We start from the raw sequence: 124,166 nt of genomic DNA, 5'->3' as shown, positions 1-124,166 counted from the left end.
AGACTAGTGCTCGATCTTCTACCCACTATCTTGTGCCTTCATACTCAGCCCCTCTTCTTGCTGCACAAATTCCAGGAACTGCTACACAAGCCCCTTTTGCAGATGGGAAAACTGCCGAGAGAGAAATCCAACCACTTGCATGACTCAGGAGCTTAGGACTGGATGGGAAAACAGGGCCCCCTGGCCAGTGCTGTCACACATTCCGGGAAATTCCTAAGGTAATAGGGCAAGATAATGCTCCGAAAATTGCTTCCTAGTCTGATGGGGGTGGGGGGGGCACAGAATAGTTATGAAAACATTGCCAGAAGGCCCAAAAGGTGGTCTCCAAGAGGCCTCCAGCTGGCATCAGGATGGGAATCTGGAGCGTTAATCTGAGAGGATTCCACTGAAAAAGAGAATATGGGGCATTCTCTGTGTGAAGGGAGAGGACCAGGCAAGACAGAAGAAGGACAGCGCAGGGAGGAAGGTTAACCTAGAAGTTCTTAAGTATGGGGGGATGGGGGTAGGGTTGAGAGCCTAGGGGTAGAAAGCCCCAGGACCCGGATAATCAGCCAGACCCCTGTTGGTCTTCCCCACACGTCCCTCCCTCTCGTGGTGGCAAAAACCCTTGCTCCAACTCCACCCAGTTGGGGAGACACCATTCCACCTCACCTCCACTGCGGCTCGCTGGGGCTGGGGTAAAAGTATGTCAAGGGGGTTCCCCAGCCCATTCGGCCCAGAAGGGGCTCCCCTGCCCCGGCCCTGGCCCTGAGAGAGGAGAGGGGCCTTGGAGGGGATTCCCTTCATGGTTCCCTTCCCCATCCTGAGACTCAAGAAAGATTTCGCTGGGGTCCCCTCACCCCTCCCCAGTTTTAGGAGCAATTAATGGGGAAAATGGGGACACAAAGATAGGGCAGAGCCTTTCTTGGGCTCTCCGAGGGATCCGGTTGGGGATGGGGTTACGTGCTCTGAATTAGGTAAGGATGAGGAGGCCTGGCTGGGTGCTTTTCAGAAAGTGCCTCCACATTTGATTTTCCCTGGTTGCCATGAGAAGCCGTCAGGGACAGCAAGAAAAACCCGTCTGGAAGTGACACAGTTGAAATTAATGGCAAGATTTCCCCTAAATCCAAGCCAGGCTCTCCATTAAAAATAAGCAAAAATCCTCCATAACTTTATTTTTTTACATTACAAAATTAAACAGACTCATTGTAAACAAATGAAGAACGTTACAGAACTACGTGATTTACTAAGCGAGAGTCTGGTAATCAACTCCCGAAGGAGGAAAGTTTGGTAATCCTCCGGCGTCTGCTTCCAGATTTCTCTCCACGTCGCCAGAGATCAGATCTGGCCCAGCAGGCCCTGCCCCAGGGGCCGGGACCGGAACGCTAGGCCGGAAGGAACAGGGCTGGGCCCCGCCGCAACACAGCAGCCTAGACCGTGACCCACGCCACTGTCCCGGGGGCGGCCACGCTGCCCCACTCCCGGCCCCGCTGGGCCGGGTGGGGCCCGGGGAAGCCGCTACGTCACGAAGCGGACGGGAGGGAGCCCGCGCGGGTCCTGCCAGGCTTCCATTACATCACCGGCGAAGCGGAGCCGCCGCAGGGTAAACACCGCTGCAAACCATTGGCTATCTTGCGGCCCTTCCAACCAATAGTACGATTGTATGCAAATCAGCCACTGGGCGTTTGCTTCCTTCGGGTCTAGTGTACACAAGTACACGCCTTTGCGAGGATGGGGACGACCCGGGATGAGGCAGAAGAGGGGTCCCAAAGTCTGAAGGGGGTTGGTTTGCGATTAGCCATCCCAAATCTGCTCCTGCCTGTCCTCTGGAGAAAAGAGTGGGATTAAGGGTAAACTCCCTTAATTCTTGAGCTGTCTTTCCCGTGAGACCCGGTTTCTCCGAGATTCAGTGAACCTAAGAAATGATGCAAACATTATTTAGGTCAACTTGGAGGTGAGGAAAAGGAAGAAATAAGAAATAAAGAGATACAGGGGTTCCTGAGTGGTTGAGTCGGTTAAGCCTCCGACTCTTGATTTTGGCTTAGGTCAGGATCTCAGGCTGTGAGATGGAGCCTCGAGTAGGCTCCGCTGGGCCTTGAACCTACTGGATTCTCTCTCTCTCTCCCTCTCCTTCCGCAACCCCTTAAAAAAAAAAAAAAGAATAAAGAGATACAGGGAGCTGGAACATACTTCTGATACTATGGAGAACACCTAGGCCAAACCCTCTGGCTGGAAATGTAGTAAAGAAGGAAACAGACACAGCCTCTGTCCTCCCAGGCATATTCTTACTGCCCAGCAGGGAGAGACTAATGGTACACATCTTGCCAATAAGGAGTAAGGAGTAAGTGCCATAAAGAGAAAATGAGGGCTGCCCCTCCAGGGGCAGACGATTGGGTAAGACTTACCCTGCAGTAAATCATTTGAGACCTGGGGAAAAAGAGACAGAGAGAGAAAGTGAGAGAAAAACAAAACAAACAAAAAGAAACAACAACAACAAAAAAACAACCTAAATGCAGGATGCCAACAAGATATTCAGTGGGGAACTGTAATTTAAAAGGGGTGATGGGTAAAGGAATGCTACTCCAAGGAAGTAATTTTTCAACTGAGAAGTATTTGTCAGGTGGAGTATGGGGGGAAGGGCCAAGTATTCCAGGGAGAGGGAACAGTATGTGGGAAAGGCCGGAGCCCAGAGCGAGTTTGGTTCCTTGGAGCAGCAGAGGAAGGTGAATGGCCCGGGGCCCAGTGACTGGGGGAGAGGGCTGAGACGTGAGGCCAGAGAAGAGAGCCTGGACCAATCCTGCAGAGCCACGTGCCAGGCATTGGGCCAAGTACCTTCCTTGCTTTGTCTCTTCCTTCTTTCAACAGCCCTCTCAGGAGTGTACTACTTAATATTGAGGGACCCGAGGCTCCAAGAAGTTAAAGAACAGGCCGGATGTCCCACAGCTGAGAAATAGCAGGGCGTGGATTAGTATTCTCGCCAATGTGGCCTCCAAGTCTGCGCCCTGAACTGCTAGTGTTTGCCTCCCAGATCGGAGTGTGTGGTTCAGGAAGGTGAACTGATGCACCTCGAATTTCCTGGCTTACAGCAGAGCCTGGGATCTCCAGAGAGGTCTGCAGATTTTTCCCTTTGCTGTGAAGAGTGATAGGGCTCAAGAAGAGGGATAGGGACAGGGAGGAGAGGAAGGATGGGGAGAAAACGTGTCCTTCCTGCCCAGACCTTGGGGTTTGCTGGAAATTCTCCTAGAACGTGGGGTTCCCCAAAGTGAAAATAGGTAGAAGTTATTAAGCATCTGTCTCTGGGGGTCTGCTGGGAGCCGGCAGGCAGCCGCCTGCCGGGGCAAAGCCAGATTAGCTGGATCCTACGTGCTGTCCTTGTTGCCAAGCGACACCTCCTCCCGCTGTCACCAGCAGAGCCAGCTTTGGTTACCAGCGACAACTCCCAGGGGAGTGCCTGAAGAGACATGGAGGCAGACAGAACCAAAGAGGCCAGGCCCTTCTCCCATGTGGGTTTACCCAGCAGTGGGGTAGGTGTCCCTTAACCCTCAGGTGCACCTTTGGGGCCTGTCTCTTCTGTGCCTTCTGTGTGGGTCCAGAAGTCCAGGACCCCCACTTGGCACACAAGGAGGGTGGCAGAGATGGCCAGTGCATCAGCACGAGCAGGGCTTTCCAGAGAGTGCTGCCAGAGTGGTTTGGTGGGGAGTCCTGCCCTCCCCTTGCATTGAGGGGCTATAGGTGCAAGGACAGAGTGGGCTGTGACACAGGCATGGGGTTGGGGCAGAGTGCAGCTCTGGGACAATGCAGCCTGCTGCTCCCATGTCACCTTCTCAATCTCCTCTTGCTCTCTGTCCCGCCCCCGCCCCCTGCCCTCCCTGTGAAGAACCCAGAGGAGCAGACCTTCCCGCTGTCCCTGATCCTGGCTCCAGGGATCCCAAAGCACTTTCTCTGGGCCAGGCTCTGACTCCCAGCATCCAGGAGAGGGCTACAGTGGCATAGCGTAGCGTTAGCCACTCAGGCTTGTGAGCAGGATGATCCTGCAGACACTCACACCATAAATGTCCAGACGCAGAGTCATTTTGGAACTGTCATCAGCAAGCCAGGCAGGGCCTCCTCCCCGGGAGGGCTGGGTAATCTGAGCTGCCAGCAGGCCCTCAGGTCACTTAGGGAGCAGTCAGCTGATGCTCCTGGGGACCATTCATCATGCCCCCGGCCCAGCCCGGCACTGCTATTTCCAGTCCCCGGGTATGGAACAGCTTATATAACAGGTTGGAAGCCAGGAGCTAGGCTAGGGGCACTTGCGGTAAGGGATGGTGTTGCTCCCACCTCCCACTGTCAGGCCAGCCCCTCAGCACCCCTATTCTACCGGTGGAGGGGGGTGGGTGTGGGGCTCACAGGCCTGGGTGGCAGCACTGTGGACAGCCTGGTGTCTACCAGTACCCTTCACTTCCTCCCATCCTGGCCCAGAAGGTGACCCAGCCTCCTTCCTTCCACCAATATGAGGCCACCAAGCTGCCTCTGTGTCACCCACTCGGCCCTTTATAGCTTCTGTTCTTTCACCGTCCCCTGATCCTCAGAGGAAAGAGCAGGCATGTTTGCTGCTGGCCGGTCATCAGAGAGAACTCAGTCCCCATCTCCGCAGCCCCTTTCCTGATATATGGGGACTGGGAGGTATCACTTGGTGTTTCAGCAGGGTTCAAATACGCTTGTTTACATCATGGCCTTAGGCACCGTTTGTAAGCTTGGTGAGCCTCCTTTACCCAGGAACTAGAACAATCATGTCTTCTTTACAGAGTGGTTGGGACCACCAGCGCTTGGGAACCTGATCTGGGAGGCAGATCACTCAGGTGTGCTATCCCAGCCCTATCTGTGTGGCCTTGGGCAAGTTGCTCAAGCTGTCTATTTCAGTTTCCTCCTGGGAAGACTGGAGACGATGATGGGACCCAGCTCCCCGAGCTGGGAGGACCGGATGGGTTGTATGCATAAAGAGGGCACTTGAACGGTGCCTGGCACAGGGCAACAACGTCTAAGTGTTGGCTATAATTAGACAAACGTTTGGAGATCGTTTTCCTCAGCCTTGGCTCCTGATAAGCTCTTGGTGAAAGGTAGTTGTTATTTTTAACAACTTCTTTCTCCTGCACTGTCTCAATCTTCTTCATAAGTCCTCCTTAGTTTAGCCTGGCAATTCCCTTCGAGTGCCCTTGGATCTCCCCTCTTCCATCGCTGAAGCTGCTGCCATTGCCTGTAGAGGAGTGTGTAAATGACATTTGCTGGGTGTTTACTTTCTAAGACATTTCACACACTCTTCTGTCAGGGCCTTGCAGCACACCAGGGACCAAGCGGTGCAGTTCACGTCACTGCCCTCCTTTGGCACAGCCCAGGACAGGGGGTCAGCTCCCCTGTAAGCATCCGCGGCTAGGATGAGTCCCCAGGCCCAGCAGTCAGGATATATTCCGACGTCGGGCACTGGAGCACCCCGGAGGAGGCGGCCAGGGCTCTCCAGCGCCATGCCTGCCTGTACAGATTAGTACAGGAGACCCTCTTTCTTCCAGTCTGAGCTCTACTGAGAGCCTGCGGGGTCCCATCCTAGCACGGGCCAGACCACCCCCAAAATGCTGTGCGGTGGTGCCCCCTGCTGGACAGAAGTGGCCTCTAGCACACGGTTGCCTCTGAAGGGAGAAAGGTGAGGGGTGGATTTATTCGTATTCACAAAACAATCTCTGCAGGGCAGTCTCCTAGGAGCCACAGAGATGGGGGAGCGATTAAAACACTCCAACAGTCTCTGCCTTCCTTGGAGATATATTGGCGGGAAGAGGGGAGATACTGATAAACACATATGTAACATAACACCTCAGACCGAGAAGTGCTAGGAAGACAGGGTAGGTAAGTGACTACAGAATGGCAGGGGCTGCTAACTCTACAGGAACAGTCAGAGGGGCTTCAGGGAGTAGGGACCCCAGGGAAGTGAGGGAAAGAGCTCTTACCTGGGAAAAGGCCAGTGAGGCAGAGAGGCAGCGAGGCAAGGCTCTAAGAGGGGGAAACTCTGAGTGTGCTGGAAGGATAATGAGACCCATAGGGCCAAGAGCAGCGTTGGGGTGGGGACAAGCTCAGAGATGGAGATCGCACCCTTTCTTACTACTAGGACACGTGTAGAAGGAAGAACATCTTTCACACTCCAAGAACCATGAGACTGGAGAAGATTCTTGCTCAAAATACAGGCACGAGACAACACCTGCTAGCAGGTTCTGAGCTGGATATGCCCAGGGCCTGTGAAGGGGGTATTCCTGGCATTAATGCCATTATGTAGATGAAGAAACAGGTCAAGAAAGGTAGAGGTTATGTGGTTTGCCTAAGAACAGAAGGACTTGAAGCCAGTCTGTCTGACTCCAGAATCCAGGCTTCTAATCATTACTTGTGCACTTGGAGGGGGGAAGAAAGGCCAGATATAAAACAGCACATAGGACACGGTCACATTTGTATTAAAACCCATGTCGATATATATGCTTCTATCCATGGGGAAAAGACTAAAAGGCAATTCACCAAAATGTGATAACCCCTAGAGATGAATTGTACCTCTAGTTCCACTGCGGGCCAAAGACAGGGAGAAAGGTGGTCTCCCATAGCTACACCCCAGAAAGTATGAAGGACTGCGCTTAGCATTAACTACATCCACACCTTGTACCCAGATGCTCCCTTGGGGTTTACAAAGTGTCACTCACCGTCCTGCCTTGGGTCATCATGACTGCTTATCACCAGGAAGAAACCCGAGCCTAGCCTGTGGCATAGCTAGCACTAGGACAAGACCTACAAGTTCCAAGTTCTCCAGGGGTCGGGTAAAGGAAAGAAGAGAGATTTCAGAGAGGTCAAGGAAGGTCCGAAACCAGGCAGCCAAGGGGGCAAAGCAAAGGAAGGGACGACCTAGAGGTGAAGCAGTTCCCAAGTCTGTCCAGCAGAGGGCGGCAGCTCCCCAAAGCTCTGCGAACTTGCCCGGGCCACACCCCCTGCCCCGACCGGCCCCTCCGGGGACCCCCGGAGCAGCGAGGGGCGCCGCTGGGCACCTTCCTGGGATTCTAAAGGGTCTGCGCGGCAAGAGGGCGGAGAGACGGTGGGTGGGGTGAGGCCGGGGAAGAAGTGGGGACCCGCCGGAGAGGTTGCCCGGGGGCACGGTGTGGGTGTCTGCAATGGGGTCAAGTGTGGCTGGGGCGCCGCACGTCTGCGCCGGAAGAGCGAGCGCGAGAGCGAGCTGGAGGTGCGGAGCCCGGGTGGGCGTTTGCCAGGAGAAGGTCCCGGCGTGGGCGGGGGGAGGGGGTGCAGCATGTCTGTGGGACTTCCTGGGGCGGCAAGATTTGCTGCTCCGGGGAGGCGGTTACTCACTCAAGCTCTGCCACCTGCTTCCCTCCCAGCTTCCAGCCAAACACAACCCAGAGTCCCCATCTCCACCCCCACCCCAGCTAATGACGGCTGCTCCCCCAGGCTGGAACCTGCCTCTGCAATTCAGCCCTCAGCCTCTCAGCTTTAGAGTGGGCGAGGACAGGGAGGGGGCCCCCGCTGATTCCACGTGGTGCACTGAAGTGGCACCCCCACTCCCACCCCACTTAAACCAAATCCAGAACTTGAAGGTCAATCCTGCAGCCCTGGAGGAGCTCGTGGGGCTTCTACCCCAACACTACCACAAGTCTGATTTCCTCGTGCTGACCCCCAACTCTTGGTCTAGACATGAACCCTTAAGGAGCAACCGCCTGCAGGGAAGCTCTAGCCCTGGGGTCTCAACCTCCTCTCCCCTCCCCTCATCCCTGAGCACCCGCTACGCACAGCCCCCACACAGGTCCCCATATTTCTATAGTGTGCCCACACCGGCTCCAGCCTACGTGGAGACACGCATGTGTCCAATGGGATCTCCCGCCCTCCAAGAGCTCCCACCCAGCCTGGGGGGGACGGAGCCGCCACCACACCATGGAGCAGAAGGGGCCTTATCGGCTCCCTGTGGATGCTGTGATCTCTGGGGAGCTGGAGTGCTGTTAGTACTTGGAGTGCCAAGGTTCTAGGTGGGAGGGAGCTCAGAGGTCTCTAGAACCATCTTTAGTCAGCATCCATTCAGTAATTCCTTACTGAGCATCTGGGGTGTTTTTTAAAGTGTGGAAGCCTCAGCTTACCATGGAACTTTGGAATCAGAATCTTAAGGGAAAGGGCAGGGTCCTAGATACCATTGAATGTCCGCAGTTGATCTGTTCCCGTAGTTAGTCATCACTGCTCTTGCCCTCACTGAACCAGAGACCAGTATCTCAGAGAAAGTGGGGTGAGGGCCCGGCCTTGGTTACAGTGAGATCTGGAGAGAGCTGAACATGCTATGTGTGCTGGGACCAGGGAGACTTGCCATTCTGGTGTGTGTTGGGGGTGGGGGGCTGCTGCCTGGACCTGGACAGCTGGAGGGGGTGGTGGGGAAGGGGACTTTTGAGTGACTCTGCAGAGGAGCATGGGGAAAGAGCCCCAGAGGGCCACTATTTGCATACTTTTTACTTAAAAAGAGGTTTTGTTCAATTTATTAAAAAAAACAAAACAAAACAATAACCGTCAGAACAGCTCATTTCTCCCACCCCCCACCTCCTGCCTCTTGCAACCACCAATTACTTACCAGTATCTAACAGCTTGGGTTGTTTCTGTTTTAGATTCTATATACAAGAGGGATCACATTGTCTTTGTCTGTCTCTGTCTGACTTATTTCACTCAGCATGATGCCCTTGAGGTCCATCCATGTTGTCGCGAATGGCAAGACTGCATTCTTTTTTATGGCTGAGTAATACGTATATATATATACCCCGATTTCTTTATCCATTCAGCCCTTGATGGACACTTAGACTGTTTCCATATCTTGGCTATTTTAAATAATGCTTCGGTAAACATGGGGGAGCAGATGGTTTTTTGAATTAGGGTTTTCCTTGTCTTCTGATAGATATGCACAAGTGGAATTGTCAGAGTCTATCGTACTTCCGGTTTTAACTTTTTGAGGAACCTCCATACTGTTTTCCACAGTGGCGGCACCAGTTTGCATTCCCAGCAACAGTACTAGGGGGTTCCTTTTTCTCCATCTCCTTGCCAGGATTTGTGGTTTTTCTTTTCTTTTCTTTTTTGATACTAGCCATTTGGACAGGTGTGAGGTGATAGCTCATGGCAGTTTCGATTTGCATTTCTCTGATGATGAGGGACATCGTGCATCTTCTCGTGAGTCTGTTGGCCACCTGAATGTCTTTTTTGGAAAAAATGTATATTCAGACGCTCTGCACATTTTTTCTTTTTTTAAAGATTTTATTTATTTATTTGACAGGCAGAGATCACAATTAGGCAGAGAGGCAGCAGGGAAAGCAGGCTCCCCACTGAGCCTTAATCCCAGGACCCTGGGATTATGACCTAAGCCAAAGGCAGAGGCTTTAACCCACTGAGCCACCCAGGCGCCCCCCCCCTTTTTTTTTTCTCTTAAAGCAGGCTTCATGTCTGGTGTGGAGCCCAGCTAGGGGCTTGAATTCAAGATCTGAGCTGTAGTCAAGAGTAGTTCGCTTCACTGACACAGCCATGCAGGTGCCCCCCCTGCCCATTTTTAAACTGGATTGTTTATTTTTTTGCTATTGACCTGTAGGAGTTATTTACATATTTGGGTATTAGTCCCTTATTAGATACATGATTTGCAAATATTCTCTCCCATTGAGTAGGTTGTCTTCTCATTTTGTTAATGGTTTCCTTTGGGGTGCAGAAGATTTTCAGTTTGATGTGGTCCCACTTGTTTACTTTTGCTTTTGTCACTTTTGTTTTCCGTGTCAGATCATTGTCAAAATCTATGTCAGGTTGACTACTGCCTACGTTTTCTTCTAGGAGTTTTATGGTTTCAGGTCTTACATTCAAGTCTTTAAGCCATTCTGAGTGAATTTTTGTGTATGGTGTGAGATAGTGGTCCAGTTTCAGTTTTTTTACGTGTGGCTGTCCAGTTTTCCCAAAGCCATTTGGCGAAGAGACTGTCCTTTCTCCGTTGTATACTTTTGGCTCCCTCGTAGTAAATTAATTAAACACATAAGCATAGATTTATTCCTGGGCTCTCTATTCTGTTCTATTGATCTGTGTGTCTGTTTTTATGCCAATATCATACTGTTTTGATTATTATTGCTTTGTAATATAGTTGGAAATCAGGGAGTGTGATGCCTTGATGCCCTGATGATGTTCTTTCTCAAGATTGCTTTAGCTGTTTGGGGACTTTTGTGGTTCCATACAAACTTTAGGATTGTTCCATTTAATGATTGCTTTGACTCTGTAGATTGCTTTGGGTAGTATAGACATTGGTTTACCAATGTAATTCTTCCACTCCATGAACATGGGCTATCTTTCCATTTACTTGTCTTTTTTTGGTTTCTTTCATTAATGTCTTACAGGTTTCAGTGTACAGATCTTTTACCTCCTTGGTTAAGTTTATTCCTAGGTATTTTATTCTTTTTGATGAAATTGTAAGTGGGATTATTTTCTTAATTTCTTTCTGATAGCCCATTATTCGTGTATAGAAACACAACAGATTTTTGTATATTGATTTTGTATCCTGCAACTCTACAGAATCTCTTCATTAGTTCTGATAGTCTGGGAATGGAGTCTTTAGGGTTCCTATATATAATATCATGTCACCTGTGAATACTGACAGTTTTACTCCTTCTTTCCCATTTGGATGCTTTTTTTTTTTTTAATCTTACCTAATTGCTCTGACCAGGACTTCCAATCCTGTGTTAAATAAAAGTGGTAAGAGTAGATATCCTTGCCTTGTTCCTGATCTTAGGGGGAAAGCTTTTAGCTTTTCACTGTCGGATGTGATGTTAGTCATGGGTTTTTCATACAAAGCCTTTATCATGTTGGGGTTCCCACTTTATTCAGAGTTTGTATCATAAATGGATGTTGAACTTCGTCAAATGCTCTTTCTGCATTTACTGGCTCCAGCTAATTGAATAACCATATGATTTTTGTCCTTCATTTTGTTTATGGAGTGTCTCACATGGACTCATCTGTGAATGTTGACCCATCTTTTCATCCCTGGACTAAATCCCACTTGATCATGCCATATGATTATTTTAATGTACTGTTGAATTCAGTTTGCTAATATTTTATTGAGGACTTCTGCCTCCATATTCATCAGGGATATCGGCCTGTAATTGTGTCTGGTTTTAGTATCAGAGTAACGCTGTCCTTGTAAAATGTGGAGGGAAGAGTTCCCCTCTTTGGTTTTTTGGAAGAGTTTGAGAAGGATATTAATTACTTGAATGTTTGGTAGAATTCTCTGGTGAAGCCATTTGGTCTTAGACTTTTGTTTGCTGGGAGGTTTTGTGGGTTTTTGTTGTTGTTGTTTGTTGGTTTGGCTTTTTAGAAAGATTTTATTTATTTACTTGACACAGAGAGAGAGACAGAGAGCACTGGCAGGGAGAGAGAGAAGCAGGCTCCCTGCTGAGCAGGAAGCCCTATGTGGGGCTCAATCCCAGGACCCTGGGATCCTGACCTGCGCCAAAGGCAGGGGCTTAACCAACTGAGCCACCCAGTTGCCCCTGCTGGGAGACTTCTGATGACTGAGTCCATCTCCTTACTAGTAATCTGTCTGTTCAGTTCTATTTCTTCATGATCCAGTCTTGGTAAGTTGCATGTTCTTGGGAATGTACTTCTTCTAGGTTGTTCAGTCTGTTCCATGTAACTGTTCCTAGTGGTCCCTTTTGGTCCTTTGTATTTCTGTGGTCTCAGTTGTAAAATCTCCTCTTTCATTTCTGATTCTATTTATTTGAGTCCCCTCTCTTGTTTTCTTGGTGAGTCTAGCTAAAGGTTTGTCAATATGGTTTATCTTTTCAAAGAACCAGCTCTTGATCTTTTTCTATTGTCTTTATTGTCTCTATTTCATTTATTTCCTCTCTAATCGTTGTTATTTCCTTTCTTCACTAAATTTGAGCTTCATTTGTCCTCTCTTTAGATTCTTGAGACATAAAGTTAGGTTGTTTATTTGAGGCTTTTCTTGTTTCTTGAGGTAGGCATTTATCACTATGAACTTCCCTCTTAGAATTGCTTTTGCTGCCCACCCCATAAATTCTGGTATATTCTATTTCTGTTTGCATTTGTCACAAGGAATTTTTGTTAAGTCAGCTACCTGCCCAACATGGGGCTTGAACTCACCACTCTGAGACCGAGCGTTATGTGCTTTACTGACTGAGCCAGCCAGGTGCCCCTGTGTCTCCTTTGATTTCTTCTTTGGCCCATTGGTTGTTGAGGAGCCTGTTTCATTTCCACGTACTGGTGGATTTTCCAGTTTTATTCATGCAATTAATTTCTAGTTTCATGCCATTGTAGTTGGAAAAGATGCTTGATATGATGTCAGTTCTCTTCAATCTAGTAAGACTTGTTTTGTGGCCTAACATGTATCATCTCTCCTGGAGAATGTTCCTTGTGCATTTGAGACGAATGTATATTCTGTTGCTTTTGGGTTGAATGGTCCATAAATATCTGTTAAGTCCATCTGGTCTACCATGTCATTTAAGACCATATTTATTGTTGACCTTCTACCTGGATGATCTATCCATTGATGTATGTGGGGTATTAAAATCCCCTACTATTACTGTTTTGCTGTCAATTTCTCCCTCTGGTCTATTAATGTTTGCTTTCTACATTTAGGTGCTTCTATGTTAGGTGCATAAATATTTATAATTGTTACATCCTCTTGCTGGACTGACCTCTTTGTCATTATGTAACACCCTTTTTTGTCTCTTATTGCAGTGTCTGTATTTGTCTCTTATTACAGTCTCTTATTACAGTCTCTGAGACAGGACTCAGTCTGCTTTTGGCGTCTGCTTTTGGTTCGGGTCATGATCCCAGGGCCCTGGGATCGAGCCCCGAATCAGGCTCCCTGCTCAGTGGGGAGTTCGCTTCTTCCTCTCCCGCTCCCCCAGCTTGTGTTCCCTCTCTCTCTCGCTGTGTCTCTCTCTGTGAAATAAATGAATAAAATCTTTAAAAAATAATAATAAAGTCTATTTTATCTAATAGAAGCCTCTCTACTGGTGCGCCTAGGTGGCTCAGTGGGTTAAAGCCTCTGCCTTCGGCTCAGGTCATGATCCCAGGGTCCTGGGATCAAGCCCCACATCGGTCTCTCTGCTCTGCAGGGAGCCTGCTTCCTCCTCTCTCTCTCTGCCTATCTCTCTGCCTACTTGTGATCTTTGTCTGTCAAATAAATTAAAAAAGAAGAAGAAGAAGAAGCAGCCTAGCTACTCCAGTTTTTTTTGTTTGTTTCCATTTGCATGAAGTATCCTTTCCATCCTTTCACTTTGAGCCTGTATGTGTCCTTACAACTAAAGTGTTCTCTTGTAGGCAGCATATAAAAGGGTACAGGGTTTTTTTTTTTCTTTTGAATTCATTCAGCCAAAAAAATAAAATAAAATAAAATAAATAAAAATAAAAAATAAATTCATTCAGCCATTATGACTTTTGATTGAAGAATTTAGTTTATTTACATTTAAAGTCGAATAGGTAATAGGTATATACTTATTGCCATTTTGTTCATTTTTTTTTTTGCTGTTTTTGTAGTTCCTCTCTGCTCCTTTCCTCTTCTGTTGCTCTTCTCTCTTATGGTTTGATGACTTTCTTTAGTGGTATGCTTATGTTCCCTTCTCTTTATTTATTTTTGTTTTTACTATAGGTTTCTGCTTTATGACTACCACGAGGCTTATGTATAACAACTTATAACAGTCTGTTTTAACTTCATAACGACTTAAGTGTGATCCCATTCTAAAGCTCAACATTTTTACTCTTCCCCACCTAGGTTTTGTGTTTTTGATCACATTTTACATCTTTTGAACTTTGTATCTCTTAACTAATTATTGTAATCATAGTTATTTTTACTACTTTTGTCTTTTAACCTTCATACTAGCTTTATAATAATTAATCTACTACTTTTACTATATATTTACTTTTCCAGTGGTATTTATTCTTATATGGTTTTTTTGTTACTAATAAGCACCCTTTCTTTTCCATACTTTTTACTTGTACACATTGGTGTGCTCTCTATACTCCAGGAGGAAAACGTTCACAGATTGGTTGTGTGGTTCAGAGGGGGCTCCACTTTGTGAGTGTGGGGCAGGGCTGAGGAAGTCCTAGGAGGGAGAGCCACCCTCCCGCACTTGGCTGACAGGGCACCCTACTTCTGCTGGGTCCCCTGCGGGTAAGGTCAGGGCTGAGAGAGATGCAGTGTTCTGAGGGCACCACTAGGGGTCAGGCACGCCTGCTCTAACTCTGCGGTGTCCTCTCATTTTTTGGCTCTTTCTTGGCTTTGAGGAGCCCTCCTTGGTCTCCAGCCTTCTCCTTGCCCCAGGCTCTCTTACTTGTCTCAGACCAGCCCTCCCTTCTTTAGACCACCCCATCCAGCCATCAGATGCAGGGCCAGACAGCCTCCCAACTAGACAGCTTGGCATTTCTCCTGACCTTTGGGGAGTCCTGCAGCCTCTCACTTTCCCGATTTGGGGAGTGACTAATTGGTGAGCAGAAAGTGCCTTCTCCTATCTTATCTCCTCTCCTGCGCCGTTCAGCTCAAGTTCTACGGTTTTGTCTCCAAGCAAAATGGGAGTGTTTCTGGATTACTCCTTCTAACATCTTTTCTTACATGGGTCAACAAAGCTCTTCTCCAAGCCCAAGCCCTTGTGTGGCCCCCAGAGCCCAGTTTCAAGAGCCCCTCAATCTTTTGATGAGAAGGTTCTCACCTCATTCCAGCACAACACCCACATAAATGGAGACTTGATCCTTCTGGACCTGATCTTCATTTGCTCTCTGGCACATATCAGACTCTATATCCTCAGGTCCCACTTTCATCCACCCTCCATGCTCCCACTTTCCCTCCCCACAGGAGAACCCACAGCCTTAAAGGCTCAGCTCCTCTAAATGGTTCTTTACCATCTTGACATCCGTCCTCATACTCCTTCCTCCAGGAAGTCTTCCCTCTGCCCAGTCCAGGTTCTAGAGACAACCCTATATGAGGGAATGCTGACTCTGCCAGGTACCAGCTAGGCTACCTTAACCTCTCCAACTCTTAGCTTCTTCTTCATCTGTAAAATGGGGACAGTGGCACATGGTTCTCAGATATGCTGTGAGGCCTGAGTGGTCGAAAACTCTGGAAGTGCTTCACACAGTGCCGGTACCTAGAGGTGCTCCGGGAGATAGTCCCTTGTCTTTTCCTTCAGGTACAGCGCACCCCAACTCCACCTGCTGATGGAAGCCTGTCCTTGTCTCTGTGCACTGGTTCTTTCTGCTCCCCCACTCCACTCCTGAGCAGACTCTGGCCAGGGCTGAGCAGGGAGAACCAGGGAGCTCAGCGGCATGCAGCCACCATGCCAGGGAGATGGGGGGAGGTGCAGGGCTCTGTAGGGACCTCAGACCAGAGCTCCACCTGCAAGGCTGTGTCTTCACTCTACCACGCACAAGACCTAGAGTGGCCTCTACTCTTCTCCCTGGAATTATTCGGGGTCCCTTCTGGCTTGGCGATGGGAAAGGTCTCCCAGAGTCCCCTGAGGCACTGAGAGGACCAGAAGGCTGGTGGGAGACGAAGGAGAAGGAAGGGAGGCAGGGCAGGGGAATACCAGCCACACACTATTCCACGTCCCTGCTCCCTTCCCATCCACCCCCACCCTCCACCAAACACGATCCCTGGGTTAATTTTTAGCATCGCAGCTCGCACATTAGTCACTCCCTGTCACCCACCTACACGGCAGGAGGCTGCTGTGCTGGTGCCGTCATCCCATCATCTGTGAGGTGGGATTCAGCCCCCCTTTGGGCACCCCCTCACCCTCCTTTGTGCACACTGTGGCCAGGAGTCCCCTTCAACCTGGGTGAGGGCTACAGGACATCACTCCTGAGACTAGATGCAGGGGAAGAGGGAGGAAGAGGCTGGTCACAGAGGGGCTGGGTATCTCTGCTGGAAGGAGAAAGCCTTTGCAGAGCCCGCCCTCAGCAAGGTGCTAGGCTTTGCTGGGGCAGCTGGTCCCCTGGCAGTCCTGGGTTCTGGGAACAAAGGTAGGGAAGGGCCCCTCCCCAAGATCTGAGCCTCTGGGAGCTGCTGTTTGTCATGGCTGCAGAGCAGCTGTTCAAACAGGGAGCCTGGGGAAGCTTCATTTTCTTAATCAAATGTTCTCCCTCCCCTCGGAACCAGGGAGGGCAAGGTAACCAGGTGCAGGTGCCTGGGCTGGGGTTGACGCCCAGCCCCAAAGGGATATCATGAGAGGGGCCCACAGGTGCCAGCATCAGCTGGAGCAGGGAGGGGCCTCTTCATCACCCCTACTCCAGGGCTGAGAACAAGGGGTGGGGGGGGAGGGGCAGGGAGGGAGGTGGTGATCACCTCTCTGCTGGACTGCCCAGTGGAAGCATTCCTGTTTATTGAGCACCTGCTGTGCACCTCACTGTGTTAGGCACCAGAGGTACAATGTAAACAAGGCTGAGTTTCCTGCCCTAGGGAGGCAGAAGACCTATCTGTACAAAAGAAGTCATATAATTACCAATGGGGAGTAAGTGCTGTAAAGAAGGAAAAAAACAAAAAACAACAACAAAAACTAGAGGAGTCAAGATAAAGAATGATGAGGACAGGAAACTACTGATCTGATCTGGGAAAGCTCTGTGAGGAAGTGTTTAGGCTAAAGCCAGAGGATGAAGAAATCAGTCTTGTAAAGAAGAGTAGTCCAGGCAGAGAGCACACGGTGGGCAAAGGGCGAAGACAAGAAAGGGCTGGGCATATCTGAGGAATTAGACTCAAATATGGAAGAACAGTGTGGCTTAAACAGGAAAAGTGACATTGAAGGAGAAACAATTTTGAGCTTGAAGAGAGAGATAGAGACCTCACCCCGGAGGGCCTCCTGCAGGGCATCCCAGTACGCTTGCTCGCAGATGTTGTGCACTGCACAAAATCTCCTGGTTACCACATTCTTGGGCCTGTATGGCTGCTGTCAGCTCAGAGGAAGGGATGTCTTTTTGTCATTTGTCTGCCCAGGAGGACAAGATGTTATGGATAAGCTGTAGGCAACAGTTTGGGTTTTATTCTTTTTTTTTTTTTTAAGATTTTATTTATTTATTTGACAGAGATCTACAAGTAGGCAGAGAGGCAGGCAGAGAGAGAGGAGGAAGCAGGCTCCCCGCTGAGCAGAGAGCCCGATGCGGGGCTCGATCCCAGGACCCTGGGATCATGACCCAAGCAGAAGGTAGAGGCTTTAACCCACTGAGCCACCCAGGCGCCCCTGGATTTTATTCTTTTATTCTAGGGGATGCCGTGAGGGGTTTTAAGTGAGGAGGGTTATGGTCAGATTTCCTTTTCAGAAAGATCGAGCCCACACTACTAGGTGAGGGGATGCACCAGGGGCAAGAGAGGAAGCAGGGAGCCCATTCAGGAGGCAAGGGCAGTTCCATGCAGGACTAAGAGGGTAGGAGATGGCCTGGCTGGGTAAGGTGCCACTCAGACCCCTTAAAGCTGCCCTTGTATGCTGGTCACTGCCAGCAAGCACTGGCACAGGAGTCTCACGTCCCAGGCCTAGCTCCTTGCTTTCTTCGTGACCCTAGATGGGTCACTTGCCTTGGGTCTCCTCAAAGAATGGTCCACCTCCCAGAGATGCTGTGAGCACATGCTGTCGTTATTGGGGTCCAACTGTGAGCTAGTAGCAGGCAAGAATGAAAGTGGCAGAGAAGATAGGAAAGGTCCCTGGAGGGCTGCTGTGAGGAGTGTGCATTGTCACAAGGAGCCAGGCCAGGCCAACACCAGACTCCATCGAAGTCAAGACAACTATAGAGGGTGGTGAGTGGTAGGACAGAAAAAGCCAGGGCTCTGCCACAGGGGAAGGTGTGACTGTATTTTCGACTGGGTGAGGAGTCCTTTGGGAAGCAGAGCTGAGGACTGAGGAGGCCAGTTATGGGAAGAGTGAAGGCAGAGGGCTTGAGCAGGTGGGATCTGAAGCGTTCTGGATATAGTGAAGGGGCCAGAGAAGGAAGTGAGGAGACAAGAAACTGAGGCAGGCGGGGGTGTCAGACAACCCAGCATGGTAGTCAGAATCTTATTTTAGGAGTACGGTGAGGCATTCTAGAACAATGGAATGGTCAGTAGTTAGGCCTGTCACAGGTTGGGGGTCTGGCGGCTGAGGCCTCCTCTGTGGGAGACCAAGGTCTAGCGCCAAGAGGGTTCCAAGCACAGGGATAGTTAAGTCCTTGAGAGGAGCCTTGGTCACCCCCTGTTGTGAGGATTTGGGAAGGGAAGTTCAAGAAAACCAGAAGCCCAAGTTCTGAAGAGGGGGTGGGACCTCTTCCTCAGGTTCATAAGTGGAAGTCAAGATCCCCCAGACTATGCCCCTGGCTGCAGGCTCCAAGCAAATAAGATGTAAAATACAGTGTAAGGGTGTGTGTGTGTGTGTGTGTGTGTGTGTGTGTGTGTTAGGGGGAGGGGTGTGTGGTAGAGTCAGAGCTTTCTGGAGCCCGGTCCTGCCTCCCACCCCCCCATCACCAGGCAGTTACCACGCTGACAACAGATGCAAAAAACCGTCAATTTTATACAGTTTGTGGTTCAGAAGCAACAATATGCAAAACGGTGGAACAGTCTGGGCTGCCCCCATCCCACCTGGACATGCCCACTCCTGTCCCCCAAGGGGCAGAGAACCCAGGACCCCTGCCCGGCAGGACCCAACTTAGTTACAGGCCCCTAGGAGGGGCCAAGCCCTTAGGGGTCGAGGCCGGGAAGGAGGGGGCCCAGCACCTTAGGCCCCTTCAGGGACCCACTGGTTAACTGGAACTGTGCATGTGTGTGGAAGGTAGGGGAACGACCGACCGGGAGGCCATTTCTCCCCTAGGCCAAGGGTGAGGAGCAAGTAAAGCTGAGGAGAGGGCTTTGCGGGACAGGGTTCCTCCCCTCCAGAGGGGTTTTCCTGGACACCCCACAAGGCACTACCGACCCTGATGTAGGATGAACGCCCCCAAACCTCTCCCATCCCCAGCTTGCCTGGTTCTCCCTGCCCCACCTCCCACTGTGGTTTAGGGGAGGATGAGTTGAAAAGGAATCTGGAGCCCCAGGCTCAGCAGCGTTCCACAGAGACAGCCAGGCACCAGCAGACCGGCTGGCGCTGGCAAGGACCCTCTCCCGCTGCGCTGGGCTCCTGGGGTCCCTTGGGGGGGGGCAGGTACCCGCCCCTCCCCTCGCCCCCTTTCTGCACTGGCTGGATCGAATAAATAAATAAATACCTTCCCCACCCGCCCCGCCCCTACAGCTGGCTCTCCTCCTCCTCCAGGGAGCGGTTGAGTCCGGGGATAAACTTGAGCAGCCGCCGGCGGAAACTGCGGTACTTGGCTTTGCGCAGGCCGGGGCCGCACAGGGCCTGCTCCCGGGCCTCAGTCCAGAGCGCGCCCGGCGCCCCGCCGCCGCCGCCGCCGCCGCCCCCAGGGCCCGCGCACCGCACGCTGGCGCTGCGGCTCAGAGCGGCCCGGAGTGTGGACGCCGGAGCCTCGGCGGGGCCTGGGCCCGGAGCGCGGGCAGGGGGCGGCGGCGGCGGCGCGGGCGGCTCGGCGCCCCCGAAAAAGCACGTGTGGTAGACGGCGTCGTCCGCGTCGCCCCCGGCCCGCCGCGCGGCCCGGCGGGGACCCCCGGGCGCAGCCAACAGGGGCCCGAAGGGCAGCGAGCCCGGGAGCAGGCCCGCCCCATACAGGCAGGAGCGCACCGACTCCAACGTGTCGTAGATGCTCGGGTCCTTCACCACCAGGCCTGCCAAGGAAGAGAGGACAAGAGGGCGGGCCGTCAGAGCGCCCGGGGAGGGGACCTCCGCTCCTTCCTCCCGACCATCCGTGTGGTCCCCTGGCCTAAGCCCCACTTCCCTCCTCTATAAAACAGGACTGTCCACTCAAGTCCTTAGGAGGACCGGCCAGGGCGCAAGGGCGCCGAAGGTATGTGAAACCGGCTCAATGAGCCTCGCCGCTCCCATCTGTGAAATGGAGATACCGAGGTTTTGTCGAAGATCATCATGAGAATGAACTCAGAATGTGTGTGCAGTGTAGGAGCCCAGGGCAGCGCTGTGCCCGGAGTAGTAACCTCTCTCCACCTGGGAGAGGGAAGGAACACTCTAGTTCTGAGGGGGAGCGGGAAGGGGGGTGTGGGTGGGGGCCAGTTCCACTCACCGTGTACCAGCCGCTGCTCCTGCACCATCAGGGACCTGTATTCTCCCCACTTCTCATACAGGGTTTGCTGCAAGAGACACCCCCCGGCTCCCTGTCAGCAGCTAGCAAGAAACAAGCAGGAGGTGGGAAGAGACAGACTGAGGGGGCGGGCAGTACACAGAAGAAATCTTAAGGTTAAAAGCAGGTTTGCACAGGTAAATGGGCCCCTAGGAAGACTGATGCTGGAAGGGGCAGGGACTGGGGGAGGAGAGGGCCATTAGAGGGCCATTATCCCGGCTCTCTTACCTTTAGGTATTGCAGACGGGCCTCCAATTCTGCCTTCCGAATTGACGTCCCGTACAGAGTTTCCAGCCTGGGGAGGTTGGGGAATCAAAGGCTGTGTAAACCCACAGGGTGTGGAAACTGAGAGAAGCTGAGCTCCAGGATCCTCAGGGATTGCGGCCCCCGGACCTACCTGAGAACGTTTCCAGATGCCTTAATGATGTCAACGATCTCTCGATGCCGGATGCCTTCCACATTCAGGCCATTGACACTAGCAATGGTGTCCCCTGCCAGGCAGAGAGGGGGGTCAGTATCTGTTCCTTGAGGTACAGCCTAAGAATTCTAGCCCCCAACCTGAGTCGGAAAGGGTCAGGGTAAGAACCCCACAGAATGCTCCTGAGTTCCCTCCAGCCACTCCTCATGGTTGTGGGGGAAACCTCGTCCTGGCCCAGCATGCCCGCTGCAGGAGTCAGGCCCTCATACGCCCACACCTTCACCCCACCCTCAGGAAAATGTCCCCAAAGGCTGAGCCCTCTCAGATACCCTGGGCTGCCCCTGGAGCTGGTTACTTCTGTCTAGCCCACAGGGAGTCATGAGACTCAGCCAAAACAGGGAGGGGTCAGGATGAGCACAGAGCTGGAATCTGACACCAGCACCCTGGCATGAGAGGCCTCAGCTTCTGAGAGCCTCAGCCACCAAAGAACCTCCCGACTTGAGGCAGGGGAAGCCACCCTCTCCGAGGGCCCACTTCCCATCTGTAAAAAAGGGGGCATGGATCCCTACTGTGGCTACTTCTGGGATCATCAGGGAGAGTGGATGGGAAGGTATTGTGCAAAGTTGAAGTATACCAGTTCGCCAGCAGGGGCTGCTGGTGAGTGGGCACGGAGGTGCGGCTCAGGGAAGAAAGTGGTAATAGAATCGGGGGAGGGGCAGTGAGTTCGTAGGGTCTCAATCCCCTCCCTGGGTCCTGGGGCTCTAGATTTGGCCAATCCCAAGAGTCCCCTACTGGAAGCATCATATAATTTCCTTGTTAAAGGAAGGAACACAGGTACCCCAGAGTCGGGCCAGGTCGGTGTGGGATAGGTCCTGATCTCCAATACCAAGCAGATCTAAAGGAACGTTGCACCTTTCCCAACTCCTGTCCTGGGATGGAGGGCCAGATTGCCAGGAGGAAGGAAAACAGCAGCAGAAACATCTGCCATTAACCAGGCCCTGGCTCTGTGCCTGGGGAAACCCCAGGCATGTTACTGCCCCCATTTTGCAGATGAGACTGCTCGATATCACACAGTAAATGGCATCTTTGCTTGGATCCAAAGCCTAGATTCTATCCATTCTTTTTGGCCTTCTCAAAACAGGAGGAGGAAGGTGAATGATTTCAGAAGACATTTCTCAGCCCCTCTGCTTGGGAGTAAGGTCATCCCACCTTCCTGAAGCCCTGTGTCCTGGGCTCAAGCCTCACCTGGTGTGAGCCCAGCCAGCTGGGCAGGGCTGGACTCATGAACCCGGCAGACAAAAGTCACCATCTCCACGCGCTGCTCCTCCCGGTGGTGAAGGCCGTAAGTCTGTCAGAGACAAGGGAACGATCCGCCAGGGCTGTGGCAGGGGCCAGCCATCCCTGGCCTCCCGATCCCTCACTCCCTCGGTACCCAGCCTCTCCCACCTGGATCTCAAAGCCAAAGGTCTGGTTCTCTTCCTTCTCCAAAGTCAGCACTTTCCTGCAAGGGGACACAGGGGCCATTTCAGGACTGTCACGATGAAAAGGAACTTGCTGGTCCCATAGCGTGGCCTTCCACTGATGTTGGGGGTCTGTTCTAGAACACCCAGGCAGGACTCATCGATCTCCAGCCACAACCCACTCTCATCACGGGTTGCTGGAATGCCCGTCCCAATCCCCAGCCCAGATCAGCTTCATGGAGCCACAGACAATCAATCCAGCCTCCGGGGCAGGGAGGCACTGGAAATAGCTGGCCCCCAAAGGGAATGGACTCTCTGAGCTTTTGAGCCACTCCTCCAGCTTTCTAGCAAGCCCTAGGGTACCACTCACTGACTCGCTGAGGCCCTGAATTCGGGCCCCAGCCCTGAGCCTTTCCTCACGGCAGCCTTGGGGAGAGGGCTGGCCCCACCCCCGGAGGCCAGTCACGAGGCTCAGCCCAGACCACAGCTGCTCCTCCCAGCTGCGGCGGGCCAGCCCACCAGATGTGAGGCTGGGGGGAGGGGAACCTCAAGGCCGCCCCTTCCCGCACTGAAGGCCTGCCCACTGGACACAATGGTCTGGAGCCGCTCCAGATCCTTGCCTGCTTGGGGAGCCCAGAGTTTCCTCTGCCCACCCCCACCCCCTTCCTTCCCGCCCGCCAGAGGCAGAGTGAAAGCAGCCTCCAGAGGCCCCTTCAAGTCTCTGGCCTCAGAAAGGCCTTGGAGACCCAGGCCCACAGCTTGACCCAGATGCCCCCAAATGCTGACCAGCAACTCCCAGTCCTAACTTGAGCTCCCCCCAACTGGGAAAGAAGGCCTTTACCCCCACTGTGTGTGTTGTGCGTTGGGCCGAGGAATAGGGTGACTTAAGTTGTGTGTTACCCCAGTGCTCTCTGGGTTTCTGCAAGTGTTGGCCAACTTTTTTCTGCAAAGGGCCAGATAGTACATATTTTAGGCTTTCTTTGCAAGCTCCATTTGGCCCCTGTCATAGATTGTTCTTTGTTGTTATTTTTACAACCCTTTAGAACTAGAAAAACAACTCTTAGCTCAGGGGCCCAACAGGCCAATCTGGCTAGCGGGCTGTCGTCTGCTGATTCCTTTTAGCAGCCAGGCCCCAGTCTGCTTGGGACTGAGCAATGTAGGGCCTGAGGTCAGCGCCTACTTCAGCCCTGGCCCCAGGATGGGAGCAGCAGAGGACTAAGCTTTTGGAGGCAGGGGTCGCTGGACTCAAACAGCCGGACGCAGCCAGGCTAGGGTCTGGGCCCTAGAGTGGGCTGGGACCAGGAGAGCTCAGGGGAGACCCCGAAGACTTCCACTTCCTCCACCTCCCAGATCCGGATCTCCCTGGGGAGGGGTAACTGGCAGGACTGGGGGTGGCATGAGGAGCACCTGATGACTAAGAATCCCTACCTCCTTTCTCTGCCACCCCCTTAACACAGCCCACGCCCCCACCTGCCCCTCACTCCTATCGAGGGAAGCCTGCTGAGAGAATGACTCCCACTGGGCCGAGAGCTGTGTCCTGCTGCTCTCCACCCCCAGCCCACCTGACCCATGAGAACCAGAGCAGGGGCTGGGATGCTGGCGACTCACCGCTGCTGTTCGGGACTCTGGCCAAGATTCTTCCAGCGGAATCCTGAGCCCTGGGTGGGCAGATACAGAGGAAGGAGCAGGTGAGGGGGACTGTCCTCGAGCCCATGCTGACAGTCCTACTCTGGGAGGTCCCTCCCCTGGGCTCCAGCCCTGGACCCAGCACCTCACTTCCTGTCGCCTGCCTGTCTGGTACCAGTTCCATACCTGCTTTGGGGCCAATGTAACTATTTGCCAAGCGCCGTTGCGGCATCACCACACAGAGCTCTCCCTAAGGCTCTACCCCATAACTGAGACTGTGGGAACACAACGGTCCTACTGGGTTCCGGATGCATGGACTTCTAAGCACTGTGCTAGCCCAGATGGCGAGGGGGGCAAAAGGGGGATTCATTAATCTAGATAGAATAGTCTCTACCCTCAGGGTGCATATCTGCAGGACTCAGAGCCCCCAGACTCTGAAAGCTGAGATAGGGGCTCTTTCCAGATGTTCCCAAAGAAGGGCAGGGGGACCCTGGGCTTGCTTATCAAGGTACTCCAGAGACACCACCCCTCCCCCCCCACCAGTTGGGCATCTCCTCCTATTTTCTCAGTCGCAAACAGAGACTTGGGGGTGCTGGGGTCAGAGACCCAGGTCTGGAGGGCCGGCAGTTCCAGCCTGAACATGAAAAGTCAGGGGACAGTTGGGCCACCCCTCCTCTCCCAAACTACAGGCCGTTTCAGGGACCAACTGTGAATCCCAGCGGTAGGTGGCCAGCTGCACCCAGCTCCACCTGGGTTTCTCCACGTTGCCATATTATTTTGTTGCACTCTTGGACAAAACAAACAAAAACCAGACCTCAAACTTGTCCTTAAGTCTCACTATACTTAGGAGAGGGACTGGGAGGGGTTTTTTTTGGGGGGGGTGGTCAGAGCTGAAGATTCCTCCTTTCTTGGGACCCTGGAGCAACTAGTCTCTCTCCTTCCCTAAATTATTGGCCCTTGGAAGAGGCTGTGCCAGACCAACCCCTGTCCCACAAGCCCTAAACAGCCCAGGGCCTTCCTGGTCGGTTCCCTAGTTAACCCTCCCCCCAGGCTGCCCCAAGGCTAGGAAGAGAAGTGAGCCCTCTTTTTCCAGAACCAAAGACTGGCCTCAGGGGTGGGGGCAGTTCCCAAATGGGCCAGGGTGGAAGGACTGGGCAGCATAGAGAGAGACCCCTTTGTCTTTCAACGCGATTTTCATAAAATGCAAATTCTCAACAAGCTGTTCATTGTATGGGGGGGAGCCAAGGGCCGGGGAGGGGGGGTACGTGCTGAACGGGGAAAGGCCACAGCACCCCCACCCCCCAACCTGGGTCTGTGTCCTGACTTCTGAGCGTTCAGGTCCACAGGCCAGAGGAAGAGCCCCGCAGAGGGGGAGACTCGGAGGGCGGGCGCGGCTCGCATCCTTCCTGCCCCGCGGGCGCCCTGCGACCCCTCCCACCGCGTCCGGTCCCGGCAAAGTCCCGGGAGCCATGCCCTCGCGCCCCGCACCTCCGTCTCGGGGCAAGGCGCAGGCCCGGAGCCCAGCAATCCGGGCGTCCCCTCGGAAGGGTGAGCTCTCGGGAGTCCGCCGCGCCGCACGCACTTTCTCGTCCACCCGCCTCCCTCTCCCCCACGGGCTCTGAGACCCTCAGCGTGTCCCAGCGAGCGGCGGGACCGTAGCCCTAGGCCTCCGCGCTCCAACTGGAGAAGCCCAGGCGAACGGTCCCGGGGGCTTCGAGACACCTGGGCGCGGGAGGCGGGGCACAAGGGTGCTGAAGTCCAGATGGAGAGAGCAGGAGAAGGGGGTGCTCGGGAAGGAGAGGAGCGAGACGCGACGGCTGCGCGTGGGGAGGAGTGGGGAGACGACGAGATCGGGGGCGGCGTGGAGGCGGGGGAGGCTTGAGCCTTTGGAGGAGAGGGCCGAGGTGCCTGACCGAGCGACAGCAGGTTCAGAACGTGTCGGGGGGAAGAGCGGGCTGGGGAAGTAGGTGGGGGACGCGGTGGTCCCCAAGGAATATGTCGTGGGGTCAACGGGCACAGATGCGGGATGTTGCGGGGCTGAGCAGGTCTCGAGGAAAAGACACCGGAGGGTACCAAGGGCTGGGGGGCCGTTGGAGTTGGGGGGTGGGGACGCACCTTTCGGCGGGGCAGGGTGCCCCCGGACACGGCGAGCGCGCGATACAGCTCAGCCGGGTGATAGTCCTCCAGCGCCGCGTACAGGTCGTCTCCGGGGGCCCCAGAGCTGGCGGCTGCAGCACGGGGGCCCGAGGCCGGGGTCGGGGCGGGTGTGGAGGGAGCGACTTCCGAGTCGGGAGCCCGCGCGGCGGGGTCCGGAGCGGCCGCCGCCTCCTCTTTCTGCTGCAGCTTCCTGAGTCGGCGGAGGGTCATGGCTCCAGCGCCCGGCGACCGGCGACCCTCGGAGGCGGTGCTCGTGCGCGCGACAGGGGTGCTTGCGGCTAGAGGGTGCCAGCCGGGCGGGCCCCGGGTCGCTTCCCTTTATAGGATCAGCGAGCTGGGCGGGCTGGGGGGCGGGCGGGGAGCGGCCTCGGAGGGCCTCGCCCCTAGAGCGGCAGGCCCCGCCCCCTGGGGGGCTGCTGCCCGGGAGCCCCGCCCACGGCGTCCGCCGCCCCGGCAGGCTGGGGAAAGTCTAGGGACCTGAACACTCACTGGGGAAAGCCTAGTCACGAAGGAGGGAAGCAGGACGTCCTCGGACGGGGGTCTCCCGAATACCTGACGTGTTTGTGTGTGGGGGGGGGGTCTCCCGGATACATGGCGTGTGTGTGTGTGTGTGTGTGTGTGTGTGTGTGTGTGGTTTTAAGGAGGTTTGGAGGCTCAGGGGAAGATTCTAGGAGATCCAGGGGGCTGCAGGAGACTTTGGGCAAGGGGAGAGTGGCAGCAGCGCTGTGCAGGGGTATGTACAAGGGGTGGGATGAAGTCCCAAAAGAGGTTAGAGATACCCCTGACTGTGCAGAAGCTCCTAGGGAGTGAGGGTCAAGGATATCCCCTTTGCACAGCTGCCGGAAAAGAGGTGAGAGAGGCTCCCTCCCTGCTCAAGGGGCAAGGGAAGCAGTGGAAAGCCAGCAGCCGTGGGTGTGGGCGTAATTCTGGCCTGTCCCTTAAAGGTCAGGAGTGGTCCCTCCTGGATAAGCCTTTCCCAGCTCCTGATGTTGGAGCTCAGACACCCCTTTTCCCAGCAGAAAGATCTTAACTATGCATTGACTCATGGGGAGGGGAATGTGCCTGAGCCGAGTGGGTGCTCAGGGCTGGGGCAGGTGCTCCACCGTTCTCTGACCCCATCTTTGGGACCAGCCCCCAAGACTCTCCCGCCCCCCCACCCCACCCACTGCCTGTGTTACTGTGGCTGCCAGGCAGTGGGAGAGACTGGGATGGCCCAGCTGAAGTCGCTGTCGTCAGAGGTGCCCAAATAAGAAGTGAGAGGAGGAAGTGGAAGGCCAGTCTTGGCGTCTAAAGAGCAGCTAGCCACCACAGGGCGTCAGCACCGCAAGCTGGGGCCTCCACATCCCACCATGGGCCACTAAACAGAGGCTGGGGAGGTACGGTCCCATCTGTCCCTTTCTCCTCCAGTCTTCCCAAACCTGTGTTATGCCTTTACAGCTGACATTTATTGAGCAGTAACCCTGGGCCGTTCACATTATTGTGTGTGTGCGCTGCGTTACATACATGTGTGAACTCACTTGGTCTTCCTAATAAGCCTATGTAATCGGTACCTCACAGATGGGGAAACTGAGGCCCAGAGAGGTTTAATAACTCGCTCTAGGCCCCTGAGTGGCAGAACTGAGACTCCAACCCAGGGAGCCTGATTCCAGAGCCTGGGATCTTAACCCCGTGTCATGCTGTCTCCTTCAGTTCCCCATTCGCCCTACATTTCCAGCCCTGCTCCAGGCCAGGTGCTGGCTGGGCACTGAGCTTACAGAGGCTCCAGGTCTGGTTACGTACGCGTTCCTGTGCTAGTTCTGAGGGCCAGCATGAGAGGTACAGAGAGCCAAGTGGCCATATCTACTTGAAGAGGCCAGGAAGGGCTTTCTGTCTCCTGTCTGTCTCAGTCCACAGGTCTGTCTCAGTCTCTGTGCTTCTGTGTCTCCTCGACTCATGTCACTGCCCCAGCCCCAGGCCCCTGGGGCTCCAGCCCCTGAAGGAGGTGTGGGTGGGAGGGGTGCTTCGCCACCCTTCAGTAATTAGCACAAGTCCAGATGGCAGGATGCTTGTTGGGTGGCGGAGGTGGGGGGGGGCACAGAGGGTGGGTTGGGGACTGCTGGGAGCCAAGAGCTAGCTCCCTTAGTGTCTTCCCCTCCCTCCTCCTACCTCCCCCTTGGCACCACCAAGTGGCCATCAGCTGAGGGGCCGAGGGGGTGTTGGTGGGGAAACATGGGACTATATTGTGAAGCATGAGCACAGATGGACCCCTGGACCGTCTGCTGCCTGCTCCCGACAGACGGCATCTGTGGTGCGGGTGGGGGTGGGGTGGGGGATGGGGAGGCGATAGGCGTTGGTTTCTATTCTCTTCACTCCTGAGGCTGTCCCCAAAGGGACCAGCAAAAGGGCACCTTGTACAGTCTCTTGTGGGAAGGACCACCACCCCAGCTATCACAGAGCGCAAGCCCACAGACACCACCTTGTCTGAAAGCCCAAGTGGACGCCTCAGGTATCACGGCACCAGTGTCTCGAGCCCTATTAAGACAGTCCTCCTTCAGGCTGACGTGGAGGCAATCTGCAGGTCAGTCTGCCTTTCTGCCTCTGAGTGAGGGCACAGCACCAGAGAACTGAAGTTCACACAAGTTTCCCCCTCCTATAGGCAGAGCTCCAGAAAACCCCCGAGTAAGGGAGGCCCGGAAGGCGCAATGTGAGGCTCATTGTACGATTTGCTTAGATCCTGGAGTTGGAGAGCTGGAAAGGAAGGGTCTCATGGCTCCGTGATGATACAAGGAGGTCCAAGCACTCATTGAAAGGAGGTAAACTGAGGCCAGGGAGGAAGGATGGTGGCGGAACAGGCAGTAGAACCCATGAGATCCAAGGTCTCCTGACTCCAGGGACTGTTTAATTCAGCTGCTAGCAGCTCCCCTGAGAGCTCAGAGATCCTTCCTTGCCTGCTTCCTGCTCCACATCTCATCAGTTTCTCCAGGGAGGGGAAGGGGAGCCCAGGACACCGCACTACGGGGTGGTGATGCCCTCTGGTGGCCATGTGTCTCTTGCTGGAAAATCTTCAAACGGGAGTGAAGGGCTGTCTGGTTCAGTGTCAGGCTCCGCCTGGAATCTGAGTAGGGTTTCCGGATGGATAGTCCACATCTCCTCTACTGCGCAAGAGGGTCTGTGTCCCACTGAGATGCCACGCTGCACTTTGGTGGTCGCCGAGTTCTGGAGTCCCGCCGAAGTCGCAGTTCGGAGGTTCTGTTTTTGCTCTCCGCCAGGGCTGCTGTGCCATCACCGGGGAGATTCAACAAACAGTGGCAGACAGCTGGTGGGCCCCCAGAGGCCAGACACGCAGGGACCCTGAAGCTTTGGATTCTCCCTCCCTCCACTCCTCCACGACTTCCTCCTAAGCCTGAGTCTCTTGTCTAGCATCTGTTCTCCCCATCCTATCTTCTGCAGCTTCTTAAAGCTCGGGGGTGGCAAGGACGATGGCGGGGGGTGGGGAGGGGAGAGCATGCCGCACATTGCCCTCAGGAAGGCCTCCTTGCAAATGCCCCAGGCTCTGGGACCTCAGACATGTGCACTCAATCTGTATCTTCTCCCCAACCAGTCTGTGTTTCAGAATGAGCTCCCCAGCTTTGCTTACTTTACCTCCAGCTGCCCTGGTTCTTAGCTCTCAGGATAGGGCCTGCTGTGTGTGGTGGGGGTTCCTTCCACTCATGGCCAAGGTCTGAGGAAGATCCCTTCTCTTTGGGACAAGTCCCTGCTGGGATAGCTAACAGTCAACGGGCCGGTGGAGGAAGCGGGGAGAGCTGAATCTTGTCCCCACAGGCGGGCTCAAGCTCTAGGGAAGTTAGGGTACTTGGGGGTGAGGGCTCCAGCAGCTCAGCCTGCTCTGGAGTCTAACGCAGTGTCAACTTGGGCATTTGATTCCAGAACAGGGAGGATGAGTAATAGGTCACTGAGACTTCTATCTGGGTACTGCCGCTGCTCCTGAACGGGGGAGGCGGGGGGGGGGGGCTTGGACTCAGCTGGTGCTCTGGTTGGGAATAAGGGCCTGGGCCCCCTGCCTGCAGGACACCGAGGGAGGCAGAGACAGCCGGTGGGCAGCTGACGGGGCAGGGAGTGGCTGTTTTTCTTAATGGCTCTCATGGCCCAACAGTTTCCACTGGGTAGTGTGGTGCTGGGGCCCAGGGGAGCCTGGCAGTGGGGAGGATCCAGCACGGCCCACAGAGCCAATTGTGGGGGGTCTGGGAGTAAGGGCAAGGCAGATACAGCAGCTTATTTGTTCTAGATCGGGGTGGCCTCTGGGTCTAGTTTGGCCAGAGGCCTGGGACCACCTTGCCTCTCGGGTGGGGATGGCAAGGTGTCTCCGACTTGAACAGGGCAGACTGACGGAAGAAGGGAGGGTTGACTCCCCAGCTTTCCTCACCGCATCCACGCGCTACTGTTAGGACATAGGGAACCTGTTGCTTTACCTTGGCTCCTTTCAGGATGTGGAGATAGTGAGGGCAGAAAAGGGCAGTCCTCCAGGCCTCGGACACCCCAGCCTTCCTCCCTCTGGGCGTGGACAGCTGCTGGGGAGCTCATCCCCGGTTCCCTCTCCCAGGGGGAAGGGGGTGGAGCACCCAAGTTTCCCCCACCTACTCCCAACTGACTTTTCCCCGCCCGACTCCAGAATCAGCTCCCCTCTTTCCCTCTCTGCCTCTAGTTAGGCCCCAAATCTGTGTGTTCTTCCCCTCGTCTCTTCCTTTCCTCCAGCTGTTCCTGTGCGACCATTGCCGCTCGTCACATCTGCGAGGTGATCTTCCCTGACATGAACAGGATCACCTCATCCCTATTCCCTCCGTGAGGGAGCTGGAACTTCAGAGAGGTTTTAACCTATGGGCAACTCCACAGAAGCATGTTGCTGAGAAACATTTGTGGAGACCGAGCCCAGGCTCAAGGGGACAAACCACTGATGGGCAGAGTCTGAGGTAGCTGTCACAAGTGATGGCACTGTTGGCCCCCAGGATGAAGTCTTTTTTATCTCAGCATGGGACAGCCCCCTTGCGTAAGCCAGCCATAGCAGAGGACATCTGTGGTTCTTGAATGGTGACACCTCTAAAACCCTCTCCTCTCCTCAGTCAGCAGGCTGAGGCCTACAACAGAACAGAGATGTCACCTCTTTTGACCCCTTGCTTACTGTCTGTCCTGTGCTCCTGGGTCATTCTGTATCAACCACTCTCCTAGCATGCCCCTTGCTACATCATGGTTGTCTGTCTACTAGTCCAGTCCACCAGTCAGGGAGCCCCTGGAGGGCAGGGATGCACGGGGTTCCCTAGGCACCCCGTCTGTGCTTCCATGACATGTTACATATAGTTCCATAAGGGGACTTGCCAGACTCTGCCTTATTGTTCTTTCTGTACAAACCAGCTCTCTGCCTTGAAGGGCAAGGACCATAGACTGTCTTTGTACTCTCTCTGCATTAACACATTAAGGTTGCTCAACAAATTAAAGAAAGCCTAGTCCATCCAATTGTTCTTTAAACCTTCCTACCTTATTAGCCCCCTTCCATGGGACCCAAGGAAAATTCCTAGATGAACCCAAGGCTCTCTGCTATATTCCTTAAATCCCATCCTGACTATGGGATGCTCAACGACTTCCGGAATGTGGCGTCAGTTGTTTGGCTGAACCTGTCTAGACGTTGCTGTGAGGGTGTGCTTTGGATGTGATTAGCGTTTAAATCAGCAGATTTTGAATAAAGCAAAATACCCTCCTTTATGTGGATGGGCCTTATCTAATCAGTTGAAGGCCTTAACCAGGTGCAGTCCGTGAGGGAGAAGGAATTCTGCATCCGGAATGCCTTCAGATCCAAGACTGCAACATCCATTCTTCTCTGGATCTCTAGCTGTCGGCCTGATTTCAAACCCCACGGTCGAGAGTCACATCCTTAAAATATCCATCCACCCAATCATCCATCCATCTATCCATCCATCTCATTGGTTGGGTTTCTCTGGAGAACCATAGTACACCATTTCCCCCTCCTGCCACCTTCCTTATGCACCCCTCCTATGTTCCCGAGTGTCTCTTGAACTCTACTGCTTTACTTTTAATTTTGTTTTGGTTGTATTTCGCAAGCATGTTCTCCAGCCTGTAAAGATCAGAAGACAGGACCTGGTGGGGACAAAAATTGACAATGTGTGAAACAAAAACCCAAATGATACACTATTCAAAAGAATTCAGGTCTCCTGTGTCATGGGCCTTACAAAGGCGAAACATTGTTAGTAACTGCCAAGGACACACAAAGGGGTACCCCGTGGTTGCCATTCTTTCAGGATGGTGAAGTTGAAGCTGCAATCCACAGCCTCGTGGGTTTTTTGTCCATGCCTGGCCAAGTGATGGATTCTTCACAGGATGGCTTTTTGACGGGGTTGAGATTCCCTACAAGCCATGTCACCTTTCTTTCAACAAAGAAATCCAACAGTCACAACAATACCTTGCCACTTCAGAAAGATATTTGGACTTGTGCTGTTATCTCTGTCTGCAAATGAATTACCGGGAGGGCACAAGGACAATTTAATTAGCAGCTCATCCAGGTTACCGGGATATGTGCCAAACTTAAAGCCAATTTTTGGAGGTCAGTTACTTGATTTTCTCCAGCCCAATAGTCTCAGACGGGAGAACAATGGAAAACTCTGGATAACAATCAGAATTTTTATTTTTTAGATTTTATTTTTAAGTAGTCTCTACACCCAATGTGGGGTTTGCACTCAACCCGGAGGTAAGAGTCACATGCTCTCCCTACTGAGCAGCTAGGTGCCCCAACAATTTGAATTTTTAAATCTTGACAGATTGGAGCCATGAGCACATCCTCTGGTAAAACTTAATAGGGCAACTTTACAGGTCCTGCACTTGAGTTCAAAAAAGCAGTTTCCCATGAATGGGATGAAGGAGGTGGCCGGGCTTCACTCAGCCCATGAGATGGGAGTCCCAGGATCCTCAGATGGGACCTGCAGGAGTCAGGCACAGTGTCATTTGTGTCCCAGTCTGCACTTCAGCTAGTGCCCAAATGGGATGCTATGTGCCCTTGCTGGCCCCAGGCTTTTGTGACATTCAGTGGGGCGCAGCTGGCAGGCAGAAGAACATGGAACCATGTGGGCAGGACAGCACACAGGCCAAGAAGCCCCAGTCTGTGGTCAGACATCCCAGGTCCAACGTCTTTTCCTCTCCATGAACTCCATGGACAGCTTACTGACTTCTCTAGCCTTCGGTTCCTAATCCACGAAGGGAGGAGAGTAATGCCCACCTTGCACGCTCTCTGAGGATAAGGGCAGTGAATATATGTAAAGCAAATTTTGGGGCACTGCTTAGCACTGTCAACGTTAATCAACAACACTAACTGATGGTAACGGAAGGGACCTCCCAGGACGAGAGAGTAACTGCTCTCGCCCGCCCTTGGAGAAGACACCCGGAGGCTGCTGGGCTCCCCATGACGAGGGGCTTGCTACTGAGCAGATGGCCTACAGGGAAAGGCGTGGGCCTCCCAGTAAGTGGCAGGGGGCTGCAGGGGAGCCCAGTGCCTGACACCAATGCACCAGCTGACCTCTAGGGTCCCAGCTACACTTGAGCTTCCATGACCCCGAGGACTTGATATCTTGGGTTCCCGTGGCCTAAAGAAAGGCATTCACCGCCACCCACATGCTAAAAAGCCAAGCAGCCACTGAAGATTCCCATCTCCAGGTCACCTACGTGCCCCCAATTCACATTTATTCTCTAATTGACAAGGGGGAAAGCACAAACCCAGCAGAGCTCTTCAGCTGCCTTCAAGGCTACGTGGTTGGTGACGCACTGGGATCAAGACCCTCTTTTGTACAGATGAAAAGGCTGAAAGGCAAAAGCAGCTACAGATGAAGACTGAGAAAAGATGAGTGGTTTGCTCCCGCTCCCTTGTCCAGGCTAGGCCACGCTGCCCGCCGTGTTCAGACCAGCTCCTCTTCTGACCCCGTGACCGTGACCGTGACCGTGACTGGCTGTGACTGGTGCATGTGGGAGGGTAGCACCACCTCCTCGCAGTGTCTGCCCCCTGCCCTCGCCGACCAGAGCTGGGCAGTCAAGCTACACACACAGAAGACAGCGGGCACCAGGAAAGCTCTGTGAATAAAACTTTAATAATGTACAGCAGAAATTGGACAGGCTCATTCTTATATTAAAACAAAAGATTTCCTATATTACAACTTATTTACATTTGCATACTGAAGAGGTAAAGTGTCTAAGTGGCTATTTTACAGTCCTTTCTAATAAAATGTACAAAAACAAACAGAAGTACCGAGAATGCCGTTCGGGGGCCTTGATGGCGACGTGAGAACGGGCTTGGACTTGGTCTGTGAATCCAGAATCCAGAGGTGCAGGTAGCCCTATGGATCAGAGTTAGCCCCAGGGGCCAAAAACCACGGCTTTAGGCCTCAGTGTCTCCCCAGCTCTCCAACTCCTAACTCCTGGTGTTAAGAGCAGTGGGGAAGAGGGTGGGAACTTCCCCAAAGACTGCTGAGTCTTCCCCAAGGTGCAGTGAGGCCAGAAGGGCCTCCTGGGGAACAGGCCAGTGGCTTGGGAGGCCCTGGGTTGAGGAGTGTTGGCAGATCCCAGAGGCTGGTTGTGACTGGGGCACGGGAGTCTAAGTTCCATCACCGCCTCTACCCTGCCAGGTTCTGCTGTAGGGCAGACGGGGGGGGGGCATAGGGATCAACAGGGGTGGGGAAAGAAGGTCCCCCTAATGACACAATTGGTATTCAAGGGAAATCAGTCAGTAGCCAGTAAATTGGCCCAAAGGGTGAGGCAAAGATCTCCTTTAATGCAAGGAAAGAAGCAACACATGGGGAAAATAAATAGGAAGACCAGGAGCATTTGGGAGACCCATGTAAGCAGGGAGAGGCGCGCCCCTCCTCCACAAGCTTTGGCAGAATCACTGGGCTGGAGGAGGGCCCCCCTCTCAGGCTGCATACATCATGTGCCTCCCCTGGGGGCAGGAGGGGGGACTTAGAATGAATGCAGTGATTTAGGGTCTCACTGCCCACCACCGGGCTCTTTGGGGTGGGGCGGCACCCTGCTCCTCAGTGATCTTCTCTGCGAGCAATCATTCCAGGCTCAAAAGACTCTCAGAACCAACTATACGAACATCTGCTCTTGAACCAGGCACCCACTAACTGGGGTCAGCCCCTTCCCAGTGCTCCAAGAGGGGGCCCCCGCCTGTCTTGCTCATGTATAGTATTCCAAGTGCCCAGCACAGTGCCTGCACACAACAGGCACTTGACAAACATCTGGTCAATAAATGCTGGAGGAAAAGGTGTAACCAGCTGAACAATGCACAGAAGGCTAGGGCCCTGATGCAGAAACCACTCACAGAACTGGGGGCTGGGGAGGGGGCACAGTGCAAGACAGACTGACCTCCAGGGCAAAGAGGGAGGAACTCTCACTGCTCAGTAGGAACAGGCTCAGGTGCAAGGACAAACATTTCCAGTGTGACTGAGCTGTGTGCGTTTGATTGAAGTTATTTTTTTTTGTTTTTGTTTTTTTTTTGCGGTTGTTTCGTAGGAATTTCTTTAAAAACAAAGAGATTGAGAGGTAATCATCACATAGAGATGGTTTTCCTTTTATAAACACTTAATAATATTAAAAAAAGTTAAAATTCAGACCCTTCCAATAAAATTAAGAAAGTAAAAGAAAGAGAGGAGAGAGAAAGGAGGAAGGAAAAAAGAAACAAACAACCCAAATCACTCCAGTTTAAAAGTTATGGCTTCAAAGTTATTATATACCTAAGATATGCTGAGCAAATCACCACCCACAACCGTGCTTCTAGACGTCATTAAATACTATACTCAGGTTAAAAGAACAGATTTGGCTCGGGCTGTTCCCTTTCACAGGGCCCCTGAAGTGGGTGCAAGTCTCACATCTTCCCTCCACCGTAATCAGATACTCCAGTAAAAGACCCATGCAGATGCCTCCCTCCCACCCCGAACTCCCTCCCCACTCCTTGCCCCCCTCTCCCTTCCCCACCCTAAACCCATCACCACCAAAAATATACACTGCTGTTTCCAGAATCTGGGATATGAAAGACAGATGTGACATTCCAATCTGAGTCTTAGGATCTGGGCTTCAAATCCCTTGGCCCTTCCTGCTGCTGCTGAGGACGATGCCCTTGGGCTGGCTCATTTCCCACGGCTGCCACTAACTGCACCACCTGACCCTTCCGCCAAGATTCTTTCCCCGCCCACTCCCACGCCTCACATTTGGACCCAAAAGCCTCGCCTGACATGGACAACTGGGCCAGCTTTGGTTCCACAGTCTGAAGTGGAGGTGTTGACATGGAGTGGGTGGGGCTGCCTGCTGGGCAGGGAGCCCCACCACAGCATGGGGTTCCTGGGGCGGGGAGGGGCTGGGAGTTAAGACCTCTGGGAAGGGCACCAGGGAAACCAGACGCTGCTCACTACCGAACAGAGGCACCAGCACGCAGAGACGGCATGACAACCACACCCCCGACCTGCACATGCACAGAAAGCTCAAGCAGGTAAGTGCGCACCTACAGACACACACATACACACACACATATGTGTAAGGGCGTGGCACGGACCAGGCACAACAGGGGACGCACCTCGGCACATGCACACACACATGGCTGGACAGACAGGCGGCAGATCCCGTCTCCACTGGGGGGCCCTCCAGATGTCCGCAGGAGGGAGGAGGGGAGCCTGGGGCCCAGAGCTGCCTGTGAGAGGGCGCTGTCCTCTTGGTGCCTCTGGGCCACCTCGGAGTGCTGGGGTTGGTCCCTGGAGGAAAACCCTCAGTGCTGCACGGCACTGGTGCCCTGGCGACACTCGGCTTCGTCCAGGCGGTCCAGGCCGCCCGCCAGCGCACCGGGGTTGCGGGACTTCCCACCACAGCCAGCTCAAGTGTGGCATCAAGTTCTCCACACCCTTCGCTCTGAGTCTCCATGCCGTTAGGAGGTAAATATAAAAGGTGTCTGTGTCTCAAACCCAACATGGGAGTGAGGGAGTCTCCCGGGCTCGGTCCCTCTTTCGGGCCAGGACTCCTGGCCACAGAGGGCTGGGCAGAAACGAGAGGTAGGCCTCCATTGTACGCTCAACGCGGCAGCTCTGTGTGTAGTTCCCGCTGCCCAGGGCTGCGTGCAGGGGAGGGAGAGGCTTAGATCTTCACATCTTCCTGCACGCTGAGCTGTGAGAGGGTCTTCTTAATGCGCAGAGCGGTCAGGCGGGCCGCGCCATTGGCGTACCAGCACTCCCGCATCATCTTCCCCATCACCCGTAGAGCCTGCACAGGGAGACCCAGACGGCGTCAGGCGGACTCTCACCCCTGCCCCGGGGAGGCCTTCCCGACCACCTTCCTGAGCCCTGGGACCTCTGGGGCAAGCTTCCCTCCCCTTGCTTCCTCGGGGGCCAGGAGAATGCTGTGCCTGGAGAGGGGCGATGTGCCCTGCAAGTGCCCTCGGCCAGCCATCACTGGGGTGCTCTGAATGGGGGTCCCAGAAATAGCCAGGGCTCCAAAAATCACTTCTGTCGGGCTGGAGACTCCCTCTGCATGATTCTGTCCTAACTGGTTTTCTAAAGCAGCACGTGAGCCAGGCACAACAGGGGCACCTATGGGCACGCGCACGTCTGCCGGCTCACAGGCACAGACTCGGGGGGAGGAGCAGCAGCAACGAAGCCCCTGAAGGCAATCCTGTCAGAGGCAGAAAGCTCTGGTTCCTGAGGGCCATAGAAGTCCCCAGTGGCTACCCTAGGCCAGTGGTTTTCAAAATTTCAAAGACTGATTGAAGGGTGTGTGGAACAGGGGCAGTTAAAGACCAGCTCTTTTAAACCTCACCCTCATCATCGGAAACCCTGACCTGAGGGCTCCAAGGAACACTTTGGAAAATGCTGCTCTATTATGCAACAGGAAGACATCACGTCAAATGTAAACTGAATGATTTTGTTCTTAAATGCACCAATGCCCCCTAGTGGTTTTAATGCCTAAAAGCAGCGCCATGAGGGCCAAGGAGGCCCACGTGCACTTGGTTCCGCAAACCCTGCTCCTGGGAAGACTCTAAGACCCCAGAATGCCATGTTTATTAGGAACCTGCATTATAAATTTGCTCTCATTTCAATTCCCCCCAAATGCTGTCCCCGCCCCACTTCAGATGCTACCTCGCCCAAACTCCAACCCTACACACCCTCTTCCCCTCCTGAGTTTTTAGAAAAGCCGCCTCCGTCACACACTTCTCCCTAAGTCCTGTCCTGCTGTTCTTCTACATCCAGGCTAAGCTTCTTTCCTGGATGCCTCTTCTAGGCTCTTCCACAGAGCTCAGCTCACCCCTGTGGTTCCAGAGCCATTTTTCTAGTTAGACAGGTCTAACGCTCCCCGCTCAGTTTTTGTTTCTGTCTCTTGTTGACCACCTCACTTGGCTTGGTCCCCAAGACATAGATTTTTCTTCTTCTAGGCTGTCGATTTGCAAGGGAACCCTACAGTGACCAGGACAAGGCGCCATGGCCCCTCAGGACTTAGTATAAGACAGCACATGGTTTTGGCACCTGGGTGGCTCAGGGGGTTAAAGCCTCTGCCTTCAGCTCAGGTCATGATCACAGGGTCCTGGGATCGAGCCCCACGTCGGGCTCTCTGCTTGGCAGGGAGCCTTGCTTCCCTTCCTCTCTCTCTGCCTGCCTCTCTGTCTACTTGTCTCAAATAAATAAGATCTTTAAAAAAAAAAAAAGACAGCACATGGTTGTGCATTAACTGACATACTCAGAGGTTACCTCTGGGCACAGCCTCCTTGTTGGGAAACCCTTTATCCTTTTTTTTTTAATTTAAATTAGGAAACCCTTTTTCTAAAGTAGAAAAATCAGGCAGATGGAAAATCCACAGGAGGCAGGGAAGCTTCCTACCTCATAACTCTGCCACCAGTTGGGGATGTTGGGACGGAGCTTCTGGTCACATACGACCTTTCGCATTTCCTCAATGGAAGGGTCAGAGGGCACTAAGTCATAATACGGCAGCTGATATTCTTCATGGACTCCTGGGAGAAAAGAAAAATATCCACCTGAGTTATCAACAGGAGGCGGCCAGTATTCTAAAACCTACAACAACACTTATACTGTGATCTATAAATATCACTTCCCGCTAAGAGGAGCCAGGGCTCCCTGGAGAGGTGGGTGGGTTCCGGGAAGGGGATAAGAGATACACGAAATTAGCCAGGAGTATCTTTTCCATACGAAAACAAGCAAACTATCAAAGACTACGAAGGTCATGTCAAAAGGCACAAACTTGGAAAACTCCCCTGTGGCCAAAGATGAGAACATTTAAGCAAAATTAGGGCAAATTAATCACTTCAATGGATTTTAATCCACCAGTTCACGATATTTAAAAACAAAGGGGTGGGTTATTCGGCTCAGGTCATGATCTCAGGGTCCTGGGATCGAGTCCCGCATTGGGCTCTCTGCTCAGCAAGGAGCCTGCTTCCCTTCCTCTCTCTCTGCCTGCCTCTCTGCCTACTTGTGATCCCTGTCAAATAAATAAATAAAATCTTAAAAAAAGAAGAAGAAGAAGAAGAAGAAATCCAGGGGTGCCTGGCTGGCTTAGTCAGGAGGGTATGCGACTCAGAGTTATGAATTTGAGCCTCATGTGTGGAGTAGTGTTTACTTAAGAAAAAATTATTGTTTAAGTTTTAAGAAATTAAATAAAAAATCTAGCTAATATTTCAGGATTGACAATATCAGAATATTGGCATTTTTCAACCTCTAATGAATGTGGACTTGGACAACGATCACCGATGGCTATTAACATCAAAATGTTAAGTGTCTGGTAACAGAACAACTTTGGGGGGAAATACTGTGTGTGTGTGTAATTCTCATCATTAGATGTAACTATCACAGGAAATCCACAGGAATAGAAGAACATGTGAATGCCAGGAAAAGGTAACTGGCAAAATCTAGATAGGAAAACTACAAGGCAAATGACCTAGATTCTGCAATGGAATAAACTGCAAAGGAAAAATAGCAGAGGGGGGACCTGTACATTATAAGAGACTTAAGATGTGTGTCGGCCAACTACAGCTGATGGACATTATTTGAACCCTAATTTGAACAAACTGTTTAAAAAATCTGGAGACGCCTGGGGAAATCTCAACCAGGACTAGTTAAATGATAATACTATTCACTTTTAAAGTATGATAACAGTGTCATGTTTTTAAGTTCTTATCTTTTAGAGCTACAAACTGAAATACTTTCTGTAATAAAAAGCTAATTTAAGAATTTCAAGGTAACTTTCCCTGCCTTTTTCCAGGAAAAATTCTACTGTTCTGAGCTAGTGGGGCAGATCTATATAAACAGAGTCTGACTTGGTAATTATCTAAGGGGTAGCTGAGAAACTATGCTCTGGCCTCAGTCTGCCAGTGTTTGAATCCTAGCTGATTAGTGTGACCTTGGACAAATTATCTAATTTTGCTGTGACTCATTCTCATCTGTAAAATTATGAAAATAATAGTACCCACCTCTTAGGTTCTGCAGGACAGATTCAGTGAGTTCATACACAGTGTGTAGTAAGTATCATTATTACTAGAATACTCAGCCCCAACTTCTGGGGAAAAAATTAACTTATTCACAGTTTAATACCTGTGTGACCAGATTTTTCTTAAATCTGTTTTATCTGTATATAATTATCCATATTTCAGGGGTGCCTGGCTGGCTTAGTCAGTAGAGCACACGACTCTTTAAAAAATAATAGTAATTAATTTTTTTTTTTTTGTCAGAGAGAGTGAGCGAGCACAGGCAGGTGGAATGGCAGGGTGAGGCAGAAGGAGAACCAGGCTCCCTGCCGAGTAAGGACCCTGATGCGGGACTCATCCCAGGACGCCGGGATGATGACCCAAACCAAAGGCAGCCACTCAACCAACTAAGCCACCCAGGCGTCCCAAGCACAGGACTCTTTAATGTCAGGATCATGAGTTCAAGCCCCATGTTGGGGGCTGGGGGGGTAAAATTTGCTTTAAAAATAAATTTTAAAATATGTTGTATGTGCAATTCCATGAATAATACCTGGGTGCCTGCTCCATAATGTGAATTTTCCCAAACACATGAGAGATGGAAAAGGTGAGTAAAACAGAAGAGTGTTCCACTGGAAGACTTACCAGTTCTTTTAAGTTCACTTAATTTTTATTTATTTCATTTCCATTGACCTGGAATCTTTTACATCAGAGACAAATGGCTGAGGGAAAGATTCTAGTGGTTCCTGAATTTGTTCACATGGCAGAAAAGTTAGAAGTCACTGTATAATACCGATGTACTAAGCTAATGATAAAAAATGTTTCCTGCTAGATCTGATACTACCTTTTACTGGATTCTGATATGGGGGAGCAGTGCAAATGCCAAAGGTGTAAGAAACAATTACAGAATAAAAAACCTAACTCATTTTGAGAAAATACTGTATGTTAATAAACTTTCTGTTCCAAATTCAGAAATTACCACCATTATCTGATCAGTACTATGGCCTGAGAGCTGGTGTCAGAACATACTCCCTGCCTCTCATGGAAAGGGAGGCCCTGCATTAGTCCTGGGCTAATCCTGCCCGGGGCTTTCCCAAACTCTGAGGACAAGGACAATGTGTTTAAAAAAAAAAAAAAAAAGTAACAAACAAAAAAACAAGCCAAATAAGCCTCCAGAATGGTTACCACAATGTAAAACACTATTCTACAGGGGCACCTGGATGGCATGGTCGGTTAAGCATTCATTCAACTCTTGATCTCTGTTTAGGTCATGATCTCGGGGTCCTGGGATTGAGTCGAGTTCCAGGCTGGGCGTGGAGCCTGTCTGAGAGTCTCTCTCTCTCCCTCTGCCAACCCCTGAACCATCAGCACACTCACACTCTCTCTCTCAAATAAAAATAATTTTAAAAATAAATACAATTTTGTAAAAAGCACTATGCAACAGAGTCGACACACCTTTAGTACAATCACCTCCAAGATTCCCTCATCTTTGACGAGGACCCGAGGTGTGATGGGCTCTGGCACTAGACATCCAATAGGTTGTAAAGAGAAAGGAGGCACAGAAACACCAGCTCCCTCAGGTGAGCTCCCTCAGCAGATCCGGCAAGCTGGACTGGGATGGGGGAACAAGAGAAGGCAAAAAAGAAGGGTACCTCCAGAATTGCATCTCCGAGCAATCTCCCAATACACAAGCCCGAGGGCATAAATATCAGCACATTTGAAGGAGTCGAAGTGCTTCATGTTAATGGTTTCATCGAGCACTTCGGGGGCCATGTATCTGCAAGAGCAAAGGAAGCAAAATCACGCCAAGAAAACAATGATTTCTTCGTTTAAATCCAAGTAGTGATTCAGGGGTCCTCTGACCTCTGAATGTAGAAAGGCATCACCCCAAGAATGCTCCTTGGGGAGCAGGAAGTGATCAATTCTCTTTACTGTAAACTCCCATGTTTTGGATTCGAAACTTCAGCCAGGGCTGGGTGATACTAGGCCACTCTTCTTTGTACCTCTATTTTTTAACCATCGAGATGTAAGCGTGTTTTGCATGTTCTGATTTCCTGACAGTAGTATTTGTTCTGTGGCTCACAGGGTAGTAACAACCCATAATATCTGGTGGTTAATGGGGTCTTGGACTTTATTAAATGTAGCCACAGTGATGGGTTGAGCTTAAATTTCACTCTGAACGTCTTTTGTTATCTTACCTAATTACAGATAAAAATGAAATTAATTCTAGGTGATTGCTAATTCTTCCTTGGTTAAATAGTACTACTTGAGCCAGTCCCCCTACCCCTTAGCCTCCCCCCGACCTGAAGGTGAATGGGGGGGGGTACCTCAGGCCTCACACTTTGGGGCCTAGGTAGCTGAGTGAAAGTCACTGAAATTTGGCAGATAAATAGATCTCCCCTTCTGTCCCATTACAAGACACTCCGTTTCTAACTCATGAAATCAATCTACAATCATAATTCCTTACTCCTTCCTTCACTTCTGTATGAAGCAGAAAGCAGACCCATAATCCTAAAGGTGCCCCCACTCTCCACCCTAAGTCACCTCTGCTCGAGGCGGGCAAACCTGCTCTGACCCCAGAGCAGACATACCTCTGCGTCAGCAAAGCACCCTTGGGACTACACATTCTTCCTCCCTGCCCGAGCCAAGTCTGTGGCCTGCCCCCTCTCAGATCTTTCTCCAGATTCTCTTGCTCTGCTGCCTCCCCTGCCCAACACCACAAGAACAGCTACGTGTGTCTCGTTCTTTAGAGCCAGGCTCACGACACCCGTATCTGTTGGATGCAACCAGCACAGCTTTCCAGTGCACAGGGTGGGGCTTCGATTCAGCTTCCACTGTCGGAGAGCAAAGGCCACACCTCCATGTCTCTGTCTCTTTCTCCTTTGCAGATGGGGAGATGGGTGCTCATGCGCGCCTCGGTACAAGGGCAGGGCAAAGTCAGAGGCCCAAGGCCTTCCTACCGTTTGGTCCCCACCCTCTGATTCGGGGCGATGTCAATGGTGTCCGTGACTGCATCATGGCGGACAGCCAGGCCCAGGTCTGCGATGGCGCACATGCCATTTTTCTTCACCAGGATGTTCTTTGATTTTAAGTCTCGGTGAGCAATTCCAGGCTTCCCTGGCAGAGAAAAGAAAATATGGATCTTTATATAGAGAGAGCATACATGTTAAAAGCCTAAGACTCCACAGCCAGACTATGTGGGTCCTACTTCTGGCTTTGCCTTCCACTAACCCCGTAACCCTAAAAGGCGACTTAACCCATCTGTACCTCTGTCTTCTCATCCACAACATGAGGCTACCCCAATCCTCACTTGACAGCTATGTGAGGACGAAACACATTAATGTGGGTAAGTGAAGAGCTCAGAAGGACATGCACATTAGTGATTCTCATTCCTCCTCCTCCATTCCTTTCCCTGAACTGATACACTCCAGGATAGAACTGCAAAGGAATTCCAAGAAGAACTGCTATACTTGCTAAACTCTCACTGTCAAAGAGGCGAAGAGAAGGCCTGCTACTGTCACACAGTACTGTCACACAGTAGCCCCACAGTGGCTAGGAGCAGGATCACATGTTAATGGTTGGTTTCCAGTCAGGGCCAGCAAGAGCCATTGCCCTGGTCAACCAGAAATCAGGGAGCACACCCACAATGTGGATGAGAACCATGATCCCCCAGGGGCACCCAGGTGGCTCAGTGGGTCAAGCCTCTGCCTTTGGCTCAGGTCAAGATCTCAGGGTCTTGGGATTGAGCCCCGAATTGGGCTCTCTGCTCAACAGGGAGCCTGCTTCCCCCTCTCTCTCTGCTTGTCTCTCTGCCTACTTATGATCTCTCCCTCAGTGTCAAATAAATAAATCTTTAAAAGAAAAAAAGAACCATGATACCCCAAAGAGCTGATGTCACAGTCAACCTACAAGGAAGCTCGAGGTCTGTTTCCTCCAGGAGAACCTTCCTAGATTAGAAAAAGCCCAGTGTCTAACCCACCACGCAGTCTGTAAGCCAACTGTCCCCAACAGCGAATGTGTGACGTGGCTTTAGTGAACTGTGCTCCTCTGCCCTAGCTGCCTTTCTCCTCTGGGCTCCACTCTTTTACATGTGTGTGGAGCCTTCAGGGATGACAGAACACTAGCTCACCACTCAGCAATCGTGCCAGGCCAGCCGTTGACAAACAATGGAAACTTTATGTTCTAGACCCCTGAGAAAATTCTAAAGACAGATGTGGAAAGACCCCACTGGAGACACCTCTTGTTCTCAAGGGAAACTCAAACCTCTCTCCCTTACATTGGGCCACAGTTCTTGAGGCCCACCTCCAACCACCTCAGGAAAAAGGCGTTCTGGAAACTAAACCTGGATGGTACCGGCTTTCAAAGTCTACTCAACTTCTCGGCGCTCTGGCGGGGTCCACTCACCTTGGGTGCCCACAATCTCCATGTGCAGGTGTGCTAGCCCACTAGCTGCAGACAAGGCCAGCTTAATCATCCCCTCAATGGTCACCGTGTATCGGTTAAGATAATCAAACAGGGAGCCATGCTCATGGTAGTCTGAGACGAGCCACAGCTGTGTCCAGGTGCCATTATCTGCAGAGAACCACAGAGGAGTTCTGGAAGAGGCACAACTACCAGCAAAACGGTTAAGGCAGGAAAGAAAGAATAGGTGAACAACATGAACTCCCAACTAGATGCCTGATTTCATGGTGGCCTCCACACCTCCTGAGCCTCCCCCTCTGTACCCGTTTCATCTACACTTGCTCACCAGTGTGGGGGTCCAGGAAGGACAGAAGAATGATGTTCTTTCTTAGACAGGCTCCCTTATTTCTGGCAGGTGCTGTCAAAGTCTGAACACGACCTACTCATCTACTCATTAGACCGTGACTGGCTGCACCCGCTGTGGCCAACGAGGAAGGCTTCGCAGACCCTCCTCTGTGCTCCACGAGCCTGTGAGCATAGCCCAGCCCCCCAGGTGGCTCATCCATAATGCTTCCTCTCAGGCCACTGCTCCTTCCAGGCCATGAGCTCTCTCTCTCTGGGAGAAGAGCAAAGAGCTCCTTAGTGTGTTCTTATATTCCAGACAAAAAAAAAATGCTTTTCAGTGCATGAAGAGCACAATTCCAAGTATTGCAGAAAGGTCACCTTATCCCCAGAAGAGCAATGGAAGGTGGACAGCACGCGTTTTTCTACGGGGTAGAGGATGAGAGGCAGTGTGTAGTAGGAAGGAGGAAGGAGAAAAAGAAAAACCCAAAGCTGGTAATCTAATTAGGTTATGCTGCTGTCAATAGGAAGATTGTAAATTGGATTGAGATCTCCAAATTCCAGGCCGGTGCTAGTTTCAGGACATATATATCTCTCATGCTAAAAAGGCAAAAATGAAGGAGTCCGATTTTTCTTCCTCCCTTGGCCCTAATGTGAGTTTTTACAGCCAGATCCCTATTCACACGGGCTGCCAGAATCAATACAGGGAGTGGCTTTTGGAACAGCACCAATTCTGGCTTCTCTGATTACCAAGAAGGAGCCCACCCAACAACCTGCTCTGGCACTCCAACCAGCCCTGAAGTTGGGAGGACCCTGGCAGTAAGTCAAAGTTAGAAGGGGAGACATCTTCTGAGCCTTTAACCTGTATATAAAATTGAAGTGCTCTCAAAAGATGTTGCTGTTAAAAAATAATAATAATAAAAAGCATCATTTACTCAGAGGGAGTAAACATGCTCTCTTCCCCTTCTTCCCCATGTTTGAGTCCGAGCCTCTTCCACTTAGGGACAGTTGGGGCCATATGACAATCCCCCCCACCCAAGCAATGCAAGGAATCAGCAGTCTACTGTGGTCTTAGGAAAGAAGAATAAATAATTAGCATCTTCTGCAGGCTTTGGAGACACTAACTTCTAGAAACTGCCATGTCATGGGAGCAGCCTGTGTCACAGCTGTCGGGGCGACTCTTCTCAAATGCACAAGCAAACACCTCCCGGTCTTTCCGACTTCAGGTGCGCTACCTGCCCACATGCCTGCCTCTCCCTCTCTCTGGAAGCTGCAAGGACAAGGCCCACGATTTGCTCCCTGTGACAATCAAAGCAGCTGGCAAAGGTCTTCCCCTATAGTGGTCAATGGCTGTTAGTGAATTAATAACTGAAATGCCAGTACTCCACACTATCTCAGAATAAACCGTAAGGCTCTCTAGGAGGCCCTTCACAGTCTGGCGGTGGCAGCCTCTCCACCCACATGACCTGCAGGGTCCCAGACACTCCTCACCTCTACATGTGTGTCTGCAGTGCCCTTCCCACTGATTCTTCTTCCTGACAGACTCCCGACACCCTGGCCTCAATCAAGCTCACATGGGACCTCCCTGACCCCATCTCACTCCCAATTTTTGCTAACTGGAAGAGCTTTAGACTGACTGGTTTTCGATTAATCGATTAGCTAATAGATTGCTATGAGAGTCTAGCTTCCTAGAATTCCTAGAATCAACTATTTGTTAACCTCTCACTCTGCTGGTCAGTGAAGCCCTCAGAAACAAGGATATGCCTGGCCACACAACAGAGACTCCAAAATTAAATGAAAATGAGAAGGGAGAGGAAGGAGGAACCAAGGGACCCCAGGTCCAAGCCAACCAAAAGCGGAGCCTAAAGACCATGAGGAGGTGACACGCTGTGGAAGCCAGGTCACCTCTGCTGTGCTGCCCGCTCCACTACACATGTGGTCACTGCCAATTACATCACAGAACATGGACCACACACTTTTCTGGGCTCTCCTGCCCTGGCAGGGGGTGAGTTTGCAATTTTTCATTCCAGTGATTTTCAAGGTAAATTAACTGGAGCCCCTGCCAGGACTACATTAGGGGTGAGGGGAAGGGGTGTTAGGAATGTAGAGTAAGCAGGCAGGGTGAGGGGCTGATCTTGTTTATCTGCTTAATAACTCTGCTTGCTGAAGAGCTTGGGTTTTGGTGTAAGCTTTTCATAGAAGAAAAGTGGAAGGACTGTCAGCTTATTCAGATTCTCTTTCAATGGGAGTAACTCTGAAGGCGGTCCCACAGCCGTTCAACTTCCCCAGTGTCCCCCACCCTCTGGGGCTACTGCTGGCTCTGGGATCCCCCCGTACCCAAACCCGGCTCATTACCTTTATTGTCAGCAGCAATAAATCCAAGGATGTTTTCGTGGCGCAGCATGACCGTTTGGTATATCTCTGCTTCCCGGAACCAAGACCGTTCTTCACGAGAAGAGAAAATCTTCACAGCCACATCACCACCCCTCCAGCGGCCACGCCACACTTCCCCAAACCGGCCCTTGCCAATAATCTCCTGCAAAACGATGGTTCGAGCCACTGTGCGCTGGACAAAAAGGGGCAACCCTGTGGACCAAAGAATGCAAAGAAGGCAGATGTTGAAAATTCGCTGAACTTTGCAACTCCCACTCTCACTGCCACACTGGAAAGGCCACTACCACACAATGCCTCCAATCCACCCTCGTCCACTGACCAAGGACAGCTGTGGCTGCCCCTGCACCATGGCTAGGTGAGCAATCAGAGGGCTAAACCAGGCAGCAACTGGCAGTGAGTGGACACAGAAACAGAAACGCACAAGATTGGGGCGCCTGGGTGGCTCAGTGGGTTAAGCAGCTGCCTTCGGCTCAGGTCATGATCTCAGGGTCCTGGGATCGAGTCCCGCATCGGGCTCTCTGCTCAGCGGGGAGCCTGCTTCCTCCTCCTCTCTCTCTCTGCCTGCCTCTCTGCCTATTTGTGATCTCTCTCTGTCAAATAAATAATAAAATCTTTAAAAAAAAAGAAAAGAAAAGAAACGCACGAGATTAGCTGCGCCTTATCTAAGCAAATTTTCTTTTCAGTTAGTAGGGGAGACAGATTTGCACACGTGTGACCAGATTTACCAACTCTGCGGCCGGCCTCTTGTGGGCCAGTCCACCCATATCTGCTTTATGCTAACTGAAGAGGAAAGAGGGCACAGAAGAGGAAAGAGCGCTGGAGGACTGGGGGTGCCTCAGGCAGCTCCCCTCTACAGCCACTAGAGGGCGGTGCCGTGTGGCCCATGAAAGCCCAACTGGTCAGGCAGGCAAGGTTCCCACCTCTCTCCAAAGCTCTGCTCACAGGTCAAGCTCCAGATACGCAACAAGAGACAACCCACGCTTATTCTAAGAGTAACTTTACTGTCTTTTGCAGGGCTCATTTACTGCTTCATTTGCCCCCTTCAGTAATCTCCCTATCTATCCAATCAGAGTTACCATTAGGACTGACTCGGAGCTCTCTCACATCCTCTCCCAGACCAAATAAACATGTTATTAATCCCTAAGTCCTGTGGATGTGAATACCATTTACCGGAGGCTTACTGTGCACCAGGAACTATGATAAAGCTTTAGATAAATTATCTCATTTCCTCACAACCACCTATAAGGTAGATGGTGTTATTATCCCCATTTTACAGATGAGAAAATGAAGGCTCAAAAGGGAAAGTTAAGTAACTCATTTGAACTCATACAGGCAGCAAGTGGCAAAGAAGGGATTAAAGTTTAGAACTGCCTGCTCCCAAAGTTTATGGTTTTGTTTTGTCTTTCTAAGATTTTATTTATTTGACACGGAGAGATCACAAGTAAGCAGAGAGGCAGGCAGAGGGAGCGGGGGAAGCAGGCCTCCTGCTGAGCAGAGAGCCCGATGCTAGACTTGATCCCAGGACCCTGAGATCATGACCTGAGCTGAAAGCAGAGGCTCAACCCACTGAGCTATCCAGGTGCCCTCTGAAGTTTATGCTTTTAACTACAACTCTGTAACCACCAACATGTCTCTCACATCAGACCCCTCCTCTCCATCCCCCTGCGCCCAGTTCTGGTCCTTCTTTAAAAGACTCCCCAACTGGTCTTTCCGCCTCCCCTGTCTTCCTCCTCCTGCCCTGCACACCCACACACAGCCTTGCCTCACCCTGCCCTCCCTAATGGGGGGGCTGGTGAAAGAGTGAATTCACCCTCCACACCACTGCCAGAATTCCTTCAACGGGAAAACATGAATGTTTACTTTGCCACATGAAAACTTCCGGGACATGCCTCTTGCCTTACAAGATAAAGAACAGCACCCAAGGTCCTGCCCACCCGTGCTGTGCTGCCAGTCCCCATCCCCCAGTGTGGGCAGGACATCCCTGTCTCTGTATTGTCCCCTGAACACATGGTGAGCTTCTGTGCCTTTTTGTCCTTTAGCTCAAGGGGTTTTCCTTGGCCTGGAATGTTCCCTGTCCTCTTACCTCTCATAAAACCTCCAACCGTCTTCAAGGCCCCTTTAAATGCACCTCCCCCATGAGACCCTTTCCCAGCAATCCCCATCTCTTCTATCTGATCCTGGGTCAGCCCTTTTCATCTTTGTTTACCTTGTGTCACCCAGAGGGCCTTCAACACGTACATGCTGAAGGGAACTGAAAGCCACATGAACACTTATCACTTTAAAAACCACAGTATTAAAAGGTCAACACCTTCAAAGCTTTGCATATTTGGAATTAAGAAGGGACTTGAACAAGGAGAAATCGTTAATATTATCATTTTACTCCAGAGGACTAAGTGACAACAGTGGACCTTGGTTGGCTTTGGCTAGTTCTGATCTCCAAAAGAACTCAGAAAACCTGAGCTACCCTCCTGTGAAAGCAAATTAAGTCGCAGAGTCAGTCAGGCAGTTCTAACCACTGCCCTACCTCTTTCAGCAAAGAACAAGACATGTATTTTCTCTCTTCCTAAAAATATGCAGCTTTTAAATATATCCATCATTTTGGCACTCTCTACTGCAGAGCTTAATAAAGGCAAAACCACTGAAATTCAGGAGATGTCACAGCTCAAAGTATTCCTTGTGTTCAAGGAGGAATGTCTGGCCATGACTGATGGCATAATTTCCCTATGGAACAATAGTCTTTGTCACACGGCAAGGAAACATACGTAAACACACACAAAATTCTCACAATATGATTCTGTATGTTTTAGCCAGAAAGGCAATAGAGTCCTTTGCAGATGATTTTTTTTTTTTAACAAGGACAAAATACCACCATCACTAAAATGACTGTCTTCATAAAAAGACTCTTTGGTACTCCTTTCACATCTAATAGCTAGCTGAGCTATGCCCTGAGACCTGAGCAACCCCAGTCCCTTTATCCTGAATTCCGGGCTCCCACCAAGGTCCAGGGTTAGGTTCAATTTCCTCATCTAAGAAAGACTTGGTTACCAACAGGCCGTGCAGGAAACAAATAGTACGGATCCCATGCTGCCAGCCCAGGCTGCCTTTACGTAACCCCCACCAAAAAACCCTTGGGCAACTGGTACAAGTCAATGATTCACCAAACCCCAGCTCTCAGCTTTACTCAGTGTCCTTAAACTCCCCTTGTGGTTGCTCAGAGATCAATGATTAGCTATCACCACCTCACAGAAACCCGGCACACTCCTGTTTCTCCAAAGGGGCCCTTCCATTGAGCACTCCACTGCTCAGCTGGAACCAGGTGAATTTTAATAGATGTACAGTTATAAGACTTGAAGAGAGGCGGGGTTTCTGGAATGGAGAGTTTTGCAGTTGACCTTTGGAATCCCAGGGAATGAAAGCATTTCTGTGGACCCATTATCTTATTATATATCAGACTCCAAAAGAAGGGGAATTAGGAAGCCAAATGCTTTCATGCTGGCAGAGACAAGCACAGGGCCCAGCCTTCTTCATAAACGGTCTATCCGCTGGGAACCGGTGACGAAGACCAACCACAGACATAATCGCTGAAGGACTCGGTACCTGAGCCAGACCCTGATGTGGAGAGATCGTAGACAAGATCCTGGAGCGTCTTGTCTTTGGAGAGACACATCTCGCATGAGGGATCTTCCATGTCCAGTCTCTGGCGGTTGTGATAGACACGCTGATGATAGTTAATGACAAGGAAAACAATGATGATGATGAGAAACAGGAGGAACACTGGGCCAGCAATAATGCCCACCAGCTCCACAGGGCCCCACATGGAAGGGTGCTCAGACTCCTTGAGGTGACCTGGGTCAAGTAAGAGAGGAGAGGGAAAGAACACAGTAAAAAAAGGGGAAAGCTCTGGCCTTATCTGTCCCCAACACCTCCCTCCACGTGAAAAATGCCCTTTCCCTCTGCCTGTGTTCAAGGTGCCCTTGACCTCCCTGGTCTTACCCGGCTGTCTGTCTGCCCAGTGCTCTCAGATGCAGTCCTCTCTAATGGAGGAGCCCTTTCCAACAGTCCGACTCACAATCCACTCTCTCATCCGCAGCATTTCATGGGACTATCCTGCCTCAGTGCCCCAGACAGAGGCCAGCTTCTGCTCTTCCACTCGTAACAGCTGCTTTAAGCCCTGCAGCTTTAAGTCCCTCCTCTTCTGCTCTCCCAGTAATGCCTTCTATACCGTACACTTGCAAAGAAGTGCCAGCTAATAATACTTCTCAGCCGTGACTGCTGTCCTTCTTTTCCAACTCCGGTCTCTCTTTCCATCTTGCCATCACCCTCGGCCCGCAGCCACCTTCACAGAGCTCAGGGGTTGTCTCCATACCTTCCCGTGGGGATCCCTGCCTGGCTCTCCCATTCCTCACCAGCTGCCCACAGCTGCTCAGCCAGCAGCCAAAACGCGGCTTTCCCCTTTGGGACTACGCTGACCATCTGCCTACCCCCAACCTCTTGTCCACAGACCTGACTGGGGAGGAATCCCACCCCCTTGTCACCCTGGAGAACATCTAAAAGGTACCTTCACCTATGGCCAAACAAAGGGATTGGGAAAGAGCAAAGGATGAGATGATGGGGGTGCCCTGCCTCCAGGATGAGCGAACAGTCCAACAAGGTTGTCCACTCACCACTGGGCACCCGCAGGTCGATCTTGTTGCAGAAGTCAGTATAGCAGCAGTGGGTGTTGCGGAGGTCCTCAGAGCTCAGGCAGTAGAAGGGCTTCCCTGCAGGGACCAGCTCCACTTTGGGGATGCAGGTACGCACGTGGTGCTCCATGCCATCCAGGTTGAAAATGGAAACCATGCAGGCCCCATCTGTCTCACACGTGTAGTTGGCCTGGAGGCAGCTGGTACACGCACACTGCAGAGCTGCAGGATTGGGGAGTACGCTGACATTAATGGGGAGATCTCCTCCTAGGTCCTTTGCTAGACTTAGCATATAACCCTTTAGCACACCTGATGTTCCCAAATAAGGAGCTTTTATACAGACAGGGCACGAAAGATGACACCATCAATGGGAGCAACAACTTTTCACCTGCTTATTCAGCTCAGAAACCCAGCTTCCAAGTTCCACCATTTTCTTCTAAGTGCCCTATCTAATGCCCATGAGAAACCGAGAAACCACCTCTTGAACTCTGTCTTAGACTCATTATACATTATTCTGTAACTGGGAATGAAGTTTTCCTTTAAACATAGATTCCTGAGGAGAGAGGAAGGCACCTACCCCTTGGAGAAGACAGGACACCACCTCCTGCCCCAACCCTACATCCTCCATCCAAAGCCACACAGGTTCCCTCACTTGATGGTGGCTCATCATTCCATCCCCTTTCTCCAGCACCAGGCAGGCCCACAGTTTTCTGAATGCAGCACACTCTCACACATTCTTTTGCTGCAGTGCTTTTTTTCCTGGCTACTTCTCACAAATCCTTTAAGATTCAGCCTGACCATCACTTCTCGTGAAAAGCTTCCCACCCACTAGTCCAATATCCTTCTTCTCCCTTTGGTCCATGGCAGGTGCACCTCTCACAAGGGGCGAAAAGAATAACCGCCAACGAGGATAATATTAATGCTTACCTCAAAGAGTTACTGGGAGGATCAAAAGAGCTGATGCATAAAAAGTGTTCAAAATTAAACCTACTCTGGAAGGTCCCTGGATATCACTTGAAAATCTTATATATGTATGTAAAATATATTTACATATATATAAAATATATGTAAATATATTTTACACACACACATACACACGTGTGCCCCCCAAATAGGCAGTATGTGCATTCATGTCTGGGACTAATGAGTTCTGCTGGGAGTGTTTTATACATAAGTGTGCACTACTGACAGGAAATTACTGTAAATGAATTTGGCGCCTCTGAAAGCCAGTTCAGCAGCCCTGGAATCTGAAATCCTTTATTTATCCATCTAACAAGAATAGCACAGACAGCAGCAGTTGGTTCTCCCCAACACTGTCTCCCATGAGCCTAACCCAGCCCTGACCTCTCGGAACAGGCAGGAGTGCGGCTGGGACACTTAAGCTGGGACTCGGTGCTGAATGAAGCATTCGCCCATAGGGAAATGGAGGGGGCAGCCCACCCAAGTCCCACACTGGACACTCATTGACTACTATCTGGATACCGAGTGGGAATATATTCAAACCAAGCCCCCTAGAGAAGAGATGTTTATGCCCAATCCCATGAAAACCTAGCCTGTTGTAACTCACCCCTTCAGGCTGTAAACAGTCTATCTTTGTCTCTTCCTGCAAGACACTGGAAGGCATCTCTCGGCTTTTCAGTTCCAAAGACAGATTCTAAATATCTCCGTGCCCAAGCCCCCTTCCTCAGGCTCTATAAATGATGCAATCTCTGGCCATTCCCACGCCCGGAAACAAAGGGGAGCGCACACTGACAGGTACAGGCTGCTGCGGGGCTTCACGTAAGGCCTTTGATCAGAGCCCTTTCTTCTGGGAGAAATTCCAAAACACGCAGCTACCTGCTAAAGGGTGAGGGTAGTGTTCTATTTTAAGGGCAGGAAGTTTAAAGCAGGTCCCTTTAGACTAGAATCCAAATCATAAAAGCAATTTTTAAAAATAAGTTCTTCCTAAACTTCGATTCCAACCCTTTTTAGACACAAGAAAGACAAAGAAACCTCCTCATTTTCCCCCAAATACCTCTTTTTGCTCCCTCTTTTATTCTTCTTGCTAACTTAAATTTACTTCTGCATCCTTCTTAATACTCGAGCCAAAACTTTTACTCACACTGGAGTCCTGACCAGCCATCCAAGGAAGCTGACGCCCCTCCCCTCTGTGTCAGGGAGGACATGGAGGCACAAAGGGGTTCCCCATGGAGCACACACCTCTCAGTACATGTACCCTGACATCCAGCAAAGAGAACAGCACTGGGCTATTTTGGGAAGCAAGAAGGGAAAACGAACAACTCCAAGAGGGCTATTCTGAGCACAGTGGGACACACAGGCCAGACCTGTAGCCGCCTTTTAAGAAGGAAGAAAAAAAAAAAAAAGCTCACTTCAGAGTCTGTCAATTAGCAGACAGGAGAGCCGAGAGTCTGATTCCAGATACTTATTCTCCCTTCGTTGGTTCATGGCCTCTTTCACAGTGATTCATTCTGGAGAACGAACACACCCACACGTGGCTCATTATTTTTGGGAAGTACTTAAACAATCTTGGTGTAAGACAGGAAAGAACAAAAGTGGTGAAATCTATGTGAGACGGGATGAAGAACGGAACTGGGAGCAGGGCCATGTGGGTTTGTGATAAGGAATTAGGCAAGTCCCTGAATCTATCTGGGCCTCAGCCGCCTAACCAGAAAATACCATTTATCTTACAGAGATGGTATGAAGATTAGCCAAACATCCGCTAAGTGCTATGAGTGTTCAGAGAAGGACTCTTTCTGCACACATCTGGGTACCTCTATATATTTTACAGAGTGAGGGAGAAGTCTGCAACAGATAATATCTTTAAGATAACCATCACCACTGCCCACACCCTTGAAAAGGCTTCAGTTACTTTCCACTCGAGCTACAGTGGGGTTATGATGGCAGGAGTACGTCAGAAAGACCCAAGGCTCAAATACCAGCTCTAACACCAATCACATGACCTTGCGCAAGTTAGTAGCCTTCCTGCACCCCGGTTTCATAATCTGTAAAGTGGGACTGTTAATAATCACTTTACAGGACTATGCAAGAACCATACGAAATAATACATTTTAAAAAGAGCTCGGCAAGTAGGTGCTCAATCAACTTTACTCTCTCCTCTAAATGTAAGACTCAAACATAAACAGACACACACTGAGGCATGCACACATACAATGTCTCTTTAACCACTAATTAGGAAGTGGCAAGTTACAGTAAGACCACAGCAAGCGCAGCAAGAAACTGCTATGCTAGCCTCAGCTCTTCCAGGAACTAGCCATGTGGCACTGGGCAAGTCACTTAACCTCTCTGAACCTCATTTTCCTCACGATTAATCAAAAAGAAGGCAACGAACTAAATGACCTCTAAAATCCTCCAGCTGAAATCTGAATCCAGTTCGTTTTTAAAATTCACATTGTTTGGATCACTGATCCAACACTGGGAAGTTCTGCTTTAAATTTTATATACCTTCTCCTGAACTTTAAAGACAGACATTAGGGCTAGTCTTCTGTTAATATTCATTTATCAAAATAAGTAATAAAGTTATAAAAACATCTGAATTTACTATAAATGTACTAGTTCACTAAATCAGAAACCTAACCATGATTACTTTGAAAAGTTAAATCTGGACTAATGAATGTTAACAGCCCTTTATAATCTACTTCGTAGTGACTCATCAGGTTAAATCAGTCTACAAACACACACACACACACACACACACACAATATATATATATATATATATATATCCCTAAAACTCTCTGTATTCCACAACCAAGGAGTTATGTAGTAGAAATAACACAATTTGGAAAACCAATCACAGAGGAGTAACAAAATCACTCGAGACACAATCAAGTTAAAAAGTGGTCAGAACGAGGAGGCACCTTGGTGGCTCAGTTGTTTTAGCGCCCAACTGTTGATTTCAGCTCAGGTCAAGATCTCGGAGTCGTGGGATGGAGCATCTCGGAGTTGTGGGATGGAGCATCACGTCAGGCTCCCTGCTGGGGGTGTGGAGCCTGTTTAGGATTCTCTCAGCCCATCCCCCCACTAAAAAAAGGGGCCCAGAACAACTTTCTCACTAGCACAGCATTTTGTTATTAACAAGTCAGTCAAACCTTAACTAAAAACAAACCACCTAAGCAGGATTTGAATGTGGCTCCAAAATATGATCAGAAGGCGGTCTGTGGTAGGATAAAGATGCAAAATTGATTCACGAGAGAGTCTGTGTTTCGAGGAAGACCAACAAGTCCCAACTTGGACAACGTCTGTCTGGCTGCACTTTATGGAGGCACTGAGGCGGCTAGGTCTCAGCAACGACAACCCCACTACAGGCAGGGCACTGGGGCTGGGTCCCCTCTCTCTCTGACCCACTGGGAGGACACTTAGCAAGGGTGTGGCTCATGGGAATTCACAAGAGCCACCATACAGGCACAGGCTCCTTCCTGGCCACTCAGCCCACTATTCTGCCCCAGACCACATCTCCAGGGGATTGGGTGTAGGACAGCACAGGGTGGTGGTCCAACCTTGGAAGGTAAGAGGCAAACCACAAAACATCCACATCTGTCCTGGTAGATAAAGACCCACAGATGTTCTAAAACATCTTTTTTTTTTTTTAAGATTTTATTTATTTATTTGACAGAGAGAGATCACAAGTAGGCAGAGAGGCAGGCAGAGCTACAGAGAGAGAGAGAGGAAAGCAGGCTCTCCGCTCAGCAGAGAGCCCGATGCGGGACTCGATCCCAGGACCCTGGGATCATGACCTGAGCTGAAGGCAGCGGCAGCGGCTTAACCCACTGAGCCACCCAGGCGCCCCTGTTCTAAAACATCTTAAAGCTACAGTGACTTATGACTTGTAGCTTACATTAATCGCCCATTGGGGATATAAAGCTTCACTGATTTTGTACCAGAATGGGGCACCGTCCTGTTCAGGTATGCTAAACCCGCCTCTTCCAAAGCTCCCTGGGCCACCTTCTAGGTCTGCAGTATCCACAATGAACTGCCCAAACCAGCTTGCGCAGCCCTTCCCCTTCAGGACTTTCTGCCTCTCAGCCCTCCTCCTTCCAGATGACAGCCTCCATCAGACAGGCCAAACTGATAAGAATAGCCTATTACAAGGCATGATTATTTTAATTAGTCTTCCTTGGACCTTATCCAAACCCTCTACAGCTTCCTTAGGATAGAATAAAGACTTCAACTCTGAGTCCGAAGAGCCAAAATGATCTTGGAGAAAAAAAAAGAACAAAGTTGGACGACTCACACTTCCTGATTTCAAAACTTACTACAAAGCTACAGCAATCAAAACAGGGTGGTACTGGCATTAAACACAGACACATAAATCAATGCAACAGAAATGAGTCCATAAACCAACCTATACATTTCTGATCGACTGATTTTTGACAAGAATTTCTAGACTGTTCGTGGGGGAAGGCCTAGTTTTCAACAAACGGTCCTAGACAACTGGATATGCAGATGTGAAAGAATGAAGTTGACCCTTACTTCACACCACATGTAAAAGTTAACTCAACGGATCAAGAGTCTAAATATACAAGTTATAACTTAAATTTTAAAACTTCAAATTAGAAAATAGGGGTAAAGCTTTATGACGTTGGATTTAGCAATGGTATTTAGATAGCATACCAAAAGCACAAGGGACAAAAGAAAAATAAACTGGTCTTCAACAAAATTAAAACCTTCCATGCCTTAGTGGACAGTATCGAGAGAATACGAAGAATAGGAGAGAATATCTGCAAGCCATGTATCTAATAATGGCCTAGCACTCAGAATACATAAAGAACTCATAACTCAACAACACAAACAATTAAAAATGGGCAAAGGCCTTGAACAGACATTTCTCCAAAAAAGATATACAAATGACCAATAAGCACATGAAAAAATGCCCAACATTATCTCAAATGCAAATGAATTTTAAATGCAGAGTCAAATCAAAACCACAATGAGACACCACTCACACCCACTAGGAAGTTCATAAGAAAAAGAAAAATACCCAGCGTTAGTGAAGACTCGGAAAACAGGAACCCTCATACATTGCCAGTATGCCACTGATCATAAAATGTTTCGCTGCTGCAAAACATAGTTGATGGATCCCCCATAAACTGAATGTTGAATTACCATATTACCCAACAATTCCACTTTAGGTATACATTCAAAAGACTGAAAACAAGTGTTCAAACAAAAACTTGTACATGAATGTTCATAACAGTACTATTTATATAGTCAAAAGGTAGAAACAAACCAAATGTCTACCAAATAATGAACAGAAAAACAAAATGTGGTATATTCATACAATGGAGTATTATCTGGCCATAAAAATGAATAAACTATTGATACACACTACAATATGAATGAACTTTGAAAACATGATCTTTTTTTTTTTTAGGATTTTACTTATTTGACAGAGAGACACAGTGAGAAGGGAACACAAGCAGGGCAAGTGGGAGGGGGAGAAGCTGGCTTCCCGCCAGGCAGGGAGCCTGATGAGGAGCTGGATCCCAGGACCCTGGAATCATGAGCTGAGCCAAAGGTAGACGCTTAATGACTGAGCCACCCAGGTGCCCCTAAAAACACTGTGTAAGTGAAAGCAGCCACATACTGTATGATTCCATTTATATTAAATATCCAGAAAACACATTAGTGGTTGTCAGGAGCTGGGTAGTAGAGTGGGAGGGAGGATGGGAAGTTACTGCTTAACAGGTTACCAGGTTTCTTCTGGGGTAAAGAAAAAGTTCTAGAACCAGACAGTGGTGATAACATTATGAAGGTATTTAACACCACTGAACTGTCCATTTTAAAATGGCTAAAATGGTAAATTTTCTGTTATCTGTGTTTTACCACAATTTTTAAAAATACCACATCTTTCAAAAACAGTATGTATAATATAATATCAATTATGAAACAAAACATTTAAACACCTCACACATGCATAGGGAAAAAAAAAAACAAAACAACCCTCCGGATGCCTGGCTCAGTTGGTCTAGCACATGATTCTTGATCTCGGGGTCATGAGTCTGAGCCCCAGGTTGGGCGCAGAGATTACATACATACATACATACATAAATGGGGGGGAAAAACCCTGGAGGTCTAGCGTTCTTTAGACTGTATTCTTCCTGAATCCCTGTGCTCTACAAGATGTCCAGGAATCTTTAAGCTCTACAAGGGGGGAGCCACTGCCCTGTGCTGCTTTGCCATTTTCTCACTGGTGTCTAGCACAGTGCCTGGTAGATAGCACTGGGTTTAATACATCTCAGCCTAGTAACTAGAGAGGGAAGGGGGCTCTGCCAGAGTGGCTTTTATCTGCTATACATATGTTTCTACTGTTTATTCTTTTTTTTTTTTTTTTTTAGATTTTAATTTATTTATTTGAGAGAGAGATCACTAGCAGGGAGGAGAAGGAGAAGCAGGCTCCCTGCTAAGCCCGAAGTGGGGCTCGATCCCCAGACTCTGGGATCATGACCCGAGCTGAAAGCAGATGCTCAACTGACTAAGCCACCTAGGCGCCCCTCTACTTTTGTATTCTTTAAAGAGTTGCACTGCTTTAAAAAGACAAAGAAAAAAGGTAACTACTGATCTAGACAGCTACCAAAATGTTTAGGAAAATCCTGAATCAGGTTAAAAAATGGGAGGTGTCGGGGCGCCTGGGTGGCTCAGTAACCCACTGAGCCTCAGTAACCCACTGAAGCCTCTGCCTTCAGCTCAGGTCATGATCCCAGGGTCCTGGGATCGAGCCCCACATTGGGCTCTCTGCTCAGCGGGGAGCCTGCCCCACCCCCGCCTGCCTCTCTGCCTACCAGTGATCTCTGTCAAATAAATACATACATAAAATCTTAGAAAAAAAAAAAATGGTAGGTGTCTGCCACTAAACTGTTACAAAACAGAGGTCATGTTTGGTTCCCCTGATAGGGGTGAGGGGGGACAGTAACTGGAAACTGACAATGTGCCAGGAGCCAAACCTCTAACCTAAGTAGAAACATCACATAATGTTGAAGTAAAGCAATCAGATGCTACTGGTTGGTTTAAAAAAAAAAAGACCCAAGTTACATTTTCACCCTTCACAATCATCAAAATTAGATTTTATTTTCTTTAATATTTTAAAAACACATTAAAACCAAACCCAACCAAACCTCTCAAGTATCCAAAAGCCAAAATAAAGTCAAGTTTTACATGTGTAGTTGGGTGGTACCTAAAAAACCAAAGAATGTACTGGTAAAACACACTTATGAAAAACATGTAAGTGACTTAATAAAGGAAGCTGTTTGTATGAGGAGGGAAAAAACCCAGAGACTTAACAATAAGACACTTGATAAGCTTGGTATTTAATTCCAATCTGGGAAAAGGTCTCGGAATGGGGTTTGCATAAGAGAAAGGTGTTTGAAAAGCCAGCTCCACACTATCTATTCTACCAACTGCCTTTCTGACATTCTATTTGGAGACAAACCCAACCCCAGAGAGCTGTTTAAACAAGTTCACCCTTAAGCCTCAGGTCTAGAGAATGAAAGCTTTGTTCTCACTCAAAAGAGACGTTTGATGTTTATGCTAAGGAGACCTGTCATTGCAACTTAATTTATGGCTGACTGTAAATACCTGAATATCTTAGCAAGGGCCCACCTGCTGCCCAGGAGAATGTCAAGGTAAAACCGGAATGAGTGGTGCCTTACTACAGAGGGTGCCCAGTGTTCCCAGGACCTAAGTGTATGGACCGAGCAGTCATATTCAGACTATCTAGGAGTAACTTGGTATTTCTCCTTTACTTACAGTTTATAATGAACTTGTAAAATCATTCTGCTTTTTCTCTTTGTTGTATTAAAAAAGACATATTTGTGGCTCATTAGGACAGGGGAGGATGTTTATAAGTGGTATTTTATATTTGCTTCCTGACCTATTTACCATCCTAAGGATGAGTGGAGAAGAGATAGTGTACGTCACAGTTTTGAGTGAGAAGAGGAATAGGAATGGTTTCAGGCAACTGGGACAATGAAGGAGAAAAAAAATCAGCCAGGGCTGAGAATAAAACTAATGAGGCTGAGATCAAGTGCATTTGGCTGGAATAAAATGGGTAGGTGGTAGAATAAAACAAAGATGAAAGCGGTGAGGTAGGAAGAGAGCTGATCATGTTCCAAGTAACTCACAAATGTTTGTAGCATTTTGAGTGACAAGGATTAAAAACTCCATATAGAGGAGAGACTAAAAGTACAGCAGGACAGAACTGGAACTACTTACCTGGGATATTGCTGGGAGGATGAAAAAGAACTGAATGAATTCAATTAAACAACTTATTAAGTACTTAAAATGTGCAAGGCTCTGTGACAGGACAAAGCCATAGAAAGAATAAGCCAGTTCTGAGCATCCATTTTTAGGGGGCAGAGGCTGGGAGAGTGGGAGGAGCAGATGGACCAAAGAGAAGAGCAGAGAGGATGGAACCATGGACCAGGGGAAGGCAAGAGGACAAAGACGGTCCCACACTGGAGGATGGTCACTTTGGCTAAGAAGACAAGGCTGAGGCCAAGCAAAACACAAGGCATATTAGGTCCATGGTGAATGGACAGATGCAAGGTCCCAGCCAGAGACAAGGATGGTAAGAGAGACGAGACCAGACCAGACGCAACATGATGCCAGGCTAAGGGGTCTGGGGTTGATCCTGGAGGCCACATGAAAGCACAGGAATCATGAGACGCAGGGCATACCCTCCAACATTAAATTCAGCAACACAATGGATGACATGTGGGAGACTAGAAACAGAGGCTGGTTAGAAAATTACTTTCACAGTCCTCACAGGATATGGTAGAGTACAGGATTTACAGCACATGCTTTGGGAGTCTGACAGACGTCGAGCCCACCACTGAACCTCACCGTGCCCCAGTACTTCATCTGTAAAATGGGGATAAGACTGCTCAAAGCAGATGCACAGAATAACTGTCCTTGGCATCATACCTGAGTATTTAGTAAGCGTTTAGATGCCTTTATTACTACTGTCATCCACTGCATGAGAAGGCTCTAAACTCTTCCTAGTCTTGTGGTTGTTTCAACAAAAAGAAGAAAAGTCCATTTGTGTGTAAACTTCTTCTTTTTTTTTTTTTAAAAAAGATTATTTATTTATTTGAAAGAGAGAGAGATCATAAGCAGGCAGAGAGGCAGGCGGGTGGGGGGGGGCGCGGGGAGCCGACTCCTTGCTGAGCAGAAAGCCCAATGCGGGGCTCAATCCCAGGACGCTGAGATCATGACCTGAGCCAAAGGCAGAGGCTTTAACCCACTGAGCCACCCAGGTGCCCCTGTGTGTAAACTTCTTAAGGGCAGGGACAGACTCTTTCCTCACTATCTCTCTCACCATTCAGCTTGCTCCTGGATGTTAGAAATGAACACAATTCAATCTTATGGACCACAATTATAAAATGTAATATACAAATATACACCAAGACAACACATGAAGATCTAGGGTAAGGCAGGTTCACCATGACTACTTAATAAAAAAAAGATGCGCTTCAGTTCAGATTCCTCAGCTCAAACACTGTAACCACCTAAAAAACTTATCTCCAAAGTACCCACAATCTCTCTCCTCCACTCACTCACAACTATCTAGGAAAAGGGAACTGGCAGTAGGTGAAGGCCACATGTAGTCAAAGGACTTTTCATATGCAAGGTCCATCAACAGCATGGCTGGGTACCAGGTCTCAAGTCTCCCTGAGCCTATCTTGGGTAGTCAGTTCCCTTCTTGCTTTCCTTCTCCTCACACATCTGAGCCAACACACACACACACACACACACACACACACACACTCCCTCTCTCTCTCTCTCGGGTAGTTTGTTCCCTTCTTGCTTTCCTTCTCCTCACATATCCATCTGAGCCAACACACACACACTCACCTTCACTCACTTTAAAAAAACACCACTTATTTACTATCTCAGTTTCTATAGGTCAGAAGTCCAGGCCCAGTGTGACTGGTGCTGGCCAGGGCTGCCTTCTCCTCCAAGGCTCGGACCTCTTTCAAGCTCACTGGTTGCTGGCAAACTCCACTACCTTGTGGATGGAAGCCTGAGGTCCTCTTGTCCTCTTTTGCCTCCTTGCTGACAGCCAGGGACCACTCTCAGCTCTCAGAGCTGGCCCGCAGTTCTAGCCACGTGGCCCCCATGGGCAGGTCACACACGGATATTTACTTCTTCCAAACCAGCTGGAGCATTTCTGACTTCCTCTTCTGCAATCAGCTGTGAAAACTGCTTTCAAAGAGCTACCTACTTAGGTCTATCCCCTTAGCTGAAGACCGATTGATTTGGGACCTTCATCACATCTGCAAAATCCCTCCAAGGCATGCCTAGATTGGTGTTTAATAATTGGAAGGTGGTATAATCCAAAGGCAGGAGGAACTCTTGGGGGGAGGGAACAGAGGGTGGATGGTGGTAGAAAGAATCACCTTTTTTTTTATTTATTGCCTATTTCACCTGCCAGAAAGTAAGCTTCACAAAGGCAGGCATTTGATGTCCTTTTGCCTACTGTTGTATCTCTAGCATCTATGACAGTACCTGGCACATAGTAGGTGCTCAATAAATATGTGTTAAAGGAATCTTTAGATCACTATATATCTACTTAGATCACTACACATCTATAGATCACTAACACCACTATATATACATACCTATATATATTTACTTCAGGTAACTATATTTACAGGCTAGAAATGGGACCTCTCTCTATATTCAAATTCTGGTTCAGTGAAATGATTCAGGAATCCTTGGAATTCCATATAATTTTATCCCTGCCACAATGATTTGTATGGCTTTAACAAAATACAGGTGATCCTCATTTTTCAGATTCCATTTTCATTAAAGTTTATCTGTAACCCCAAAATCAATACTCTCAGTGCTTTCATAGTCATTCACAGACACGTGCAGCGCGGTAAAAAATGTTAGTCCCCAATGCACGTGTCCCCAGCTGATGGTGAACAAAAGGACAATGCTCTGCCTTCTTGTTTCAGCTTTCATACTGTAAGTATATGTTCTTTTCATAGTCTACTCTGTGCCATGCTTCTCACTTTTTTTACACTTTCCTGTTGGTGGGTGGAAATTTTGCTGTTCAAAATGGCCCCTGAGGGGCACCTGGGTGGCTCAGGCACTGAGCGTCTGCCTTCAGCTCTGGTCATGGTCCTGGGATCAAGCCCTACATCCAGCTCCCTGCTCAGCAGGAGGCCTGCTTCCCCCTCTCCCACTCCCCCTGCGCTCGCTCTTACTGTCTCTCTCTCTGTCAAGTAAATAAAATCTTCAAAAACAAAATAAAATAAAATGGCCCCTAAGAATAGTGCTAAAATGCTCTCCAATATTCCCAAGCTCAAAGAGACAGTGATGTGCCTGGCAGAGGAAAATACAGTTATTAGGTAAGTGTCATTCAGGCTTGCACTATAGTGCTGTTGGCCTTAAGTTCAAAGTTAATTAAGCAAACAATATATATTAAATAAGGTGTCTTTAACCAGAAACACACACATGGCAGGGTTATGTACTGATCTGTCAATGAAAAGGTGGTGACCACTGGCTCACAGGAACCTAACCCCATCTTTCCCCTAGGAGCAGTGGTTCAGTATTTGCTAATCCAGTGTTCCAGGCAACTTTATAGACCATAAGTACCACGAATAATGACACCTGACTATATTAGCCTCATTTTACAGATAAACAACGAAGTTGAGAGAGATGTGAAATGTTAGCTCTTAGCACACTGTAGCACATCATTCTGTTTTATTTTCTCCAGAGCACTTAAGACTGAGAATTGTGTTTACTTATTTATCTTCAGTCTGAGCCACTGCTACTCTAAGTTCCATGACAGTTAGGGACTTAGGGATTTTTTTGCCCATCTCATTCTCTCAGGGTTATTTCCCCAAGCCAAGAACCATTCCAGGCACATACCCAACCTAATGAATAGAGAAATCTCCTACATGCAATTCTACAAATATCAGGAGTGATTGACACTTTAAAGGGAAGGGCAGTTACTTTCATTATGTTAAAATCAAAATATTTAGTAAGACAAATGCAGGCTTAGGATGAAGTGGAGAGAGAAGAAAGAAACTGAAAAGATCCCCAGAGCTGCCTGAGGTGGCACTGTCTCCAAAACCCAGACAGCAGGTCAGATGGTCTGGGACGCAAACTCCACGGCTCAACCAAATGCTGGCAGCTCCACTGAGGAAGGGAAAGAGAGATACACTCTGATATAGTATTTTTGCTTGGTGTTACATTTATCCTTGATGGAGAAGCCGGCAGGGAGAGACTAGGCTGGAGCAGGGATGGTACCTCCGGAGCCCAAGCTCAGGTCAAGCCACGTGTGCAAGAGACACTGAGAGCAAAAGCCTGGAGCACGTAGGTAGGTATCTGAACCTGGTCACGAGAGGCGACGTCTACCGAGGGGGAGAAATGCAGATCAGACTGCGGGTCTGAGGAGCCCATCCATTCCTTCAAAGGCTTCAGCATTCCCAGTCCAGGCAGAACTGATGGGCTACGGATGCCAGCAGCACTTCCAGCGTCAGAGGGATGGATGAAAAAGAGGACTCTAGGATTTCCTTCTCATAAACACAGAGAGGAAAATGAGATAAGACCCTCTTACATCAACTCCTACTGTAACAGACAAATAACATAAGAATTCAAGACAAAGAGGCGGGATTCCAGAATTAATGTTCACCGCTGCCCCGAGCAAAAATTGAACAGTAAACAATAAGGATTTCGAAATTAAAACAAAAGAGCCACTTTGGTATTCTGATTTAACCTTCAAAAATAAAGAAGATCTAAAGCACCATGAACTGAGAATTCCATTCCACCTCAACACCCTTTACTCCTGAGTTATTATGAGAGCAGACTGCAACGCAATTCAACTCCTGTTCCAAAATGCAACAAGCAACTCCGACAGGACATGCCGAAAGCAGCAGCACGGCTCCTCGGCTCCTCGCTTACTGATTCATATTTTGGTAGCAAGGTTACAATTAGCTCACCGATGGAGAATAAACCTATTTATAACACAGCAGTCCACCTGAAAGACACAATCATCTAAAAAGGTTTTTAGAGGAAAATGAAGTACAGTTTCTTCCTGTGCTGATTGCAGATTCCCAAGGTCCTTTCGGATGAAGTCCTCAGTCTAACCTTCCTGTGTTCACAGGCACCATTCCAGCCACCTCTCAGCCTCCATGTTCTTATGTAACATTTACATAGCGCCATAAACATACTCAGAGTTGCGTAAGAATTAAAACATTGCCAAACCAATAAAACCTAAAGCAGGTCACTCCCTCCAGACTGTCTTTGATTAGCACAGGTACGCTGCCCGGTCTACGATGTAAGAGCCTGTCAAAAGACAGAAATTAACTTGAGGAAATCTGAAACGGTCTACAGAAAAATGCACAAATCAGAAGAAATTAACCACACTGTGGCCTGTGGTGCTTCTATCAATCCCAAGAGTATGTTATTCCATTCCATAAGATAAAAAGTAACCCAACATTGCTTGTTCCCTGAAGTCAGAAACTGTGTCTAAAAATACCTCCCAGCCAACTGGCTATCAGTAAGTTAGTCTCACAAATGTCCCAGGAAGAACTACACAGGCTATTTCCTTACTGTACAGAGGGAAAACTGAGGCAGTCACAGAAAGGTTAAGCAAGTGACTTGTTCAAGGACAACCTGTAAGGGAGCAAAGTTCTGGGGCTGAGATCTGGCTTCCTCCTTCCATCTGGCTCCAACCTTTAACCAGAGTAGCCATTTTATTATGTTTTAATCACATCTGTTCTGGGAACTCTTTTAACAAAATCAACCAGAGAGTCTCTTTCTCTCTACAAGAGTTCACTTTTACTGTACTTCAAATCCATGTCCACTCAACAAAATTATAAGACTTGGCCTAAAATTGTATTTTTAAGTCTGTTCACAGAAATCCAAAATGTTCCTTTCAGAACCTCAAACGTCTCCCTTGTTCCTTTTGTCTTAAGAAATTTATGCCATGTTCTCCCACTACTAACTAATGCAACTTTACATTTTTAAATACTGATGTGAAAATCCCAAAGTGAGACCTTAAAACCAGTTCTATTTATCAAATGGATGCTGCTTCTAACATGGCACTCATTCTTCTTGTCACTGGCCTTTTACTAAGCTGCAGCTAATGCACTAATAGGAACACCTATCCCTTGCTGCCCTCATGTCATGTCCAAGTACCAGCTATCAGAGCTGCCTGGCTCATTCATTCCTTCAGCTCACCTAGGGGAGTACAGAGAGGAAGCTCAGGGGAGGAAAGCAATCAACTTCTTGTTAATCCCACAGCCTCTATTTTCCCAGAACTGACGTTTGACTTTAAGCCTTTTGCAACAGTGGTCTCTGTAGCATGCACTATTGGCAACTACATGTGTCCCGGAAAAAACTGTAGCGTCTGGCCAAGAAGTTTAAAGGCCTTCGAGAATGTTTGCTGGACACACAACCTAATTTCCAATTTACCAAAAAAAGAAACTAACTCCCTATTATGCCCACCCATCCTCACCCTAACAAACATCCATTTTAGGAAGGTTACAAAAAATGAACTCTGCCCTATTCAGAATCAGCTGGATTACCAATTAAACATTCTTAACTAGGCTCACAACAAGAAAAACCCCAGACACTACACCCAATCAACAGGGAGATAGCTGTTAAAAAACCTAACTATATTAGGGACAGTATAAAAAATCCTATGGAAAGAATGTAAAGATTTACTCAGACACATAGAAAATGACAAACCTGATGGCTGAGTCTCCTTATTTACTATCCTACTAGAGAAATAACATTATTTTACACATTCCAAAAACACGGCCCATAATAAGGCCCAGCAGACATTATTCACGAAAAGCACGATCTTACCCCAACTGTCAGTCCCTGTTCATAGACCTTCACCATGTTTATCAGACCCACCGGCATATTACCCATGCAGAGAGCAGCAAGACCCAGGAACACACACACGAGGTGCTTAACAGAAGCATTAGCCAGTGAACAAAGACCCCACTGCACAGGCTACACCACTGGGAACAAATATCAAAGCTGGAGATAATGAACTTGTTTTTGAGACTCCAAAGTAGGATGATGTCTTTTCTTGTTTGTCTGGTTTATTAAAGAAGCCTGAACCCACCTGAGAATCATTATTTTTAGTGGAGAGGAGAGCCACAGAACACACACTTGATCTCCCATAGCTGGAAGGTTAGGGGCTGCTGAGAAGTCAAAGCCCAGGCTTTATACATCGGGAGCGAATACAATCCTGATCGTCTCTCCCAGATCCATCTGTGGGTCAATAATCACTTCAATATAACTGCCAAATATAACCTTCATCTTCTCCCCCAATGCCAAGACACATTTCAGAGGAGTCTCTTAAATTAATTATTTTAGGGTTTTATGTGCTCTTCCTAGCCCCCAAAACCTCATAAACACACCCAGTCGAGTGTCCCACAGAGAGGTACCCACCTCTATAGTGAGAAGGGTGGGGGTGGTGTCAGGGAGCAGAAGGCTGTGGGGGCTGGAAGGTAAGGGGTGTGTGAGGGTGGGGGAGTGCGTGGGGGGCAGGGCTGGAAAAAGGGATCGTGTGGGAAGGTAAATAAGTACTGACCAAGGGCCGGGAAGTGGGTCCAGTGGTGGGATCTTTAAATAATCTTGGGGGTTGGAGGGAGGTTCTAGGATTTCACCTGAAAGGCATCCACAAAGTGATTAACTGAATGGGCCCCCTGGGGTGGGGTGGGGGAAGCGAGGTGGAAAGCAAATACACCTAGATGCAGATTAACCGTTCTGGAACTAGGTTTCCTAGGGTTAGAGAGATTCCAAAGCCACGCTCCAAAAACGTTTAGGGGCCTGTTGGTCTCGCTTCCTCCAAATAGCTTCCACAGGGCATGTGTATGTTGGGGGGGTTCTGCCCCATTGAACTCAAAGGGGCTGCGCGAAGGGGAAATGTGACTCCCTTTCCCAGAACATTAGGGAGGAAGCAGAGGGAAGGAAAGAGACACCCCAAATGCAGGTCCTGAAGGAAAGGTTAGAGACCCCTTCCCCTGTCATCTGAGGTGCGAAAGGGCTCGCAACATCAGGATACCTCAGAGAAGCAAACACCCATCGCCTGAACCCCTCAATCTTGGCGGGAGAAAAGGCGCCCCTCAAGAGCATCTGGAGGGAGGGAATGAAGACCCCCGCCCCTGGACATGCTGAATGGCAGAAGCACGGACCTCCGAATCTCAGGGAAGGGAGCCCGCACTCCCCACTATGGAACAAGGGGGTGCTGGGAGTGCGATCCTGAGAGCTCCCCGAATCCAGTTCCGCCTGGAAGACGGCTCGGGTCCCCAGGGGCCCCGCGTGAGCTCGGTCCCGGCGGGGCAGCCACACCTCGGAGGTCTGGGGACGCCGACCGCGGGTCACCCCGACTCCTCCGCGCCCCCCACCCGGCCATATTGTGCGCGTGGGGAGGGGGCGCGCTGTAGCCAGGGGCCGCGGCTCGAGGCCTCGCCCTCGCCCGGCTCTCTCCATCCCGGCCTCCGCCCCCCGGCCCGGGACTCACCCTGGATCCCCCGGGGCCCGGACCCGCCGCTGCCGGCAAGCAGAAGGACGACAAGGGGGAAGAAGGAGGAGGCTCTGGCCGACTCCGCCATAGTAACCGCCGCCGCCGCCGCCGCCGCCGCCGCCGCCGCAGCCCAGCAGCGCCCAGCGCGCGCGCGCGCGCCCCCGGCGCCTCCCCTCCTCCCTCGGCCCCGCTCCCGCCTCCCTCTCCTCCGCCCGGCGCCGGCACGTGCGCTCCCGGCCGAGCCGGCGCCGCGGCCGCCGCGCGCGCCCCCGAAGGGCGGGGCCGGGTGCGCGCGGGCGCCCGCCTTAAAGGGGAGTGTCCCTGTTAAAGGGGTGGGAGGGGCTCGAGCCTCGGCCACCTCACGGGTGGGTGCCGAGCGCTCCGCTGAGAGGCCCGGGTCTGACACGCGGCCTCCACCCTGGCCTGCATCTCGCCCCGCGCACAGTTATCAGCACCCACCCCCCTCCTCCGCATCGAATACCATGCGGGTCGCGTGCGTGTGTTCCTGTTCCCTCATCCCCACTGCTTCGCCTCAAGCCCCCATCACGTCTCACGTCCCGCCGGGGTCCTCGCAACCCGCCTCCCTGTCCCGCGCGGCAGCCTGCGGCAACCTGTGTGATCACATCCTGGGGTGCCCCTTTGCAAAACAGAGTCAGGTTTTTAATGCTAGCGCTCAGTCTTGGGGAAGGTGCTGCGGGAGGCACTCCCATTCTGCTGTTTACCTTCGGTAAACAGTTTGACATTATATATCAAATGCCTTAAAATATCCATACCCATGGGCTGGTATTATTCCTTGTCTGTCTTCCAAGAAATAATAGAGATGAGGACCAATATGTATGAAAAATGTTAACAGCTGCATGTTTATCATCATAAAAAAGCTGGACCCTTAAGGAGGCAGTAATAGAAGACAAATAAATGATGGCCCATCCATGGGATGGAGCATTATTTAGTAATTAAAAATTATATTTATAAAAACCAATAAGGTGAGATGTTTGTGAGATAATGTTAAATGAGCAAGCAAAATACCAAACTATTTACAGTATTATTCTAATTTTGTTGATAATATATAACTGTATGGGGAAAAGACTGGAAAGGAATTACCCAATATTATCAGTAGTTATTGCCAGGATTTTTTTTTTTTTTTTTTTTTTTTACTTTTCCTTGAAACACTTCAATGTTTTCTAAATATTTTACAGATGAACAAGTATTACTTTCAAATTTAGAAAAAAATACTTAAAGAAGGTTAACTGGGGGCGCCTGGGTGGCTCAGTGGGATAAGCCTCTGCCTTTGGCTCAGGTCATGATTCCAGGGTCCTGAGATAGAGCCCCAGATCAGGCTTTCTGCTCAGCAGGGAGCCTGCTTCGCCTCCTTTCTCTGCCTGCCTCTCTGCCTACTTGTGATCTCTGTCTGACAAATAAATAAATAAAATTTTTTAAAACAAATAAAATAAAAAAGGTTAACTGAATCAATCGCCCATATCTTTTTGAAAAGAGTTTGCTTTCTTTAGCTTGAGAAACAGTTTTAGCTCTTGAGGAGGTCAGAGTCTTTAGAACCAGAGTTCTGGATCGGAATTTTCCTTTTCTTACTAACTGGTATGAATGCGTGGGCAAGTTTCTTTAACCTCTCTAAGTACAGTGCATCATCATCCAAGATCTAGGGGTGGAGAGGATGACCAGAGGTGGGGGGCAACATTTCCCAAATGGAACCCTCATCTTCTAAGTTGTTACAAATCTGAAGAACACCTATCCTCTCATCCAGAAAGAAAACAAGACTGCAGCCACACTCCTCAGACAACTTAGACACAAACACACAGGTGCAAAGTCACGCAGAGATGCAGTCTATGAGTTGGTCAGTAGCTGCATGAGTAAACTCCTTATTTTTATACTGCTCTCCCTTATCACCCCAAAATGGTCACCCCCCGAGTCCATCTAACTGGTCTCTCAAACTCTGCCCCACCCATTCTTAGGGTGCCCAGCTGTGATGTGCACAGTGCTGGGTTACTGTCTTAGTTTCCTAGGGCTGCCTTAACAAAGTTCCACACACTGCGTGGCTTAAAATAACAGAAATTTATTCTCTCACAGTTCTGGAGGCTAGAAATCTGAAACCAGGGTGTCAGCAGGCCCATGCTCTCTCTCTCTCAAGCCTCTAGGGAAGAATCCTTCCTTGTCTCTTCTGGCTTCTGATGGTTCCCAGAATCCTTGGTGTTCCCTATCTTGCGGAAGCATAATTTCATTCTCTGCCTCCATCTTCACATGGCCATCTTTTCTCCATGTATCTCTGTGTCCAAATTTCTCTCTTCCTATAAAGACACAAGTCACTGAATCAGGGCCAACCCCAATCCACTATGAGCTCAAGTAATTTTAATTTGATTATATCTGCAAAGATCCTGTTTCTAAATAAGATCACATTTATAGGTTCTGGGTGGACCTGAATTCAGGGAAGACACTATTCAATTCAGTTACATTCACCAATCCCTGTGGTTGTTTTATTCCTAGACTGCAAGGTCAGCTGTGTACCTGAATATACAGCCTGGGGAACCAGAACACTGGGGTGACAACCCCAAACCCAGCTCCACTGTCTCACTTGATAGCATTTGACTTTGGGCAAGGTATTTTGCCTCCCTAAGCCTCGATTCACTCATCTGCAAAACAGAGTTGATAATAGTTCTATCTCAGGGCACCTGAGTGGCTCAGGGGGTTAAGTGTCCAACTCCTGATTTCAGCTCAGGTCATGATCTCAGGGTCGTGAGGTCGAGCCCTATGTCAGGCTCTGCATTCGGCAGGGAGTCTGCTTGAAGTTCTTTCCCTCTGCCCCTCTACTTGTGCTCTCTCTCTCTCAAGTAAATAAATATTTTTTTTAAAAATAGTTCTATCTCATAGAGATGTTGCAAGGATATCATATGTAAAGCAGTTAGCATAGCCTCTGACACATAGGAAGTGATATAAAAAGAATAGCTATTACAATATGACGATTTGACCTTTACCGCAATCCTGTGAAGTGGTTGAGGCATGTCGGTGTGTGTGCAATTTACAGGGAAGGCAGTTGAGACCCAAAGAAGGTGAGCAAGTTGCCCAAGTATAATTAAGTGTTGAAGAACAGCCCGCTGGTCCTGTGGTCCTTCAACATCATAGCATCTCATGCATTCCCAGGGACTGGTCTCCGAGAGCCAGCTGAAGGTGTGGACATTAGACTGGATGGGTTGTGGGAGGGGTTAGTTATATCCTCACACCCTATTCCTGAGGGTTTGGTGCATCCCCTCAAATCAGGGCTTTCCTATGTGATGTGCCTACCTTCCCTTTCAGGTCCTGAGCCGAGCCCTAGGACACTCAGTCTACTTGAGTCCTGCCCACAGCTTCTCTCTCTAACCATCCCTGAAGGCTTCAGCAAAGTGTCCATTTCTGTAAAGCTCCTTAATCTTAGGACTGGACCCACATCACAATCTACAAACTTCCTCTTTGCCTTGTTCTGTCCCTTTGTCATGGGATTCCCCAGAGCTTACTCCCCAGGCTCCAATGACTAGACTGCCCAGTGTTACAGCTGCCATCTTAGTCACAGTGCACCAAGACATTGTCATCTTAGGGGATCTGGCTCAATTCACCTTGATGAGCAGCAGACTCATTAATCTCAAGAAGGGAATAGCTCATCTTCATTCACCCATTCAACAAGCATGCAGGGAGCACCTATGGTATACCGGATGCACCATGTAAAAGAGAGATAAGTCATGGTCTTTGCCCTCATGGAACCTACAGTAATAGAGGCAAGCGTTTTTTAAAAAGGCAACAACAGGGATGCCTGGGTGGCTCCACTGGTGAAGCTGCTAACTCTTGTTTTCAGCTCAGGTCATGATCTCAGAGTTGTGAGATCGAGCCCTGCATCAGGCCCTGCACTGAGCATGGAACCTGCTTATGATTCTCTCTCTCCTTCTGCCTTATGCCCTTCCCCACCTTCGTCCTCTTAAAAAAAAAAAAAAAAAGAAAGACAACAACATGTGTTTATGCTGTAACACACACCGGTAAAGGCTCAGTGGGGGCACTCAAGAGATATGGATGTCTCAACTCTTCAGGGACAAGCTGAAGAGGGTGGAAAGCTTTCACAGAGTGGCCATGCTACAGCTGACTCTTAGAAGATCAAAGAACATCCCCTAGGTAGACAGGCTGGTGTGGGGCAAGGGAAAGCAGGAGGTAGTTCCCAGCAGACAGAGCAGTACGAACAAGATACTGAAGTAAAATTGCCTGGCATTTAGAGGAAGCATGAGCAACCTGGCAGCACAGAGGGTGAAGGGGGCATGGGGTGAAGGGGGTGCGGGGTGAAGGGGGCTGGTGCAGGGCAGACAGGTAACGTTGAAGAGATAGATGTGGACAGATACTTGGAAATGTTATTTTCTCCTGTTTTCTTGGCAGGTTCTAAGCATCAGGTTTTTGTTTTGTATTGTTTTGTTTTTTGTTGTTTTTTTTTTTAATTCAATTACCATATAGCGTATTATTAGTTTCAGAGGTAGAGTTCAGTGATTCATCAGTTGCATACAACCCCCAGGGATTCAAGAGATCAGGGGTTTCAAATGTGAGAAGGGATAAAATAAGATGAGGAACCAAGAATGTCAAGGATTTGAGGATTCGAAGCCTGATGCTTCAAGGGGATGATTACCTGAGTAGTAGGTTCAGTGCAACATGGGGTAGAGGCCTAACCTCAGGGAGCTATAAGTGAATGGCAAGCAGAGGCTTAGAAAGACTGAGAGTCATCTGTTCTTTAGAAGAACTTGGCTGAGGGGCACCTGGGTGTCTCAGTCAGTTAAGCATCCAACTCCTGATTTCAGGGCAGGGTTGTATGTAAGGCGAGCCCCACATCTCTGAGTTCTGCTCTGAATGCTGGGTGTGGAGCATGGAGTCTGTTTAAGATTCTATTTCCTGGGGGCGCCTGGGTGGCTCAGTGGGTTAAGCCACTGCCTTCGGCTCAGGTCATGATCTCGGGGTCCCGGGATAGAGTCCCACATCTGGGCTCTCTGCTCAGCAGGGAGACTGCTTCCTCCTCTCTCTCTCTCTCTGCCTGCCTCTCTGCCTACTTGTGATTTCTGTCTGTCAAATAAGTAAATAAAATATTTAAAAAAAAAAAAAGATTCTATTTCCTGGGGCACCTGGGTGGCTCAGCTGGTTAAGCATCTGCCTTCATTTCGGGTCATGATCCAGGGTCCTGGGATAGAGCTCCCTGCCCCCTGGGGAATCTGCCTCTCCCCCTCAATCTGCCTCTCCCCCAGCTCATGCTTTCTCTCACGTTCTGTCTCTCAAAAATAAATGAAATATTGCTATGGTGAGTGCTGTGAAGTGTGTAAACCTGGTGATTCACATACCTGTACCCTGGGGGATAAAAACATATTATATGTTTATAAAAAATAAAAAAAAAATTTAAATAATAAATAAATAAATAAATAAAATCTTTTTAAAAATTTTACTTCTCTCCCTCTGACCCTCCCCCTTCTCAAATAGAAATATATACATACATACATAAAAGAACGTGGCTGTGATGGGAGAGGGAGGTTTGAATTTCCTTCAGAATGATGGACCAGTTTCTCTAAGCAAACCTTCTGCTGAAGAAGCAACTCAAAATACTTAGAAAACTGCCAAGGAAGTGAAGAATATTCCAGTCAAAAACTAAGAAACAAAAGAGCGGGAAGCAAAACTGCAAAGCTGGCTTTCACCTTGATACCATTTGCATACCAGGTGAACTTGAACTTTGGTTTTCAAAGGCAAGCAGGATAGAGGGAACGGAAAACAAAGCCCAGGACTGCCCAAGGTGAGGAGTCTAATAAGCAACCATCTGCGCAAAGCTGTGACCCAGGATGGGTAATAATATACTAGGTTGAAGAATGAACTAGAAATAATTCACTCCTCCAGGAGGTAGGAAAGGAAAATTGCCAGACTTAAACCTTGGCTCTAAGTGAGAATGGGGGGAAATCTTCCCTGAGAATTCGCAACCACAAGTGGGCTTGCATGATTCAATTTATTACAAATTCACTCTACCAGTGTGATCTGAAAAACTATACACTATTTAGATTCAAATGGTCCTGGGCTGGTGTACCTTCTGAAAGTAACTGGAAGGAAGAAGAGCAGATCATCTCTAGATGAGCCCACCTTCAACTTGGGCTACAAGGAATTCTCACAGATAAAATTCCAAGAAATATAATCTCTGTAGTCAAAAATCCAAAAACAACTAAAAAAGGCCTAGAGAAAAATAGCAGTCAACTAAGAATATCGTATACAATAGCTCCCCCTATCCACAGGGGATACATTCCAAGACCCTCAGTGAAACTGGATAGTGACAAGCCCTTTATATACTATCTTTCCCTATCCATACATACATACCTATGATAAAGTTTAATTTACAAATTAGGCACAGTAAGGAAGTAACAACAATAATGATCAAGTAGAGCAATTGTAACACTATCCTGTAATAAAAGTTATGTAAATGTGATCTCTCAAAATATCCTATTGTGCTGTACTCACCCTTCTTGTGATAATGTGTGATGATAAAATGCTTACAAGATGCAATGAATGAGGTGAATGATGTAGGCATTGTAATGTAGTATTAGGCTTCTATTGACTTTCTGACAATATGTCAGAAGGAGAATCATCTGGGGCGCCTGGGTGGCTCAGTGGGTTAAAGCCTCTGCCTTCGGCTCAGGTCACGATCCCACAGTCCTGGGATCGAGCCCCGCGTCGGGCTCTCTGCTCCGCAGGGAGCCTGCTTCCTCCTCTATCTCTGCCTGCCTCTCTGCCTTCTTGTGATCTCTTGTGTACAGGGAATAGCGTTGGCCAGAGGCTGGAGGAGGAAGGTGAACCAAGGGACTTTATAGACATGAGAGGGCCACCTGGGGGTGCTCAGTCAAACTGTGGTCATGGCCCTCCGCTGTGGTACAGTGTGGTCAAGAGGGAGGATGGCATATGATGTGGATCTGCTTGAAGAGAGTGGTGAGCATTTGGACAACAGTGTGGACAATGGGAGCAGTGTGCAGGGACGTGGAAAAGCAGAAAGGGATTGTCAAATAAATAAATAAAATCTTTAAAAAAAAATAAAAAATTAAATTAAATTAAATTAAAAAAAAAAAAAGAAGGAGAATCATCTGCTTCTGGATCATGGTGGACCACAAGTAACTAAAACTGTGGAAAGGGAAATCACAGATAAGGGGGAGGGGGACTACTGGATTCATAGGAAATACCTTTCAAAAATAAAGGCTTGGGGCGCCTGGGTGGCTCAGCCCTTTAAGCGTCTGCCTTCAGCTCAGATCAGAGTCCCAGAGTCTTGGGATCAGCCCAGATCAGCCCAGAGTCCTGGGATTGAGCCCCATGTGGGGTTACCTGCTCAATGGGGTGTCTGCTTCTCCCCCTTCCTCTCCCCCTGCTCATGTTTCTCTCTCTCTCTCTCTAATAAATAAGTAAAATCTTTAAAAAAAAGACTAAATAAAAAATGTGTAAGTTACATATGAATTCATGCATACTTTATTAATTGTCAGATATATGCTAATAACAGATTAAATAACTTCCAAATTAAGAGAAGGAAGAAAATAGAATGAGAAAAAAATAATCCATCCAAAAGGAGTAAGGAAGGAAAGGAAAAAAAATATTAAAGAAGGATGAATAGAAAGCATAAATGAAATGGTGAAAATAAATTAAAACTATGTCCATGATTACAATAAATGTGAATGGGCTAAATAATCCAATTTAAAGATACAGATTTTCAGACTGGACAAGAGAAGGAGAGAAAGGAGATTTCTAGAGGGATACACAAGGTCACAGAAGTGTTTGCTGTGTTTTGTTGCCTTAACAGGAAGGGAGTGATGGCAACTTAGACTGCAGTAAAGGAGCCAAGAGGAGTTTAAAGTTATAGGAAGAAGAAGGAATAAGTGATGGAGCCAGAACCCAGCATCTGGGGAACTGGTGGGGAACACAGCATCAAGATGCAGAGGTACAGGGAATAGCGTTGGCCAGAGGCTGGAGGAGGAAGGTGAACCAAGGGACTTTATAGACATGAGAGGGCCACCTGGGGGTGCTCAGTCAAACTGTGGTCATGGCCCTCCGCTGTGGTACAGTGTGGTCAAGAGGGAGGATGGCATATGATGTGGATCTGCTTGAAGAGAGTGGTGAGCATTTGGACAACAGTGTGGACAATGGGAGCAGTGTGCAGGGACGTGGAAAAGCAGAAAGGGATTGCCAAGATGGCACTGGGGCCCAGCCAGAATTGCAGGACACAAAGCTGAGGTCATAACAAGCCTTGGTACAGTTCTTCTGGAAATACTTAGCAGCCCTGAGTGAGATCAGAAGAGGGGACTTTTGGAGGATGAAAGGGTAGGGAACAGGATGATTGGGGCTGGTAGGTGAACAGATCGGACAGGGAGTTGAGGGAAGCAGCAGAAGCACAGTGTAGGAATGGAAAATAATTGAATGTGACATGGCTGGTGGCTGAGGATGGGAGGCTGGCCAGAGGGGCTGCTGTGGCCCTTGGAAGCCTGAAGGCCCCAGACAGTGTCAGGGACCTGATGCCATCAGACGCATGCCATCTGTGCTCAATGGTCCCATGAGATGCTGCTGAGCTCTGGTGTCCTTGAGGAAAACCCTCCCCTGGCTTTTCTCCTCCTGTTGCTGCTCCAGAGGCCATCACATGATTTTAGATTTTTTTCTTTAACCCTCACAATGACCTCGTTCTACCCTAGTGCCTCCTCGGTAAACAGGCCTGGCACCCTCAGCCTTGATGATTCATACTTCAGTTTCTCTCTGAGCATGCCCAATGGCCAAGTAGGGTGGCTCTCCTGGTCATGCTCCTTTTATCGTGGACCATCTGAGCTTCTGTCTGCCTGGCCCCTTCTTCTCCCTGCCCTAAGTGAGGCCCCTTCAGATCCTCAGACCACACATATCTGGTACTGCTCATACTTACATACCCTATCACCTGGCCACACTCCCCACTGTCCTCAGGCACACTGCTGCACACCCATGTCCATGAAAGCCCCTTTCATTGTGTCATCTGCCTTCTGGACAGCATACAGGCTCCCTGTTGCCCAAAACCACAAGCCAACCCCATGACATTCTAAATCTAGAGAAGAGCTTAGAAATTATTTTAGTCTGATCTCATTTTACAGATGGACAAATTGAGGTTCAGACAAAATCAATGATTTGTCCAGGGTAGAACCAAAGGGGACAGTCGAGACCTCCTCATGATGAGAACTTACTATCCATCCAGACTTAGTTAAAAATAGCATACAGGAAATGACCATTTACTTTCCTAAGAGCTTTATATGGACTATTTATTTAATCTTCACAACAACTCCATTGTAGAGATAAGGAACTGAGGCATAGAGAGATTAAATAAATCGCAAAAGTTCACCCAGCTAATCTTGGTCCTGATAGCTCTCTTGGCTTCTCTCTCCCTCTCTCTCTCACATATACCCACAGACACTCAGACCCCAAATCCTCAGTCATAGTTCCTCCTGCCTGGACAACCACCGTTCTGTCTTGTCCATCTTGATTATAAGAGTCAATGCCCCCTTCTCCTGGGTGAGTGCATGATCTTCCCTCGGTCCACAGATGACTGAACAGGGTTGGGCATCTGAACCCAGGAAAAACAGTAAGTAGACTGGCTGACTCTTCAGTTTCTCTCTTGTGGGCATTGGAACTCAGGAGGCATAGTAACTGAGTCACTTAGATGGTGACAGGAGCTACAGAGCACTACCTGAAAGCCATTCTGGTCATGTAGCATGACCAGGCTGAACCAGGAGAGGAGAGTGGAATGGAGCAGAGACAAAGAGAGAGAGAGAGATTACTGCAGTGTGTCTATGGGTATGTATATGTGCCCACACACCCTCCATACTCACCCACTTAGTCAAATTATCCTCAACAAATAACCAGCCCAGTGTCTTCTCAGATCCCATGAGATCTAGCTGTATTTTCCACTACCAGTTTCTCTGAGATTCCCACGTCTTTCCAGGAAATCCTCTTTTCACTTCCGTCGGTTAGAGGGCACTGGTCATTGAAGCCTGAGAACATTAGTTAGGACACCAGCTCAACAAATGGCACTTATCCTTCAGAAGGAGCTCAGGGCCTGACTCCTCCAGGAAGCCTTCCCCTTCCTGGGTGTGCTCCTCTCTCCTTTCCCAGACAGACCATAAGCCCTTCATTTCCATTTTCCTCCTGATGTTCAGTAAATACATACGGACTGACTGAGCCTGCTACCTTCGGGGCACACATTTCTAGTCTCGCTATATGAAGTTGGACTGTCTTTATGGCTATCATTTTATGTTCTAGTAAATCCACGCACCCACAATCCATTGTTTATTTATCCCAGGAATATGCCCCAAGTGTCTATGTGCCAGGAACCAGGCTAGGCCTTGGGGATGCTTACGATGAAGTTCATAGTCCAGAAGAGAAATCCAGAGTGTCCTCACCAAACTGGTCACACCAACACAGGCTCTGCTTTCGTGATCCCAGACACACACACACACTCACACACACACACCAGACATGACTATCAGCCGCATCACTGTGTCACACACACCCAGCACACACCCAGACACGGGCTCTCTCTTGTTTTCTTCTCCCTGTTCCTCCCTCCCTGTCCTCACACCAAGTGCCCACCCCGTTTCCTACTGGCCTCACACTCACACAGCTCCCCCCTCCACTCTCCCTCCTTTTGGATCATTCTCTTTGGTACTGGAATTGACACTATAGTCTAGAGTGTGTATGCCTTTATGCTATTTTAAGACCCCAGCACTTTGCAAAAACCTGGTGGAGAATACTGCCAAAGCCAGGGAGTGGGGGAGGGGGCTGAGCAACCTGAGCCTGGGGCCCGCCTGGGTGCCTGCGTACCAGGTTAGCTGACCCAGGCGCAGAGACTCCGCTCCAGCCTACCCGTTCACTGCTGGTATCCTGGCCACCCCGCTGGCCCAGCCTAACCCAGGCTCTGTGTTCTCGTGCCCTGCCCACCCTCATCCCTCCCTGGGAGCTGCTTAGGAGTTTGCACACCAGGCAGCATGTAAAATGGTTGTGTTTCTGAAAACACACACACACACACACACACGCGGAGAAGCCCTGAAATTCTTCTTGGAACAGGGCCAGGGATTTATTTATGAAATTCCCAGGGGGCGGGAGAGACAGAAGTCTGGACTTTGCAGACTGAGTGTTGTGCGGCCATCCCGGCAACATCGCCACCAGCTCTCGTGTGCACTTACTAAATGCCCACTGCCGTCCAGGGCCAGCCGATAGGGACCTCAGGGGGATGGGAGGCAGGCTCAGGTGCGCCAAAGTCAAGACAGTGGCAGGCTCTCCCCTGTCTTCCCCACCAGAGGCAGAAACAAACGTGATTTTGTCCTATTTTGCCCATAGTTCCCTGCTCTGCCACCTCTCTCCCCCTTGGTCACGCCACTGTGGAATCCATGCTGTCCTGTGGATGGACATCAGGGTCCTCTAAAAAAAGGCTTCGTGGCCAGTTTCTACCCAAGTGGGAAACGGGGAGCGGTAGTGTGCTAAATCTTCTACTCCCATCTGCAGCAGTTCGGCATGGAATGGAAATGGAGTTTCTGCTGGATACTAGAGAAAGCCGCTTAGGATGGTTTCCAGGTCATCTCTGAGGATGTCTTGTGGGTGATTCAGAGGGGGACAGGCTGATGGAGTTGGGAAGAGGACCTTAATTCTGCTTCCAGTGGAAAAGTGTATAGAAGCTGCTGCTATAAAATGGCTTTCAGTTTCTGCCCCTTATCTAGCCCACTACCTAAGAGGACACTTGGCAGAAGAGGCTTCTTGTGCCTCCCTTGACTCTATAGAGGTAAGAAGGGGTGGACTTAATTGTGTCTTTAGTTTCCCATATATAACCTGTTTTTCAAGGGAAAGGCATAGGATCAATCTCTGTGCAATGACTGATCTTATGCAAATGTCGTGATTCTTCTCAAGAACTTAGGGGTAAGGTCCCAGGTGAAAATATAGAATAGCCCTTCAGAGATAAGACAGAATGATAGAATAAAGACCTCAGTGTGAGACCCAAAACCATAAAAGTCCTAGAAGAGAGCACAGGCAGGGGTGCCTGTGTGGCTCAGTCAATTGACTGAGTACGACTCTTGGTTTCAGCTCCGGTCATGATCTCAGGATCTTGAGATCAAGCCCCATGTCACGCTCTGCAATCAGCAGGGAGTCTGCCGGAAACTCCCTTTGCTCCTGCTCTCGCGCACGCACCCTCTCTCTGTATCAATCAATCAATCAATCAATCTTTAAAAAAAAAAAAAAGAGCACACAGGCAGTAATCTCTCTGACATCAGCTGTGGCAACATTTTTCTAGCTACATCTTCTGAGGCAAGGGAAATAAAAGCAAAAATAAACTATTGGGAGTTCATAAAAATAAAAACCTCTGCACAGCGAAGGAAACAATCAGCAAAACTGAAAGACAATCTATGGAATGGAAGATGTTTGCAAATGGCACATCTGATAAAGAGTTGGTACCCATAATATATAAAGAACTTCTGTGACTCAACACACCAAAACCAAATGATCCAATTTAAAAATGGGCAGATGACCTGAATAGACATTTTCTAGACATGTCAAGGAAGACATCCAGATATCCAACAGATGCATGAAAACAGGCTTGACATCACTCATCAACAGAGAAATGCAAATTAAAACCACAATGAGATATCGCCTCGCACCTGTCAAAATGGCTAAAGTCAAAAACATGAGAAACAGCAAATGTTGGTGAGGATATGGAGAAAAGGAACCCTTGTACACTGTGGAAAACAGTATGGAGGTTCCTTAAGAAAATTAAAAATAGAACTACCCTATGATCCAGTACTTGCTCTACTAAATATTTACCCAAAGAATACAAAAACACTACCTCAAAGGGATGCATGCACCCCTATGTTTACTGAAGCATTATTTATAATTGCCAAACTATGGAAACAGCCAAAGTGTCCACTGATGGATAAACGGTTAAAGAAGAAATGGATAAAGAATTCACACACACACACACACACACACACACACACACAGGAATACTATTCAGCCATAAAAAAGAACAAAATCTTGCCATTTGCAACAACATGGATGGATCTAGAGGTATAACGCTTAGGGAAATAAGTCAGAGAGAGAAAAGCACCATATGATTTCACTCATACGTAGAACTTAAGAAACAAACAAGCAAAGAAAAAGAAAGAGAGAAGTCAAGAAACAGTGTCTTAACCATAGAGAACAAACCACTGTTACCAGAGGGGAGGTGGCTGCAGGATGGGTAAAGAGGTGAAGGGGGTTAAAAGCACACCTACCCTGATGAGCACTGAGTGATGTACAGAACAGTTGAATCACTATATTGTACATCTGAACTTCAGCAAATGCCATGATTTTACTAATTTTACTAATCACTCATTTTTTACTAATATAACACTATATGGGGGCACCTGGGTGGCTCAGTCATTAAGTGTCTGCTTTCAGCTCAGGTCATGATCCAAAGGGTCCTGGGATCAAGCCCCTCATTGGGCTCCCTGCTCAGAGGGAAGCCTGCTTCTTCCTCTCCCACTCCCCCTGCTTGTGTTCCCTCTCTTGCTGTGTCTCTCTCTGTCAAATAAATAAATTCTTTAAAAAAAAAAAAAAAACTATATGTTAGCTACACTGGAATTTTTAAAAATGTTAAAAAAAAAAAAAAGATTGAATGACAAATAAAATACCACTGCACCGGGACGCCTGGGTGGCTCAGTTGGTTAAGCAGCTGCCTTTGGCTCAGGTCATGATCCCAGCATCCTGGGATGGAGTCCCACATGGGGCTCCTTGCTCGGCAGGGAGCCTGCTTCTCCCTCTGCCTCTGCCTGCCATTCTGTCTGCCTGTGCTCGCCCTCTCTCCCTCTCTCTCTTTGATAAATAAATAAAATCTTAAAAAAAAAAACAACTGCACCTATCAAGGGGATTGTAGGACTTCTTAAAAATCAAAGGCCACATCCAGAAAAGAACTATATCAGGTTACAGGTAATTAAATACATTAAGTAAAAAACATACATGGGAAGAACAATAGGGACAGTTTTCCTTTCGGAATACCAGAATCTTCCCTACCCTAACCTTGGAACGACTAAGGTTCCAAGCCCTGAAGTTTAGGCTCCCTGTTCTATTTGGAAAGAAAATCCTTCCCCCACCCCCAAGTCCCAGGGTCCTCACAGACCTCCGGAAATTTCTCTCTCCCTTGGGAAGCCCCAGCCTGGTTACACAGAATGAGTTGGGGCGGGGAGATGTGCCTTCCAGCAGCCTCTCCCAGGTGAGGTGAGCAGGTGTGGGCAGGCTCACCTGCCTGGGAAGCCTGTGGTGAGTAGGCGGGCCCATTCCTGGCTGGGAGGAAGACAGCATCAGCCTGCCAGGGCCTGTGTGTACATGTGTGCTTGCCTATGTGCAAGCGCTTGTACGTGTGTGTGTGTCTGTTGGGAAAGAGTTGGCACAGTGCTAAAGGCACAGAAACACTCCCCACACACACCCCTAAAGCTATACTAAGCAACCATGACTTGCCTCTTCAGGCTGACAGGCAAATGTACCTATGGGCAGATAGGAAGTTCCAGAAGTACTTCTAGGCTCCTTCTGTATAAGAAAGACCATGGGCTCTGGGTTCAGACATACCTGAGCTCAAATCCCAGCTCTATTACTTCTTAGCTGTGTGATCTGGGGCCTGTCACTTAACCTCTTTGAACTTTGGGTTCCTCATCTGTAAAATGGGAATAATTTTTCTCTTGCAACATTTTGGTGAGGAGAGAAGGAAGCTGTACTTGATCAATTGCCAAAGGCTGTAGACAGAAGAGTTATGACTTCCTAGAGGTCCATAATGCAAGCACCGAAGTCAGACTCCCGGCTTTTAAGCTCCCTGTACTGGTCTTGGCACCTGTAAAATGGGGCCAGTAATGGTCCTATCTCACAGGTTAGTTGGGAGAATCCAAGTCAATACACATATACAGCACATTTAATGGGGTCTGGCTAGAAAAAGTGCTCAAAACAGGTCGGGTACTGTCCTGCTTGGAGCTCTCCCTCACACCCCTGTGGTCTTTGTCCCCAGGACCCAGCCCCATCAGCCTTTGTCTCAGCTTGCCCTGCCTGTGGCTTCTGGCCACTTTTTCTTACAGTAAAATGTGTTTTTCTTTCCCCCCAGGCTGGTCCTTCCTGGGCATGCTGTTGTCATGGGAACCTACAGGGGCTGTCTGGCTTTGGGGAAGGAAGAGGTTGTGGATTAAAGCCCAAGAATACCACTGCTGCTGTTCGGAGCACTACCACAGTCCGCTGGCCACCATCCTTGCACCAGAGAATAAATCCAGACAGTGGGGGCCTGAGGAAGGAGGTTATGGGGCCTACCCGCTGCCGGTCCCACCGCTGGCCAGGTAGGTAAAATGCCCTGTTTCAACAAGCTCCGCCCCCTGTCTCCATCATCTTATCAGAAACACAGCCCAGTTCTGAGCACCATTGTCTCCTCATGAGGCGAAACAAATGCACGGCTTAGAGAACAGGGGTTTATGGTTGACTTATTATTCCTTTTCACCTCTGAGAAAACTATGCGACTCCAGAGTAGATACAATGAACCTGACTTAACAGATAGGGAAACTGAGGCTCCAGAAACATCTAAGCGACTTTTGCCTGAGTCATTCAGTCTGTAAAATGTGGAAATAGCCCCTGGGATCTAAATCCTTTGATCTTTGCCATTATCCTAAAATGCCTGGGTGCAGAGGAGGAAGGGAAGAGGGAAGAGAGCTGGTCCCCATAAGCCAGTGATTCCGGGAGGACTCAAAAGCACTCTACCCTCCTCCCCCACTAAAATCCACTTTTTAAAAATTAAAGCATTGGGGCACCTGGGTGGCTCAGTGGGTTAAAGCCTCTGCCTTCAGCTCGGGTCATAGTCTCAGGGTCCTAGGATCGAGCCCCGAGTCAGGCTCTCTGCTTGGCAGGGAGCCTGCTTCCCCCTCTCTCTCTGCCTGCCTCTCTGCCTATTTGTGATCTCTCTCTCTGTCAAACAAATAAATAAAATCTTTTTTAAAAAAATTAAAGCGTTTTTTATGAGCAAAATAGCACATAAAGAGCCGTAAAGAAGTTCTAAACTTGAACCTCACAATTTCACGCCTAGAAATTATCCCAAGCATACCCATACATTTCTTGACCCTACATTTCCAGTTGTGAGAGTTCATCCTAAAGAGAGACTGTAATCAGACACATGCATAAAGATGTGACTCGGGAATTCCAGTCATTGCAGTTTCAGCTGAAATCGTAAAATAGTGACATAAATGCACATTCAAAAATAGAGGATTATTCATGTAAGGTACTTTTATACAAAGGGTTGTAGAAAAAGATTTAATGACACGAAAAGATGTTTCTGATATACAGTTAAAGTGGGGAAGAGCAGATCATAAAATATGTACAGTACAGAAATGCCTAGGTGGCTCAGTTGTTAAGCATCTGCCTTTGGCTCAGGTTAAGATCCCAGGGTCCTGGGATCAAGTCCCACATTGGGCTCCCTACTCGGCAGGGAGCTTGCTTCTCCCTCTCCCACTCCCCCTGCTTATGTGCCCTTTCTCACTGTGTCTCCCTGTCAAATAAATAAATAAAAATCTTTTTAAAAAATAAAATAAAATATGTACAGTATAATCGAATATTTATGCATGAGAAAGAGCTGGGAAGATACTTAGCAAAATGTTTATGTACATTATCTCTGGGTGGTGAAATGACAAATATTTTCCTCTTGATAATCTGCATCATCATTTTCAAAGATGACTACATATCACTTTTGCAATTATAACAATCAATGTGAACTAATTTAAAAGAGCCTATCCAGGGGCGTCTCCGTGGCTTAGTCGCTTGGGTGTCAGACTTCTGGTTTCGGCTCAGGTCATGATCTCAAGGGTCATGGGACTGAGCCCTGCTTCAGGCACCCCGCTCAGCAGGGAGTCTACTTGAAGCTTCAGCTGCCTCTGCCCCTCCTCCCACTCACGCCTTCTCTCTCAAATAAATAAATAAACAAATCTTTAAGAAAATAGCCTGGTGGAGCGCCTGAGTGGCTCAGTGGGTTAAAGCCTCTGCCTTAGGTTCAGGTCATGATCCCAGGATCCTGGGATTGAGCCCAGCATCGGGCTCTCTGCTCAGCGGGGAGGCTGTTTCCTCCTCTCTCTCTGCCTGCCTCTCTGCCTACTTGTAATCTCTCTCTGTCAAATAAATAAATAAAATCTTAAAAAAAAAAAAAAGAAAGAAAGAAAGAGGAAAGAAAGAAAGAGAGAAAGAAAGAAAGAGAGAGAGAAAGGAAGAAAATAGCCTGGGATGCCTGAGTGGCTCAGTCAGTTAAGCAGCTGCCTTTGGCTCCGGTCATGATCCCAGGGTCCTGGGATTGAGTCCTGCATTGGCCTCCTTCTTTCTCTGACAAATCAATAAATTAAATCTTTAAAAAAAAAAACAAAACCCAAAAAACCAAAAACAGCAACAACAAAAAAAAATAGCCTTTCCAGGGGCCTCTGGATGGCCCAGTTGATAAGCATCTACCTTCAGCTCAGGTCATGATCACAGGGTTGTGGGATTGAGCCCCATGTCAGGCTCCCTGCTCGGCGTGGAGCCTGCTTCTCCTTCTCCCTCCTCCACTCCCCCTGCTTGTGCTCTCTCTCTCTGTCAAATAAATAAATATATAAAATCTTAAAAATAAAAAGCCTGTCTTGAAAAATATACATTGAAGTGTGATGTAAGACAGTAAAAAACAAAAACAAAATAAATATGCATATATATAAAGAGAGAGAGAGAATGGCTTATTAAATTATCTGATATACTGTATTAAGTATTACATAATTATTTAAATGATTATAAAGCCTGTATAGAAATATTAAAATGTTAATGATATCATAAGTGAAAAACACTGGACACAAAATGGAGTGTGTGCCATGATTCTACGCAATGGAAATATTTGCTTCAATTTGGTAAGGTGAGATTCTGTGTAATTTTTTCCCCTTCTTTCAAAATTACCAAAATATAATCATTCACCTTTTTAATTAAAAAAGAATACTCATGGGATGATATAGTACTAAGCACTGGGTCCTATTTCTGAAACTATTCTAGAGGAACAGGCACAGAGTTCTGACATCTTTAGTCCTCACCCACTGAATGTATTAATAATAACCTTATTGTTATTATTCACTGATTACTTACTGTGTGTATATTTGCCTCATTTCTACCTTTCACAATAACTCTGAACTCTGTTAAGATAGGTAAATTACCTAGGACTTTGTTGGTTCCAAGTAGTAGAAATCCAGTCTAGCTATTCAAGGAAAAAAATATTTTTTTTTCTTTTTCAGTTTAAGGATGCAGGAGTTTCTCCTAGACTCAGGGCACCTAGTCTCCGTGAGTCACTGGAAGCAGGATGTCAAAGGCACAAGATTCTTTCTGTTTCCACCCTCTCTCTACCTCTCCGGGCCTTTGCTTCTGTGCACCTGTTTCCACTTTCTTTGCGACAACCAGCTTTCTTTACTTCCCATCCGCAGGAACACCCTGCTCCTGATAGCCCGTGGGTCTATGTTCAGTCCAGCCACCCAGGAGAGTCTCCAGTGACTCTCTCTGGGTCCCAACTCCTCCTTCAGGAGGTAAGGACTGATGGTCCAGCTTGGGTCAGGTGCCAACCTCGACCCGTTATCTGTGGGGAGTCAATGGGCTTCACCATGTTATACGACATGGCTGCCAGGAATCCCCACTGTTCCCACACAAATAGGGAAGAGGGAGCAATTCCTAGAAAATTTCCAAGTGGATAGGTGGAGGTGGGTCAGGTAGTTGAAAAGAAAAACCAGTATATGCCAGACATAGCAAGCGTTATTATTTCTTTTTCTACAGATGAGGACACTAAGGCTAAGAGAGGTCAGTGGACAAGTTATGGTCATACATACAGAGCTGGAATACAGACTCCGGTCTGTCTCTCTCAGAAATCCTCTCCATCACATCACCATACACATTTACTGATAATAAGTTAGTCAGACCTAAAGAGTGTCCCAGAAAGAGGGGATGGCATGTGCAAAGGCCCAGAGGCAAAAGAGGAACTGTGGGTCTATGGAGCTGAAGAGAGGAAATACAGTGTGACTGGACCACAAAGAGAGAGGAAGGCTGTGGGTCTGAATGTTGCAGGCTGGCTCAGATCAAGCAATACCGGCTTTTTAATTAGGAGTTTGGACTTTAACCTGAGGGCAGTGGCAGGCAGCAGAGAACATTATGGAATACACATTTGTATTTTAGAGGAACTTCTCCAACTTCAGTGTGAAGGATGAACTGGAGGGGCTAGATGGGTGCAGGCCTGAAAGAGGATTTCCCACTAACCTAGGTGAGAGATGCTGGTGGCTGGGACCAAGGTGGGCATGGAGAGAGGTAGGCAGAGCCAGAGAGGTAATTGGGAGTTGGAAGGGACAAGAGTCTGGGTTTGACTGACTGACTGATGGTGGTGGTGATAGGTAGAAGGAGGTCATGAACAAATTCATGCGTTTGCTTGGATAGTAATACCATTCTCTGAACATCGGGGACAGAGCAAGTTTGGGGTGACAGATAATGAGTTCTGCTTGGGACATGATGAATTGGAGAAGCCTGGGAAACAGCCAAGAAGCGGTCCAGAAGCAGCGGAGGCTTAAGGTCTAGAGCTCAGGAGGGATGTGTGGGCTGGAGACACAGATTTGAGAGTCATCAGCGAGCATTAAAACCAAGGAGTGATGAGCTCACTCAGGAACGTGTGTAGATGGAGAAGAAGACAGGGACAGAACGCTCGGAGCGCCAGCATTTATGGAAGAGACAAAGAAGAGAAGCCTGCAGGAAAGTTTGAGACAGGGTCCCCCCGCCCCCAGGCCGGAGGGAGGTCTGGAGTGTGGAGTGTGCAGGCAGGAGAGCTAAGAGGTGGGAGTGGTTAGCAGTCAGAAGTCACCTAAAGGTTGAGATAAATAAAGAAGGACTGATAAGGGGCCACTGGATTTCACAACAAGGAGGCCATGATAACCACCAAGAGATCAGTTTCCATGGCAGAGCTGGAAGGCAGTGGGCCGAGACTGGGAAGCGATGAAGCAGAGACTTTTCCAATAAATGTGACCGGCAAGGGGAGGGGTGGTTGAGAGAGATTGGTGAGGTTGGAAGACATGAGAGTTTTTTGTTTACAGCGAGTTTACACCCTGGTGGGAAGGACCCACAGAGAAAGGCAAATTGAAGATTCATTCGAAAGAGTAAAGGGTCATTAAGAAAGAGGAACCAGAGGCCCTGGGCCAGCTGCCTGTTTTTATAAATAAAGTTTTATTCAAACAGAGAGAGCGAGAGCAACCTGAAAGTGGGTCCCCGGAGGAGGGAGAGATAATGATGCAGGTGAGTTTATACATTTCATGTCAGCCAAAGAGAGCATCCTGGGCTTTCATTTTCTATGAAAAGGCAAAAGCAGTGGAAATCTGAGATTGACAACCATCTCATTTAGATAACTGTGATAAATCTGTTTTTGTGGTTTTTACCTCAACGCTATGGGATCAAATTCTCAAATTCACACCTGAAATACAATAAAAATGCTAATCTGGAAGAATTGCAGAAAGGCCAGTTTGAAGGAGTGAATATTGGTAAAAGAAAGAAAGAAAGGTAATTTTATTCATTTCAGGTACATACAGTAACACAAAATATTACCTAGCAGTTGGGAAAGGATCATTTGTAATTAGCATAGAAATTGTTTGGAATGTAAATTAGTTTTTCTGAAGTACTTGACTATGCTTAAAAACAGTACTTTAGTATTTTAAGAATTCCCCTTGTGGGGTGAAACCACTTTATATCTATTTTAAGACCTTGTTAAGTCTGCTTAAATGTAGTTAATTTTTTTTTTTCTGGAAAAGATACGGACTACATCAGAAAACTGTTTCTGGCAAAGGTAAGATCGTGCAACTGTGCCCCACACAGGCACTTTCCAAAGGCCATTTCCACCAGAGAGCAGATCTGATTGCCGGAGATTGTTACTAAGGGAACAGTGGAGCGTGAATATAAATTTCATTTCACAAAAGACCTAACTAAAGTATTGATCCAAAGGGATCAGCCAGTGAGAACAGGATGAGAAGGCTTTTTCTAATTGAAATAAACACGCATATAGACAGAGCCCATATAATGTGTGTGTGCAATCTTGTGCTCTCACCTTGTCCTGCAAATCTCCCCTTTTTAGCTGCTGCCCAGATAAGGAGGCCAGGGAGATTAGAGAGCTAGGGGCTGGGCAGAGGGAACTGCCTTTCTCTCTTCTCACTTGAGAGAGGAACAAAGCTAGAAGCATTGACACCAAGCGGTGCTGGAGCTCCTCAGAACTGACGCCCGTCAACACCCTCCGTGAGGCTACTGTCCTGGTGTTGGTTTTGGTGTTACTATTATTGAACACCAGTTCTGGCCAGGCCCTTTGCCCAGCATGCTCACAACCACCTTATGGATATTATCTGCGTTTCAAGAGGGGGAAGCTGATTAGTCTGTGCCGATTGGGGTCCAGGGTCACAGCTTCGTGGATGACTGTCAGGACCCAAAACTCCGCGGGTGTGGATCGCATTTTCTCACCAACCCCCACAATGGGCCTCAGGTCAGTCACGCAGTTGCCTGTGAGCATCTCTGGCCTGTGCGAGGCAGCAAGGCACCTCTCAGGTTGTATTTTCTACCTCATTCTCCAATCCCCTTCATGATCCCCATCCACTTGCTCCCCTCACCCCACAGGCACTCTGGTGAATTTGCACTTGGTTTTTTTTTTTGTTTTTTTTTTTTTAAATTAATTTCTTTATGTGAAAGAGAGAGAGAACAGTGGAGGGGGTCAGAGGGAGAGGGAGAGAACCCTGAGGCAGGCTCTCCGCTGAGTGCGGAGCCCTCTGGGGCTTGATCTCACACCCTGAGATCAAGACCTGAGCTGAAATCAAGAGTCAGACGCTTAACAGACTGAGCCACCCAGGAGCTCCTCTGATAATGTCTTGATTTTTTATTTTATTTATTTATTTATTTATTTATCAGAGAGAGAGAGCACAAGCAGGCAGAGTGGCTGGCAGAGACAGACAGAAGCAGGCTCCCTGCTGGACAAGGAGCCAGATGTGGGACTCGATCCCAGGACTCTGGGATCATGACCTGAGCCAAAAGCAGTGGCTTAACCGACTGAGCCACCCAGGTGTCTCTGATAATGTCTTTAAATGCATGCACATCCTGGGGAAGAATGTAGCATTATTTTGGATACACACTCATTCTATTATTATTGGGGGGGTGGTAAGAACACTTGACACATAAGGTCTACCTCTGAGCGTATTTTTAAGTATACAATACAGTATTGTTAACAATAGGCTATATACTGCAGAGTTCTAGAATTTATTTATCTTGTGTAAATGAAACTTTGTACCTTTGATTACTAACACCCTATTTCCACCTCCCCCCACCAACCCTGATAATCACCCTTCTACCCTCTGCTTCTATGAGCTTGACTATTTTAAAGATTTTATTTATTTTTATTTGACAGAGAGAAATCACAAGTAGGTGGAGAGGCAGGCAGAGAGAGAGGGAAGCAGGCCCCCTGCTGAGCAGAGAGCCCGATGCGGGACTCGATCCTAGGACCCTGAGATCATGACCTGAGCCGAAGGCAGCGGCTTAACCCACTGAGCCACCCAGGTGCCCCATGAGCTTGACTATTTTAGATTCCTTGTGTAAGTGATATCTTATAGTATTTGTCCTTGTGTATCTGGCTTATTTCACTTAGCATAATGTCCTCTAGGTTCATCTATGTTGTTACAAATGGCATGATTTCCTCCTTTTTTAAAAAAATATTTTATTTATTTATTTGACAGAGAGAGACACAGCAAGAAAAAATACACAAGCAGGGGGAGTGGGAGAGGGAGAAGCAGGCTTCCTGCTGAGCAAGGAGCCTGATGTGGGGCTCGATCCCAGGACTCAGGGATCAGGACCTGAGCCGAAGAAAGACACTTAATGACTGAGCCATCCAAGTGCCCCGAATTTCCTCCTTTTTAAATATTAACATTAATTAATGGGCAAATAATATTCTCTCGTATGCAGATATAGATATATATAGATAGATAGATATAGATATATATACATACATACCACATTTTCTTCTGTAAGAGATTTTATTTATGCGGTACCTGGGTGCCTCAGTTGTTAGGCATCTGCCTTCAGCTCAGATCATGGTCCCAGGGTCCTGGGATCGAGCCCTGCTTCGGGCTCCCTGCTCAGCGGGAAGCCTTCTCCCTCTTTTACTCCCCCTGCTTGTGTTATCTCTCTCGCTGTGTCTCTCTCTCTCTCAAATGAATTAATAAAATCTTAAAAAAGAAAAAAAGGGGGGGGGCACCTGCGTGGCTTGGTGGGTTTAAGCTTCCGCCTTCGGCTCAGGTCATGAACTCTGGATTCTGGGATCGAGCCCCGCATCCAGCTCTCTGCTCAGCAGGGAGCCTGCTTCCTCCTCTCTCTCTCTCTCTCTGCCTGCCTCTCCACCTACTTGTGATCTCTGTCTGTCAAGTAAATATATAAAATCTTAAAAAAAAAAAAAAAAGAAAGAAAGAAAAAGAAAAAGAAAAAAAGAGAGATTTTATTTATTTACTCTGAGAGAGAGAGAGGTGCTTGCCGGAGCAGGTGGGGAGGGGCAGAGAGAGAAAGGGAGAGAGACAATCTTAAGCAGGCTCCATGCCCAGCGTGGAGTCTGATACAGGGCTCAATCTCATGACTCAGATCATGGCCTGAGCCAAAATCAAGAGTTGGATGCTTAACTAACTGAGCCACCCAGGCGCTCCAGAGAGATTTTATTTTTAAGTAATTTCTACACTCGAATTTACAATCCCAAGTTCAAGAGTTGTGTGCTCCAACAACTGAGCCATCCAGGCACCCCTACCACATTTTCTTTATCCATTTGTCTGTCAATGGACCTTTAGGTTGCTTCCATGTCTTTGCTATCATGAATAATGCTGCAATGAACACAGCATGCAGATATCTCTTCGGGATCCTGATTGCAATTCCTTTGATATATACCCAGAAGTAGGATTGCTGTCATTCTTTTATGCATTCTAAATTTATATAAAAGGCACTGTGCTCTCATTCTCTTTTTTGACAATCAGTTCTGCATTTTTTTAAGATCTATCCATGTTGCTGTATGTACATCTGGTTCATTGAATGATATGATATTCTGAAATATTCATTTATAACATTGTACCTAGCTATTCCCCCATTCATGGACACAAAGTGTGGCTCCCTCCCTCCTACCACAAGCAGCACTGAGTTGAACTCCCTCCCGCATGTCCCTTTGTGGACTTGTCTGAGAACTCTTGCCGAGATATGGATGCAGAAAAGTTATCACACTTGAGGTCAAATGGGATAGGCCACCCACTTTCACTAAGTAATGCTAAAAAGGCTATACCAATTTACATTTGTACAAGAATTGTGCAAGGGGTGACTGGGTGTCTCAGTCGATTAAGCATCTGCCTTACGCTCAAGTCATGATCCCAGGACCCTGGGATCAAGTCCCACATTTGCTTCTCCCTCTGCCCCTCCCCCTGCTTGTACTCTCTCTCTCTCTCTCTCAGATAAATAATATCTTTTTTTAAAAAAGCAAAAAAATCTTTTTTTAAAAAAAAACCTTTTTTTTTAAGGATGTTGTTTATTTATTCGACAGAGAGATCACAAGTAGGCAGAGAGGCAGGCAGAGCAAGAGAGGGAAGCAGGCTCCCTGCTGTGCAGAGAGCCCAATGTGGGGCTCGATCCCAGGACCCTGAGACTATGACATGAGCTGAAGGCAGAGGGTTAACCCACTGAGCCACCCAGGCACCCCTGAATAAATAACATCTTTAAAAAAAAAAAAGAATTACGGGGCGCCTGGGTGGCTCAGTGGATTGAGCCACTTCCTTCGGCTCAGGTCATGGTCTCAGGGTCCTGGGATCCAGCCCACATTGGGCTCTCTGCTTGTCAGGGAGCCTGCTTCCCCCTCTCTCTCTGCCTGACTCTCTGCCTACTTGTAATCTCTCTCTCTGCCACATAAATAAATAAAATCTTTAAAAAAAAAAAAAAGAATTACACAGAGTTTTTATTTTCCCACATCCTTGCCCACACTTGGCACTACCCCCTTTTCAGATTTTGCCAATTTGATGGATATTAGTTTTTATGTCATTTAAGCATGCATTTCTTGGACCACTAGTGAATTAAAGCATTCCTTTCCAGATTGTTGGTCTTTTGGGCTTCCTTTTTAGAGAATTGACTCTTCACATCTTTGCCCATTTTTTATTGGGTCTTGTTGATTTGCAGGAGTTTCTCATATGTTGTAGATACTAATGCCTTAAAATTTTAGGGATTACAAATATCTTCTTTCAGGGGCACCTGGGTGGCTCTGTGGGTCAAATCCTCTGCCTTAGGTTCAGGTCATGATCTCTAGGTCCTGGGATCGAGCCCCGCATCGGGCTCTCTGCTCAGCAGGGAGCCTGCTTCCTCCTCTCTCTCTGCCTGCCTCTCTGCCTGCTTGTGATCTCTGTCTGTCAAATAAATAAATAAAATCTTAAAAAAAAAAGAAATATCTTCTTTCAGTCTACCATCTATTTTTAAGTTTATGAATTTATTTATGTTAAATTTATTTATGGTGTAGAGTTGAAGGGTGAACTGATATATCTATATGATTTATTTGTTTTGCAGTTTGTGTTTTGGGGTCTTATTTAAGTATTGCCCCACCCCCATGTCACAAGGATGTCCTCTTCCATTTTCTTTTATTGGCTTTCCAGTTTTCTTTCACATTTTGGTCCTTAATCCATTTGGAGGCCATCTTTATATGGAATGCAAAAGTAGAGACCCAGCTACACTTTTTCTCAAAACCATGATGTAGCATTCCCAACAGTATCTAAACAACCTAGCCTTCCTTCCCTAATATTTAAAGATACTATTTATTTATTTGAGAGAGAGAGAGAGCCAGCAGGGGGAGGAGCAGAGGGGACTCTGCTCTGAGCTGAGCATGGAGCCCCATGAGGGGATTGACCCTACAACCCATAGATCATGATATGACCTCAGCTGAAACCAAGAGTCAAACACTTAACTGACTGAGCTACCCAGGCACCCCCAAGGTATATTAAGTGAAAAAAGTAAGGTGTTGGGGCACCTGGGTGGCTCAGCCAGTTAAGCATCCGTCTTTAGCTCAGGTCATAATCTCAGGGTCCTGGGATGGAGCCCCCCATTCAGGTTCTCTGCTCAGTGGGGATACTGCTTCTCCTTCTGTCTGCAGCTCCCCCTGCTTCTGCTCTCTCTCTGTGTCAAATAAATAAATAAAATCTTTTTTTTTTTTTTAAAAGGAAAAAAAAAGTAAGGTGTAGAATAGTGTATATAATATGCTACTTTTGGGGCACCTGGGTGGCTCAGTCAGTTAAGTGTCTGCCTTCCTTTCAGGTCATAATCCTGGGGTCCTGCCATCAAATTCCATGTTGGGCTCCCTGCTCAGTGGAGAACCAGCTTCTCCCTCTCCCTTTGCCACTCCCCCTGCTTGTGCTCTCTTTCAGTCAAATAAATGAAATCTTTTTTAAAAAAATGCTCCTTTTGGGGTGCCTGGGTGGCTCAGTGGGCTAAAGCCTCTGCCTTCAGCTCAGGTCATGATCCCAGGATCCTAGGATTGAGTCCCGCATCAGGCTCTCTGCTCAGCGGAAATCCTGCTTCTCCCTCTCACTCTCCCTCTTTGCTCTCTCTCTTTCTCTCTCTCCCTCTCTGTCTCTCAAATAAATAAATAAATCTTAAAAGTTAATAAATAAAGTTAAATTAAGAATAAATCTGTTGGGGCGCCTGGGTGGCTCAGTGGGTTAAGGCCTCTGCCTTCGGCTCAGGTCATGATCTCAGGGTCCTGGGATCGAGCCCCTCGTCGGGCTCTCTGCTTGGCGGGGAGCCTGCTTCCTCCTCTCTCTCTGCCTGCCTCTCTGCCTGCCTGTGATCTCTGTCAAATAAATAAATAAAATATTAAAAAAAGAATAAATCTGTTGAGGGCACCTGGGTGGCTCAGGGTTAAAGCCTCTGCCTTCAGCTCAGGTCATGATCCCAGGGTCCTGTGACTGAGACCCGCATCAGGCCCTCTACTCAGCAGGGAACCTGCTTCCCTTCCTCTCTCTCTCTCTCTCTCTGCCTGCCTCTCTGCCTACTTGTGATCTCTCTCTGTCAAATAAATAAATAAAATCTTAAAAAAAAAAAAAGAATAAATCTGTTGAATTACTAATTACTAAACAGAAAACCCAGCTGGAATCTTGACTACTACTCTGCTCCTTCCTCAAGCATCCAAAGTGCAATGAAAGATAGGAGGGACGAAAGCCAGGAGACCCTGGTCAGGAGGGTACCAGGACTGGAAACAGGAATTCAAAAGAAAGTCACCGAGTGGCTAAATGGCTGTTGTTTTTCTTTTAAATCCCGGCCATTCAGAGACCCATCTATTCTACTCCTTCACGTTCGCATGTTTCATTAAGGAATTACATCTCTGGGAAAGGGGGGAGGCACGTGGGGGCGGGGGGGGGGGTGGAGAGGATATTAAATAGAGATCTTTAGAACACCACTATCCCCAAGCAATGGCTACTTAAAGCCTACTTGGGCGGTAAGACCTCATCACTCACCTGGTGGCAGGTTATCCTAACTACATGGTGGGGGATGCTTGTGGAAAACTGCCTTCGTCCAGCTGAGTTTACAAATCCAGAACCAAGACGGGCAGCCCAGGATGCTTTGCAAACTTATTTGCTGTGTTTGTTTTTCTAAAGATCAGTTCGGCTCCTTGTCCTGAAGGATCACAGGTTCCAAATTAGTGGAGTCAAAATTAATGAGATTTTCCAGTAATGAGCTTGAGACTAAAATTATGGAAAATCCACTAATTATAGACTATGCAGCCACCTAGCCACTTCTTGGAGCCAGGCCTCTGCAGGAAGGAGGGAGAGAGAAGGTCACGGATGCAACCTGTGCCTGACCATCCTTCCTTCCTGCTGCCACTGCCCTTCTCCCTGCGGTTGGGGGCCTCACAGCACCCAGTGTTTCCTGCCACTGAGCTCTGACCCCGCGCCCCAGCCCACCCCCAACCAGGTCAAGCTAGGCTCTGCTTCTAAGGGCTGTGTGAGGCCAAATTCCTGGAAACTACAAAATAAGGCCGACAGTGGAGGTGGGGGGCATGTTTTTCCCTCAGTTCTGGGAAGCAGTGGGGGAGGGGTACTGAAAGGGAAGAAGGTAGAAAAGGCAGACAAAATGCCCATTATACCCAAGCCCGTCAATTTCCTTTCTTCATCTCTTTATCAGTGTTTGTGACTGAGCTTCTTATCAACAGGAAACGCCTGCCTAAGGGGACGAGGCAGGTCCAGGGAGACTGGACGCCAGGGACTGGGAATTCTGGGTAGCGCACTGCTGCTGTCCAGCCTGACCGAGTGGCCTTATGATTCCCAGGACCCGGTAAGGCTCTTTGCCTTGGTATCTGGTAAATCCTTGGGTCTATGTAGTGAGACAGCGCACCAGACAGGCCCTGAGGCCGAACGTTTTGCGGGAGGGTGGGGCTCCACCCCAGCTCTCTGTGACCAAGGACAAGTCACCCAACAGCTCAAGCTATGAAATAAGAATTGCTCTTGGCACTAAAGCCCACCAAACCTCTTCCTTTCTAGCTGAGGAGAGGCCAAATGACCTGCCAAGGTCATTGACAACTTAGCGACAGTCACCCCAATTGGCCTTTCTAGCTCCAGCCCTCAGAGGATGGTGGCTGTGCAGGGCATCCAGGGCTGGGACAATTAGGAGCTTGGCACCAACTTCTAGACAGAGGGAAGGAGAGGAGCTCTAGTGCTGATTGACCTCCTACTATGTGCCAGGTGCTTTAAAAACACGGATCATCAGACCAGGATCCTGGTCTCCCAGATGGGACTCCCAGGAGAGGGCCGGACTGTGGGTCAGATTTCACAGAAGGCGAAGATCAAATAAATCTTAGTGCTGAAAATAAACACCCAAGAGGGATAGCTGGGCCAAGCAAGGGTTTATGGGTGGCTCGGAGGAACAGGTTGATCGAGATGTCTTTCTTCAAACTGGCAGAACCCTGAATCAAGAGTATGGGAACTGGCCGTTCTCCTGGTTGGGAGAGACGGGAAAGGTTCTGAAGAACAGAGTGCAGGCTACCTCGCTTCCCATTCCTTCGCCCTCTGCCCATAATGGAAATTCCAGCGTGCCTCTTGCCCTGTCCTCGTCTCTCCCCGGACAACCCCACTCTTCCCCCTCACCTCGCCACTTGCTCCTGCAGTTGGGATCTAGGTCAGTAAGAGTGGGTGGGTGAGAAAGAACAGAGGAGAGACTCATCCAGACGTGACACCCTGCAGGGCAGCAAGTGACAACACTTTAACCTGAAATCTGCCTGAAAATAGACTGTGTGTCTATGACATTATGCAAATTATATGCAAAGTCAAGAAGCCCTCTGTCTCTATTTCTAGCAAACTGAATGTGGCCCTGGTGGAAGCGGCTCCTTCCGAGAGTCACCCACCTAGAGCGACGGTGGCACAGATAGCATCGGTCCCCACCCCGAGAGGCTGGACTCAGGATGTGCACCGCTCTGCTCCACCTCCGGGCCTAGGTTTCTTACACATGAGGATGGCCACATCTTGGTCTGTTAGTCTTGATGCAAGGGAGGTTTGGGGGGAAGCAGAACACTCTCTTTGAAGGCTGATATGGGGTGGGACTGAGGGAGTTTGGTGTTTTGGGCAGAAGAAGAGAGAACCGTCCTTAGGAGACTGGGTGCCTTGAGGCCTTGGCAGGGGAACTGTGGTCCTCAGCTTCGAAGCCCATGCTCTGGAGACCACCTTCACCCCCACTTGGGCATATTACAGACACTCATCACCCCTTAGGGAGGGTTCTCATTGCACAGATGATCCTCTCCCTCTGTGTACAGGTGAGAAAATTAGAGGTTGGTGTCCCCCAGGAAAGCAGGGCAAAACTGCAAAGAAGTCAATGGGTCTCCTTCTTCCATGGACAGGCACGTTCCCCAGGCTCTAAGTGGGAGAGTGAGGCTAGGACATGGTGATCTCCCAGGGACTATTCTAACCCTGGAGGGCAATGCGTCGATTCTCCTTTCTCTGAACCCAGCCAAGTCCAACCATAGTGTGGACATCAGGGTGGGGATGTAAGCACCAGGGAGGAGAAAGGCTGCCTTTGTGGGACTCCAGGAACGATCTAATTTCTCCAAAGCTGGTCTAAAGGTTCCTCTGGGAAGGGGGGGGGGCTTGGGCCATGGGCCGTGGTGGGCACTTCCATGGATATAGGCCACAGGAGACTCTAGTGGGCACCAGGCATGAGGCCGACTTGTGGTCTGTAGGGAGTCCTCGGCGGTAGAAAGAATGAGGGTACCTTTTCTGCGGTTCCCTAAGAGGACCTCAAATACAAAGGGGCAAATTTTCAAGGCTGGAAAGTCAGATGGAGGAGACCCTCTATGCTTCTTTCAGTACCTCTCTCCCCTATGACACTTCCTGGCCCCCAGTTTCCCGGGGTTAGGAGTAGGGGAGGTGCTTTCTAAGCGCAGGATGCCAAGATGGGTCCCTGAGGAGGATGTGAGCTCCTTCCCATTTTAGAGATGAGCGAGCTGACTCCAGGCAAGGTGGGGGGCCGCATTTGGGAAGGGAATGAACAGAGAAATTGAGGTGGGCGGGTCCACGCTGCCCCTGCGTAAAGACGCAGAAAGCTCGTTCCTAGGTGTGTTTTTCAGGGCATAGTCCCTGCAAACCTAAGTCCGACACAGCGCGCGCACGCTGCGCCCAGCGCGGGAGTCGGTCTCGTTCCGGGAAGGGCCACCGGGTCCCCGCGCAGGGGCGGGGCGGGAGGCGGGTGCTGGGCAGCCGTCCGCCAGCAGAGGGCGGTGTGGCAGGAGCCGCGAGAGCCGGCTGCTCTCAGCCGAGGGAGGGAACAGAGATTTGGGCCGCTGTGAGGGTCGGGTGCTGGGGGTCTGTGCCAGCTGTGACTTGACCCCGAAGGGCAAAGACCGGTCATGATGCTCTGGGACCCACTCCTTCCCTGCCACCTCAGGTTTTCTCTGCGTCAAGCCACTGCCGAGGCACCAACCAGCCTGGGAAAACTCAGCAGGAGCTGGAGATTCAATCACGGTTTATTGAGGACCTGCTATGTGCTAAGCACAATCTAAGTGCTCCCACAACGTCCCCAGGTGACATACTGTAATTTGGGCCCTGTCACACCTTCCTACCCTCAGACAGGAGCACCAGGTGCACTGCTCTCCCCAGGGCCTCCCTCCCTCCCTAGCCACTAACTACTTTTTCCCAACAGAGAGGCCCCTGTCACTCCACCTCCTGCCTCAGACCTTCTCCCCCTCAGGGATTTTCCAGCCTCACGGGGAGCTGTGGCCTTCCATTTCTGGCTGTGGAGTCCCAGGAGGAGATGCTTTGACCCCCTTCCCCCAATCCAACAGAGATAAAAATCTGGCATGGTGGGGTAGGTTCTAGCAGCTCTCCTGGGCTGGGTGGGTTCCAGTGACCAGAGGACATGAAAGTGCCCCGAGCTCATCTGAGGACCCAGCAGGTCCCTCTTACTTTCTGTTTTCACCCAGTTTCACTTCCTGGTTGTGCCGTGGGCCTTGCACAACTTGTGGCGACAGGCCTGGGAAAGTGCCACTGTGGCTGGCGGAAGCAGCACGCAGGCTGCCCGGGGAGGTTGTGCTGGGTCATTCAAAGCAGGAGGGAGGATGCTGTGCTTTTGTCACCTCCTGTGGAAAACTGAGGGTCCTTCTCCACTGTGGCCTGAGGGCTGAGATGCTAGGTCTTCCAAGCTTCGAACTGTCCTTGTCCCTAGGCTGAGCGCCCCCATGCCCCAACCCTCAGGCTCTACTTTCAATCCACCGACCTCTAGCCCATCCACCAACCCAGGGTTTGGGGTAACCTCTTCATGGCACAGATCTACACCCTTGACACGGCCAAATGCTGAACTTTCCATGTGTTTCTCCACAGCCACCAGGTTCTTCCTAGACACACACTGTCTGGGGCCTGACCAAGGCTGTGGGCCCGGGCCAGGGGCCAGTGGAGAGCAGGAATCTGGGTGCTGGAGGCTTGCTGGCCAGAGCCAAATGTCTTCTGAGCCTTGGAGGCCCTGCAGGAAGCCAGCCCTCAGTACTTCTCAGCCCTGGACAGAGAGGCTAAGCCACAGAGTGGGTTGAGTGGCCTGCCAAAAGGCCCAGAGCTGCCTGAATCCAAGGATAGCCACTGGTTTGAGTTAAAGTGGGAATTGGAGCTTGTAGAATTTGTCTAGACCTTTCAGGCACTCCTGGCCTCAGATTAAGTCATTTTCAAGTCCCCACCTTGTGGCAAACTACCAGGGCTGGGCAAAAGGAGCAGAAGGAACAGATGAACTGACTGACCCCTGACACAGGCTGAGATGTCAAAGAAAAGCAGAGCTGAAAACCTCAAAGGACATCAGAACTGAATCTTGCAGTAGGTAGATGAGGAAACAAAGGTTCCAGACAGTGAAGACTTCATTTTTGTCCCATAGAGCAATTGCCCAGGACCAAAACATGGGTCTCCTGACTCCCAGCTGAGCCTTTCCCCAGCTGTGCTTGGCTTTAGCATCTCCCCATTGTTCTGAAGGTCCTGGGTCTCCCCCGTCTGACGGACTACCTCTCCGCAGTCCTCCAACCCAGCCATGCCTGCAGCAGGATTCCTTGGGTTTAACGCCCTAAGTGAGCTAGGGAGGGCATGGGGAAGGGGCCCAGGATCAGGCCCCAGCTCTCCCAGGCAGCTGGCACTCGGCTGGTGGGGTCATGTCCAGGAGACAGAGGCCCTGGACAAGCCCACAGAGAGGAAATGATGGACTGTGGGTGTGGGGCTGATGCCAGAGGCAGGATGTGTCCTGAAGGCTAGAGAGAACCCTGCGTCACCCTGGCAGCTCTGGTGGGGCAGCGGGGTTGACCGAGGGCAGGGGGAAAAGTGCAGGCCTGGGCTCCGGGCCCGCAACTGGGATTCCCTGGCCTGGCCACCCTGGCTCTTGGGCCTCTTTCGCATCCTGTCCTGGGGGTGGTAGGGATTGCACCCGGGGCATAAGGGTGAGAAGGGAGCCAGGCGTCAGGGAGCCTGCTGCTTTGAGCAGGCCAGACGGCGGGGGATCGGGTTTCAGCCCAGCTGTATTTTTGGCTGGATGAGCCAGCAGGCACAGCCGCCCCTGGGCCACCGTCTGCCTCCCCACCCCACATGCACTGCAGGCAGAGGAGAGTCGGACTTCAGGCCTGTGGCTAGTGAATCACTTTGGGCTTCTCGAGACCGTTGCTCAGTTTCTGCAGTGTCTTCTTGATTCGCAGTGCAGTGAGGCGGGCAGAGGGGTTGGGGTACCAGCACTCCCGCATCATCTGAGCCAGGCCTGAGAGGACCTGTTTGGGGGAGGGGGGCGACACAGAGGAGAGGAAGTAGAGACCTGGGTCAGGGGGACCTGGAAATGGGGTGACAAGGAGGACGCCCAGAAATGGGGAGACAGAACAGGAAAGAAAGGAGGAGAGCGTTGAGGAGGGAAAGAGGGAAGCCAGTGTGGTAAGGGAGGGGAGAATGGAAGCAAGGAGGAGAGGAGAAAGAGAGATGGAAGAGGAAAAGGAAGATGGTGGAGTGAGAAGTGGGTGGACGACAACAGGCAAGACAGAAAGACAGCTGCAACCCAGCTCTTCGGGTGCACTCAGGCCCCCTTCTGTGAGGAGGGTCTGTGGAATGCCTTATACCCACCCCCGACCTCTGCCAAGATCCAGGGAAGGGGAGATGTGCAAGCTTAGGGGCCCCTCCACAGCCAGACCCCCATGCGGAGGGCAGCCTCCCCTAGCACTTCCACCAGCCCCGGCTGGGCCCAGCAGCCACTGGGGGAGTGCCTGCGGAGGAACCCAGCCCAGGGCACTCAGTGGCCCCAGGGTGAGCCAACCTCAGAACTCAAGCTGCCCCCGACAGGGAGTGTGTGTGTGTGCATGTATGTGTGTGTGTGTATGCAGAGGAGTGCATGTATGCGGCTTTTTATGGATATGCATGTTATGCAGAAACATGCATGTGTCTGTGCACCTATGTGTGTATCCATGTACATTCGCTCTATCCAGAAACATTGATTGAGCACTTATTGTCAGCCAGCCCAGCGACAGATAACAGGGAAGTGAGGAGGCTTGGGAGACATGCTCTTCGTCTGCCCAGGGCTGAGAGTCTGGCATGTCTGTGCATGCCACATATGTATCCATGAGGATATGTTTGTGTAGAAGCATGTGTGTGCCTGTATGTGTTTATGTACACATGTGTATGTATCTTACGTATGCATGTGGAGGGTTTTGAGAAAAAAACAAAAACAAACAGCAACAATGAAAGTTCATAGCAAGAAATGCAGCAGAGAGACTCTGACTTTTCAAGCCAGAGGGAAGGTTCTGAACATCCCAGCATAACCCAAATCTCAGGGGTCCACAGGCCAGGGATGGGGGAGGGGGTCCCCAGAGAGGGACCCTGGACTCTATCCTCTGGAACCTCTCCAGGGGAGGCAAAGACCTCAGGCACATGTTCCTGGAGCCAGAACTCCCAGCCGTGAGCCACCACCCCGTGCCACCCCAGTCCCCACTGAGGCCTCACCGGGTCAGCAGCCAGCCGGTTGGGGATGGTGGGGGTCTGCTGATCAACACACACCACCTTCTTCATATCCTCAAAGCTGGGGTCATTGGGCACCACATCATAGAAGGGTGGCCTGTAGTCCTCCACAATGCCTGAGGATGGAGGGGGGATGGGACTGTCACTTGGCACCCCAGGAAGGCTCCATGCCACCCCAAGGAGAGCCCTGCCCACCTCCTGTCCCAAGTTCCAGAAAACCAGCTATCTGACCCAAGCTAACCCTGAAAGGGCCTCTAAAATATAATCAATATGTTTACAAATAATAAGAATTATGACTATTGATGGCGTGCCCGAGTGGCTCAGTGGGTTAAGCCTTTGGCTCAGGTCATGATCTCAGGGTCCTGGGATCACACCCTGCATTGGGCTCTCTGCTCAGCAGGGAGCCTGCTTCCCTGCCCCCTCCCCCTCCTGCCTCTCTGCCTCCTTGTGATCTCTCTCTCTCTCTCTGTCAAGTAAATAAATAAAATCTTAAAAAAAAAAAAAAAACTATGGCTATTGAACTGGCACTCCCCAAAAGATGCCAGCCACTGTGCTGTAAATACTTTTGTGCTCCCCCTTCTTCATCTTTGCCACAATCCCCTGGGTATTATTGTGACCTCTAGCTTACAGATGAAGAGACTATGCTCAGGGAAGGTAAGCCCAAGGTTACACCACTAGTAAAGGCAGAGTCTAGGCTTAAACTCATCTCATCAGATTCCTAGGCTGGACCTTATTATAGTCTCTCCGTGGCTGCCTCCCACCCAGGGCCCAGGCACTGCTCCCAGGTCCCTACTCTCCCAGATGCCTGATAAAAACGTTTACTGGGGGCGCCTGGGTGGCTCAGTCATTAAGCATCTGCCTTCAGCTCAGCTCAGGATCCCAGGAGCCTGGGATCATGCCCCACATCGGGCTCCCTGATCAGCAGGAAGCCTGCATCTCCCTCTCCCACTCCCCCTGCTTGTGTTCCTTCTGTGTCTCTTTCTGTCAAATAAATAAATAAAATCTTTAAAAACAAAAACAAAACACATGTACTGGCCACGTACGCTGTGTGGGGTGCTGTCCTAACTTCGCAGCATTAAATCCTCACAACAACCCTGTGAGATAAGCCATACTATTAGCTCCACTTTATGAACAATGGAACCAAAGCCAAAAGGGTGAAGAAACTTGGCAAAAATCACACAGGTAAGTAGTGATGGATTTAAGTGAGCCCAGACGCTCTAACCAAAGCCCACGCTCTTGACCTCCGAGCTCTGCTCACAGGAGGAGAGCTGGCCTACTGCTGGGGGACGACGTGGCACAAGGAGAAAGGGGTTTTTACCCAAGTCCACATAACAGCCACCCACTGTCAATGACAGCACAGGCCTCGCTGCCCTCCTCAGTCGCCAGCGCCGCTCCTCCCCAACGTCCCTTAGCAGGAACCTTCTGGAAAACGCTGCCTGCAGAGCTGCGGACAGCTCAGGCCGAAGAGGCCAGAACCAGAGAAGGCCCCCTAGACCCCTCCTGCCGCCCCTGCTTCCCAGCCTGAGGTGGGGGGCCATGGCCACACAGTCACAACCTCAGAAGAGCCCTACACCAGCTGTTCTCTCCATGGCGGGCTTCCAGGCCGGCCCCTGTGCCGCTCCAGCCCTAATCAGCGCTGCACAGAGGCCTGAGCGTGTCTAATGGGCCTTTAATCAGTGCCGGGGCTGACACCAGATTACAGTGTTTATAATGCGCCACGAATCTGTGTGGGGCTGACAGAGCTTCCCTCCGCCCCAGGAGCCTGCAGTCAGCCTCCCCCATCAGCCCTGGCCCAGCCAGCCCTCTCTTTCCGCCCGCAGCCTCATCCAAGGGGCCTCGGCTCCTTCCAGGTGCCCTGCCCCAGCCAGTCTTAGACTAGGAGTTCACACCTGAGAGGACAGGAATCTGAGCCCCTCCAGAGTCTCCCAGAGGGACTGAATGGTTACACTCTGCCCTCCACCTGTCATTGTTAAGGGGAAATGAAGCCTGGCCTGGGGGTGGCTACTAGCAGATGCTCAGGAAATGAGAAGGTCCCTATCCCCAAGGAACAGAGCTCTAATCATATCCCGAGGTTGTCCCCAACCTGTCAGGACAGCCAGCAATCCCTCCCCATAGACAGCCTCCATGGAGACTGACAAGCCTCCCCAACCTGGTCCGGACCACCACCCAATATCCATCCACCCCAGGGCTGGGAAGGCTCCGGCCCCAGGGCTACCCCTGTCCTGGCCAGCAGGAACAGGGTCCCTCCACCTGCTCCCAGCCAGTTCACAGGCACCCGCAGTCATAACGAGGCAGCAATAAGCAGGCAGTGTAGACGCTAGTCTATCCTGCCTTTTTGCAGCAAAGAAACCACGGCCCCAGAGTCCGATGGCCTGGATTTCAGACCCCGGCGCTGCCTCCAGCCCTCAGTAATTCTGTACCTCAGTACCTGGGAAATGGGGACGATACTGTGTCAGGCATCCGTTACTACAATAAATTGCCATGAATATTTACCGAGCCCCAGAATAGCTTCAGACACTATCCTGGGATTATCTCAACAACTTGATCTGTCTTCATTCCCCTTTTCAAATGAAACCGAGACACAGAGAGGTTAAGTAACCTGCCCATGGTCAGTGGCAAGGTCAGGAACGGAGCCCAGGTGGTGTGATTCCCAGCCCACGCTCTTAACCACAAAGTGACACCACCCCCTGCCAACACGGGACGATGTACTAGGATAATACATGGATATAACATGTTTAAGCTCAATAAAAGTTAGCCGCTACTGATATTTCTGTTATTATCCAGGATTTCACAGGCAGACTCGCAGACTCCCAGAGTCACACCTTAAAAGGTCACTCAGTTGAACCCTCAGCCCATGGACACCATTTGTGGCAGGAGGCCCCTGTCTCCTGCCTGTCCGCCTATCTATCCATCTGCCCCAGGCCTCTTCCCCAACCCTGCGCAGGGCAGGCCCTCACCGTTGACAATGGTCCGACGGGCAATCTCCCATAGCACCAGGCCAAAGGCCCAGATGTCTGTCCACTTGTAGGACTCGAAGCAGTCGGTGCGGATCTGTTCTTCCAGCACCTCGGGGGCCATGTACCGCTTGGTGCCCACTCGTGGGTTGTTCCCGATGTCCAGGTAATCACTACCCTGGGAGTGCATCACAGCCAGGCCTGTGGGGACCGGGCCTGTCACTCCTGCCACTCAGCCGAGCCCCCAGAAGCTGGGGTGCAGGAGGTGAGGAGGGCATGGAGAGAGATGGTGGGACATGGAGCAGCAGGCAGATGGATACCTGCCTGGAGGCCGGGTGGGAGACCGCACCCCTGGGCCCACCCGCCCCTGGTATGCTTGGCTTGTGTAGCCCTCCTGCTAGGTGCCCAAGTGCCCAGAGAGATGAGTGGGCGAAGCAGGCGTTATTGTTGTCATTTCATTTCATTTCACAGAGCAGAACCCCGAGGCCTGGTGAGGGGAGCAATGTAGTCAAGTGAAGCCAGGGGGACAACCCAGGTTCCTGGTACCCTGCCCCTTTCTCCCAAGTCCTGGAGCCCAGGTGGTACGCCGGAAGGAGTCTGGGCTTGCAAAGCCACCAGGCAACTCGAAGGGCTCTTGGAGAGGTGAAACAGACAATCCACGCGCCAGGAGGTTTTAAAGCACTGATCAGAAGCGTCGTTGTCAACACACACACACACACACACACACACACAGGACAAAGCGGGGTGCTCGAGCCCGCGCCCGGCCGGCGCCCGCCCCTGCCCAGCAGCTCACCCAGGTCAGCGATGCAGCACTGCAGGTTGCTCTTGACCAGGACGTTGCGGCTTTTGAGGTCTCGGTGGGCAATGGCCGGCTTGCCCTGCGTGCCAAAGATCTCCACGTGCAGGTGAGCCAGGCCGCAGGCAGCCGACACAGCTAGCCTCAGGGCCAGCTGCGGCTCCAGTGTCTGCCTCTGCAGAAAGTCGTAGAGGGAGCCGTGCTCGTGGTAGTGTGTGATGAGCCACAGCTGCGTGCTCGAGTTGCGGGAGGTCATGTCCGAGGCAATAAAGCCTATGGGCAGAGGGTCCATAGATGGCTCAGCAGAGGGGCAAGGGAGAAAGGAGGCTGGACTGATCGGGGTCAGGGTCAGGGTCAGGGCTGGGGACAGAGGAGAGGTGGTCGGAGCAAAGCTGGGGCTGGGGGTGGAGGCTGATCTGGCTTAGGTCGGAGAGGGAGCTGGAGTCAGAGGTCAGGGCTGAGGGGCTGACAGGTGTCCTTCAGGACTAGGTCAGTGTCGCTAGGCTTGACTAGGTCAGGGACTCCAGCCCTGAGGGCGGGGGGCTGAAAGCCCCGGGTCTGACTTAATGTTCCCCACTTACCGAGGATGTTGTCGTGTCTGAGCAGCACTGTATTATAGATCTCAGTCTCCCGGAACCAGGACTGTTCATCCCTTGAAGAGAAGATCTTGACGGCCACGCTTTCTCCATGCCACAGGCCACGCCACACCTCGCCGTAGCGACCCTTGCCTGATCCAAAAATGGGAGGGATAGTAGAGGTCGCATATGGGCACGCACAGCCCTTGGGCATGGGGAACCCCAGAAGAAACCCCCATCTTGGTGCTGCACTGACCCCAACTGCAAAATCCTGATGTTTGTTTCACTTAGTCCAGCCCCAGCCCCATTTGCCTGGCTACCTCAGCATCTGCAGAAGGTCTCGTCCTGACCCATCTCCGGGCCACTCCCTACCCAGCAGAATTCCCACTCGTGGCCTGGCCCTGCCTGTGACTCGGAAGCCAAGAGTCTGCTCACTCCTGCAAGATCACAGGAGCCCTTGGTCCCACCTCCCCTCCACGGCTCACCTACACACTCCACGAGGGCCACCTGCCGTGCCACTGTCCTCTGCACCAGGAAGGGGAGTCCTGAGCCACTGCCTGTGGTGCAGTCACTGTCCAGGAGATCCTGAGGGATACGGACAGGCCACTGATGGGCTGCACCACCTGGCCCAGGCCATTTCTTCCTCCTTAAGCTGGGACCCGCTACTGTCGTCATGTGCTCCTCACTTGTCCAGCAACCCCCACCCCCCAGATCTCTGAGTGTCTGCGATTGCACCTTTCTTGGTTACCTGTCCCTCAGCACCCCCTTTGGTTCTGTGGCTCCTGTCTCCCGCCCCTCCCCAACCCGCATGCCAGGTTCTCCCAAGCCCATACCCCCAGCATGCTGTCCCCCTGCTCGGATGCCTTCAGGATGAGGCTGGACTCGCCCAGCTCGCTGTGCAGGGCCCGCTGCTTCTCCTGCCTCCGCCGGACATGCCACAGGCCCAGGGCCCCCAGGGCCCCTAGGGCCAACAAGGCCAACACGGGGCCCAGGATCAGAGGCAGCTGGCCATCTACCTTCGGCTGCTCCGGAGGAATTTGGGTGGCTGGTGGAGGGGGACACGGAGGCCCAGCTACCACCAGGCCAGATCCCCCCACCTGGCCACTCTGCCAGTCAGATCCCAGGGTCCTGCCTCCCCTCCTCCCGCCACCCCTCCTTGCCAGAGTGTGAGGTGGGAGCGGGGCAGGGAGGAAGGGTCAGAGAGGATGGGGAGGTCCAGCCGGGGTGGCCGCACGTACCCTCCAGGACCAGGGACACGTTGTGGTTGCAGAGGTTGCTGTAGCAGCAGTAGTGGTTGACGAAATCGGTGGGGCGCCCCAGGCACAGCTCCTCATGCAGGCTCCCGCAGCCCCGGTGCTCCTGGGGCTGCCGGCCCTCCTCCCGCACCAGCACGACTGTGCACCAGAACCCCTGGCAGGTAGGCCCCCTGCACTGTGGGCTCTCACAGGTGCAGGTGACCAGCGAGCCCCGAGAGGGCTTCATGGGGTCACCTGTGAGACACACTGGAAGCTCAGCCACTCTGGGCCCCACTCCTAGGCTGGGCCTCACACCCGTGTCTGTCCCGTTGCCCCTCCCTTCTGGCCTCTCGAACACAACCCCTGAGGCCTTGCTCCTTTTAGTCCCATCCTTAGATTATCCTTCCTTCTAGAACCTTACCCTCTGACATGATGAGAACCAGGCTACTGTCCCCCCCCACCCCGATCCTAGGACCTTCCCTTTGAGTCCTAGGCCCAGCTCTGACCCCAGCCCCAACCCTGAGTGCTCTCCCAGGCCATCCCTGTCAATGTCCCCACTCTGCACGCCCCAGATAGAGGTGCCCAACATGGAGGCCAGTAGAATATCAGCCCATGGGTTTGCATCAGAAGGACACAAAGGAGGGCTGGGGTAGCAGGGGGGTTACTCTAACTAAGCCTGCCTCCCACCCTCCAGCCAAGCTCCTAAGTAGCCCCTCTCTCTAGCTCCTCAAATTCAGCCCCAGCAAGAGCTGAACCCAGCCAGCTCTTTCCCCATTCCAGCCCCTGTCCCCTACCTGCTTCCCTAGTACTTACCCTGGGTCAGGCCCAAGGCCATCAGGAACATCAGAAGGCCTCTCCTGGGGGGGTCCAAGATCATGGTCCCTGAAGAGGAGAGGGGGTGCAGTAAGGTCTGTGAAATGTGATCCCCTCAGAGTTTTTAGCCACTGACTGTGGGTCCCTCCCACCCAGAGGAAATTACTGGGAGTTTTGGGGGGGGCTCAGAGAGGCCTCCTCCCTACTCCCTGTGTCTGGCTTTGGGGCGGGGCCTGCAGGGGAAGTCCTGGTTCACTTCCCCATGGAAACCATCCTGTTAGGGGTAGAGGGTGGGGGAGCCATGCTTAAGTGACAGAGAGTTTAGGGGACTCCCAGCTCTTTACCCCTGCTTCTGAGTTCAGACTGGAGGGCAGAGAGGGCATGGGGCCGGGGTGCAAGGAGCTTCTCTTCAGCAGTCCCCCCCACCCGTCGGTCCTCCGCTCCTGCCCACCCCCTCCCTGTCCACCCCTTTCCCAGTGCCCCCCCCCTCAGCACTGGCTGCCTCAAACATAAACAGGCTCCTGTCTTCACTTCCTGCCATTCAGGGTCCCGCCAAGCTGGGAACAGGAATCAAGATTGTTTAGATTGGGGTCTGGATAGAACAGGCAGGAGTCACGCACAGTAAAGAGCTCCGGGTGTGTTCTCAGGGCAGGCTGGGGTGGCTACAGGGTCTGGAAGAGCCACTTGCAGCTGGGACCGCCCCATGACAGAATTTTAGGGTGACACCTTGGGAACCACAAAGCCCAGCTCCTTATTTTAGAAAAGATAGAGATTAAACCTCAGACAGCCCAGGAGACTCGTCCAAGGTCAAACTTGCCCAAGGTCAGTGGCAGTAACAAGAGTACACCCCAGGTGTTCAGACTCCCAGGCCACTGCTTCCTCCATTCTGTCTCCCAATCCAGGTGACAGCCTGGGTCTGAGCCCTCTGGGCTGTAACAAACCATACAGATCTTGAACAGGGCTGGCTCACACCAGGTGCAAGGAAACCCCTCTACGCCTCACCAGAGTATAAGACACCCACTCTGAGCCATTCCCTGGCCCCCTCCCTTCTCTCTCCTTGCTGTCCTCGGAAGGGGTGGGGGGTAGGGCCAGTGAACGTGGGAGGGGAAGTGAAACATACTTAGGCACTGAATGTTTGACCTTCCATGGCTGGTTAAGGTTGAACTTTTCCAGAAGTGTGGTAGAGAGGGTTAGGGAAGTAATTCTGATCTAGGATAGTCCCCAACCCAGGTTCCAAACCATCCAATGCTCCAGAAGTCACCCCCTTCTTCATTTCTCAAGGGCTGAGAACAAGAGGATAAGGGCTGACACTGCAGCAAGGACTGAGGGCAGACAGCAAGAAGGACTTTCGGAATGGTCTCGAGGGTGCTGGTGTGTGCCTGGCGACTGGATCCCCAGGCAGGAGCAGCTAACACAAGAGAGTGGGAGTGACTTCTGGCATACCCCAGGGAGGCTGGGAGGGCTGGCTGTCTGGCCACATGGGCTTTGGCAGGCCCATAATCTAAGAATGGTACCAAATGAAGCTCCATGGTGTTGAGGCCTTGAGGGCAGGATGGTTGGGGGCGATGTGTGTGGCTCGTGGGCCTCTCTGGCCGGTGGCAGCTCTGGCCTTCCTGCCTGGGCTTCCTCTGCCCCAGAGGCCCAGGGCTGGGGGAGGAAACAGAGCCTTGGGCTGCTGCAGCTGTGTCCCCAGTCTCTTGCCTGACCTCCTGCCTCTTGCCCCCCCCCACCCCCGGGCAGGCAGTGAGGACTCTGCCCAGCAGTGCAGCTGGTAGCTGGAGAAGGAGCTCCAGAGAAGCTGAATTTGCCATCTATGGAAGACTTTGCCCAGAGAGCCGCTAAAGAGAAAGCACAGGGTAGGAAAGAAAGGGTGGATAACTGGAAGGAAGAAGTCAGGCATCATTTTCGGATCCTGTACCCATGCGTCCACTTCTCTGACTTTGCCCCAGTGTACCCCCCTTACCTACTTTATTACTCATTAGAATTGCTTGAAGTGCTTCGTTAGAAACGCACATTTTTTGGCCTTACTACCCACCCCCCTTCCAAATTCTGACTTCAGTCCATCTGGGACAGCAAGAAGCATGCATTTTTAAAAAGGTCTCCAGGTAATTCTCATCAGTTGGCATGGGTAGCACCCCCTGAGAAATGTGCCCTACATGGGCCACTGTTTTCATTTCGCTGTATGGGCCCTGCTGGGTCAGGGACCAAGGTGCGGGAGGGCAGAGATTCACTCCCACCAGGGCACCTCCCCTCCCCAGCTGGAGGAGCCCCTGCAGAGGTGAGGGTGGGGTGAGGGCTTTGTTCTCCAGCTTCCCAGACTCAGCCATAGTGCAGGGAGGGCCTGGCAGCATTTGCAGAATCCACCTCTGGTTGAATCTCGGGAATATGGGGGAGTAAAACAGGGATTCTCCCTCCGCTTTTAGCCGGGCCCAGCATGGAGCGAAGTACAGGAGGGTGCTGTGTCCAGACCAGTCTGAACTCTCAGCGACCCTGACTGATCTGCCCAGAGACCTGACTCCAGCACTGACTCCCCAAGGTGGGTGGCATTCGTCCACTTCGAAGCTGGAAGATCTGCGGACAGAAGCAGCGCCGCTGGGGGGCAGAGATCCCAGGTGCCAAGCTCATTTCAAATGTTAATTTACCACCATGAAAGCCTTCCTGATAAGAATTGATCGTCTCTGAATACTATTCATGGGCCAAGGACTCAGTTTTCACGGTTAATCGGTTAATCTCATTTAATCCTGGCAACCATCCAGTGGGGAAACTGAGGCTCAGGAACATCAACTTTCTTGCCTGTGATCACCACCTATGTCCTGATCAACTTACGCTGCTGGGAATAAATCCTCCCTTGGACATTTCCTGTCTCCAATTCCTTGGTGTTCAGTGAGTCCCTCAAAGGCAGAAAGAGAGCAAGTGGGGTTTGCGGACAGTAACAGATGTCACACAGCTGTTGTCATCGCCGGGTGCCCAATGCGGGTTTGTTTAGATGTGAAGACAGAAATCATCTGCTTGCTGTAGGCTTGGTCTTAAGTGGAAGAACCAGAGTCAGGGTGTGCCCAGAAGGTGGCTGTCATTCTGCTTCTCCCCAGCACACTCTAGGAATTGTCACAGGGCTGGAAGAGCCTCGCTTGGCATGTCAACAGGTCTTAGCCAAACAGCACAGACTAGCTGCCCTTCCCATACACACAACACTTTCAACGGCATCATCTCCCTGGCCCTTCACGGCCAGGGTGATGGAGCATCAAGCCTGAATCCTAGGGCCACACAGAAAGGGCAGGCAGCACCAGACAGCACAGGGGTCAGGGTTCAAATCCTGCCTCTGCCTGGGTTCAAATCCTGCCTCTGCCACTTAGAGCTATGAGATGTGGGGCAAGTTACTTCAACTTTCTGAGGCTTAGGCTTCCCTACAAAAAAAAAAAAAGAGAGAGAAAGAGAATAAGAAGAGCGCTCATTTCAGGGGTACGCTGTACTTATTTATCAGAAAACTAAGTGACACACAGTTAGCGCCTAATAAATGCCACCCAAAATGAAATAGCACCATTTACACCATCCATGGGGCTTTGGACAAGTGACGCAGGTCCGAAACTCTTTCCTTTTCAGGAGGATGGACATAATAAACCTGTCTTGCTAAACTGTGGCCAGGATGACATGAGAGAAATGAAGCTCAGTGCACATCTAAGACTACATAGTAGGTACTCAATAAATGGTAGCGATTTTTACCACCCAATGAGATGAGAGGTGAGAGGGATCAGGGCAAATGGGGCAGAGAGGGATCAGAGAGGACAGAGCCTGACTCATCCAGAAAGCCCTCCTATAGAGAGGCCAAGGACTAGAGTCCACTATGCCCTTGTTCTTCAAGAAGAAAAGGGGGTGGGTGGCCAGACCAGAGATGCTCTTAACTGCACTGACCTCCAGGGCCGGCTGAAAATCTGGGGTCCCAGCCTGCAGGGAGATTGGGAAAACCTCTGGCCTGGGTCCCCACGGTCTGACCGTGTAGGGTTTGGAGGTGAGGTTTTTTTCGAGGGAATTACAGTGGCAGGTATCTCAAGCAAGAGCTGTAGAGGCTGGCCGCGGAAAGGTGGGCTTCCAGGGGACGCTCAGGAAGTAGACACTCCCTCCCAGGGGAAGGCAGCTGCCTGGACAGACTTGGGAGGGTCCCTCGTCTGGGAAGAAGAGCAGGAATCCCTTCTGCCCATTTACAAATGAGGCTAGGGGAACAGAGAAGTGAAGTGACTAGCCCCAGGAGCCAGAAGTTTTCTGATTCCCAGCCCGATTTAGGCCCAGTCTGTTCCAGTCTCAGATGGGGTCATGGGCAGATGTGCAGGGAAGGTGAGGGGCAGCTCGCCCCAGTGAGGAGCGGGACTGACCCTACGGCGACCTCTTTGAGACGCTCTATGGGATCTGCCCCAAGAAGGACCTCTGCAGGGTTGAGGGGCGGGGGGTCAGGCGGCCCCGCGGACCTGGACTCACCTCTGGGCCCGCCCTGCGGGCAGCGGGCCGGGCACGTCCCCTTCCCCGGCAGAGGCCGCGGTAGCCCGGCGAGGGCTGGACGGAGGCGCGGGTCTTGTGCAGCCCGGGACGGCGCTGGGACCCGGGAGGGGCTCGCTCGGCTCGGATGGCGCGGCGGCCTCCCGGGACTGGGAAAGGGGCTGGAGCAAAAATGTTTCTTATTCCAGCGTCTTCCTGCCTGGCCCGGCTCCACCACTCCCTCCTAATAAACCGTTTCCTATTGCCCAACTAGCCGACCGGCTGTCCGCTCGCCCCTTGCTGGGGCCGCAGGGCCCGGACCATCCCCCGCACGGCTCCCAGACCCAGAGGGCAGCCGCCCCCCGCGGCCGCCAACACCTCCCCGCCACCGCCCCGGGATCGCGGCTGCGTCCCGGCCCCAGCCTCCCACATCCGCCTCCCCGAGGGGGCGGGCCTTGGACTCGGGCAGCGGGGGTCTCGTGGGGACCAGGCCCGGAGCCATGGGGCCAGGAGCCGAGGCTGGAGGCACGATCTGAGGGTCCAACCGAGGAGGCGATGGAGGGGGAAGTGGCCCCTCGCTCTCTGAGCCGCGGAGGGGTTGGCCTGGAATCCGGGACTGGTCCCGGGCCTAGAAGGAGCAGCCCGGGCAGAGTTTGGGGCTGACAGGGTCCGAAATATTTTAGCCCCGCCCTCTCCGCCCCCTACCCCCGCCCCAAGGACTCCCCACTCGGTCCAAATCCCTCAACCTCCTCCCTCTTGCCCCTTCACCCCCTCTTATTCACTCCCCTCTTCCGCAGGCTCCCTGGCTCAGCGCAGGGTAAACAGGCCCCATGGGACTGCTCGGGGTCAGTGGTGAGAACAGTGGAGCCCTTGCAGCCACAGCACAGCTCAGTGACAAGGATGCCTATCCCTACAAGGCTTGGCCCGATGGAGGGAGAAGCTAGGAACGGCCTTGGGACTGCCCCCTTCCAGGCAGGCCCCTCACCCCACCAAATGGAGATGGGGACTGGAACCTATGTGGGGACACTGATGGGACAAGGCAGACAAGGCTCCGGGGAGGAGAACAGAATGGCAAGAGAGACTTGCTCTTCCTCCAGATTCCTTTACAGAGGCTCAGAACACTGACATCATCGGCTTACTTTGCTCCAACCACTGGGAGCACCCTGAAGGCAGGACTTCATTTCTAGCCTCCTCCTTACCCACAAAGACCCTGAAGTCTGGGAATCCAGACTAGTTGCGTAACCTCAGACAAGTGACACCTCTCCACACCTCACACCCCCGTCTGCTAAATGGGCGTAATCAACAAGGCCAGTCTCACAGGGCCATCATGAAAATGAAGGCAATGATGCTCATCCTAGTGCAGAGTAAAAATGCTAGCTGGCATCAAAGGACATGTTAAATTAATAAATAAAAAAGCTGGGGAAGGGTACCTGGGGGGCTCAGTGGGTTAAGCCTCTGCCTTCCGCTCAAGTCATGATCTCAGGGTCTTGGGTGCTCCAGAGAGCACCACATTGGGCTCTCTGCTCAGCAGGGAGCCTGCTTCCCCCTCTCTCTCTGCCTGCCTCTCTACCTTCTTGTGATCTCTCTCTCTCTCTCTCTCTCTCTCTGTGTCAAATAAATAATAACTAAAATCTTAAAAAAAAAAAAAATGCTGGGTAGCCTTGGAGGCAAGCGGAAAGAGCAGGTATTGGAAGCCGAAGTGAACCTCTAAGGTGTCTTCCTCTATAAAGATTGTGTAAAATGGGCCAGGGACCCCCACCCTCTCCTGGGAATAGAGGCTGGGGGGACATCAGCCAAAGGCTCAGCCAGCCATCAACTGCTGACTGACCTCACTTCCTCTGCAGAATCCCTCCCCAGCCCCCACCCCACAGCTGCTTCACAACTCCCGGAGCACTGTGAATTCCAGAACCAAGGCACACCCAGATTTCAGTGTCAGGATAGAGCTGTGTCCTGCAGCCAATAGGAAGTACTATGGGATTACCGTATCTGCTCTTCCAGATTATAGCGGCCACTTCGGAGTGTGGCCTCCTGTCCATCTCTCATACCCACTCTCCCCCCGCCCCGCTCTGGCTTCTGATAAACTTCTCCCAATCCAGCCCATGGATCTCTGTTCTGGGAGGTGGAAGTGGGGGCTTCCCCAAGGGAAGCATTCAGTCTGAGACATACAGCAAGCACTGAAATAGTGACACGGCTAGGTCTGAGTTGCTGGTGAGAGTCAGCGGGGACAGGGAACTTGATCTGGGAAGGGGTCATGAAACAGATGAAGGAGGGTTGGGTTTGGAGGAGGAATGCAGGGCCCATGGGGAACTGGGGAACCCCCACCTTGCCAGAGCGCTGAGTCCCCTGGATCCCAACTGGGGCTCTCTCGGGCTTCCTGTGACCCTCATGGGTTCTAGAGCACCCAGAGAACCAGGGGAAGGCACTGGAGAAGGGATGCAGAGTTGGAGAAAGCCCTGGAGACTCAGCCCAATGAGGAAAGGAAAAAGGAATTACAAACTGTGTCCAAGTGTATAAGATTAATTACTCAGAAGACCAGCTGTTCCTCATATTCAGTGAGGACAGAACAAGAGGAAACAGGCTGAAAGGGCTATGATTCGAATTTACATATTCAGAAGAATTTCCCAATGGTGTGTGAAACAGAGTCCTCGAGATCCTAGGGAGGCACGTGGGGTGAACTTCCAGGAGATTTTGACCTGTGGAAGGCAAGTCACGTGGAGTCCTGCATGGGAGCAGGTTGGACAATTTGTGCTTTCAGGCCCAGCTGTATCAGGTTCAAACACTGCTCTTGACACCAGGGCGGGGCGAGCAGCGCGGTATTGGACCCATGCAGATGGACAGGACCCCATGCTTGGCTTAATGCTCTGCCGTTGCCATTTTGAAATTCTTAATCATATTTGAACGAGGGGCCTGCCATTTTCATTTTGCACTGGGCCCCACAGATTATGTAGCTGGTTCTGCACCAGGATGAGTAGGAAGAAAAAACAAGGGCGGGGAGGGGGGGCGCTGAATTAGCAGAGAGGGTGAGCTGGGCTTTGCTTCATTTAAATTGTGGAGTGGGAGATTTAGATCAGCCAACCGAGAGATTTTTCAAATGCAAGAAACATGGATACAGTAGAACAAGGTTCTGCTACCTGAGGACGAAGAAGAACCAGAAGAACCGTGGGTCTCCTTTAGGAGAGAAGTGGGGCAGATACCTGTGAATTCTGTTTGTCCATTTATTCAACACAGAGGACAGAGTGAGCTTTGTGGCCTGAGTTTTGCCTGGAGCGGGAGGGAGAAGCGACCTCTCCAGGTCTCCTTCAGTTCTGAGCGGAAGCACCATCGATTGTGTCCCAAAGGCAACAATAAACCAGGGGTCATGGGGCCTGGGTTTCGGGCCTGGATCACCTCTCTAGGCCTCAGTTTCTTCCTCGGGACACTGAGGGGTTTAAACCAGATACTTCCAAAGGTCGTGCCCAGCCTTCTATCAACTTGTTGGTTCTACAATTCAGAAAATGGTCTGGTCCCACCCAGCCAGTCCATCACGGCTCCGGTGGAAAGGAGACATGGCTGGTGCTAAGGTCTGGGGAGGGCACAGCAGCCAGAGCCCGCCCAGCCCTCCAGGAAGAGGCTGGCAGGCAGGGGCCAGATTGCCAGACTTGGAGCCACCGAGTCACCTTCCTCTTCCTCTCCAGCTCCTCCAGGATGTCCCCTAGGTGGGTTCATCCGCTCCTCGCCTATCCCTGGGCCATCAGGATGACTCATCCCAGGATGGAAGCCCTGAAGGAAGGGGTAGCATGTCAGGACAGCAGGTCTGAGACTGGGCAGTGCCCACACAATGGCTCAGGGTGAGTTGGCCTACAGCTACAGCGCAGCCTGGAGCACCACCCCCTCCCCGGCAAGCCCCTCCCCACTGCCCCTCCCACACAATGGCTCAGGGTGAGTTGGCCTACAGCGCAGCCTGGAGCACCACCCCCTCCCCGGCAAGCCCCTCCCCACTGCCCCTCCCTACAGGCCCCCTCCCCACAGGCCCCTCCACACAGGCCCCCTCAAGGCTTCGACTTGTCCCCCAAACCAGCCCCACTGCTGTGGGAAAGAGTCCTGGGCTTGGACTTGGAGTGTCCGCACGTGAGCCTTCATCTCCACACCTGTGCCAGGTGCTGACCGTTCCTTCTCTACCACATTCTCTGCCTAAAGGCAAATGATCTAGGAGAATCCCCTAGCTGTAAAACCCACACAGATGTCTGGCTGTGTACAAGAGGGAGGCTGAGCTGTGGGGTGGGAGAAAGAGCGTGAACCGGGAGGCAGGTGATCAGAGGCTCTGTTTCCTTTCGGAGGCTCTGTTTCCGGTCCAAGACGAGTACCACCTGCTGCTTCGTGGGCTTCTAGGTACCTACACGAGGGCTAGCTATCCAGAGGAAGGCAGAGCCCACTGCAGAGGACTTGGAAGGATGAGGTGACCGTTCCAGAAAAAAAATTCTAAAGATCCCAAATAAGCAGGGCAGTGATGGGATTCTGCAGAGAAACCTTATAAGGAGAAGCACCTGTGCCCAGCCCCAGACCCTCTTGCTGAGGCCCACCCCCTTCCCAATGTCTCAGCTATTCCTTTCTCTGTCATTCATTTGCTAACTCTGAATAGTATGTTCACACTGCTGTCTCTCCTTCTTTTTTCAGCTTTGTTGACGTCCGTTGACAAATAAAATTATAAGATATTTGAAGTGTGTATCATAAAGGTTTCATACACAGGTACAAGGATTCTTTCCATCAAAAAAAAAACCAAACCAAAAACAAACAAACAAACAAACCCACACATCCATTACCCTCATATTTATCTTTTTGTTGTTGTTGTTGAGAAGGTTTTTGGGAATAGAATTTAAGTTCTAGGGGCGCCTGGGTGGCTCAGTTGGTTAGGCTGCTGCCTTTGGCTCAGGTCATGATTCCAGGGTCCTGGGATCAAGCCCCTCATTGGGCTCTCTGCTCAGTGGGAAGCCTGCTTTCCCTCTGCCTGCCACTCTGCTTACTTGTGGGCTCTCTCTCTCTCTGTCAAATAAATAAATAAAATCTTAAAAGAATTTAAGTTCTACATAATTAGCTAATCTCAATTATACAAGACAGTATTCTCAACTACGGATAGTCACGATATTTTACATTAGATCCCCAGACCTTATTCATCTTCTAGCTGCAAGTTTTTACCTTTTCACCAACCTCTCTCCCTATTTCCCCAGTCCTCAGCGCTGGCAACCACTTTTCTGTTCTCCGTGTCTGTAAGTTTGCCTTGATTTGGATTAAGTGACACCGTACAATATTTGTCTTTTGGCTGCCTCTACATTTAAAACCTTCAGGCATTATTATTTTTTTTTAAGATTTTATTTTTAAGAACTCTCTACACCCAACATGGGGCCTGAACTCACGACCCTGAGATCAAGAGTCACCCAACTTGACCAACTGAGCCACCCAGGCATCCTCTGCCCTTAATTTAAAACTTTGGAATGTAGGCCCTTTATTTGTTTTTGTTTTGTTAATTGAAAGATCATTGGAGATGCTTGGAAGGTCGGGCTGAGCATTTAGGATGGCATGGGAGTTCATAGAGTCATCAAGACTCTTCACTCTAAAGAAAAGCAGATCCCAAATTTGTAGGGCAAGGGTGGGCAGAGTTGCCCGGCAGGGGTTGGGGGTCTGGGAGGTTCCTGGATGGTGCCAAGGGGACCCTTGTTGCCTGAGGACAGAGTCTGAGGGGTTAAAGGGACTATCCCCAATGGGAAGGGCTTGGTATTTGGACAAGGAGGGGGTCCCCAGAATTTGCGAGCTGGTTAGAGACCCAGCTGGGAGAGATTGTTCGAAAGAGGGTCTGGGTGGCTGGGTGAGGCCACAGGCCAGCGGGATTTCCTTCAGCTCCAGTCACTCGGGTGGGTGGGACCGGATTGCTGGAACTGGACACAGGAATCTGCCTTTGTTTCCAGCTAGAGGGGAAATGCCATAAATCCTGCCCCTTTCCCACCCCTCCGGCATCCGTGCCCGGGCTCTGGCCTTGCAGCCCTGGACAGCCTGGTATGGACAGCCGTCAGCAAGCTCTTGATCCCTGGACCTCCTCACCCACAGACCTCTGCCCTAAATTCCCCCACAGCAGATCAGGGGCACGGATGTAGGAAGTAGAGGTCAGGAGGTCTCCAAGGCGGGTCTGAAGTAAATAACCACCAAGCAGGATTTAGATTTTGACCTGCTCCCCTCTCTCCTCCTCCAAGGGACCACGGCTTTTCAGCGAGGTCTAAGGGTGACCTCGAGGGTAAGCCTTGGCCCTCTTCCCCCCACCAACTCCCACTCCAAAGAGCTGGACAGTCTACAGCTCAGAGCACAGTCCAACGGGCAATGCCTGGAGCTGGACAGCTGGGGAATGGGGAGTGCTGGGGAGCAGCAGGGCTGGGGGAGGGGCAGGATGGGACCCCAAGGACAGGGAACCCTGTCTTTACTTTTCCCAGTCCTTGGGTCTGAGTCTTTGTGTCCCTGTGACGGGGTGGGTTTATGTGTCCTTGTTGGAGGAGCGGCAGTGGGCCTGTGTATACTTCTGAGCCTGGGGAACTGCAGGGCCCTATGGGATCTGGGCCGGTGGTGTGTTGGCACATGACATTGCCCGTGTGACCAATGCTGCAGGCTGCACAGTCCCTCCAAATCCAAGCCTTGCTCTCCAGTCAGTCCTCCCTACGGATGTGGTACCTTCTTTAACCATGAACAGCCAGGGTCCCTCTGAGGAAAAGGAGAGAAGGGAACGGCTCCGATTGTCTGCAGGAACCCTGGCCAGGTGGGTTTGACAGGGAGGCCAGCGGAAATCTGATGGCAGAAGTGTACTCAGAGGCCAGGGACAGGAATGGGTGGGGGATGGGGGAGAAAGTGTGGGGAATGGAAGATGCATGGTTGGTTCCAACCATTTGGGAAGTATGACTGCTGGAGGGGAGGGAATCCTGTCCAGGTGCCCCAGCTTAGAAGAAAGGGACCATAAACCAATGAGTCTCCACCTGTCCCTCTGTCCTCCCTACATATGTACTCCCTTGCCTTGTCTTGCTTGGCCCAGCAGGACTTCTCTGGGGTGTGCCCTGGGATGACTAGGGACACCGGCTCTTAGACCAGGACAGTCCCTATAAAGAGGAAGGCAATAACAAAGGGTGCTCTAAGCATCCCAGACCTCGATGGAGCCTGAACTTAGTTCTTATGTACACACATTCATTACACCTGTAAGGGGCTAGGCGCAGAGCCAGAAACTGGGGAGACAGACCCAGGTTCGGCCCATGCAGGACAGAGGGGAGGCTGTCCCAGGAGTCCTCACAAGGCTGGCTGACATCCCAGTGTGTCCGAAAAGCCAACTTTTCAGTCTCTTTTGTAGGAGCCCCTGTTGGGCAGGGTGAGGGTGCACAGGCACATGCAGGGAGCAGGCTGGCTGCCATCAGTGCTGTAGGGACAGGCAGCAGGCCAAGAGTGCCCCGGGGGGAGGGGGGAAGAGTTTCCAGGATCGGCTCTGAGAAGGCTGTCTGGGATAAGCATGTCTCCACTTCAGGGCCCACCGGAGTAGCATCCTGGGGTCATGGGGGGGATGCCACGGGGTTCCCAGGACATGTCCCACTGGCCTTCTCCCCAGCCACCCCCTTGGCCACACCCCTTGCAGATCAGCCCAGTCACAAAACCTGTTGTTGATGGGGCTGCTGACTGTCAGCAGGGCCACACTCAGTGCCCACATAGCCCACCCCCTGTTTAGGCTGCAGGACAACCCTGAGAAGTAAAGATTATGTACTATCACGGCTGAATGTTACAAATTAGGAGACTGAGGCTGGGAGTGGGCCTGGGTCATGGAGATGGTCAGAAGCAGAGCCGGGATCCAAAGTCAGGAGTTGGCCTGAGCAGGGTGCTTTTGCAGGGCCATGCTCTGCACAGTCAGGAACCTGGCCCTGGGTCCCCCAGCCTCCGCTGACGGGGACTCCATGCCGGGCTGCAGGAGCTGGGCTGGCATGGGAAGAAGCTGGGATGTTTGGGCGGCACAAGCAGAGCAGCTCCCATCGGTGTCTTTCCTCTCTGGAAGCCTGAAAGGCTGTCAGAAGCTGTTACAGGATTCGGGACATAATGCTTGCTTGGCCTGGAGGGGGTACTCGTGGGACTGCAGACCTGGGACTAGAGCTGCCCCAGGATGGCTGGGGACCGATGGTGGGGCTCCAAGGTGGAGAGGCTGCTTCTGCGGGAGGATGACTGCCTGCTTGTGGAAGCCCCCAGCCCAGATCCAGCCCATGCTGGCCAGGAGGGAGAGCGAGCCACAAAGGGTTAGTTCTCCGGTCCTGAAGATGCTGACGTCACCCCTGTGCCCTAGGACAACTCAGGCTGGTTAGACGTGGCAGGGAGAGGCTCAGAAAGCCCAGGCAGCCAGGCCATGGGCGGAGGCCATGTGCCGCTGTGGAAGGGAAACAGACTCCAGGGTCCACAGACGCGAGCTCTGAGTTCCACTTCTCCTCTACCAGTTGGTGACCTTGCACAAGTCCCTTAATCATGGTCTGTTGCCTTGACTATAAAATAGGAAGGTCATGAGGATTCAATAGGGGAATGGTGATGCTAAGGCCAGGACAGTTCCAGCTGGCTGAATTCTCTCAGCGGCCCCGTGCTGACATGTTAGTGTCACCTCCACGGTGTGTGTGAGAGCCTGGAGCTCAGACTGGCTCAGTGACTTGCCCAAGGTCACCAGCCATCTCCCAGCCTGAAGCTTGTAACCACCACACTGTTCCAAGCCGGCAGATGTAGTTTCTTTCCGTCTTCGATGGGAGGAAAGGACCCCAGCTCCATCCCGGAGGCCCAGAAATAGCTCAGTCAAACTCAGTCCCCCAGGACCCTTCCACAGTACCTCAAACCTTGGTAGCACTTTACAATTTAATGGGACCTCTTAACCCAGATTTTCTAATGGATCTTTCCCAAAACCCTGTCTTCCCCCCATGAACAGATGCGAAAACAGAGGCAAGAGGAAATAAAGTGTCTTAATCACAGGCAGGAAATGGTAAATCAGCCTGGAATCTAGTCCAATCCACCATAGTTGCCTTCAGAAGCCTCCAGCAAAGGGAAGTCTGGGTGGCTCAGTCAACTGAGCTGCT

At 50.3% G+C, this 124,166-nt stretch overlaps 3 protein-coding genes and 1 long non-coding RNA gene across 8 annotated transcripts; all 4 read right to left on the bottom strand.

Moving 5' to 3' along the window:
• Window positions 1-18,513: 18,513 nt before the first annotated feature.
• Window positions 18,514-26,075, bottom strand: TAMALIN (trafficking regulator and scaffold protein tamalin). 2 transcript variants are annotated; one of them, XM_044226597.1, is made up of 8 exons: window positions 25,822-26,075; window positions 23,689-23,738; window positions 22,067-22,121; window positions 21,866-21,968; window positions 20,600-20,693; window positions 20,431-20,497; window positions 20,146-20,212; window positions 18,514-19,735 (listed from the first exon to the last, which is right to left on the bottom strand). In XM_044226597.1, exons 1-8 carry the CDS (start codon window positions 26,071-26,073, stop codon window positions 19,239-19,241), a joined length of 1,185 nt encoding a protein of 394 aa, XP_044082532.1. In that variant the 5' UTR covers window positions 26,074-26,075; the 3' UTR covers window positions 18,514-19,238. The 2 variants fall into 2 exon arrangements, with proteins under 2 accessions (XP_044082532.1, XP_044082533.1); XM_044226598.1 differs by lacking the exons at window positions 21,866-21,968; window positions 22,067-22,121; window positions 23,689-23,738; window positions 25,822-26,075 and adding an exon at window positions 21,791-21,824.
• Window positions 26,076-33,964: 7,889 nt separating this feature from the next.
• ACVR1B (activin A receptor type 1B) lies at window positions 33,965-69,758 on the bottom strand. 2 transcript variants are annotated; one of them, XM_044229450.1, is made up of 9 exons: window positions 69,667-69,758; window positions 52,141-52,380; window positions 51,074-51,322; window positions 47,438-47,668; window positions 44,744-44,911; window positions 43,300-43,456; window positions 41,992-42,116; window positions 38,745-38,875; window positions 33,965-37,137 (listed from the first exon to the last, which is right to left on the bottom strand). In XM_044229450.1, exons 1-9 carry the CDS (start codon window positions 69,755-69,757, stop codon window positions 37,012-37,014), a joined length of 1,518 nt encoding a protein of 505 aa, XP_044085385.1. In that variant the 5' UTR covers window position 69,758; the 3' UTR covers window positions 33,965-37,011. The 2 variants fall into 2 exon arrangements, with proteins under 2 accessions (XP_044085385.1, XP_044085386.1); XM_044229451.1 differs by lacking the exon at window positions 69,667-69,758 and adding an exon at window positions 54,173-54,223.
• A 6,840-nt stretch (window positions 69,759-76,598) lies between these two features.
• On the bottom strand, window positions 76,599-94,446 carry LOC122891911. Its single transcript, XR_006381334.1, has 3 exons — window positions 94,435-94,446; window positions 86,633-86,634; window positions 76,599-76,896 (listed from the first exon to the last, which is right to left on the bottom strand). It is a non-coding gene; the product is annotated as an uncharacterized LOC122891911 (long non-coding RNA).
• A 6,274-nt stretch (window positions 94,447-100,720) lies between these two features.
• On the bottom strand, window positions 100,721-115,147 carry ACVRL1 (activin A receptor like type 1). Of its 3 annotated transcripts, none has more exons than XM_044227960.1 (10): window positions 115,075-115,147; window positions 110,605-110,673; window positions 109,795-110,046; window positions 109,390-109,601; window positions 109,042-109,141; window positions 108,563-108,709; window positions 107,979-108,254; window positions 107,189-107,386; window positions 104,217-104,347; window positions 100,721-103,000 (listed from the first exon to the last, which is right to left on the bottom strand). In XM_044227960.1, exons 2-10 carry the CDS (start codon window positions 110,666-110,668, stop codon window positions 102,866-102,868), a joined length of 1,515 nt encoding a protein of 504 aa, XP_044083895.1. In that variant the 5' UTR covers window positions 110,669-110,673; window positions 115,075-115,147; the 3' UTR covers window positions 100,721-102,865. The 3 variants fall into 3 exon arrangements, with proteins under 3 accessions (XP_044083895.1, XP_044083896.1, XP_044083897.1); XM_044227961.1 differs by lacking the exon at window positions 115,075-115,147 and adding an exon at window positions 113,431-113,970; XM_044227962.1 differs by lacking the exon at window positions 115,075-115,147 and adding an exon at window positions 110,949-110,972.
• Between the last annotated feature and the right edge of the window lie 9,019 nt (window positions 115,148-124,166).

The sequence above is a fragment of the Neovison vison genome, chromosome 12 (genome assembly GCF_020171115.1).
Source record: "Neovison vison isolate M4711 chromosome 12, ASM_NN_V1, whole genome shotgun sequence".
Classification (NCBI taxonomy): Eukaryota; Metazoa; Chordata; class Mammalia; order Carnivora; family Mustelidae; genus Neogale; species Neogale vison.
Note: the sequence above shows the minus strand (reverse complement) of the source record. Positions and strands in the feature narration are given on the sequence as shown.

Excerpts from the sequence above, each read along its gene's own strand:
- TAMALIN (XM_044226597.1), bottom strand. The coding sequence starts at position 26,073 with ATGACCCTCCGCCGACTCAGGAAGCTGCAGCAGAAAGAGGAGGCGGCG. Across the intron at positions 20,498-20,599 it reads GCATCTGGAAACGTTCTCAG|GCTGGAAACTCTGTACGGGA; the intron begins GTAGGTCCGGGG and ends CAACCTCCCCAG. Across the intron at positions 19,736-20,145 it reads GGAGCAGCGGCTGGTACACG|GCCTGGTGGTGAAGGACCCG; the intron begins GTGAGTGGAACT and ends CTTCCTTGGCAG.
- ACVR1B (XM_044229450.1), bottom strand. The coding sequence starts at position 69,757 with ATGGCGGAGTCGGCCAGAGCCTCCTCCTTCTTCCCCCTTGTCGTCCTT. Across the intron at positions 47,669-51,073 it reads CACATCAGGGTCTGGCTCAG|GGTTGCCCCTTTTTGTCCAG; the intron begins GTACCGAGTCCT and ends TTTGGTCCACAG. Across the intron at positions 44,912-47,437 it reads TATTGCTGCTGACAATAAAG|ATAATGGCACCTGGACACAG; the intron begins GTAATGAGCCGG and ends GGTTCTCTGCAG.
- ACVRL1 (XM_044227960.1), bottom strand. The coding sequence starts at position 110,668 with ATGATCTTGGACCCCCCCAGGAGAGGCCTTCTGATGTTCCTGATGGCC. Across the intron at positions 108,710-109,041 it reads GGCCCTCGTGGAGTGTGTAG|GCAAGGGTCGCTACGGCGAG; the intron begins GTGAGCCGTGGA and ends TTTTTGGATCAG. Across the intron at positions 103,001-104,216 it reads ACCGGCTGGCTGCTGACCCG|GTCCTCTCAGGCCTGGCTCA; the intron begins GTGAGGCCTCAG and ends TCCCCCAAACAG.